General features: G+C 37.8%; 3 protein-coding genes across 12 annotated transcripts in view; 2 read left to right on the forward strand and 1 right to left on the reverse strand.

Annotated features, from left to right (window-relative positions):
• The first annotated feature begins 11,865 nt into the window (after window positions 1-11,865).
• Window positions 11,866-51,720, forward strand: LOC124233820 (cyclin-T2). 9 transcript variants are annotated; one of them, XM_046651051.1, is made up of 11 exons: window positions 11,995-12,035; window positions 12,875-12,956; window positions 30,387-30,411; window positions 31,081-31,250; window positions 33,685-33,813; window positions 35,825-35,885; window positions 37,784-37,846; window positions 41,025-41,070; window positions 42,705-42,868; window positions 46,915-46,985; window positions 47,489-51,720. In XM_046651051.1, exons 6-11 carry the CDS (start codon window positions 35,870-35,872, stop codon window positions 48,914-48,916), a joined length of 1,788 nt encoding a protein of 595 aa, XP_046507007.1. In that variant the 5' UTR covers window positions 11,995-12,035; window positions 12,875-12,956; window positions 30,387-30,411; window positions 31,081-31,250; window positions 33,685-33,813; window positions 35,825-35,869; the 3' UTR covers window positions 48,917-51,720. The 9 variants fall into 9 exon arrangements, with proteins under 9 accessions (XP_046507003.1, XP_046507001.1, XP_046507002.1 ...); XM_046651050.1 differs by having other exon boundaries at window positions 11,998-12,035; window positions 30,387-30,528; XM_046651047.1 differs by lacking the exons at window positions 30,387-30,411; window positions 31,081-31,250 and having other exon boundaries at window positions 11,866-12,035; window positions 47,489-48,647; window positions 48,749-51,720.
• Window positions 51,721-57,678: 5,958 nt separating this feature from the next.
• LOC124233826 (mitogen-activated protein kinase kinase kinase 19-like) lies at window positions 57,679-100,175 on the reverse strand. Its single transcript, XM_046651067.1, has 11 exons — window positions 100,093-100,175; window positions 97,647-97,762; window positions 95,379-95,491; window positions 89,810-89,903; window positions 84,696-84,774; window positions 83,588-83,847; window positions 70,329-70,372; window positions 66,460-68,892; window positions 63,374-63,523; window positions 61,588-62,285; window positions 57,679-57,745 (listed from the first exon to the last, which is right to left on the reverse strand). The coding sequence occupies exons 1-11, from the start codon at window positions 100,146-100,148 to the stop codon at window positions 57,679-57,681; spliced, it is 4,110 nt and encodes a 1,369-aa protein (XP_046507023.1). The 5' UTR covers window positions 100,149-100,175.
• A 30,237-nt stretch (window positions 100,176-130,412) lies between these two features.
• The window catches only part of LOC124233821 (rab3 GTPase-activating protein catalytic subunit), a 126,300-nt gene continuing 112,533 nt past the window's right edge, over window positions 130,413-144,179 (forward strand). For both annotated transcript variants that reach the window (XM_046651054.1, XM_046651055.1), the window contains exons 1-3: window positions 130,413-130,453; window positions 130,556-130,611; window positions 134,876-134,951. In XM_046651054.1, the coding sequence (XP_046507010.1) occupies window positions 130,436-130,453; window positions 130,556-130,611; window positions 134,876-134,951 (150 nt within the window). In that variant the 5' untranslated portion in view covers window positions 130,413-130,435. The remainder of the gene's footprint in view (window positions 130,454-130,555; window positions 130,612-134,875; window positions 134,952-144,179) is intronic.

A 144,179-nucleotide genomic window follows, 5' to 3' on the forward strand; every position in this document is an offset into this window, starting at 1 on the left:
GGATAAACAGGCTTGAGAGGGAAGAGACTAAACAATTTTGTTGTTAGTCTTATTATATTTCAGATGCTTCTTAGACATTTAAGTAGAAATATCCAGTAAGCAGCTGGGTATACTAGTCTGGAGAGTTCAGAAGACAGGTTGGAGAGAGTTCATCAGTATATAGAAGGTATTTACAGAAATGAGACTGGATGAAGTCACCTGGAGAAAAAGAGGAGCAGTGAACCAAAAGAACCCAAAACTACTACCTGGGATTTGCCAATACTTGGAGGTCAGATGGAAGAGCCAGCATTGGGCACTGAGTAGGAACCTGTGAAGTATGAAGAAAACTGAAAAGTGGTATTCAGAAGTCAAGAGAAGACAATGTTTCAAGAAGTCCTAATAGCTTCAGGCATTAAAAAAAAATTGGAGAGGTGGAGCAAAATGGCAGGGTGAGCTGACCCAGGACTCTCTCCCCTCCAAAATAAAACCAAAGAAACGGAAAAACTGAATTTCAACCAATGACCCCTAATGCCAAGACCGTCAGAGACCTACAGAGTGAGAAGACAGAGAACGGAGAGGCTGTAGCCACCCTCAGAGGAGCTGGAATGGGGTAAGAGAGAACTTCGCTCCCTCCCAGACTGGGGTCGCTGCCACCAGTGAGGGAAGGAGTGGGGGAGGGGCCGTGTGACTGGGGGATCATCCAGGACTCCCGCCGCAGGTGCAGTGGAAACCCGCTGATGGGGCAAAGCTTTCATGTGCGGGGACCCCATCAAGCCAGGGCCCCGGGAGACCAGAGAACGAGAGCTGATCGGAATCCCGATCTGCACGCAAGAGAAACTGCCCCTACCCCTGGCAAACTGCACTGGGCGCTGCCATCTTGCCTGAAGGTGGAGAGCTCGGAACATGCAGCTCTCGACCCCCATCTAGTGGTGACAGGCTGTAACTGCAACCGAATTCTACCATCATGCTCAAAAACTGCTCCTCTACCATCCAGCAATTTATAAAAGCTCCAGACCAGAAGGAAAACAATAAAAACACAGAATTTACTCCTGAGGACTTGGAAATCGGCAAACTAAGTGAAAATTAGTTCAGAGTAGCTATCATCAAAAAACTCAATGAGGTAGAGAGAAAGATAGAGAAACAAGCCAATGAGTTCTGGAGTTACTTCACAAAAGAGATTGAAATTATAAAGAAGAATCAAACAGGGTTACTAGAGATGAAAAATACAATGGACCAGATAAAACAGAATACGGATTCCCTGAATGCCCGTGTAGACACCATAGAGGAGAAAATTAGCATAATCGAAGATAGACACGCTGAATGGCTCCAGACAGAGGAAGAAAGAGAACTAAGAATTAAAAAGAATGAGGAAAATATCAGAGAGATAGCAGATTCAATGAAGAGAAAGAATTTAAGGATCATAGGAATTCCCGAGAACGTGGAAAGGAAAATTGAGCAGAAAGTGTGCTTAATGAAATTATAGAAGAGAACTTCCCAAATCTAGGGGTTGAGGGAGAAATGTGTGTGGAGGAAGCTTTCAGATCTCCTAGATTTGTCAATGTAAAAAGACCTACTGCAAGGCACATAGTAGTACAAATGGCAAGAAGGAAAGACAAAGAAAGAATACTCAGGGCAGCAAGACAGAAGAAAATAACCTACAAAGGAACTCTTATCAGACTTTCAGTGGATTTCTCTACACAAACTTTACAAGCTAGGAGAGAATGGAGTGACATATTCAAAACTTTAAAAGATAAACATCTTCAGGCAAGAATACTCTATCCAGCAAAAATATCCTTCAGATATGAGGGAGAAATTAAATCTTTTCCAGACAAACAAAAGTTAAGGGAATTTGTAACCAAAAGTCCTCCACTACAAGAAATCCTCAAGAAGGCTCTCATACCTGAAAAAACAAAAAAGGGAGAAAGGGGTCACAAACCACAGAGTAGGGAGACAGATAAATAGAACCAGAATAGGATAGCAGATATTCAACTATAGCATTAGGATAACGGTAAGGAAACTACCAAAGCAAAGATGATCTTATCACTCTAACTACAAACTCATAACACGAGTCGGAATAAGAAATGAAAATAATAATTTAGGAGGGGAAGAGCAAAGGGACTAAATCAGTCTAGGCCAAGTAAGTAAGAGACCACCAGAGAATAGACTATATTATACACGAGATTCTAAATACAAACTTCAGGGTAGCCACTAAACTAAAAAACAGAACAGAGCCACAAAACATAAATAAGGAAAAATCTAAGAAACCCAGCATAAGAAATTGCAGTAGTCAATGGGTAGGCTAAAACACACAGGATGAGAAACAAAGTTAATGCAGGAAAACCAGATAATGAGCAACAGATTGACAGCATTAAGTCCACATGCATCAATAATCACCCTCAATGTAAACGGATTGAACTCTCCAATAAAAAGACACAGAGTGGCAAAACGGATTAAAGAACAAGATCCAACAATTTGTTGCCTCCAGGAAACACACCTCAGCCCCAAGGACAAACACAGGCTCAGAGTGAAGGGGTGGAGGACAATACTTCGAGCTAATAGCAAGCAAAAGAAAGCAGGTGTTGCAATTCTTATATCAGACAAAGTGGATTTCAAAATAAGGCAGGTAAAGAGAGACACGGAGGGACAATATATAATGATCAAAGGGACACTTCATCAAGAAGAAATAATGCTTATAAATATCTATGTGCCCAATATAGGAGCACCAAAGCTCATAAAGCAACTATTAACAGATCTAAAGGAAGATATTAAAAACAACACAATAATAGTAGGGGACCTCAACACCCCAATCACATCAATGGACAGATCATCCAGACAGAAAATCAACAAGGAAATAGTGGAGCTAAACAAAAAACTAAAACAATTGGACTTAATAGACATATATAGATCACTTCATCCTAAAACAGCAGAATACACATTCTTCTCAAGTGCACATGGAACATTCTCAAGGATAGACCATATGTTGGGAAACAAGGCAAGCCTCTACAAATTTAAAAAAATTGAAATAATAACAAGCATCTTCTCCGATCATAATGCTATAAGGCTAGAAATTAATAACAAGAAAAAAGCTGAGAAAGGCACAGGGATGTGGAGACTAAACAATACACTACTGAACAAGCAATGGATCATTGAAGAAATTAAAGAAGACATCAAAAAATACCTGGAAACAAATGAAAATGATAACATGCCATACCAACTCTTATGGGATACAGCAAAAGCTGTATTAAGAGGAAAATTCATCGCAATACAGGCACATCTTAACAAACAAGAAAAATCCCAAATAAGCAATCTTAAACTACACCCAGCTGAACTAGAGAAAGAACAAGTAAAGCCCAAAGTCAGCAGAAGGAGAGAAATAATAAAAATCAGAGCAGAAATAAATGCTATTGAAACGAAAAAGGCAGTAGAAAGGATCAATGAAACAAAGAGCTGGTTCTTTGAGAAGATAAATAAAATTGACAAACCCCTAGCCAGACTTACAAAGACAAAAAGGGAGAAAGCTCAAATAAACAAAATCAGAAATGAAAGAGGAGAAATAACAACAGACTCTGCAGAAATACAACAGATTATAAAAGAATACTACGAAAAACTACATGGCAACAAAATGGATAACCTAGAGGAAGTGGATAAATTCTTGGACTCCTACAATCTCCCAAAGCTCACTCAAGAAGAAGCAGACAATTTGAACTGACCAATCACAAGGAAAGAGATTGAAACAGCAATCAAAAACATCCCAAAGAATAAAATCCCAGGACCAGATGGCTTTCCTGGGGAATTCTACCAAACTTTCAGAGAGGATTTAATACCTAGCCTTTTCAAGCTATTCCAAAAAATTAGGGAGGATGGAACACTCCCTAACACATTCTATGAGGCCAACATCACACTGATACCAAAGCCTGACAAGGACACCACGAAAAAAGAGAACTACAGGCCAATATCACTGATGAACATAGATGCAAAAATTCTAAACAAAATTTTGGCAACCAGAATTCAGCAATTCATCAAAAGGATCATACATCATGATCAGGTGGGATTCATATCAGGGACACAGGGATGGTTCAACATCCGCAAATCAATCAATGTGATACACCACTTCAACAAACTGAGGAATAAAAACCACATGGTCACCTCAATAGATGCAGAGAAAGTATTCGACAAGATCCAACAGCCATTTATGATAAAAACGCTGAACAAAATGGGAATAGAAGGGAACTACCTCAACATAATAAAGGCCATATACGACAAACCCATAGCCAACATCATACTCAATGGGTATGAGCGCCATCCCCCTGAAAACAGGAACAAGACAAGGATGCCCTCTATTACCACTCTTATTTAACATAGTACTGGAGGTCCTGGCCAGAGCAATGAGGCAAGAAAAAAGAATAAAAGGAATCCAAATAGGGAGGGAAGAAGTGAAACTCTCGCTGTTTGCAGATGACATAATCTTATATATAGAAAACCCCAAAGAATCCATTGGAAAATTCTTAGAAGTAACCAACAACTACAGCAAAGTTGCAGGGTATAAAATCAATTTGCATAAATCAGTAGCATTTCTATATTCTAATAACGAGCTAACAGAAAAAGAACTCAAGAACACAATACCATTCACAATCGCAACAAAAAGAATAAAATACCTCGGGGTAAATTTAACTAAGGAAGTGAAGGACCTATATAATGAAAATTACAAGGCCTTTCTGAGAGAATTGGATGATGACATAAGGAGATGGAAAGACATTCCATGTACATGGATTGGAAGAATAAACATAGTTAAAATGTCTGTTCTACCTAAAACAATCTACAGATTCAACGCCATCCCAAGCAGAATCCCAATGACATTCTTTACAGAATTAGAACAAAGAATCCTAAAATTCATATGGGGCAACAAAAGACCCCGAATTGCTAAAGCAATCCTGAGAAAAAAGAACAAAACGGGAGGCATCACAATCCCTGACTTCAAAACATCCTACAAAGCTACAGTAATCAAAACAGCATGGTACTGGTACAAAAACAGGTGCACAGATCAATGGAACAGAACTGAAAGCCCAGAAATAAAACCACACCTCTATGGACAGCTTATCTTCGACAAAGGAGCTGAGGGCATACAATGGAGAAAAGAAAGTCTTTTCAACAAATGGTGCTGGGAAAACTGGAAAGCCATATGTAAAAGAATGAAAATTGACCATTCTTTTTCACCATTCACCAAAATAAACTCAAAATGGATCAAAGACCTAAAGGTGAGACCTGAAACCGTAAGGCTTCTAGAAGAAAACATAGGCAGTACACTCTTTGACATCAGTATTAAAAGGATCTTTTCTGACACCATGTCTTCTCAGAGAAGGGAAACAATAGAAAGAATAAACAAATGGGACTTCATCCAACTAAAGAGCTTCTTCAAAGCAAATGAAAACAGGATTGAAACAAAAAAACAACCCACTAACTGGGAAAAAATATTTGCAAGTCATACATCTGACAAAGGCTTAATATCCATAATATATAAAGAACTCTCACAACTCAACAACAAAAAATCAAACAACCCGATCAAAAAATGGGCTGGAGACATGAACAGACATTTCTCCAAAGAAGATATATGGATGGCCAATAGGCACAGGAAAAGATGTTCATCATCGCAGATCATCAGGGAAATACAAATCAAAACTACACTAAGATATCACCTTACACCCATTAGAGTGACAAAAATATATAAAACTAATAGTAACAAATGTTGGAGAGGTTGTGGAGAAAAAGGAACCCTCATACACTGCTGGTGGGAATACAAACTGGTGCAGCCACTATGGAAAACAGTATGGAGATTCCTCAAAAAATTAAAAATAGAACTACCATAAGACCCAGCTATTCCACTACTGGGTATCTAACCAAAGAGCTTGAAGTCAGCAATTCCAAAAGTCCTACGCACCCCAATGTTCATTGCAGCATTATTTACAATAGCCAAGACATGGAAGCAACCTAAGTGCCCATCAACAGATGAATGGATAAAGAAGATGTGGTATATATATACAATGGAATACTACTCAGCTGCAAAACAGAACAAAATCGTTCCATTTGCAATAACATGGATGGACCTTGAGGGAATTATGTTAAGTGAAATAAGCCAGTTAGAGAAGGATAATCTCTGTATGACGCCACTCATATGAGGAATTTAAAAATGTGGACAAAGAGAACAGATTAGTGGCTACCAGGGGAAAGGTGGGGTCGGGGGTGGGCACAAAGGGTGAAGTGGTGCACCTAAAACACGACTGACAAACATTAATGTACAACTGAAATTTCACAAGATTGTAACCTATCATTAACTCAATAAAAAAAAATCAAAGTGATATCACCATGGTACTTTATAGAATCATATGTCCCACATGTAACTCAAACCCTTTATCCCAAAATTTAGTTCTACTTCCTATAGCTCCAGCTTTGATTAATGGCATCACCCAGTCACTTAAATCTTCTCCTTTACCCATATCAAGTCTGTCATAAATCCCATAGATTCTACCACTTTTATATCTTTCATTTCTTATCTATTCCTTCTTCCCAGTAGCTTCCAACTAAATTCAGGTCCTCATCCCTCACCAGGACTATTAAAATAATGTCTGATTATATTCCTGCCTCTGGGCTGTCTGGTACAATCCGTCTTCCAACCTGTTGCCAGAGAAAAATTTCCAAAGTACATGCCTGATCATATTACTCTCTCTCAAAATTCCTCAGGACCTAAAGTGGTGGTTTCTAGGCTTTGGGATACCATTGATCAGTAGCTCCTCTTTTTAAAAAGTGTGCTGCTATCTCTAATAGAACATACCTCTCATTTTGAATTGCAATTACTATCTTCCCACTAGACTGGGACTTCCTTGAGAGCAGGAACTATGTCTTCATTCACTCATTCACATGCATTCAACAATATTTATTAAGGGTCTATTATGTACCAAAAACCATGTTAGATGCTGGGATAACGTAAGTACAAACAAACATGGTTCCTGCCTTCAATTGGGCTTCTAATCTAGTTATGAAGACACGTATCAAAAAAGCAACAAACAGTATAAAACTGCTGCCATGACAAGTGCTATGAAGAAGCACACAGTATGTAGAGAGCTTATAATAAGGGATTTGGCCTGGTCAGAGTTGGGGAGAGAATTTTCAGAAGTGTTGCTTAAGCTGGGATCTGAAAGAGCAGACAAGAGCTAAAAGGTAAAGAGGAGAGGGAAGAGTATTCAACACAGCAAGAGCAGCATAAATGAAAGCATTCTGGCAGGAGAGAACACAGAAAGAAATAAAACCACTAGGGTTAGAGGCAAGAAAACAAGATGTTCTTGATATAAAGTGACAAGATCGTGTAAGGTCATAGGTCAGTTGAGGAATTTTTGTCTATCAAAATGCAATGAGGTTTTTAAGTAGGGGATGCATAACTAGAGTTGAATTTTGAAAACACCCTTTGGCCCTAAAACAACAGGACTCACACCTAGAATCTTGAAAATCTCTCAAGAAAATAACTTTTTCAGCCTTTTCTCTCCTTTGTTATCTAGCATTGACTCAGTCATGCATCACTTAACAGGGATATGTTCTGATAAACGTGTCGTTAGGCAAATTTGTCACTGTGCAAACATCATAGTGTGTACTTACACAAACCTAGATGGTATAGCCTACTACACACCTAGGCTATATGGTACTAATCTTTTGGTACCACTGTCGAACATTCATTCTGTCATTGACCAAAACATCATTGTGTGGCACATGACTGAACTTCTCCAAAATATACCCCTGAAAAAAATCCCATTACCATCAGATTCCAAAGGACAACCATTCATAGTTATCCAAGTATTTCTCTTCCTTGTATGGTACCCTTCCCTATCTTTTCAATCTCCCCTAAAAAGGAAGCCAGCTCTAATTTAACTCAATTTATATTACCCAATCATAAACCTTAGACCTATGTTCAAGGTAATTAAAATTAACTTAATTAAAATAAATAATCACTTAAATTTGTTTAACTTAAAGAGACCATTCTGAGGATTTTCCCAATCAAAATTGAACAAAAGTGAATTGAAGTTGCCATTTCTGAATATAAAACACTGCTCACAACCTAATAAAAAATTTAAAGTTAATTTTTGAAAAGTCAGTACATGAATAAGTGAGAAGAGTTCAAAAAGATCAAATTCACCCTGTCTCCCAGAAGGAATCAATTTTACCTGTTCTTTTGGTGTGTGTGTTCTTGCAAAGATAGTCTATGATTATACAAGTATTCACATGTACATATTCCTTTGTTCATTTTACCCAAACCATAGCATCTTGCTTTTTTTCCCCTACTTAATACCTTAGTGGTCATTCTACATATAAGTTGCCTTTCTCTGTTTATAATGGTCTATTTTAAGTTGACAAATTTGGACACACTCTCAGAGCTCCACATTTTACTCTCTCCTTCCCCACCACATTTTATGTTGGGTTTTTTTTAGATTTTTTTTTTTCCTGAGGAAGAGTAGCCCTGAGCTAACATCTGTGCCAGTCTTCCTCTACTTTATATGTGGGTCACTGCCACAGCACGGCTGATAAGTGGTGTAGGTCTGCATCCGGGATCCGAACTTACAAACCTGGACCGCCGAAGCAGAGCAAGCCAAACTTAACCACCAGGCCATGGGGCTGGCCCCCATGATTTATATTTTTACGTCACAATTTACATGTTTTTATCTTGTATATCCATTAACAAATTATTTTTGTTACAGTTTTTACTACTCCTCTTTTAATCTTCATGCTAGCTTTATAAGTGATTAACCCACCACCTTTACAACATTAGATTATTCTGATTTTTACTACATATTTACCTTTAGCATTGGGATTTATACTTTTATATGTTTCCCTATTCCTAATTAGTGCCCTTTCATTTCAGCTTAAAGAAGTCCTTTTAACATTTCTTGTAAGGCCGGTCTAGTGGTGATGAACTCCCTTAGCTTCTGTTTTTCTGGAACACTATTTACCTCTCCTTCAATTCTGAAGGACAACTTTGTTAAATAGAGTATTCTTGGTTAGCAGGGTTTTTTTCAACACTTTAACGCCTTCTTCTTTTTAGTAGCTGAATAGTATTTTGTTGCATAGATGTACCATAATCATCCAATCCTCAATTCATGGACAGTCATGATTCCAATATTTTGCAATTATAAACGGCTACTGAGAATACCCTCAAGACATATGATGTTGAACATCTTTTAATATGCTTATTTACCTTCTGTATATCTTCTTTGTGAGATGTCTGTTCAGATCTTTTACCCATTTTTAAATTGTGCTCTTTCTTATTGTTGAGTTTTAAGAGTTCTTTGCATATTTTGGTTACAAGTCCTTTAACTGATATGTGTTTCGCAAAGATTTTCTTGTATTTTCTCTGTCTTAACAGTGTCTTGCAAAACAGAGGTCTTTACTGTTAATTAAGACCAACTTAATTTTTTTCTTTCATGGATCATGCTTTTGGTTTTGTATCTAAAAACCTATCGCCAAACACAAGGTGACCTAGAGTCTCTATGCTATCTTCTAGAAGTTTTATAGTTTTGCATTTTACATTTAGGGCAATGATCCATGTAGTTAATTTTTGTGAAAGGTGTAAGGTCTGTGTCTAGATTGTTTTAGGGTTTTTTTACATATGGATGTCCAGTGGTTCTAGCACCATTTGTTGAAAAACTATCCTTTCTCAATTGAATTGCCTTTGCTTCTTTGTCAAACATCACTTGACTACATTTGTGTGGGTCTATTTCTGAGATCTCTATTCTGTTCCATTGATCTATGTGTCTATTCATTTGCCAATATATGCTGTCTTTGCCAATATATACTGTAGCTTTGAGGTCAGGTAGTGTCAGTCCAATTTCTTTGGTATTGTGTTGGTTATTTTGGGTCTTTTGCTTTCCATATAAACTTTAGAATCAATTTGTTAATATCTACAAAATAACTTGCTAAAATTTGATCGGGATTGCACTGAATCTATAGATCAAGTTGGGAAGAACTGACATCTAACCATATTAAGTATTCTGATCCATGAACCCAAAATATCCTTCCATTTATATCTTCTTTTATTTCCTTCATCAGAGTTCTGTAGTTTTCTACATATTCTGTACATATTTTAGATTCACACCTAAATATTACTTTTTGTAAACAATACTGTATTTTAATTTCAAATTTCAATTGTGCATTGCTGGTATATAGGAAAACAACTGACTCATAAATTAATCTTGTATCTCACAATCCTGTTATAATCACTTATTAGTGCCATTTCTTTTATACGTTGAGATTTTCTACATAAACAATTGTCATCTGTGAACAAAGTTAGTTTTATTTCCTTTTCTTACTGCATTTACCAGGACTTCTAGTACAATATTGAAAGGAATAGTGAGAGGGGACGTCTTGCTTTAGCAGGAAAGCTTCTAGTTTCTCACCATTAAGTATGATGCTAGCTGTAGGGTTTTTACAAGTGTTCTTTAGCAAGGTGTGGAAGTTCCCCTCTATTCCTAATTTGCTTAGAGTTTTTATTATAAATGAGTGTTGGAGTAGACACTTTATAAAGGTTGCTTTAAATCAATCTATCCTGGAACTTCTAAACAGAATAAGATGTGAGGCAAGCAAGGTAGGCAAGAAATGAAGTTATTTAGACATCTCTTCACAATAACTGCCCATTGCAACCAAATCAAAAGCTCAGTACTGTTGTGTAATGGGGACAGGCAGAGCCAAGACACAGGAGCACGCTGACCACAGGAGCCCCTATGATGACAAAAGCCTGGGGCTTTAAACAGGAACTCACGTAAACGTAGTATCTGTTGCCTTTTAAAAGTATGTCTGCCTATACTCTGCAGTCTTTGGCAAACAGCTAAAATTCAAAACTTAGAAACTGCACACACAAGAGGAGTTGGCTCAGAACCAGAGACCCACTCCCCGAGGGGCGTTCTGCGGTGTTTTCTTACAAGGTCAGGAGAAGGGGTTGATCAACAGGTATGTGCGCCTTACTGAATTAAATACTAACGATAAAATTTGTACTCAGTTCCTCTTGCTCTATCTGCTTCTCCTTAACGTTCTCTTTTAAATCATAGCATGGTTTTAAAACACACTACTGATAAGCACTCGAAAGCTAGTTTTAGAAATTCAGCTCTAGTCACTAATTGGACAATCCTAGCAAATAACCTTAAAAAATAAACCCAACGCCTGCGTGGTTGTGAGATTCAAACAAGATAACGTAGGGACAAAAGCACTTAAGCACGGCATAAACGTGGAAGAGTCCTATGCACTCTTCCCCAGGTAGGTCCTTCCCAGAGCCGCCCGCTGGGCGGAGGCTGTTCGTCAAGGACACGAGAGTCGAACGCTACATCACGCGCACCAACGGTAGAGAAAGATGGAAGTTGTGGCGTGGGGCTGCACAAAAGCAAGGTTTTTGTCTTTTTAAAGGGCCGCTAAACGCTCGACCCGAGAACTCGCCGGATTTCACAGTCCACACCCAGGCACCATGGCGCAGCCGCCGCCCGCGTCTCTCGGCCCCCGACCCTAGGCCGGCCTCTTCCCTCCTCTCCTCCCCGCCCCTCTGCCCCTCCAATCCTAGGGCCGGCATGCACCGCGCCGACCTTTTCCTTCCGAGCCGACCCCCACCTTCGGCGCCTGCAAATGACAAGCGGCGCGGAGCATTGTGGTCCCGCGCGCGAGAGCGAGGCCGGGGGCAGGAAAAAGAAAGCAAAAGACTAGGGCGAGCCGGTAGGGAGGCCCCCGCGCACGCGCACGGGCGGCGGCGGGGGTGAAAAGGGGCGGTGCGTCATCTACGGCGAGCGGAGTGGGGCGTGGCCGTGCGGCCTTGGCGGGGAGTCCGCGAGCCGGGAGGGGAGGGGGGTGGGTAAGGGAGCGGGCGGAGGAGGAAGTGTCATGGCGTCGGGCCGTGGAGCTTCTTCTCGCTGGTTCTTTACTCGGGAACAGCTGGAGAACACGCCGAGCCGCCGCTGCGGAGTAGAGGCGGATAAAGAGCTCTCGTACCGCCAGCAGGCGGCCAACCTCATCCAGGACATGGGACAACGTCTCAATGTGTATCCTTTCCTGTTCTTGGCCTTCCTCCGCTCACGCCCTGTCCTCCTCACAACTCGCCCGGTCGCTGGGCCTGGTGGCCCGCGAACATGGCGCCGCCACCTCGGCCTGCATGGGCTTCGGCCACGCCGTGAGGGAAGGCAGGCTCAGGCTCGGGCTCGGGAGGCCGCGAGCGGCAGCGGAGGAGGGGAGGAGGAGAGGCGTCCGGGAACGCGGGCTGGGAGGCTGCGTTGTGTAATCTGTTTGGGCCCGCGCGTGGTGGCGGCGGCGGGGGCTGGGAGTGCTGCCCAGGCGAGAGGAGAATGTTAGGCATTATCGTAGAAAAGAGGCGGCTGCTTCGACTTCTCTTCCGAGAAGGGGTTAAGAGTAGGAAGGTTAGCGATGCTGAAAGGTCTGAGTGTTTTCCGCAGCCTTTCCCCGCGCCCCTCGCGGGTTTGATGGCGGTTCTCTTGTACCTTGGGAGCGCACTGGAGGTCTTTATGTTCTTGGTGTGGTTTTGTATGGGTGTGCGCGCGCGCGTTTCAACTGTTTGATTTTGAGATTAGTCAGTCGTAGCCATTGATAAATCCTTCCTGGGCTCGCTTAATAGCAATATGAGCGTGAAATGCTCAGCAGTTAGCTATTATTACTGTTTATTTAGCGTCGAGCCTTTTCTCTCCCTCCCCACACCCCACCACAGCCCTGCGGGTTTTTTGTTTTTGTTTTGTTTCGTTAACAGTTTTTGGTTTGGTTTTGAGCCGGCGGCGTTGAAAAAGAACTATAGATCGGGAATTTTCCATCAGAATTGTTTTGCAAGTGAGATCTTCTTCTTCTCAGATATTTCCTAAATGATACGTTCCAGCTCTCAGCTTACAATAAACACTGCAATTGTTTATATGCACAGATTTTATATGCACCATTCTTTCACCAAATTCAATAGAAATGTAAGTACTGTTTTATTGTCTGTTTTTGTCTACCACTAAATTTTAAGGTAAATCGATACGCAGAAACAAGTTAGTTGATCGTTGATTTTATTGTTGGATTTAGTGTTGTAAGTTAACGGTGAAAGCAATATGCATGATAAATGTTTTGCTTCAAATGCAGGGTGATTGATTTTTTGATTGGTGATGACGCGCTGCCAGGCACTGTGTTAGCTTCTGCCAGGTCTTTTGAGCTAAAAGATAAGAAACATTTCTCTATTCAGCATTCTTACATCGGTATTAAGTTTTTCATTTAAATTCATCAAATTGTTTAATAATTTCAAATTAACGTACAGTGTATTTTAGGCAAGCCTAGTCGTTCTGTTGTGTATTTTAATCTTACTCAGCTCATATTTCGAATATTGTGAATCGGGCTTAATTTAATTGCAATATTCTCTTGAAATGACCCTTTAAAAGAGTTAAATGTTCAGAAATATTTCATTTGCTTAAGATGTCAAAAGTTCCTGTTTATGACACATTAGCATTAATTGTCTACTTAAATTTTTAGTGATTCAAATGTCAAATCTTGCTTCAAACACACAATGTCAGAGGTTTGTCTATGTATATGTAGTTTTGAAGTAAAACTTAACCTCGTATACTAAGATACTGATTTTGAACATAACCTGTAAATCTTGACAAATTGAGTAATGGCGTTTAGTTGAAATTTGTTTTTTAAGTTATGAAAGATGTGACTTTGGTGTCTGTTCTTTTCAGAGTAACATGCATACTGTCTTGCATCTGTTAACAAAGAAAGTCGTGTATTGTTTAGAAATGTTTAACCCCATCTTAAATCTCACTGTATTTTTTGCTCTTTTTATCACAACTGTGTTTAGAATGCAATTCTGAAAGGTGTGTGTAGAAAAATAGACCATGGAAGACTTTATGCTATTTGTGGATTGTCATTAGGACTTTTTTGCTAAGAAAACTGTGAAAAGGTCCTTAAAATATTCTTTTTTTGGATTGGAAGGAAAAGCTTCGAGGTTTAGATTGATTCCTATTTTAATCTTTTCTGATTATAAGTCTGATTTGATTTATCAGATTGGCATGTAAGTTTATCTTGAACAATATACATTTTGGTCTCTTGCAGTCCTGGTTCCTTCTACTCTTCCTCTTTTAAATCTGTGTGATTCTTGCTCTGTTTCCATCTTCCTAGTTATTTCTTGTGCACAGAACTTAGGTCAATGATAGTGTTATGGAAGAGAGGAAGCCTTTTTGATAATAACATTTAGATTGAAGGAATTAAATTTTTATTTAAATTGTCTCCAAAGGGAGTGGTGAACTAATGAATACCAATATAAATGTGGCTTTCCTTAAGTAGCCCTTGAAAATGTTGGTCAAATCACAAGTCAAAATAGTTCTGGAAATTCTTTATGTGGGTATAGATGTCCCATTTGCTGAATCAGGCGTACTTTTTTCTATTTCTAGTAAATAGTCTCACCACAAGACTTTTTTGAACCCTCGCTCTTTCATAATTTGTCTCTCTGGCCTGGTTGGTGTACTTTAAAACAAATTATCTTGCTTTCAGCCAAAATTCACAGTTTTGATTTTAAATTGACTAGTGAAGCCCAGGTCACTTGGATTCTGACTTCCACTATTTTATTTAAATGCCGTCATTCAATTAAAAAGCCAGAGTATTAATTTTTAATGCCCTACTTAGTGTCTCATATGTACATGAAAGTAAACCAGCATTTTACATTGAGTCGTTATTAGGACAGTTGAAATCTCATCTTAATTTCTATTTTGAAAAGTAGCATTGCACCCTTCATATCTAGCTTTTGTCTTTTTTACCTTTGCTATTATATCAAAAGAGATTTTAATATTTGTGTTGATGCATTAGCATCAATTGCACAGCCTCACTCTTTTATCTTTTTTTCCCCCCCATTCTTTTAGGGTGAAGGGGGTGGTCTCAAATTGAATCTGAGTCACTTTTAAATTCATAGTACCCCACATTGTTGGGAAAATTTTTCTTATAGGGTTATAATGGAATGTCATAGTAAACTTAACAAAAAGCATGAATCTTCACCATAAAATAAACTGAACGCCATTCAGTAAATTAAACCCTAACAAGCTTAAATTTTAAGATGCTAGTGGCAAACTATATCTAGTTTTATAATAAATATCATGCTTTGATTATATTAAAATTTTTTCAATATTTCTCTGGCTTCATTTTATTTCTCACATTGACGAAGGCAAAAAAAATCTCCTAAAAGTAAAGTGCTGTTATATTTAAGAATAAAGTCAGTGTCCACATGTGTTGGTGACCCAGAAACTGTCTTTTATCATTGGGTTCTATTGTCAGTTTCTTGGAGGGTTGGATCACTATCAGCAGTAAATGACTTTTATGCGTAACCTAATTAGATCAGTCTACCCTTTGCTCACTGGATGTAGTGAGGTTCATGTAATTGTGATTAGTAATTAAAGAATGGCTTTGCTGGATCAAGCTCAAGATAAATCTAGTAAAGTATAAAAAGCTCTGGAAGCAACAGTGCCTCCAAGGTATACACTGGAAGAGCATCTTCCCCAATGTCAATCTTAGAATAGATGTTGACCCAGCTTCTCTTAGAAACTGTATTCATTAATTTGGTTAGTCAAGTTTATGATAGATTTGTTTCTTATGTTAATTCCAAGTCTAATAGTTTCTCTTAAAATCAGGTTGTAAAGAGCACACTCTTCTGAGTGTTTGTTGGTCATGATCTATTATCATAGTATGTCTCCAACTCACAGGGTCATTTTAATCTTTATTTCCCTCAGTTCCATTGCCTCTCTTTTGAGCTGCAGTGGTTGGAGCTGTTTATAATATGCCAGATTTAAATGTATTATAGTTCCGATTTAAATGTATTGTAGTTCTGTTTAAGGTTCCAAGAGTACACGGTTAGTTAAGGACCGGTTTCGGGACTAATGATTTTAAGGAATGACTGTAATGACTTCTAAGAATGCATCATCCATGTCATAGCTCAGTTTCATTTTATACATTTAAGGTAGATTGGTCAGCTGCTGCACGTAAGCAAATGTGTATGTTTGTGCTAAATTTTGATTACCACTTTTTACTTACAGTCTCAATTAACTTGTAGATGTCATCTGAAAATTTGAGGATGTTCTTTTTGCATTCTTTTCTTCCCCTGTAGAGACTTTAACAATTTATAGGGAGGACATTCTTTCTGTATGCAGAGAAGTGCTCACAATCTCTGTTGTTTGTCTGATAATATAGCACTCTCCCATTATAATTTTTAATAATAGTCCTTGCCGTAGAAATTTATTCAGGACTTTTTTTTTAGATTTTACCCAGTTTACACTAACTGTGTTTATTTATAGTCAAATTACTCATAAAATTGTCATGGACGATTGCCTTTTGTGAAAGAAAACAAACATTTTTGGGGAATTGGTTAGCACTCCCCCCAGAAAGAAACACATTTAAACTAGAAGGTAAGCACTGTAAAGGCAGGGGTTTTTTGTTTATTTTCTTTCTTTTTTTGGCTTTACTCCCTGTTGTGTCACCAGTACCTTACATAGAGTACTCAGTAACTGTTTGTCCGTAGCATCGATCAAATCTTGTTGCTCACAGGTCTGTTGAATGAATCCTTAGACATTTTCCTCTACCTACATCCTCCTCACATAGGTGCACTTAAAATGTTTTCTTTTATTATTGAAAACTAGTATAGGAATATGGTAAATGAAAACAGTAGACAAAGGGATATGATAAACCTCCCTTGATCCAAGTGTGTAAGCCCTCTGCCCTATAGCATTTGCTGTTAACAGATTTTGTGTACTTTTTCAGAAATATTTTTTGCTTGTGCAAAAATATATGATATGTATATATCTTTTTCAACACAGAAAAGGGTTTTTTCCCCTAACAGTTCTTACATCTAGCACACAGCAGCAATCTGAGAACCTACAGAATTGGACTGGTCCTTGGTGGGGTTAAGTGTGGCTGTTTCTGGGGAAGTAAATTTTAAAATGACACCAGAAGGGATATTAGAGATTGACCCAGTATTTCTCAACCGGGAGCAGTTTTGCCCACCATGGGACATTGGGCACTGTCCAGAGATATTTTTCATTGTCAAATGAGGGGGAAGGCGTGCTACTGGCATCTAATGGTTAGAAGCCAAGGATATTGCTAAATATCCTACAATGCCCAGGACAGCCCCCCATAACAAAAAGTTACTGGTCCAAAATGTCATTGGTGCTGAGGTTGAGAAAACCCTAAAGAGTTGAGGGAAGGAGACTGAAGCTGTATCATCTTCACTAGATTAATTTTTAGTGTTTGGTGAATTTAATCTGTTCTAGTAAAAAATGTCTGTCTGTCTGAAATTCCTCGGGACCTTAAGGACAAAGATCACGTTTGTAATCTTTTTCTAATTGAGGGCTTTAGGGAAACTATTTTTGGTATTCCTAAAATCTAAAGTTTAATTTGTTAATAAAGGTTGCCTTTCTGTGAAGTACTGTTTCTCTTAGCCTCTATTTTGAGCTCTTTATGAATTTCTCATTATAATATGAGTAAATACCTTCCTGGTTTGCCTTTTAACTTTGTTTTCCGTGGTTTTTTTGACATAAAGTGATTTGGTTAATCATATCTGCTAGTCTTTCATTTTGCTTTATTACCTCTATGCTTATCTGGAGATAAGTGTCCACCTGTATTTATTTACTGATTTCATGGGAAGAGTATCTTGGTTTGGTTGTTTTTCCTTCTTAGGTTTATTTTGGTATGCGGTTCTTAAACATTTGTTTGAGGTTGATGTCCCCTTAATGCAGATAAGGAAGAATCATAAAGGTCAAATACCTTGTCTGAAGTCACAGAGTGACAGAAGCAAAAATCACACCCAGATCTAGACTCCGTAGCTCATGCAATTATCGCCACTATAAAATCCTCAAGTATTTGTTACTAGAAATCTTTTCGTGTCCCTGAAGTTTTTCACTGAAAGCAGTATGTGTAAAGCTTTTGTGATGTGCCGCTTGTGATTCACCAGCCACCTGGATCAGAATTATCAGGATGCTTGTTAAAAATATACTTTACTGGGCTGTGCCTTAGACCTATGTAATCAGGGTATTTGTAGCAGGACCTGGGATTGTTTACCTTAACAAGCTTCCCAGGTGATACTCATGTCTGCCAGAGTTGAAGACCATTGGTTTAAATTTTGCTTTTTCCTCTGTCTCTCTCGGAATCCATTGTTATACTCTGGTCATATTTTATAGGAGTCAAATCAGCATGTGTTTCAATCCTTTACCTTCTAAAGTGCCTTGTGAAATCTGAGTGGTTGTTTATGTTATAGCTCACTTCTACTTCTGCCTTTTCATTTAATGAAGCAATTAATCCAGGAATAATCTTATTCAAAATCCATTAATACTGTGGGGAAATACTGCAGTGCCGTCCAGTAGAACTTTCTGCAGTAATGGACTATTCTGTATCTTTGCTGTTCAAAATGACAGATAACTAACCAAACACCTGTTTCCTGGACTGTAAATTTGAGATTATGAGACTAGATGATTTCTAAATTCCTTTTCAACTATAAGTTGCATGGATGACAATTTATGAAACTCTCACTGTAACAGGCACTTTACTCATCTCAACTAAAGCATTATCCTCCTGAGGAAACAGATGCAGTTACTAAGTGACTTGTCCAAAATCAGAGCACCCGTTACGTGATTGGCATTTGAACCCACGTCCCTTGCCTGATCCTATGCTGTAGTTCTCACTTTTGTCCTACCCTAATATGTTTAAGAAATAGGACACACTAACTATGATGCCAGTGGTTTCTAAGGAGGAGATGAGTAGACAAGTAAACAATGAAAATACTCTCTGGTTTTGATTTGCTTACCTCATTGGATAAAATCCAGTGAAGTCCTCTTTTAAATTAGGCCCCACATTCCTCTTTCAGTCATATATCAGTCTTAGCATTTATGCATTGTGCATCTCTATTTTTCCGTATGGTGCTTTCTCGGTGCTTTCTCTCTGCTTTCCATGTGAGTGTGATGTGTCAGGTTTTAAGACTCAGCTGAAGTTCCACCTCTTCATAAAGCATTCCCCAAATAACTCCAGTCTTCCACTTCTAAATTTCTATCTCAGATTTTATCTTTTGGGTCCTATTCACATCCTATTGTATTCCATCTGTTTGGAGTCGTTTAGTGTTATAGCATAACTGCATATGTGAGATGAAGGGTTTTCCCCTTTTATTATAAAATAAAACACAAACATATAAAACCACCAGACAGAGTATAGCTTAATGAATTATTATAAGGCAGACAACCTTGTAACCACCACTCAAGTCAAGAAAAAGAACTTTGGTAACTACCCGACAAGTGCCTTCATGTGTCGTCCTGATGTCAACCCCTTCCCTCCCTCTACAAAGTAACCAGTATCCTTGTTATATAGTAATCACTTTCTTCAGTTTCTTTATAGTTTTGTCATCCAACTCTGCGTTCCCAAACACCTCAGTGTAGTCTTGCCCATTATTAAAAATTTTGATATGTCTTTTAAGTCTCTCAGTATACTGGTTTCCCCTCCATCCCTTTCTTTCACTTAAATTTTACCTATTGGAGGACCTAAGGCATTAGACCTGTAGAGTTTCCAACTGTCTGGATCTTGCTGATTTTATACTTATGGTGCAGTTAAATCACTTTCTTTTGGTCTTGTATTCTCTGCAGATTGCCAGTTGGATTCAGAAATTTGATCAGACTCATTTTAGATCAGTTTAGCAAGACTACAGGTGGTGTTATGTTCTTTCATCAAGAGGCACCTAATTTGTCTCTCTTTTTGAGGTGTTAGCAGCTGTTAATATTCAGTGCCTAGATCCTTTCATTGGTGATACTATAATTCTGTCATTTCTTCTTCATTTATTAATTGGGATATTTTTATAATGAAATGCTGTGAATCATCCACTATTTCAACACTCAGTGGTACAGTTCCTATAGACAAGGCAGGATAAATACTTGATGTTTGACCTATATTTACCACCTTTGTTGAGATATAATTCACATACCATGTATTTCACCCATTGAAAGCTTGCAGTTCAATGGTGTTTTCATATATTCACAGTTATGCATCAATTTTAGAAATTTTCATTACCCCAAGAAGAAAAACCACAACCTTTAGCCTTCTCTCCCCATTCTTCCCCCCAGGCTATTCTAGACATTTCCTATAAATGGAGTCATACAACTTATGGTCCTTTGTGACTGGCCTCCTTCACTTAGCACGTTTTCAAGGTTTATCTGTGTTGTGGCTTGTATTAGTGCTTGATTTATTTTTCTTGCTGAACTACCATGACACCTCATTTTATATATCCATTCATCAGTTGATAGGCATTTGGATTGTTTTCACTTTTTGGTTATTAGATTGCTGGTATGAACATTTACGTTTAAGTTTTTGTGTGGACGTATGTTTTGGTTTCTCTTGGGTATATACCCGGGAGCTGAATTGATGGACCATATGGTAATTCTATACCCTAATAATCTTGGATGGCTTCTTCACTGTCTGTTATAGCAAGACACTCCAGTTTCGTCTTCTACATTTCCTGCTCCATAGGTGGAACTGGTCATTTCTTTGAGAAACCCTGCCCACTTTTAATAGGAAGTGGTATTTTAAGACCACAACCTAGACACTAGGTATGGTCATTCTTACTACGTTGCTCTTGTTTCTAGGCATCTTCAGTAAACAGAGTTAGGAAATATATAGTACAGTAAATAATATGTTCACTATGTGCATCCATATATTGGATGTTTATTATTCATTTACACATGAAATACGTGTTAGCTGGACTTGTTATATGTTTATTTGAAATATGTATTTGAATACGTCAGGAGTTCATTCTGATTTAAGACAGCATTTTTTACTTACTCTCTTTTGTATTACATCTCTGTGACCTTTCTTTCACACCAAAAATTTTAGTTCTCAAGAATGTAGGATGATACAATTTAAATATCTCATAAGTACTTGTTAACTTAATCCCACATTACACAAATAAGTTTCAGAATAACAGTACTACCAGCACCAATATAATTATTGAGAAGAGTTAAATGTTTTTGCTTTGCTCTCCCCTCTCACCCCTGATTTTTAAAAGTTGTACTATATCTACATTATGTTAAATAGCCATTACAAAACTCTCCCTTTTAATCCTCACTTAATCTTAGTTCTGCTAGTAACTATATATTTGTTATTCACTACCAGTGCTTATGTTGAAGTCTCTGTAGTCATTTGAATCATTTGAAGTTCTCTTGAACATCATGGAAACAATGTTCTCTGAGTCTTTACATGTTGATAATAGTTTGTGCTCTTCATACTCAAGGTCAGTTTTGCTGGATATAAAATTCTTGGCTCATGCTTTCTTTTCTTGAGTATCTTAAATATGTAACAACTCTTTTCTGGCATAAAGCATTTCTGGCAGTTTGGGTGGTGATCCAGTTTTCTTAAATTTATTTTTGCCTAAATGGCCAGATGATTTTTTTTCCTTTAAAATCATGTATTTTGAGATTGATGGATAGGCCACAAGTCACATAGGACAGCAGATATATATGGGTCTGATGATAACCATCATTCAGACCTTCTCATCAGCAGCACAGTGCAGGGAGCTGCTGGCCCCAAGATGTGGCCTGGTGGGTGAGACAGACCATATCCAGGCCAGGTAGCAAATTGTGCATGCATGTGCTGTGCTCACTCAGAATCCTGGTTTCCTGTACTCTGACCTCTAGTCCAGGCAGAGTAGGAATAGACCTGGCAACAGATGGGGACTAAGAAAACAAAAAAAATAATTCTAGTAATTTTACTACAATGTGTCTTGATGTTGATTGTTCTGGGTTAATATACTTCGGTGTGTGATATCCTCTTTCAATATGTGCTTCCACATCTCTTTTGCTTAGGTTTCATGTTTTGAATCATTTTCTTAATGTCTCTTAGTTTGGAGGTAGGTTACCTTTTTAGTTTCTTGTTGGGTGGTAAAATATACATAAAATTTATCATTTTAACTATTTTTAGGTGTACAGTGGCATTAAGTATATTCACATTGTTGTGCAACCATCACCACCAGCCATCTTCAGAAGATTTTTTCTTCTCAAACTGAAACTGTACTCATTAATCAAACTCCATATTCTCCTCTCCCCCAGCCCCTGGAACCACCATTCTACTCTCTCTGAATTTTACTGTTCTTGGTGTCTCATATAAGTGGAATCATACAGTATTTGTCCTTTTGTGTCTGGCTTATTTTCACTTAATGTCTTCAAGATTCATCCATGTTGTAACATGTGTCAGAATTTCATTCCTTTTTAAGGGTGAATTATATTCCATGGTATGTATGAACCACACTTTGTTGATCCATATATCCATCAATGGACAGTTGGATTCCTTTTACCTTTTGGCTGTTGTGAATAATGCTACTATGAACATGGGTCTACAAATATCTTGCTCAAGTCCTTGCTTTTAGTTGTTTTGGATATGTACCCAGAAGTGGAATTCTGGATCATGTTGTAAGTCTGTGTTTAATTTTTAGAGGAATTACCGTATTATTTTCCACAGAGACAGTACCATCTTACATTCCCACTAGCAAAGCACAAGGGTGTCAGTTTCTCTACATCCACACCAATACTTGCTCTTTTCTGGTTTTCTGATGATAACCATCCTGATGGCTGTGAAGGGGTATTTCATTGTAGTTTTGATTTCTGTTTCTCTTATAACTACTGATGTTGAGCGTCTTTTCATGTGCTTGTTGGCATTTATGTATCTTCTTTGGAGAAATATCTATTCAAGCAAGTCCTTTGTCATTTTTTTATTAGGGTTTTTTATTGTTAAGTTGTAGGAGTTCTTTGTATATTCTGGATATTAGTTAATCCTGTATCAGGTACATGATTTTAAAATATTTTCTCCCATTTTGTGGGCTGTCTTCACTTTTTTGGTGTACAAAAGTTTTTAATTTTGATGAGGTCCAATTTACCTATTTTTTCTGTGGTTGCTTGCACTTTTGGTGTCATACCTGAGAAATCATTGCCAAATCCAAAGTCATGAAGCTTTTCCTATTTCCAAGAATTTTATAGTTTTAGTTCTTACATTTGGGTCTTTGATCCGTGGTGAGTTAATTTTTGTATGTGATGTAAGGTAAGGGTGTGATTTCATTCTTTTGCATGCGGATATCTAGTTTTACCAGTACCATTTGTTGGAAAAAAAATTTTAAGTAATTCTTTATAGTGTGATTTTGTTGCTTTAGGGACAACTGTTCTAATTTTTTGTCATAGTATCTTTATATGACCTAAATACTCTTCTGTTGCTCACTTTTATAACAGATTAGTTTTCCTGAGCTTTAAGATGTGCTTCAGAGTAGTTTTTCTAACTTCACAGAGCTCCCTTTTCTTTTGTATAATATTCAGAAATGTACCAGCTTGCTTTCTGAGGTTTCCTGACTGTGTTTCCCTCTCTCATTTTTATCTTCTCTTTCACTTGTCCCTATCCTGCCAATTTTGTTTTTGTTCCCAGAGGTTTCTCTTCAATATGGAATCCTGGCAGAATGCCTTGGGAGATCATAGAAGTTAGCTTCAACCCTTTAAGCCCCATTCTAGGACTCTTGCATCCACCCACTTACTTAACTTGGCAAAACTCCTCCCAGATTTAACTGCTGTTCTCAAACTGGCCCATCATGACTTCCAAGCCTGTTAGCTATTTTGAGGTTCTTCTGTTATCAAGTCCAGGCCAAAATGCCCCATTACTTCCCTTCCTTCTTGTTGCTTAGATGCTGATACTGTGTAGGTATTGTGGTTACACAGTAGCCTGTTTTTGTGTTTCGAGAGTTCCTAGGAATGCCTTGTCAAGTGGTTTGGTTATAAATAACCACTGAGTTTTGGTTTTGCTATCCTGTTACCCAAGTGTCAGAATTCTTCAGATGTGAGACATTAAAAGGTTATCCTCAGTCGCTTTAGGAGGTGATATGCTAATTTCTAATCATACTACAATAGACTGTAATCTAAATGTCCTTAATAGATATAAGTCCTTCTGGGAAGATAACAGATGATTTTTTAGGAATAGTTAAAATCACTTGAAGTTCATTTGTTAAGGAGAATGATCCATCTGGGAGAGTTTATTGGTAGACATAAAAAAGCATGTATAATATTCTTGATTTTCTCAAATTGATTCTGAAAAGAAATCTGGAAAGTTTTCCGAAAAGCTTTAATGTTATTTTGAAACATAGGCACTTTATCTGCCTAATTACAGGTATGTTGGCTGATGGAGTGTATTGACTATATATTAGACAAGTCTTTATGAAGCAGCTTTTCCCCCCCAAAATTAGACAATTGTAAAATAGTCAAATAATTTAAACCTTTTCTATGTACACACACCTACGTGTGTGTTTGTCTTGATAGTTCATATGCTTCTATGGTGATTTAGCTTATTTGTTCCAGAACTTAGAAAGCATTTTATACAATTTGGTAAGGTAGTGATTCTAAACTAAGTCTGGTGTGTAGAATAGAGCAGATTGTTACGTTAACAGATATGCATTGAGTGTTTGCATTGGCTAAGACACACACAGCTCTCTGTATAAAGACTGACTTTATGTAACTTATAAACTGACCTTGAAGGCATTTTTTGAACAGCTATTCTGAAGATGTTTTTAGTACATAAAATTAGTTACGGTAACTTTTTTCAGTGAAAATAAAATTAGATCACTGTACATTCTACTATAAACGTGTCTGCTCATGCTAGTGAATGGGGAAAGTGATAGAAACCTTACCACCCTACATTATTTTGGAGCATTAACTTCATATATTATACTTAAGTAAGTTATGGTTCTAGTTATAAAGCTGGCTTATTAAGTACTCTTTATATGATCATATTTAAGAAAATAAATGTAATGTAAAGTTATTCTCTAAGTTGAGTCTGATACAGAAAAGGAAACGAATGCGGACTATAGACGTTCACCTACTGTTCAGTGTCAGAGCTTTTAAATGTTGTGGCTTTAATGGCTTGTGCTTAATGACAGTGTGCTGTATGTTTACATGACAGGAGTTATCCCACAAACATTGAGTGCGTGTTATGTGAGAAGCAGTATCCAAAATAGTGTTGTTGTTTTTTTAAGACATAGATAGTGCTTTCCCTAAGGGGCTAATATTCTAGTGGGAGAGGAGAAAAAAACTTTAGTTGTTTACTTTAAACTTTCTTATGTGGGAATAATTAGGAACAGTATTCAGTTTGAGCCATTTTGTGATGCCTATAAACATTTAATACATTTTAATTAGTTTTACGTAGTTTTAATGAATTTTCTTATCAGCATGTCAGCTATGTGCTTAAACCTGTACTAATATGTATATCTATATAGCCGCTAACTAGAAGTGGTTAATTTCCTGTTTCTTTACTATTTTAACGAGGTTGCTAGAAAAGTTTTAATTACGTTTATGGTTCACGTCTCTCTTTGACAGTGCTGGTTTGGACTATAAACTCTTAAAAGTAATACCAGTTACTAATGGAATGTATAGACATTTTAATATATCAACAAATAAAATTACTATTGTAATTCAATATTAAATTGATGGCTTATTTAGAAGTTGAAAAAATAGGAACAATGGTTCCTTTCTGGTCTAGAATCATAAGACCATGAAAACTGACATAATTCCATGCTTGGAAAAAAAAAATAACTGAGAGAGTAGGGAAAGGAAATTCGGAGGATTTGGGGGCAGTCTTGAAATGGTGCAGGGATTCACAGAGGATACCAGATTTTTACAAGCTCCCCACATCCTTAGATAGATACTGTAGATAGTTGGTATTATTCTACCTCAATGCCTAGAGTTTTGGGTGCAGAGTGGAAGTAGCTATTTGAATTAGTGTTATGGTTCATTTTATGTGGACTTAAACAGAATCTCTTCATTTTTGTTAACCAAACAAGCAAATTAATGGTTTTCTGAAATACTTGCATAATTTAATGTAAAAGTTAATCATTGTTTAAGAAATGGATAGTATATACCTTCTGAAAATGAAAACTGATTCTGCTTTTAAATTAACAAATGTGCAGTAAAGTTATACATGGTTAAGGTGAATGTTGTTTACCATTATTCGTTGTGCTATTATTTGGCTTTTGGTTTCCTTGAAATTTCCTTTGTTGATCTGTGTACACTGAATATTTAAAAGAGATGTCTTTTAGCTCCTTTTGTTAAACATCTTTATTGAAATATAATATACATACCATAAAATTCACCCATTTACAATGTACAATTCAATGGGTACATTTACAGAGTTGTATAACCATCATCACATACTGAATTTATATTTTCATCACCTCAAAAAGAAACCCTATACACATTAGCAGTTGCTCACTGATTTCTCTCCCTCTCACAACCCTGGGCAACCACTAAATTATTCTTTGTCTCTATAAATTTGTCTACTCTGGACATTTCATGTAGATGGAATTATGCAATATGTGGTCTTTCATTTAATGTAATTTTTCCAGGATTCATCTGTGGTATAGTGTAGCATGTATCAGTACTTGATTTCTTTTTATTGCTGAATAACATCCCTTACATTGTGTGGATAAACCTCATTTTATTTATCCATTTATCAGTCAGTGGACATTTGGGTTGTTTCTGCTTTTTGACTTTTATGAATAATGCTGCGGTGAACATTTGTGTACAAGTTTTTTGTGTGGGGACAAGTTTTTATTCCTCTTGGATATATACCTAGGAGTGGAATTGTTGGGTTGTATGGTAACTCTAGACCTCAGTAATCTTGTATAGCTTTTTAAAAACATTTTGAGAAACTACCAAAGTGTTTTCCAAAGTAGCTACACCATTTTTACCTTCCCACAAGCAAAGTATAATGGTTCCAATTTCTCCACATCTTTGTCAACACTTGTCGTTGTCTGTCTTTTTCATCCTAGCCATCTTATTATAGCATCCTAGTGAAAGTAAAGTAGTATCTCATTGTGGTTTTGATTTGTATTTTCAAAATGACTAATGATATTTAGCATCTTTTGATGTGTTTTGGCCTTTTGTGTGTCTTTGGAGAAATGTCTACCCAGATCCTTTTTCCATTTTTTAAATTCTGTTGTCTTTTTATTAAGTTGTAAGACTTCTTTATATGTTCTAGATACCAGTCCCTTATCAGATACATGATTTGCAAATATTTTCTCTAGTTCCATGGGTTCTGTTTCACTTTCTTAATGGTATTTGTAGTACATGTATCCAGTTTATTAGTATTTTTCTTTTGTCACTTTTGCTTTGATGCTGTAGGGAAGGAAGAACACTTCCTCTACCCACTCTAGGTCCTTCTGGCAGGGCTACAAATTAAATTGACATGAGAAGGAATAACAGGAGAAAATCAAACAAAACTTTATAACATGTATACATTGAGAGACACTCAGGTAAACTGAGCAACTCAACAAAATGGCCAAACTGCCAGCTTAAATACCATCTTGAGCTAAAGACAAAGGAGGATGTTGAGGATAGTGGTTTGGGGCTTCAAATGGGAGGAAGGTAATTCACATGGAAATGGAAAAGCAAATGTTAGACAACTGTTTACTGGGCATGTGGCCCAAGAGACGGAATTTCGGTAAGATGGGCTTGTTGGTGCTTTTCTTATCATACCTATTTTACATTATACTATAGTTATCTCATGGTATTAGCTCCTTCCTGGATCAGGCCTTCTATCTCAAATTCTTTTAGGCAATTTGGGGCAAGGCCAAAGTTTTCTTTCAGTCTTTTGTTCTATCAAGGTAAAGAGACACAGTTTGGGGTGGCTGATTCTGATCCCCCGCAATGTCATATCTAAGAAAGCATTGCCTGATCCAAGGTCATGATGATTTATTTCTGTTTTCTTCTAAGGGTTTTCATAGTTTTGTCTCTTACATTTCGCTCTGTGATCCATTTTGAGTTCGTTTTTGTTTATGGTGTAAAGAAGGGGACTGACTTCATTTTTTTGCGTATGGGTAGTATACAGTAGTCCTAGCACCGTTTGTTGAGAAGACTGTTCCTACCCCAGTGAATTATCTTGGCACTCTTGTTGAGAAATCAATTGACCATAAATGTTAGATGTTTGTTTCTAGACTCTCAGTTCTATTCCACGATCTGTGTCTTTTTTCTGCCAGTACCACATAGTCTTGATTACTGTAGCTTTGTAGTTAAGTTTTGGGTTCAGGAAGTATGTCTTCCAACTTTGTTCTTCTTTTTCAAGATTATTTTGGCTTTCTGGGTCCCTTGCATTTCCAGATGCATCTTAGGCTCAGCTTGTCAGTGTCTGAAAAAAAAGGAACCTGGGATTTTGATAAGTATCGTGTGGATCTATAGACGGAGAATACTGCTGTCTTCACAATATTAAGTTTTCTGTAACATTTGTTCTTATTTATTTAGTCATCTGAAGGAAAGTGGACTTTTGTAGGATTTATAAAGAATATTTGAATACCTATGCAATGTTAATGTTCTTGTTTCACCATACTATATGAGTGTTGTAGGCTGGTAAGAGCTGAGTGTATATGGGAGCGTACAGACTTAACTATGAAATGCTAAGTGTACTTTAAACTATAAGTTGATTTTTTTTTTTAATTTTAGAAACAAATTTATAATGGTGAGGTACTCAAATAAATTTTAAAATGCCAGATTGTATTTAAGCATATTAAACATATTTAAATATAATGTAATTACTCTATGGAAATCAAGTTTTATTCTCTTAATCAGTACTGCTTTTCAGCAATGCTGAATACTGATATTTTTCAGTTTTTATTAAGCTCACTCTTTGAAATGTAATTAGATGTCCCAGATAACACCCAGTGTGAAGATTTTTTTAATTCTCAATATAAATTTTCTCGTGTTGCAGTATTACACTCATCCATAATTATATGGGTAGGAAAGCAACTAAAATGCCAAGCTGAGTTAATGACATTTTCTGTAATACTATAATGCCAGTCTTTTCATTGCAGCAAAATAAAATATTTAAACCACATTTTGAGATTGTACTAGAATTTTGGTTTAATTGGTTTGGGCTTGGTGATCTTTTTATTATTAACAAATGGACATTTTGAGCTGTTCCTTTTCTTCTTTGCTGGGAGCTGTGCCTTTCTTGTTTTTCCTTATGTCTAAGTTTCTACTCCCTTTTTCCTATTCTAGGAACTTCTTTCTGTGAGTCTTTGCTGAAGTTATTCCATTACTGGTTTTCCTTAACTATATCTTTAGGCAAGTGATTTCCAAATTTTGAGCTATGATACCTAGAACTAACTGAATGTTTATTAATGAAGCCATTTTCAAGGCACAGAAAATAGTTATTGTTGACTTAGTTGAGGGAGGGGTAGTGTTGGACTAGTTAAGAGACGGGAGAAATGGCTTCACCTACCTGTAGGACCTAAAGATGAACTATAAGAACAAAATAGAATGAGCCTGTTGATGATGTCTCAGCAAAGAGAAAGCAGAATTTGGTGAGGAAGATTGGCCCTGAGCTAACGTCTCTTGCCAGTCTTCCTTTTTTTTCTCTCTCCCCAAAGCCCCAGTGCATAGTTGTATATCCTAGTTCTAGGTCATTCTGGTTCTTCTATGTGGGATGCTGCCACAGCATGGCTTGATGAGTGGTCTGGTGTAGGTCCATGCCCAGGATCCAAACCAGCGAACCCTGGGCCACCAAAGTGGAGCAAGCAAACTTAACCGCTTGGCCAGAGGGCCAGCCCTGAAAGCAGACTTTGGAGTCTTGTCTTTGCTTTTGTTAGGGCTTTTTTTGGATTATGAAATTTGAAACTGAAAAGTAATAAGACAGCTATGGCTAGTTCTTAAATACAAATGTACATGCAAGTGTATGCACAAAATTAATTACTAAAAGAATAAAGACAAGGATGATTCATTTGAAACTGACTGTAGACTCGTCTTCAGTGACTTGGAAATTACCCAGGCTTTTTGTTAATTCAGACTTGACCAGCTGTCAAGGTTGAAGCCAGCAATGGAGAGTGAAGAATATCAGCAGTGAGGGCATCTTGAGCAGAAAGGGGAGACAGCGGCCAGGAATGGGCAGGGGGAGAAAAAATGGAGAAGGAAGGGAGTCAGATTAAGAGCTAGAAATGGAAACGTATAAAAGAATAGAAAAGGAGAAAGGGGTGAAAACAGCTGGAGGGCGAAAAGAAGAAAGGAATATGGGTGTAATCATTGAAGTAATATCAAGTATCATAATTTCAGTGTTTGAATCTGCTTAGTTAGGACTACAGTGGAACCTTTAAAGAATTGAGTTTAACCGTGAAAGGAAGAAGGTGAGCAAGAAAGAAAGGAATTTTAAAAAGTGTTACATCACTTGTTAAATTTAAGATTGACACTAACAATATACCATTGTTGTTTAATTTTTCAACATATTAATGATAGTATTGAGTCATATTACTATGGGGCACTATTCTAAGTGCATTACATATATTGATTCATTTAATCCTCACCACAACTGTATAAGCAGATACTATTTCTCCCATTTTACAGATGCAGAAACTGAGCCACAAAGAGAGTAAGTAATTTGCCTAGGCTAGTCAGATAACAGAGCCAGGATTCCACTGAGGCAGTCTGACTACTGTGCTACAGCTGTGTTCATCACCTCTGCCTCCCCCTCTCCATGATTTATATGGTATATTCTTGTAGAAATTTATCTTGTTTTGAGAATGTAATATTCCCTTGAAATAGTTGTACATCTACTAGAGTGAGAAACTCTGAACACTGTTTAAAAATCTATTTTTCTTCCCTTTATTTATAGTAATTAGAGAAAGTTTATTAAACTAGGTACCAGAACACAAAGACGGATAGTGCGTGGTCTCTGTTCCCAGTGGACTGAATCTCAGTTGTAATTGTTTGTTCACTTGAACCAACCAAGTATCTACTCCAATACTGGTATAAATTCTTTGACTTTGAACCAAGTTTACATGTGCTAATGAATGTTTGTTGCCTTGAAAAGCATGCTCACCTTTAAGAGCTACAAACCAACTAGTAATATTGCCATTACTTAAAGCTTTTGGAGTTCTTTTCCTTTTGACAAACCACACAACAGAATCAGTTTTCCATACAAAAAGCAGTAGTACCTAGTTTGATTGCCTTCCTTAGTCATTCTTAAAATTAAAGCTTCACGTGGATATTCACAAAGTATTTATCTAAAAAGGTATTTTGTTTTGTTTTGTTTTTACAGCCCTGATGGAGTAAAATGTTTGCAGGCTGTAGAGGAGGAAATGTGAATGGAGTTAGTGGATTTCACCAGGAACTTTGGAAGAGTGTTGGGTATAATTAGTGTTGCACTGGAGGAGGATGAGAATTGAGCCCTATTTAGAGGGAACAGAAAGACTTCTTTGAGGAGTGTGGGTAAATAAACCAGGAATCTACCCTGAAGATTATTGCTTAGCTCCCTGAATACTTAATTTTTTAAATTATTTCTAGAACTTTAGAATCGTTCACTAGTATGCCTACTTCATTTCCATTGAGACTATCTTTAAGGAGAAAAGCTTGGGGTCTGGAAGTACTTCTTGATATTGAGGCTTGCAAAAAGTCTGAAGAGGATGGAGCTGTGACTGGGAATCCTATGAGATTTTACCGAGAAAAACTCATTGGAGATTTTAAAAGTGCCTGTTAGACAAGTAAGAGAAATTCTGGATCATGTGGAGTTAGGAAGAAAGTTAGAGTATTAATACGTTCAGTCTGATTTGACTTTTGACTTGAGCCTCTATTGCTTTACTCTGATAAATTTGAAAGCTGGCTTAGCCATTCCCCTTCTAGACATGAATGAGATAATAAATGAGAGACCATGGGAAACTGAGAGTATCTTCATTTTATTTAGCTTAGTGTTTCTTGCATTCCTTACCTTGGTATTAGCTCTTAAGTTTTTATTGTGGCATTTGGAATACTTTGAATTTAGTATTGATGCCTTTATGTTTAAATATGGATTATCCACATGTCATTCATTCAGGAAATATATTGAACAGCAGCTGCACAATGCTGGATAATGGGAACATAAATGAATAACTCAGTCTCTGTTTCAAGCTGCTTCTAGACTGATGGGACAGAGAAAATAAACTAGCATACAATATGAGTACAATGACAGAGGAATGCACAGTTTCCTACTGAATAAAATGGGCATTTCATCTGACTTGGGAATTTTACCTTGGGAGGAGGTGATCTTCTGAGTTAAGCCTTTAAATAGAAAAAGAGTTAATCAAACAGACAAAGTAGGTAGCAGTGGTTGGAAATTTTAAGTATGTGGGAAAAGAACTGAGTTAGGAAATAATTATCTACTCTCAGTTACCTTACACTTTCTACCTCTCAAAACACCCCCCCCATGACTGCTATTAAAAGAATATTAACTAATTTGGATGTTGTTTAATTAAATCTGTTGTAAAGAATAACAGTTTACTCTAAATCTATGAAAACTAAGAATAAGTTGCTTTTTTAAGCATTCTCAATTTTTTAAATCTTTTTTTTTGTTGTAATTTTAATTTTAAAAGATGGAAATAAGTTGAAAGTCCAAGTTGAAATTATTCAGTCCTTTCAAGGTAACATTGTTTCTGGTTGTTTGGAGCCAAACTCACTTAATTTTAGGTCTGTTTTAAAGATTTGTACAGCAGGAAGAGAACTTCTTGAAGTCATTTTTACTCCATTTAACTCATCTGCAAATGCAGTTGGACTAGAGAAAGTCTCTTTCAGATCCAGAATCCAGTAATTAAATTTCATGTCTCAGCAATGATATTTATAAGTTATTTTAAAAGCTCTCAGAGGAAAGGGTCTACTTTCTGTATATCAGAAATCTTATGTTAACTACCCAAATCATGTAGCATGATTTATGCCTCTTTCTCCCTCTTCCCCCTTGGCATTGTTTCTGTAAAGTGATTGATGACCCCCAAGATATAGTGAGACTCAGATGTTCATCTCTTTAAAAACATTATACCTGAATCTTGACATTTAGAAATTATCTTACTGTGACAAATTTCTTGTATGTTATCTTAGAATGTTATTTGAGTTTGAGGTATGCCTGTTTTCTGAGTCAGCAATTATTTGGTTTATTATTATCTTTTTGGGTAAATATTAGTTCAAAATTGATGTTTCTCTGTCTTTGTAGTGCTATGTTCTTCTATCCCAAGAACATAACTTACTAAATCTTAAAAAAATTGCTAATTTCTTGATCTCCAGTTGGCAGAGTTTCTACTCTACTCGTTTACCTTGCATGTTTATTCCCTGGGTTTTTAGCTACTTTTAATATTGCTGTAGTGAAGTAATAGTTATTAGGTAGCAGTTTCATGTTCAGAAGCCTCTTCTCGTTTTGCCTCAGATCCTTTTGCTGTCTCTTAAGCAAGATTGTGTAGCTCTTAGCCACATGATGAGTCATTGATTAAAAGAACCCTAGAAAATGGCCCAAAAAGAGGGAAAATCTGGGTATACTTTACCCACTTTTCATCTTTAAGCTATGGCTTCATTAGTTTGCTTGAGACTTTTTTTCCTTTAGCTCCACAATGTGCATTAATATTATTTAAACTTTGACTTAGTTAGCTAAAGTGTGAGTCTATTTCCTTTTTCCCTTTAGTATTCTACTTGCAAAACAAGCAACAGAGATTTTAGAAACTAGGGTAACTAGTTTTATTTAATGAATAACTATTAAAACTCTTATATCAATCTTATCATAACCCAGTTTGCAATTCTTACTATTAATATTGCATTCCTTCCTTGCACACCCCCCCCCCTTAGAAAGTAGAAGATTTTTCAGAAATTTATTTGTTTTTACATCACCAAATTTTTATCTTTTCTGCAGATAATATCACCTACTGCATTATTTTTGGCTGCAAAAGTGGAAGAACAGGCTCGAAAACTTGAACATGTTATCAAAGTAGCACATGCTTGTCTTCATCCCCTAGAGCCACTGCTGGATACTAAATGTGATGTATGTAAAAACTGGGTTTTTTGGTTTATCTTTGTAAATTGGAAACCTTTTCATTATTTAGACCTAATAAAAATATTATTCAATTAGTGCTGCCTTCCAAATGCTGCTTATTTCTTTTACCAGTTAGGAATGTAATACCAAGAAGCAATCTGGCAGAAACATATTTCATGTGTGTTCATGAATTCGAGTGTCATTCTGAATCACGGAAGGTTTTGATTCAAAGGTTCTTTTCAAGTCTTTCACATTTTGTTGTTTATCCTCACAGTAAACCTGTGATATATGTAAGAGGGGAAGTCATGTCACCTCCATTGTTTGGGCGCATTTGAGACTAAAGGTAAATAACTCCTAAATTGTCAGCAACTGAAGGAATAGAAAAACCTCCAGATTTGCCTCTAGACCAGTAATTAGTCTTTTAACATAGTTTTTCCTTTATTGAGACTGCATATATACAGTCATGCATGACTTAACAATGGGGATACGTTCTGAGAAATGCGTCATTAGGCGATTTCATCATTGTGTGAACATCGTAGAGTGTGCTTACACAAACCTAGATGGCATAGCCTACTACACACCTAGGCTATATGGTACCACTGTTGTATGTGCAGTCCATCGTTGACCAAAATGTCATTATGCGGTGGATAACAGTACTACTACTACTTAGCTTTCTGATACATAAAAGTGCATTTTCATGCTTTCATGAGCAGCATTTTCCAAATATTTTAATTTTCATGAAGAGTAACGCAGTTTCCAAACAGCTTGTTCATTTTCAGCATTTTAATGGACCTTACTTGACAGCACCATTTAAAAATGTTCTGACATCTTAAAACAGAAGCTAGAATTCTGGGCCTTTAAAATCATTTTTCTAGCACTCTTATTTTACATGAGTTACTTTATCAGGAACTTGTAATTACTGAATAACTCCCAGATTACATTAATTTGGTTTGATTTGGATCAAGTTTAAGGTCCCGCTTAAGTATATCTGATTTTATTAATGACAAGTTTTATCCTAGATGTTGGCTTTAAGGGAGTAAAATATTAATGTAACCATTCAATAATAGAGAATGTTTGATTATTCAAAGGTAGCTCTTATAGTTTCTTTTAACTTACAAATTCAGAATTATTTCTTGTGAATTCTTAGGGTATTGTACAAATAATAGAAATCTGTGTTTTAAAAATTAGCTCAGTGACCTTTTCAGAATGGAGCATAAATAAAATTGAAGGTGCTTTCACTCTGGGTTTAGTAATATATCCTTACATAAATGAATATTTATGTATGATAATGTTGTTTTCTTATCACCTTAGTCAATTGTCATGATCTAAGATTGAGACTGGAAGATTTTTCCTACCCTTTTATTCCCAGGGTAACTGCAGTAGGGAAATGATTTACTGAAATTGGAAGAAGGTCCTCTATTTATGTCCCCATGGGTGTATGATAGATTATTTTGGCATTTTATATCTAAAATTTTTCTCTCAATCTAGAGATTTGAGGGTTTGTTTTGATTTGACTTTATCTTTTTTGAAGAGAGGAAGTTAATTCTAAAAATAACTCACTGATTTACTGTGGCTGTCAAGGAATTACTCCATGAAATAATATCCTAGAGTGAGTGGATAAGGCTTTCCTTTAAAGGCGGTTTTGAGTGTGATGTTTTCACTTGGGTTGGTGCTTCCTCTCCTTAACGTGTCTTGAAATGCCAATGCCTAGGTAAAGTTTTACATTATAAACTGGAGATCTTTTTTCGATTAACCTACGCCCTTTCATATTATTATCTTCAGGGGGTTTTTCTGTTGTTTTTTGCTTTGTTTACATTTCCTGTATTAGAAGTAATTCAATTTTGACTTATCACAGAAAATAAGTTTTCTCTAGCACCCTCATTTTATTTCAAATTTCCAAACTACTGTGATTCTTTGGTAATCAATCTGTAATTCTCATGAGATTTAATGGTCCTGTGGTCTAGTAGTGTCATGTTTATCTTAAGCATTTTAATGTTTTTTTGTTTTTTTTACCTGACAGGCTTACCTTCAACAGACTCAAGAACTGGTTTTACTTGAAACCATAATGCTACAAACCCTAGGTATGTATGTATGTCAGATATTATTTTTGTGTGTTTTATTCAAAGTATTACTCTAAATAAAGGAAAAGATCTCTGGAATAATTTTATCATTGAAGAAAGTTTCCTTTTAAAACAAAATTTGGGGCCAGAATAGTATTGCTTGGTTATAAGGAAACCATTTTTTTAAAATTTAATTTCATTTGGCATAATTTAATTGAATGGTAAACATAGCCTTAAGTGTGATTTCTTAGGTTTTCAGATAGTTAAGACACTATGCTTCATTATGCATTTGCATTGGAGAGTGAAATGGTCCTTTAGGGCTCTTGCATATGATTGTAATGTGTATAAACATACATGGCGGTCTTTGCTCTCTTAGAGCTTATAGTCAGTATTTAATAAATTTATCACATCATTTTTAATGTGACATAGTAGTTATTTAAATGTTGATCCTTTCCTAAAAATTTTATTTTCTTCAAGGTTTACGCTAAGTAATCTAGCTTAATCTCATGTTTTACTTTACTGATGAGGAAATTGAGGCCAAAGAAAGTTATAACTTATGTAAGGTCATACATTATTTCTAGAAGAACCTGGCGGGGTGTGGTGGGAAGAACATGGGCTTTGTGGAGATCTGGGTTTAATACTGTCGGCTTCTGATTTGCTTTGTTAACTTGGGTAAAGTTCCCTTTACCTTTTGTACCTCCGTTCTGTATATGCAAGGTGGAATCATAATGTCTGCCTTAACATCATGAATTTGAAGATGAAAGATAATGTATAAAAAACCATTTGCCACACAGTGTGTCATAAATAATCATTATTTTCTATGGTAGTTATTTTTATTTTGTTTATTACTCCATTCCCAAATGTTGACTAGAAGTGTGATAATCATAGCTTCCCACGTGACAGATTCTTTTATTACAAAAGTGACTTGTTTGAAGTTTTTATAATATAAAAAGATACAAAAGTGAAAGTGAGAATCTTATTCCCTCCAAATCCAATGGTTTAACATGTTACTGTTTTATATAAAATTATATACATGTGAAAATGTACAAACATTTATATAATGAAGATTGAAAAGGAAAATTATATATTTTTAAAAATAATATAAAGCTATTGTTTTATTATATAATTATTGTGTCATATTCATCATATTTATGACAGATTCTTAAGCATGGAGAGTTAATACCGTTATTTAAAGGCAAACATTAGAATTTATAACCTGTACCTCTATGGTTTCATTGAAGTATGATTTTGCAGGTTTAATTACAGTAGAAATATAAATAAACTGCACAATAACTTTATAAATCCAGATTACCTGTTTATTAGGATAGTATTCATTTACTGCTTCTGAAGGCACTAGATATGAATTGTACTTTTTTTTAAAAAAAAACCTAAGGGTTGATTGAACTTTGAAAGCTTTTCAACATTTCATCTTTGGTTTTAGAAACAGTGATTTAATGAATCTTGAGGACTAGAAGGTCGTAAGACCTTTATTATTAAGGAAATGTAGTTATAAGCTAACTATATCATTTAAAAAGTTATTTTTCCTACTGTGGCCCAAAGGTTATATTTATGAAAAATATTCTTTTCAACATTTTCTGAAAGAAGGAGTTGGAATACATTTTTTAAATGTGTTATATAGTTGAATTCCCTGCTTAAACTGTGGGACAAGCTTTAAATGTTACCCCCAGTCTACAAATAACTTTATCAGTTTTTTATAATGGGAACATTATTTTTGAGAAGAAATTATTTCTCATCATTGGAGGTATAATGAACATGTCAGTGATGAGAAACTAACTTGTCTTTGTATTTTTCTAATGATGAAAAATGTGTTACACATTTATCGTTGTGTGCTGAACGGCATTTCTCAGGCAAGTATTGTAGTGGTAAGTGATTGGGAAAAAAGGTGCTTTTCATTTCAGGTTTTGAGATCACCATTGAACACCCACACACAGATGTGGTGAAATGTACCCAGTTAGTAAGAGGTAAGCGTTCTTTGAAACTTTTAAATTATTAATGCTTTTCAAGGTCTAGAATTGGCTTGAATATTACTTTGTTCTCCTAGCCTTTCATTGAGTTTTATTAAAATAGGACAAATGTTATTTTGCAGCATTATTTTTGTGTCCTTCATTTACCTATTCATCTACTTCTATGTGTGGTTCTGCCTGGTGAATTAGCTTCTTTTAAGTGAGAGTCTCATTTCACTAAAAATTTAGAGGGCTTCCAAATATTAAGACTCTCTCCACCTCCCCATTGGGCTATGCCAGTCCCATTTCAGTTAATATTTAAGATGTAGGCCATTAACACATAGGTGCAGAAAACAGTATTAATTTCTGGTTTATGTCAAACTTTGATTGACTTCTTGAGAAGTTTGATTACAGTTTAAGAATTTGGAGGCCAACTTCAAATCTTTCAGATAAAAGGTGCCTTTCTTAGCAGATTTGTCATTTTTAGAAATGTTTTGCCCATGTTCATTTTGAACAAAATTGATTAATACACTTTTCAGAGTTCTTTAGCATTACTAAAAATGGTTTACTTTTTGTGTGTAATGGAAATAATTACATAGCATGATGACAGCATGTGATGTGCCTATTAAAGCCTTTATAAACAAGAGTACGAAGTTTTTGTATTGTTTGTTTTACTACTTGGTTGTAAAGCATATGGTACACATTTTTCTACTCTTGTTGATGAATCCTATGTATCTGTTTTATTCCCTAGAAATATTTTTTACACAGTTGCATGTTGTACTACTACTCACTTCTGCTTTCCGGTTTCACATTTGAAGTGTTATGTACTGATAGTAACCACTTGGAACCTTTAGTGTGCCCTTTTCTGTTACTTTATTTTTGAAAATGATGATTTTGCAGTTTCAGTCTTTTACCATTAGACTTCTTTAGGTTTATTCTAAACAAAATGGGTAAGACTTTTGGAGGCCTTGTTTTATTTTTTAGTGTTTACCTAAATATTCTTGCATTTTATTCATTCTAAATTGAATCTATTTTATACCTAGGTAGGATTGTATTATGTTAATGGCTACATTTAAAAAAAAAAAACAAAACCGCTTGTCTGATACCATAGTGTCGTTGTTAACAACTGAACTTCTAAAAATCCCACTTATATATTTTTTTATCCTAATAGCACGTTATCATTTGTAAACTAGAACATATTTAATTTTGGTTCCTGTTGTTCATGGTTACATGAATATATATTACAGCACATTCTCATCCCCAGTATTACAGTGTAGTATAGAACTGTATAGATAAGTAGTATAGGTGTTTAATTAAGGAGGAAAAAAGCTCTAGAGTAGTTTTATTTTCCTGAAAACCTGAAAGAGTAAGCTGTTTTGTCAGAATAATGGAGAGCCGTATAATTTGCTTTGAATTAAGCCTAATGAAAGATGTTGGAGGAAGATATTAATGAAACTGGATTTTCAGCTTAATATTATTGTGAAATTTGAGTCAGCTTCTAAATTCTTTATCAAAGTTTAATATTTTTTGTGCATGTTCTCATGTATCTAAAGAAGCTAGAGACGTAAAGCCCATTAATTTGCAAAATTGAATGGTAAATTTTTAAACATTTACAAAAACTACAAGTTTGATATATCATCCAAAGCAAAATATTTAAATCTTATTTTTTGTTGTTAATGTTTAAAATGTAAGCAATTCTTAAATTTTAGTTATGTTTAATTTCATTTTGCCTAACTAACGTTTCAGGTAGCCATAGTTTACATCTCACTCCATTTAAAAAAATATTCTTTCATGTTTGGTGTCCTTTTTTTTTGCTCTATTACAACAGTAAGCTAACAAAAGAACATTTACCCTACGTTCTTCCTCTGTTGCACAGTGACTGTTAATAGATTATTGAATTTAGATATATTTTGAGGTGAAAATTGCTATGGCAATTTAAAATTATTTTTACTTTCGTCTCTGTGTATTTTGATTCTTTTGTTTGGGGCAGGGTAAATAAATTTGGTGTCTTTAAAGTCCTTTTTTCCCCCTCTCTGGAGATGAGAAAGTTGATATTATGCTACTTTGCTGCAGAATTGGCTAATTTCCTTTTACAGGGACCTTTCACTTCTGTGATTTCTCCTTCCCTCCCCACCAGGAAAGAATGCCATACTTAAGTCACACTGCCTCCGAGACATCTGATGCTTTGACACTCTTCCTTAGCACAACTCTGCTAAGCCCAAATCCCTTTTGTAAACCTTTATGTTGATGATCCACATGGGGCAGCAGGGATTACAGGTGCTACAAATAAAAATAGGAGGGGGCAAGGAATTTGAGGCCTGTTAGAGAGGGGTGAGTTGAGATGAACTGATCCTAGGTGAGCAGAGGGGAAAGGTATGTCAGTGATTGTGAATGTATTTGGAAAAGGCATCCCTGTTGGGAAGAATAAGAAGCAGAAGAAGGGAGCCAGTCGGGGGGACTCTTTTCAATTTCAATGTCTTAAGAAGCTGGTTGTTAAAAATTGCTTTTCTCTTGGGGACCAGTCAGTGTTGAAGCATCCTGATTCCCCCTAGAGTACCTCTGTCTTTTCTAAAGTTGTCTTTAATTGCATTCTGTAATTTTTAAAAAAATATTACAATGGAGTATTCTTATATCAACACGCTTATGATATTTCTAGGTTATTTATTCTCTGTTGATGCTTAGTAGCATGATGAAAAACAGCAGTTTGTGCTCTCTGAGTTTGGGGGGTGGGGGTGATTTTGTTTTATTTTCTTTTGATGGAAGTACTTAAGCCAAATTAAATATGATGACTGAGGATTAAGTCTGGCAGGCAACTCTTTGTATTTTGTATTAGACTTCAAAATCTTTTCTTCTTCTTCTTCTTTTTTTTTTTAAATCCAGGAGAATGCTTTATTGCAACTTTTAGCTGACTAGATGCTTAACTTAGTAACAAGTTTAGCCCTTGTAACTGGCTAGCTAAAAGCAAATCGGCTTGTTTCTCAGATCTTTGGGGGATAGCAAGAAACATTTGAGTGAATGTTGTTGAAGATTTTCAGTAGTATAGAAAATGATGGCGCTCTTGTGATATTTGTAAGTAGTAAGTAAAATTTACTTTTTGTGTACAAATCTTTGAAGTTTTTGTTGTGTTGAGAACTTTTTGATGTTAGCATGTTAAAGCTGATAGTATTGTCTTCGTTTTTTTTTTCTTTTCTTACAGCAAGCAAGGATTTGGCACAGACATCCTATTTCATGGCTACCAACAGGTTGTTATCCTGACCCTCTTTATTGCACTGTTGTAGCACACTATAGCTTCCTTTAATGCAGGGCCCCCTCAATGTGTCTCTTACCCTTGTTGCAACAGGAGACTGGACCATCTACTGTGGTGGTACCTTCCTGTCTGCTTTGCGGTGTATTGTACAAGGGACTTTTGGCACAGAGGGGTTAAATGCACAATGTGAAGTGTAGTGGTGCTTTCTGATGACATATTCTCGATTTGTGAGTGCATAAGTCTAAAATTGGTAGCCTGAATAGCAGCTAAAGATTACAAAGAGCTAAACTTAACGTAGAAATTCGAGCAACTTGGTAAGTATAAAGCTATTTCTAGTTTACAATTATAGTTAAATGACAGTTTTTTAAATTTCACTTTTGATCCAAACTTTAAAATAATCATTAAAGTTTTTTTAATAAATAAAATTTATATAACTTGGGATTTTTTTCCAGATAATACCCACTAGTAGTAAATTGGAAGTAGTCAAGTCCTATCAGTGCCTGGATTTACATAAGTCCAATTTTTACTTTGAAAAAACTTACTTTCTTTTCAGTTTATATAAAGAAAAACTGGTATTAGTTTATGGTGATCAGTAAACATTTTCACCAATCCTAAAACTGAACTGAAAGAGCAGTCTTTTAAAAGCCTTTAATATCTGTTATAGAATTCTGTTCTGTGTTGATTATATTTTAATGATTTAGATTTGTTTTTTAATTGGGTCACTGGGGAGGAGGGAACAAAACTAGTTTTGTGTGGTTCTTAATTTCTTATGACACTGTTAAGTTTTATTAAAAACTTTGAATTGGCAAATACCAGTATATTTTCTTAGATATCTGTTGTTGGGATTTAACCTCTATCCCTAGGAATTCTGAACATCAACAAAAACACACTTAAAAAACTTTGGTTAGAAAAAGCTAGTTGTGACATGTTACATGCCCAGTTTTTGGCACACGGTGAAAGGAGAAGGGTAGTGTTTTTTGTAGTATTTAGCAACATTTTGGGCCTTGAAGCTGTTCAGCAAAAGGTAAGTTTTCCCTGTGGCTTTGCTGGAAAGAAGACAGGTTTATGTAGATCAGTGTTCAATTCGCTTAGACTTACTTGAGAATGGTGTTTGTGGAGCCACATCAGGTGGTAGAATCCCTTATTTCAATGTCACGTTGAAATTACTTTTTGTCAATTTTACAAAGAGTCATCTGCATTTTCTTTACTTCTATGTCATAACATTATTTTAAAAACCCAAAAATACCATCAAAAAAAGTTTAAAGTGTTTTACTTATATATAGTGATTTTTGAAAGTATACTATCTTCCTCTCCTTTTATAAAGAAGTAGAAATACTTTGAATTTAGATGCAAAAACAAAATTGAGAAATGTTAATATGTAAGTAGCATTAATAAATATTAATATAATACTCTAGGGAGAGTGTGGGAAATGTTCATAATCTATGGGTTTTTTAGAATTAGAATTTTTATAACTATAGTATTAACTTTTAATAAGTTTTTGTACTCTAGACTTAAAGAAGAAAACCTTTATAATTTTGTTTATGCTCTAATCTTACTGGTAAATATTTTTCTTTGTTTTACATATTTGAATTTCTATGGCTCTTCATTTTCAAACCTGCTCCACAACAGTCTACATCTTACAACCTTCTGTCTTCAGTACAAACCAACAGTGATAGCATGTGTATGCATTCATTTGGCTTGCAAATGGTCCAATTGGGAGATTCCTGTGTCAACTGATGGAAAACATTGGTGGGAATATGTGGATCCTACAGTTACTCTAGAATTACTAGATGGTAAGTAGGGAAAATAAATCTTTTTTTACATTAAAAATATTTCTTTTTAGTATGGAGAAATTCTGTCTACTTAAGTACTGTATAAGTTTGAAAAATAGTGAATCCCCGTATACTCATTGCCTAACTGAACAGTTACTAGTGCTGGCCAATCCAACATCCCCCTACATCTACAGTTAGGTAGATGCTAATCCCAGATATCATTTCATCTATTAATATTTCAACTTGTATTTCAAAGGATAAAGACCCTTTAGAAATGTAACCTATAATTCTATTTTAACAATTTGGTAATAGAATTTAAAATATAATTATGTGATCAAATAATCAGGATGAAAATAAGGATTCATTAGCCTAAAGGAAAAAAATTGAATATATATCAACCACCACTGAACTTCTAAGGCCCTTTCAGAACTTTTCGACAAAATATGAGTTGTAATGCTATAGGTTTATCGTTTAAGAATACCTAAAGTATACTAACTTTGTTGAGTTTAAAGTATATAAACTCAAAGTCAGGTTATTACCTTCTTGTAGAAGATGTGAAGCAGTGAGCTAAAGGCATTTTCAGGGTAGCATTCCTTGCTCTGTAGTTCCATTGATGGTGAAGTATGTCATTATTGCCTCGTGTCATTAAATATGAATTGACAAGGAAAAACGGGATACACATTCTATAAATTATAAACCTGGAATTAGGAGGTCTCTTGATAAGAAACTTCTCTGATTGAGAAATAAGAGAAACTGCCTGAGGTAGGAGATTCTTGGGACTTAAGACATTTTAAACAGCTACTATAGATTTCAGAAAAGAAATAGATAACACTTCTAACAGATACACCTAAAATGATATGTTGGGTTTTTAGCTTAGTCTTTTTGTAGACTTTCCCCAACGTCCTGTACAAAATTAAAGCTAAAGTAAGAGATGCCTATCCTATGGCTTTGGAATGTGGTCTTCCAATAAAATCTTAGATTTTTCTTTAAGATGGATGTTTTCTTAAGAGTCTGCAACCTTTTCTGTGAAGGGCCAAATAGTAACTATTTTAGGGTCTGTGGGCTGCGTGCTGTCTATGCTACTACACAACTCTGCCACTGTAACTGGAAAGCAGCCATAGGCAATTTGTAAATGAGTAGGTGTGGCTGTATTCCAGTAAAATTTTGTTTGTGAAAACAGGGCACAGGCCGTATTTGGCCCACTGGCGAAAGTTTACCTACCCTTGTGGTAAAATATGCTTTTTTGTAAGATCTCTTGATTTTCTGATGTTTTTTCCTCCCTCAAAAATTTCTCCCAGAGTGTGTATCTCATGCTGTGTTACTGCTGCATGGTTATACTCTTTTCTTTACATTGCCAGAGGTTCATTGTGTGTGGGTTTTTGTGTGTGTGGTTTTGTTTTTGAGGAAGATTAGCCCTGAGCTAACATTTACCACCAATCCTCTTTTTGCTTAGGAAGATTGGCCCTGAGCTAACATCTGTGCCTATCTTCCTCTGCTTTATATGTGGGACGCCTGCCACAGCGTGGCTTGATAAGAGGCCCAGGACCCAAAGCAGCAAACCCTGGGCTGCCGAAGCCGGGAGCCCACAAACTTAACCACTACGCTCCCAGGCTGGCCCTTGCCACATGTTTTCTTAAAGTTTATCCAGAAGGAAGGAAGTCTTCATTGATTTGAAATGACATGTTCTAAAACCAGTGGAGGTTATTTTTCATCTGTGCCTTGAAAATTAGGTTATCTACGCCACCATCTTTCTTTAGCAGTCAATAGATAGAGAAAGTAGGCATAACCTTAATAAAACTAGTTTGTACACGTGGTGCTAAAATAAAGCAAAAAGCAGGTAATCTGCCTTTATCCTGCTCCTAGGTTATAGGTAGTTATTTTTCTTTTGACACAACAGCGGCCACCTAAATATCCCTCTCCTTCCATTCTGAAAAGGCTCAAGTCCATTATTCATTTGGAGAGCCATTAAATAGGAATCTTGGACACTTAACACGTTGAAAATTTCAACATATTATATAGCAGCCTTTTCTCTGTTTTGATCACAAAAAAAAAGTAACAATATTTAAGATGTATCTGAATTTTAGCATTGTGTCTAAATTATCAGTGTTTACTGAAATAATTCATTTAATGACTGTTCCAAAACGACATTGGGTTGGACTTGGCCTAGCTGTGAGGTTTTTTATTGTTTTGTAGGTTTCTTTTCTTTTTATGATTAATAACAAACCTTCATGTGTGTTTTTGTGTTTTGAATTTTTTTCTGTATATTAGCTTTTAGGAAGAAGGGCCTCTATTTTAAGCATCGTACTGTGATTTTTATACATATAGCTAATTACTTCAGTAGTGACTATTTGACAGATTCTTTTGTTCCTCCTCTATAAAGTTTAATAGAATAGGATACTTAAGAAAGGAAAGAGAAAGCTTACATTTTGTGCCTGCTGTGTACCAGGTTTTGGACTAGAAACTATATGTATTTAATTTTTGACAGCCAAGCTATTAAGGAAATTGAGTCAAAACAATTTCTTGTTAATTTTGGACCCAAAAGTATTACGTCTCTGCTAGATTTATTAGTGTCCAAGTAGAAAAGTGGTCTTTTTTTCAGATGAGGAAGTGGTGGTCTAGGCATTAGATTTTTTCATCCAAACTGAATCAAAAATCTTGTGGGACTTGAGCAGGAATTAGTTGTCACAGCCTTGTAAACATAATGATGCTGAATTTTTGCATGGTCTATGCTTCTTTGAGACAAATTCTATATTGTCTTAATTTTCATTATCAGTCTTAGCATTTGCCTAGAATAGTTTACAGAGAAGCTTACTATTTATATTAAAAAATAATAAATGAATCTGTGTAGTCTCCACTGAATTGGCATTATGTATATTACATGATATTGTAGTTCATTTGAATGATACTAACATTTGTCTTGAGAGTGGCCAGTAACTTTATTAATGACACTGTTTGGGGGTAGAAAACTAATTCATCATAACTTTGGGAAAGTGGGTCGTCTCATCGTAATCCTAAATTTTTTTAAAAATTGTTGTAAAAATACAACTAGGGTAGTTTATTAGTGTTAATAATGTTGATTGCTAGGAAGTTATGAGTATAGGTGGAAGAACTTTTTGCATTTAACTTTGAAATAATTTTAAGCTTAAAGAAATTGGAAAATAGTGCAGTTCCTATATACCCTTCACTCAGTTTCTCCAGTGTTAACATCTTATATAATAATACGTGATTATCAAAACCAGGAAATTAACATTGGTACAATACTATTAACTAAACTACAGATTTTGTTTGGATTTCCTCAGTTTTTCTGTTCTAGGATCCCATGTTCTGTTTGGTTGACTTGCTCCTTTAATCTCTTCCAGTCTGTGGCAGTTTGTCAATCTTTCCTTTTCTTTTTTGACCTTGACACTTTGAAGCATAATGGTCAGTTATTTTGTAGAGTCTTCCTCAATTGGAGTTTGTCTGAAGTTTTCTTATTATTAGATTGAAGTTATGCGTTTTTGGCAAGAATACCACAAATGGCCTTTGCCCTATTCAGTGCATCTTATCAAGGGGTACCTCATGTTGATATGTCTTATTGCTGGTAATGATAACCATAAACACTGGTTAAGGCGGTATCTGCTGCGTTTCTCCATTATAAAGTTACTGTTTTTCTCTTTGTAATTCATAAATATCCTGAGGAAAGTATGTTGAGATTATACAATTACCATTTTTTCCCTCAAACTTTTGCCCCCTGATTTTAAAGAATATTGAAGGATCTTGCCTATGACAGTTATTACTATGGTGTTTCCTAATGGAGATTTTCTATTTGAGGGGAATTTTTTTTAGTGCTACTAAATTTTCCAGAGATTTTGAGTAAACATGTAAAATTGGGGCAGGAGGAGGGGGAGTGACTCTCTTTTTTAAAAAGAGTGCTACTTCAGAGCTGTGTCTGCTTCTGTATATCCTGAAGGTTGAATAGGAGTGTGACAGATGAACTCTTGAGGTCCCTTTTTTTAATATTGCCCATTTGAGAGAAATTTAAATCCTAAAGGCACCTTCTAAATTTTACATTTAAATTTTATTTTTAGAGTTAACACATGAGTTTCTACAAATATTGGAGAAAACGCCTAGTAGGTTGAAGAGGATTCGAAACTGGAGGGTAAGAGAATTGGCAGGGTTTAATAGAATATCACTTTGTCACTTATCTAACAATTGCGCAGCTAACCAATTTGAATTTTTGTGGTTAAATATTATTTCCAATATGCCTAAATAATTACAATGTATCTTAAGCTACATACATTCATAGAACATTCAACTACTGTGTCCAGTGGACTTTGCTATGTACTTTATATATTTCTTGTTTAATTCTCACAGTGAACATGATGGAAATACTCTCCTCATTTTACAAATGGGAAAAGTAAAGCCTAGACAAATTACTTTGTCAAATGCTCGGCTAGGGTTTAACCTGCATCTGATTCCAAAACCAGTGCTTTCAAGTTGTTACAGCCTCTAAATAAGACAGTTGTTTGTTTACTGTCAACAGAAAACGTTCAACACTGGATGATTTCATTGTCATATATTTAATATAAATTTTTTATAAGCAAAGAAATTTGTATTACATTCCTTTGCTGTCATTGCTTCTTTTGTGTTTTATTTAAATAGGCTAATCAGGCGGCCAAGAAACCAAAAGTAGATGGACAAGTATCAGAAACGCCACTTCTTGGTTCATCTTTGGTCCAGAATTCCATTTTAGTAGATAGTGTTACTGGTGTGCCTACAAACCCAAGTTTTCAGAAACCATCTACATCAGCATTCCCTGCACCAGTACCTCTCAATTCAGGAAATATTTCTGTTCAAGACAGCCATACATCTGATAATTTGTCAATGCTAGCAACAGGAATACCAAGTACCTCATATGGTTTGTCATCACACCAAGAATGGCCTCAACACCAAGAATCAGCAAGGACAGAACAGATGTATTCACAGAAACAGGAGACATCTTTGTCTAGTAGCCAGTACAGCATCAACTTTCAGCAGGGACCTTCTGTGTCACTGCATTCAGGATTACATCACAGACCTGACAAAATTTCTGATCATTCTTCTATTAAGCAAGAATATACTCATAAAGCAGGGAGCAGTAAACACCATGGGCCAATTTCTGCTACTCCTGGAGTAATTCCTCAGAAAATGTCTTTAGATAAATATAGAGAAAAACGTAAGCTAGAAACTCTTGATCTGGATGTAAGAGATCATTATATAGCTGCCCAGGTAGAACAGCAACACAAACACGTGCAGTCACAGGCAGCCAGCAGCAGTTCTGTAACTTCTCCCATTAAAATGAAAATTCCCATCACAAATACTGAAAAACCTGAAAAATACATGGCAGATAAGAAGGAAAAGAGTGGATCGCTGAAATTACGGATTCCAATACCCCCCACTGATAAAAGTGCCAGTAAAGAAGAACTGAAAATGAAGATAAAAGTCTCTTCCTCAGAAAGACACAGCTCTTCCGATGAAAGCAGTGGGAAGAGCAAGCATTCCAGCCCACACATTAGCAGAGACCATAAGGAGAAGCACAAGGAGCATCCCTCCAACCGCCACCACCCCAGCAGCCACAAGCATTCCCACTCACATAGTGGCAGCAGCAGTGGTGGCAGCAAACACAGTGCTGATGGAATACCACCCACTGTTCTGAGGAGTCCTGTTGGCCTGAGCAGTGATGGCATTTCTTCTAGTTCCAGCTCTTCAAGGAAGAAGCTGCATATCAATGATGCATCTCACAACCACCACTCCAAAATGAGCAAAAGTTCCAAAAGTTCAGGTAGTTCATCTAGTTCTTCCTCCTCTGTTAAGCAGTATATATCCTCTCACAACTCTGTTTTTAACCATCCCTTACCCCCTCCTCCCCCTGTCACATACCAGGTGGGCTACGGACATCTCAGCACCCTCGTGAAACTGGACAAGAAGCCAGTGGAGACCAACGGTCCTGATGTCAATCACGAGTACAGTACAAACAGCCAGCATATGGACTACAAAGACACATTCGACATGCTGGACTCGCTGTTAAGTGCCCAAGGAATGAACATGTAATACATTTGTTTAGGTCAATTTTTCCTTTACTTTTTTAATTTAAAAATTGTTAGAGTGGAAACTTCCTCCTGATCTAGCAGTGGTAACACCTGCTGTTGCTGCCACTGCTTCAATATTTGTAAGTGCTGCTTTATTCTTCATTCTGAAAAGAAGAGATTATAGTAAACAAGTCTTTATCTCCACATATGATAGTGTTATAAATACTGTAAAAGCATGGAAGGTGCGAAACTCAGTATTTCTACAATTGCAGCTAAGAACATTAGGATGAATGGCTGGCTGCTTTTAGAAATATAAGATGCCTCAAGCATTCGTTATTTATAATTTGAATACTGTAGCTATTTGTTGTTGTTGCTTGGCTTTTTGAATGAGTGTAAATTGTTTTCTTTTGTGTATTTATATTTGTATGTATGATTTGCATGTTTCAATGATAAAGGGATAAAACAGTATACTGACAACTGTTTACAAGAAAGTGGAGAAAAATGTACATACATTTTTGTATGTTTAGATATTACCATAAATACTCAGGATTGGAGCTGCTTGTAAGTATAACAATATACAAAATAACTTTATTTTATCTTGTCAGAGTCCATCACTAATCTAAAACAAAGGTGGCACTTTCTCATGTTAACCTTAAACTCTAGGCCTTACTGGAAGCCACTGAAGGGGGACACTTCACTACCAGATGGGTATGCGGTGCCACAGATGGTCATACACACTGCGAGGCACTGAACTTTTGCCTTCAGAGGTTCTGACCAGCTTGGCTGCTGAAATAGCCCCTGATTTTCTGAAGGCTTGAAGAGGGAAAAAATAAAAGTTTACATACTCTTGATGTGAAGTGCATTTAAGTGTTTGTTGGCTTGTGGCAGTACTATAAACACAGAGCTGTTAATAATGGTTGTGTAGATTACTGTGATTTGAAAACTAAATTCACAAAACTTACATAGTGAAGAATTAGGTTTTTTCCTTGAATAAAGAACTTTAACACTACATATTTCAACAGTAAACAGGAATCGCTTTTCCTTTAGCGTTCAGAATGGCACCGTATTCTTAAACGTCCTCCTCCCGTGAAGCGTGTTTGTGTGTGATGCCATATTTCTTTTTCAGGTAAATGCAGTCTTCCTTATAAAAATGAAATTAAACCTATTGCTCTCTCACTTCTTTTATATTCTAACAATAAATAAAAAGAAAAGATCACTGACTGTGCATTGTACCTGTACTTACAGCTTCTGGTTGTTATCAGGAAGCTCTGAGAAAAAAGAGTCAGCCTCCATCCAGGTGAACAGCTAGTGGAGGTTTTACATTTATTTGCACATCTCAGTATATCTGTTGGGGTCAAGTTTGCACAGTCATCTGACTTCTGAACAAATGATAGACTTTAACTTGTTTAAACTTTGTCTTAAACACTAGTAATATGTCTGGTTTATCAGCTAATCTTGAATTTATTCTGTGGTAAATCTTTGAGCTGTTGAGTATCTTTGAGATGGGTTGAATTCAACTTCTGTTGAACTAAAAACTGTCTTAATTTTTCCTCTATGTATATGAATTATTTTTGTTACAAAGCCACTGATATGTGCACAATTGTAATTTTACTCAAGTTTGTTGCAGTTGTAAATATTAGAGAGTTTAATCTCGTGCTCTACTTTTATTTAGCAATTACCTAATTTGCCGGTAGCTTTATGATTTTTTAAAGATAATTGTTTATTATTTTGTCAATGTTATTTGAACTTAGGATGCTAGGACCTTCTTTCTAGGGACTTTGCATAGCTAGCATGTCCTAACATTTGTTCTTGTCTTGCATAACTTTAGTAATCTTTGTCATTACATGTAACTTTGTTGCTCTGTATGGCATATTATTGTATCCATAAACATGGTAATTTTGATACAGTTATACTTTTACAGTGGTACATAATCCAAGGACTAGTATAGAATTAAGCTGAGTGCAAGATGAGGGAGGGAAGGGTTTTGTTCTTGGTAATTTAGATGTGAAACCTCTAAGGAGTTATCATGTGAAATGACATAGGGTGGTTGTGCTACTGTACAATTGGGGATGATAATACCAGGAGTTTTAATAAGATTTTGTAAAGAGTATCCAGAAAAGTAGTGAACTTATTTTCAGTATGACATAGAAAACAATGTGAATATTTAAGGTCTGTGACTCTACTTAAAACTTCACTAAGAATTTGCAGAATTGTTTTGAGATGTGGGAATAAAGGTAATTTTGTTGAATCTTTATTGGTGCTAATGATGGACAGTTAAAAAGGTAGCTAGTGTATATTGTTATGGGTCAGTACTTATTAGTACTTCCAAAATGGAATTTGAAATGCTATGTATTCACTTTTCACTCTGTAAATGTAATTCTTTACAATGACTTTATTTATTAAAGGGCAGCCAGTTGTAATTTTTACAGGATTGTGTGAGCTATTCAAACTCTTTAACCTCTGAACAGGATATTAGCTTCCACAACCACAATGGGGATAAATATAGAAATCCGTTTTAGGTTTCTTTTCCATTAAATGAAAACCCTTATAATTCATATTACCATGAATTTGCTTTAACCATCTCATTTGCATAAATTAGTTCATCAACCTGGTCCCAATAGGCTCAACCAAAGAAAAAGACTCCAATGAATGGACATTATTACTGAGTCTTCTTGTAAGTAGCCATAGATAAACCAAAATAGTATCATCAAATTTAGGTATGAAATTCCACATGTGCAAAGTACTGTTAAGGTGATACATTTTTGATGAGATTTTTTTTTAATGTTTGAAATATTAAAAAGCATTATCTTTAAATATCCTATAAAAGAGTGATTCATTTTTTAGTTGTGTTTTCCCTAGATCATAATAGATTTGTTACCTTTATGCAGAAGCACATTGCATAGAAAAACTTTACTTCTACCTCTTTCAGCTAATTTTCCAATATTGAGCTGTGCCCCCTAAATATTTGCCTTAGCTACTTTAAAATACAATATTTTCAGAACCAAAGCAAAGGAGTGTGTTTTCACAGAAACATTCTCAGAGGCCTACTTTACAAAACTGGTGGCAGTATCTTTTGATGTTAAGACCTTGCAAAATGTCCTAGTTTTCTTCCGAGGTTCATTTCTTGTTGCAGGTATTTAAATACTGAAAAGTAATCTACTAATTAACCCTAGGATTATCTTTTAAAGCAGATATAGGTGCATCTTGATCTTCCTCTGGGTGTGCAGGTTCATTCTGGTTAGAGTTCTTAAGGGTCAAAGAAAATTTGTACCGTGATACATGGTTTCATGCAGGATTTCATGAGGAGTGCTTACATACTTGTGCCAACAGATTATAATTATGTAGGTTACCTTATTTTTTTGGCCCATCTATCCTCTTTGAACTAAAGAAATGACTAGTTGAGGTCTACTTCAGAGAACCAAATTTAAGATGTTTTTGTTACCAAATGCCTTACCTTAAAAGCATTTTAAGCACCATTTTTTGGTTATAGTTGATAATTTAAATTGCTTTTTATTCCTTAACCAACCATAGAAATAAACCACTTCTTACATATGCATGACTATTACATAAGTTATTATAAGTGCCCTTGGTTGATTAGATATTTTAGGGTTTTGCATTTACTGTGGAACTAAGTAAGGATTTTTTTTTTTAACATAATATCTCTGAAAGAAGGTGGTTCTGTTCTCAAATAATCCCAGTATTCCCAAATTTTATCTCAACGTAAAGCAATTGTTTCTCACCTGCTACAGGGCTTAAATTGGTAGGTGATTTTTAAGATGTCTTTGCTGAGGAAAACTTGAGAGCTTTTGTTATGAAGAATTCTTGATTCAGCAGCCTCCATCAAGAGGCTTTCTTGAGAAGCAGTGTTTACTAAGTCCATTTACGCAGATGAAAGATCAGCAAACCCCACACTAGGGGGAACTTAGTTCACAGGAGTAGAACTAACTGAGCTCACAGGATGATGCGTGCTCGTCTCATGTGCCCGTCTGTTTATGATAGGCTGATTTGAACCAGGATTTTTGCATTGGAAAAGCAGCACTTTCTGTCCCTGTCCTCCTAGGTTGCCAGGTTATGATACCAGTGTGTTAATTTGAGAATTCACAGCTATGTTAATACCTGAAATTTGATCACTGTCAGCTGAGGCGTGTAAGCCAAATAATCAAAAGTTTGCTTGTTTTGTAAGAGAAGTTTGCCTCTGAAACACCTGTCTTTACAATAGAGGTGATCTTGCCAGTGGATTTGGAATGTTCAAAGTGTTCCAGGTCTGATACCATGAATCCCTTTTTTATTCCTCAGTGTCAGTTTGAGCACAGCCAGCTTTTGCTTCTGACTCCTCTTTTCCTGTTCTATATAATTTACCAGTATCTCTTCTGCCTAACAGATTCTTTAGGTTGGTTGATAAGGGGGATACATTGGAGGTTGTATGTCTAGGAGTAATTCTGTTCTTATAAAAATGACTTAACCCATTTGCTGTGATCCATTTATCTCGAAAGTAAATTCTGAGGGCTGTCTAATATCCTTTATTTCCAAGTTTTGGGAGGAAGTCTCACTTAAAACCTGTTTAGTAGCTGGTTTGATTTGATTTGCCTATTGTTAAGTAGGGAGTGCATTCTTATTTTTAAGATGTGTTTTTCAAGCAGTTTCACTTGGTTTGAAAAACTTCACGTGTACTCACTTGTTGTCAGCAATGATTGGGATTTCATTTTCTGAATGTACACAAAACCCCCCAAGGACTGTTGAATAGGATGTTTGCTGATAGAAAATCCAAAACAGGAATATGTGTATATGGCATGAATTCAATTAGTCATTGAATTTCAGCTCAGTATCTATTACAAGGAATTATTAATAAAATTTGTTTATTGACAACATAAATCCAAGGCTCTAACATGTCTTGTTAATGTGAATCAGAAATAACTTTTGGTCCCTGGGAAATGTGGGAAATAAAGTCTCTGCTATCTGTTACTCTTTAGCGGAGTAACTTTATATCATCAAGCAGCATGGCCTCTGCGGTCATATTGTCCGCATTCCAGTCTCAGCCCTACCACTTAGTAGCTGATGACCTTGGGTGAATTACTTGACCTTGTGCCTTGATTTCCTTCCCTACAAAATGTCCATAATAGTACCTATTCGTGGGTTGTGAGAGAGAAGGCTTGGGTGATCAGGGAAGGCTAAATTGAATAGATGACACTGAGGAGAATCCTGATAGAGGTATATTTTGGATATTACATGGAAGGATGAAGGCCAATCCCGGTGCATTAAACTTGAATGTGTATTAAATATTGTATGCCTACTGTTTTCTAGAATTTAAGTTGTGATTCTAATTCATAGGGAATTTTCTTGTTTAATCTCTTGCATTACCTCCACAAAAAGCAAAGAGTAATTACAGTTATCTGGAAGAGGAATTATCCATAAAAAATATTTAATCACAAACTGCTTTAATATGGCTGCTCTCCAACCCCCCATCCCTTCTACTGATTTTCCTGCACCTTCCACTTGAAAGAAAATGGAAGCCATGCAATGGCTTTAATAAAATAGAACTAGGATAGAAAAGTTACTTCCTCTAAAATGCATTTTAAGCCTAAATGTAAGATAAATGTTTTGAAATCACATTAAAAGATTTGATGTTGATAATACCAGTGAGAGCTTATTTTATCAGCATATTATAAATTACCTGTTTTATGTAGAAATGTTACAAAGTAATTCCACTTAACCAAAGTTAGTAATTCCATTTAATAATTCATCCTACTTCCTCATTTCTTCCCTCCTTTTTTCTTCTGTTGTCAATATAATGAAAAAAATTGTGCATGTTTATTTTAGCTCTAGTATGTGACCTGCCTGTTCCCTCCCTGCAGCGCCACCTCCCAAAGCAATGTAGGGCTTCGCTGATGAGGGGTTTTATCATATTGCCATGAAATTAAGAGGCTTACTGAGACCTTACAAACATCCAGGCATACACCTGAGAAGTTTTCTTTAGTCTCAGTCCAGAGGAGCAACTGCAGGTTTGAGAAGTCATGGCAATAGGACAAAGTGTATAGCCTTTCCTCGGGGACTGTGCTGCTGCAACTTTTAACAGCACAGTGCCACACACACTTTCTTGTTAACTTTGTTGATTACCAGTGAAGGTACAGACCGCCTACACCAGGTACTTCCTGTTGACAGAATCACCCAGAAAGCTTTGTTAAATGCAATTTTCTACATTACATAGCTACTTTAAAAAGAATTAATACTTGCAAGTCCAGCAAGTATGAGGAATAAAGATGGCCTGGTAGGTGATGGAGGCTTTTGACCGCTCATTGAGCAGATCAAGTGGATTTTTATCTTGGAGCTACTCGTTACACTGTAGAAGGCCTAGGACTACTGTAGTGATCCTGCAGGAGGCAGTGGGTAAAGCGAGTAAATGGTAATACTGTGCACTCCCCGATCCCATACCACAGTTTGCTCTTTTCCACTATGGCAACTTTCCTAATTCAGCTACTGAGAATGTCCACAGTGTAAGGGCTAAAGTGGGTTAAAGTTAGGAAGATGCTGTAGAGTTTGAACTGCTTTTAGAATTTTACTTGAAGAGTTAAACTTTTTTTTTTTGTTTGTTTGAGTTTGGGGCCCAGAGCATACAGGAAGATTCAGTACATAATGAAATGCACTTTTCAAAGTGATTGAAAACTTGGGGCATTGTGCATCTTGAAAAAGGAGGTGGTCATAGAAAGGAATGCAGTGTTGCTGGTAAGTGAAAAATGAAAAGCTTTTCACACCATTAAACTAGTCAGAATCACTAACTGGACTGGTGAATTTGTTTATCAGCATCTCAGTGGAGTTTCATTTTAGTAAAACTTAACGATGTACCTGATGTCATTCATAAACCACAAATCTGGGAGGCAGTAGGGAAAGGGCTCTCTAAAGTCAGACAGATGTGGCAGCAATCCCAGCTCCCACCTGCCCGTTGGATGGCCTTGAGAAAGTTACTTAGCTCTGAACTCTGTTGTCCACTAATAAAGTGGGGATACTGCTACCAACCCAGACCAGCCAGAATTAAAGGATGTGCCTTTCTCTGTTAAGAGCTCAGTGAACTCTAGCCCGCCCAGCCCCTGCCTGTCTGCACTCCCACTCTCCTTTCAGCCCTCTTCCTCCTAAGGAAGTTATAAAGGGGACAAACATCTGGGCAATGGGAAGAGCATACTTCCGATCTGTCGTGTGTTAAACACAATGAATGACAGAAACAACTGAAAGCTTGTAGGACAAAGCCTTGCCTATTGAGAACCTCATATTCCAAAGGTGTGTCCAGTATTATCAATAGAAGAGGAGTAGGTTTGTTAACACCAACTTCGTGTGTCCGTTACTGCGGTTTGTATACAGAGTATAAGCATCTTACTCTGCCCTTTTCCCATAGAGTTTAATAGGCTTGAATGTAAATAATTAATTGCTCCAAAATCAGATATAACGATTCAGGTTTTAAAGAATGCTGAAGATCCCTACTGAAATTTAAAAAAAAAAACAGCCCTTTAACAAGATGATGTTTCAGGTTATGTTGATATACAAGTAAAATAAGGAACATTTGCCTTAAATTCCCATCATATATGACAAAAGAACTGTACAAATTGGAGAGAAAGAAGGAAGGTATACCCACAAAGACCCATTTAAACATGTTGGCCAAAGTAAAATCTGTTTTAACTCACTTGGACTGCATTTTGCATTTATTTCTCCAAAACTTGAAGCAGCAGCTTAATTTTGACAAAGCCTGACAACTCGTGTTAGAATACACCTACAGTGAGTTTGCACTTGTACCATCTTGAAATGATAGCAACCAGTGAAAACAATCTGTAAATGTAACTTAAACAATAGGTGTCAATGAAATTTAGTAGACAAGTGGAATCGACAGCATTAGAAACCTTATCAAAACGCCTAGTCCACCAACAAAACAAGGGCTTGTAATAATACTGAGAACTTGTCCATGTTCGTTTTTGTGAGGTTTTCCAATGTTCTGGAAATGAAGGTGAAGAGTGACCTCAGCGGGGATGTCCTTCATTCAGGCGAAGTTAGCCAAGTGCCCTGAAAAAGTTTATATGCTCAACCATTCTCCCCTTAGATCTAGCTTTGATCCTACTAGTTGGCTTAGGTTTAGCTAGTTCTAGATGTGGTAATGACCTAATTCATTCTGCAAATAAGTGAAGACCTTAAATCAGTCTGAGGTTTATGGGGCCACTTAGTCCAGCTTCTCGTAGGTGGAGACTCTTAAGATCAGAGACCCTCTGATCAATGAAATACTAAGGCCCTTAGTTCTTCCTGTTAACCTTAAAGCTCTCATGATCTGCAAGGTTAAGATTGCCACCAAAGAAAACAGAATCTAGCATCTTTCTACTCAACTTCTCACCTTCCTCTAGTCTCCTTTGCAAGAACTAAGTAAGATCTTTACCCACGAAGCAGGAAAATACACTTTTCTTATTTTTATACTTTATTTCAAACTGATAACATTAAAATTGACAGGCCAAAAATAACAGGAAATATCGTGTAAGGCAATAGAGATTGTAGTTCCTGGATAGACAAAACTGTAAACACTGGAATAGGTCTTTTTGTTGTTACTGAGAAAATTTTCTCATACATGGGTAAATTGTGACAGAAGCTTGAGGAGACTAACATGTAACAAACTTTTCAGTTAGTGACACTGCAGGATCTGGTTAAATTGAGTTAGATTGGCTTTCCAGTAGGAAAACAAAGGTCCCTTCACCATCATTCCCACAGTGAAGCAATAACTGAGTATAATGGAACTGGGAAGGACGTCTTCATGTATGTTCAGTGACTTCTCTTCAAGAAGGAGTGCTTCAGGAGCTGGACAGCAGAAGGTCGCTCATGCTGGTCCCTAAGAAGGGAAAAACACATTAGAAGCAACACCCAACAGTGTGCCTGCCAACTAGGTCTGCTTGACTCAATGCCAACTTTAAAGATGGAAGTTCAACCTCTCCCAGTCAAACAGACTTGGGTTGAGTCCAGACTCCAGTTTTTAGCTGTGTGATCTTAGGCAAATGCTCAGACTCTTTCCTCATCAGTAAAATGGGGATAACAATAATACCTAACTCACTGGGAAATTTAAGTAATGTGTGTACAGCTTTTAAACAGTGTCTGGCATGTAGTAATTATTAAAAAAAAAAAGTAGTAACTATTATGATTAAAAGCTAGGCCCTACTTTTCCATTATACTTTCATTCAGTTTGGGTTATAATTTATATACAAGTAAAATTCACACTTTTAAATGCACATTTAATGCACTTTTAATTAGTATTAAATTTACTTTTAAAATTTAGAGACATTGGAATCCAGAATTAAAAAGCCTTTAATAAGTAGGCATTTAAATGTGCTCTGGTGATTAATTGAAATAATCCCATTTGGAGGACTCTTGGGTGAGCATAAAGTAAAGAGAGAGAGTTGCTCAATTAGTACAATTGTGGCTTGGGTTTTTTTCCTCAAGAAATTGAAAAGCCTTTGTCAATGAACTAATAAACCAGTCAATGGTTATCAGCAATGACCTATTCCAAAGGCGTTCTTTTGCTTAAATTGGCTATCTTTGGGTAATTTTGGAAGCAAATGACCATGAAAAATAGCCCAGGTGAAAATGGAAATAAAAATAAAATAATAAAGAAAGTGATCGGAAATCATTTTGAAATCAAAACCTTTCCCCCAGGAGGTTCTCCTTGACTTCACAATATGCAGAAATCTCCTCTCCAAAAATCCCTTCCATAACCTGGCTACCCTTTCTAGCTGCCATCCTGTTTATTCTATTCCTGCCAAATTTCTCTAATGGGGCCAAACCCAGTGTCTTTTTTTTACAACATTCATTATCCTGAATCCTTAACCATTCAGACTACTCCTCTCTGTATAGAAATTGCCCTCTTAAAATTAACCATGACCTTCTGGTTACCAAATTTAAGGAGCTTATCCTCCTTATCTCTGTAGCATCTCCGTCCTGAAATAATTTCTGCTTAGACTTAGGGGAAACTGTTCTCTTAATTCTTCTCCCCCCTTAGGGCATCTCTCTTCCGCCCCCCCCCCCCACCCCCACCCCCGCCTCTCTCCTGACCTCCTTCTCTTCCTTTCTTCCAGGTATGTGCTAGACTTGATGCCGTGCATATTCTGTTATCTTCTCCCATGAGAATTTTCAAAAACATTTTCCTCAGCCTTCTAATTTTTTCACAACTATAGCTACCAACCTTATGATTCACGACCACAGCTACCAACCTCCAATCTTAATTGCTTTCCAGAGCTCCAATTTCATAGCTTCAAATGTTTCCTTAGATGAAGGGAACCCTCTTCAACTTCCTCCCCTGTCCTTCTTTCATGACTTTCAATTATAATTTCTTCCCTTATCCAGACTCAAAACCATGAAGTCCTGTCATCCTCCATCACCAAGTCTTGATTCACCTTCCTCTGAAATGTTCTGGAATCCTTTTTACAGTCCCACTGTTGCCACCACCATCAAAGTCCAAGCTCTGGATTCCCGCGTGATCTTCTAGTCTCAAGCAGCCTCCAGTCAAGGTCTGTCAGTACGCTGCCATATGACCTGCCTTCCCAAAGACCTTTTTCTTCATGGCATTCTCTACCCTAAGTCCTTTGCAGTCCCCTGCTCTTCACTGTCTACTCCCGCAAAGCTAAACTCCTTGGCCTGACTTCCCAGAACTTTCAGCCTGCCCATAGGAATACCCCTTACTTCTTACTTCTCTCCCAAATCCATCTCTGTTCTATTCAGTCTTTGTTCCTGGTCTGCACCTCATCACCTCTACTTCTGAATTTTCAAGAGTGCATTACACCCCTTCATTTCTGACTATCCACACCTGCAAGGAGTATTGTCATAGACATCAGGTGAGATTCTAGAGTCTTTAGAGTCTTTGCCATAGAATTTCAGGAGGTAATTATATGCTTGTAGATGACACTAACTAGGTAAGGTGTATTATTAGTATTCTCCCTAATGGTTATCAACTATAGAGCCCTAATTATGTGCCCCAAACTCTGCTAAGCAATTTACATACACCGTTTCACTTAACTTTCACAACAACCCTATTAATTGATTATCAGTGATGTGAGTTGTGTATTGCTTAGTTTATTAAGCAGTGGTTCAAAAGGAGAGCCATAAAAGAGATTCCACCCTTTCTTTTTAAACCTTTGTGTGTGTGTGTGTGTACATGTGTGTATGAGTAATGACAACTTAAAAGAATAGCAAGTAGTTTCTGTGTTTCTGTGGATCAGTGATAGATAATTGTTCAGTTTATAACAAAGCAACTACAAGAGTGTTAAGAGCTAAGACCAATCTCCAAAACTAGTACTGGTCCATGTGATATTCCTAACACCTTTTATGTGTTTGGGGTTTTTTAGGGGGAGGAAGGGCAGCTCTGTGCCTGGGACTCTGTCCACAAAATCCATGCTGGAACACCTACAGTGTCTCTGCATCTCGGGATGCCCAGAACTGCACCCCTGGAGTATGTGTTCCTGCCCTGGCCCACGTCTTCCCCTGAAATTAACCAGGACAGGCCGATACACGCATGCTGGGGGAGGGACGCAAAGGGTCTGAAAGAGAGGCACATTCATCGGCAGAAAGAGAGACCTGTGGGTTCCGAGATTCGTTAAAACTAAATGACCCCCCTGGGAGTGGGAAGTTGCCCTATATGCTTGCTGAAAGCTGAGACACTAGAATTTTTCGTCTAGGAATAAGAACATACTTCCATGAAAGGGAAGAAATAGCGTTAGGTTGTCAGGCCTTCCTCATCCTGTACATGCAACCAAATGTTGAGCCTCACGAGGTGGTAGATTTTAGGCTGTTCTGCATCATCCTGGAGGCCAAATGGGTGGGCTCCAGCACCCTACCTTACTCTCAGCTCCCCCCAATACATGCACATACACACACACACTTTAGCCACAACCATCTCTCTGCTTTTACATTTTATTGTTTGAATTAAGATTTTATATAAGTGGAGAGTGCCCAGCTAAAAAAGTTTGAAAACCACACAAGTGGGTAATTTCTAAGGTCCCTTACAGCTCTAACATTCTACCCAGAATTTTATTCCATAGATAGTAGGGGACATCAGGACAAGGGAAAACAGACAACTTTTGGGGGCTTTTCTGCTTCTCCAAATCCTCAACTTGATGCTTGAAATGCTCCAATTAGAGATTTGTTCCTTTGGCTCAAAATGTTTCTGCTCACTTTAAATGCAAGTATTTCTGGGAGAACCAATATGTTAATTCTGTCAGTCATCAATCAATCAATTCATATCAATCCCTCAATATGAATGAATTTTTCACATATTTTCACATATTTTCCTGAGGGCAGGTTTTAGGAAAGAAATGAGAACACTTTTGTTCCCTGAGAGGGAAGGCAGCTTAGGAAAGGGAAACCTAAGCACAGCTGATGTCTTTTCACTGTGTGAGTAGATCTTTAGCCATTTTGCCCCCCATTGATTTGGGGAAGTAGCATCAGGACCTGATAAGACGTTTAATTGAGGCACTCTCTACTTAAAGCGTCACCTCCTAGACCCGGATATAACAAGGAACACAATCCTCAAGATGGCTCATCATGATTCCTTTTCACACAAAATCACTCCCTACTTCATTTCATAGCCTGAGCAGAGCTTTTAATGGGCCATAAATTACAGGGGAATTGTCAGCTGCTTAAAATCTCTGGGGACTCCTCCTCCTCCTGCTGCTTTCAGTTTCTTACCTGGTTAGGCATAAGCGCACGAAGTCTGCTGCATTTTCTGAGAAGTGTTCTGGTAAAGGAGGCATCAGCCCTCTGTGTGCTCCAATGTAAAACATGGCTGCCATCCTGTCCATGGAAGCCAGCGGAGGCTTCCCTGTGGCCATCTCAAACACAGTGCAGCCAATGCTCCAGATGTCTGACTTCCTTCCATAGCCAGACTCATTGATGACTTCTGGGGCCATCCAATATGGAGTCCCATGCATGGACTTAAGCATGTCACTATGGGTGCCATTTAAGCCAGCCCAGGCCAAACGCTTGGCACAGCCAAAGTCGATCAGCTTGATTATTCCAGTTGGCATGAGCATAACATTATTTCCTTTGATATCTCGATGCACCACACAGTTCTCATGGAGATAAGCAACACCTTGTAGAATTTGTTTTGTATATTTACAGAACACCATCTCAGGCAATGGTCCAAAACGGTTTATAATACTAGAGATTGAGCCACCCGGAACGAACTCCATGAAAATGCTTACAATGTTCTCTTCCAAGCATGTCCCCAAATAGGCCACAATGTTGACATGTTTCAGTGCTTTGAGCAAATCTACTTCTTCCTGCAGTTTCTGGTATTCTTTTTCAGTAGCCAATTTTTCAGAGGTATCCAAAGCCACCTGTTTTACAGCTATTAGCTGTCCTTGGCTAGTTAGACCACAATATACCTAGAAGCAAACCAATACCTTATTATTTAACGTAAATGATACAACTTGTTCACAAAATGCCTCATGTGACATTTGTTTCTCCCTTCTCTTCTCAAACCCTTGTCTTTCTCTAAGTGGAACATCCCTGCCTAAATTCAAAGGACTTAAGCAAATTCAAAGTTTCAATGGAGCCAAGATGGGATGAGCAGCTTGGTAAATGGATAATGACTTGGAGACAAGTGGCCTGGATTGGTTGGTACCTTGGCTTCACCATTCCCTGCTGTGTAACTTTGGGTAAGTTGTATAACCTTTTTGACTTCAGTTTTTCTCATCTATAAAACCAAGGTAACAATGCTTACCTCACAGATACCTATGATGACTACATGAGATGGTGGTTTGGGAAAGCTCCTCATGAAATAAATGAAATAGGACTATTTCAGGGCTAAAGCTCTAAGGAGAGAGAGGAAGGCAGGTCCTGGGGCAATTCAGTAGTCACCCCCATCATGTAATTTCAGTGGCTTCACTTCTTTCCACCTACTGATTCCTGAAATATCCCCAGCTAGAAACGTAGCATGTCAGTCTTTTCTTTACCAATCTATGTAAATACTATCTAAAGTGCCAGAACTTTAGATGGTCTTTTATGCAGTTCACAAAATGGAAGGAAGATCTTTTGTTTTTGCCACTCAGCAATGATTCTCCCAACTTCTGGTAACATATCCTGAGCTGTTGAACAAAGAGACTTCTTTCCCACTGGACTTGGACTGAAGCAAATGAGAGGCTAGAAATGCAATGGCCATTGTACCACCACATGGGGCCTGAGAATAGGAGCCGGAAGGAGAGACATAGAGAGGTCAGATCCTGATGACACTGTTTGACCCCTGAAACCAGCTGTGCCCAGAGCCAGGCCTACTGCAGACCCTTCAGTTACATAAAGTAGTGAACATCCTTTTCCTCAAGCCAGTTTGGGTTGGGTTTCCTGTTACTTCCAACTGGAAGAGTTCTAAGAGTATGTAGGAGGGCGGAGAGGGCTTGCAGGAGGGTTAGGGAAGAAGGAGGGGTCAAGGAGGAGTGGGGATTTTTGGTTTCATCGTGTTTCCCATTTAACTTACTGTGCCGTAGGCTCCCTTCCCAAGGATCTCACCCTTGGTCCACAGGATAGGTTCTTCATACTTTAAACTATTTTCAGAAAATGTTTTCTTTTCATTTGAGTTGAGAAATTGCTCCTCCTTGTCATATATCCTGAACCCATTACTATGTCTCTGGAAGAATGAGACAAAAAGAAAAGTCGCCATTAAATTCTGAGCTCTTGGGATGGACAGGAGGGGAAGAGAGTTGAGTCGAGTCTTCCTTTCTTCCAACTTAGGACCAACCAGAGAAAGCCAAATAGGCACCCCTCACCAATCACGGGAAGCCCCGTCTAGTTAGCCCACCTACAGCTTCCCCAGAACAACAGCCTCCAGTCAGGGCAGACCTGAAGCCTCCCTATTCCCACTATACAGCTTTCCCACGCCTCTGCCTACATTTGAGTCTCTGCCAAATGCACGTGATGGAAGCTGACTCCTTTGCTATAGTGAGCCCTGAATAAATAGCCTTTGTCTGTTCTTCATTTATTACCACAACACACAAATACACTCAAACGCACACAAATATATGTAAGCATACATTCATATGCTTACATACACATTTACACATTTACTCACATACATACACTCTCTCTCTCTCTCTCTCTCACACACACACACACACACACACACACACATGCACAGCCATAACAAGCAAGTCTGGTGGTCAAGACCACCTGCAATAGACTGAAGACCCATGGCCTTATAGACCCTTGCTGCTCAAAGAAGAATCAGCAGACCAGCTGTATCAGCATCACCTGGGAGCTTGCTAGACATGCGCAATCTCGGGCCCCAGACACACTGAATCAGTGTCTACATTTTAACATGATCCCAAGAGATATGCATTCACAGTAAACTTTGAGAGCCTCCGCTCTACAAATCAGGAAACAAATATCTCTTTGTAGAACTTAGACCACATTTTACAGTTGTTTGATTAGGACCAAAAATGCTTTGTTTTGGTCTCCTCTACTAGTTCTTAAAAAGAAATGACAATGGTGATGCAGAGGCATGGTGAAGGCCCTTTATGAACAAGACATCCTGCAGGGACACCTTCCTCACAAATGAGCTTGCACGCCTTGAAAGGGCCATTTGGGTTCCTCCTCCCCATCCTCTCATGTTACTACCCAAACCAAAATTTAAGGTCTGCTTGGAAAAGAAAAGGTCACAAAAGGTCAGTTTTTGACTCCATGATTGCAAAGTGGGGTTACAGGCTGCTTATATTTACTAGCTTGTTAGCTTTTCTTTTGAAATGGCAGAGTGGTAACCCATCTCAGACACACGGGCGTGCACACACATACCCCCATCTCCCACCCCAGGCTGGAGGCTTCTTCCGATCACTACCCACCTCTCAGTGGAAACTGAGATCACCCTGAGGATGGAGCTGGCCTTTTAGGATAAGAAATATTCCCATCATGATTAAGTGACTAAGGGTGTGGGGCTGGAATCAGAATGCCTGGCCCACCACTCACTGACTGCGTGACTTTCTAAACCTCAATTTCCTCATCTGCAAAATGGCGACTTGTTAGTACCCTTAGTACTTATCTCACACAGCTGGTATGAAGCGTATAAAGGATACAGTATGACAAGTCTGGCTCACATATGGTAAGTTCTCAATAAACCTAGCTATGGTATAATTATTTACCCTTGTCTGTTCTTCTGATCAACTATTTAAAATAGTTATTCCTGATCCTGATATAGTGTGATATAACCTGAGTTAGCATTCAATAAATAATATTTTAGCTAAACCTACTGTTTCTGTCTTTAAAATCTGAGGGAAGCAGGAAACATGTACTTCTGTGAAAACTAAAACAAACAAAACCCAACTTTCTGTTGCTATTCTTCCCCCACCCCCCGCCCCACTGCCACTCCCATGCCAAACAAATTTAAAAAATTTGGGTCGGTGGTGGGGGGGGAATTGTTGCTTAAGTTTCCTTGAGAGCAATGGCTAAGTCTTATCCCCCACCATGTCTCTAGTTCTTAGCCCAGTGCCAGAAACACAGTAGGCATTGATAATATTTTTGTGTTAAAGTAGTGAACCATCTGAGAGCAAATGCTCAGGTGCAGGGAATCTTTGAGAAATGGTCATTTCATGTCATCAGATGCTTTTTTGGGAACTAGGTGGGGAGCTACTTCAGGGGCTAGGTTAATTTCTTTCCATCTCACACACCACCTAGAGCAATGCTTTTCTCATAATTTTCTCTCTGCTGATATTTGTTGACTGAAAATGGAACCGGGGGCCAACTTGCTTTAACAATACTCAGTCATCCGTTTGCAAAAGCAGTTAGATAGTGCATTACTAAGGCCTACCCTACAGATAACATTTCTGAAGCTTGAGTCATCATGGTAATGGTGCTTAAGTTGTTTTTAGTCAAATCCTTGTCTAGTTCAGGTTGGTTAAGACCATAGACTCATCAACTGGGCCTGCGCAAATGCCCCATAAGTGACTCTTTGACGTCAAGGGGCCAAAAACTCCACCCACAGATCATGCTGATGCCACCGTTTTGTCAACACGTGTCCTACGAAGAGCCCTGAAGCTTGACTATACTTGCACAGATCATCAATTACCTCACTTCTCCTTACCTCCACTCATCTATTCCCACACTTCAGACTGCCCTGCCCCCATATCTCATAATATCCCTAATCTCTGTTTTAAGGGAGGCAGATTTGAGACTTGTTCTCCTGTCTCCTTGTTTGGCTGTCTTGTGAATAAACCCTTTCTCTGCTGCAAAACTCACTGTCTCAGTGATTGCATTACTGTGCAGTGGGCTAAACAAGGCTGGTTCAGTAATAAAAACACCATCATTGAAAAAAGTATTGACCTATGTAAACAGTTTTGCTATATTAATGTAGTGATTCCATTACAGTGCCAGGCTAGCTAAATTCCAGAAGTAAGGCAGCATAACGAAACATCTTAGCCAGAGAGTCAGGGGACCTGGATCCCAAACCTGCAACCAATGAAGCCTTGGCAAAGCTATTTAATTGTTTAGGATTCCTGATTCCTCATTTGACAAAAAGGGGCTTGTCTCTGAGGTCCCTTCCTACCACAAAGAATCTCTGATTCTAATTATACCAACCTGTCTTTTGACATTTGTTGTCTCTCTGCCCAATTCTTGAATGGTATTTCCTCTCCTACTGCAGACAAGATTTAGGTTTTCATGATTTGCTTCATTTGGTGTTATTGGGGAAGAGTTGTCATCTTTCTCATCAAGAGCTAATAGTTCTGCAGCTAGACAACCTAATAGCTCATCTGTCAATTCTTCACTCTTTACAGAGTCTAGGATTTCTTGGGAAATTGAATTTTCATCATTTAAAGTTTTTCCAAATGTTTGATATGTGATTGACTTATTGGCTAAACTATCATGATCCAAAGAATGTGCCCAATGTTGATATGCCTGGGAAGATGCACTTTCTTGTTGCTCTTGGAAAGAGAAACTCATATATGTTTTAGACTTATCTGAAACACTATCAAACTCTACATCATTAGTTAAAATTTGATTGGCACTTATTTTACCAAGAGATGCTGTTTTCTGCTTTTCTTGTAGTACATGCTTGTTGGAACTCTTCTCACTGGGCACTGCCCAGCTGTTTTCTGAAAGGACAGATGAAGTCTGATGATGTAGCTCTTCAAGTTCATGCAGGTCTCTGAGGCTTGTGGCAAGTATTTGATGGTTAGAAATGTCTCCTTCATCAGGAGAGTCTTCCATAGAGACTTCTTCAACAATGGACAAATCGGAGCCAGGAAGGAATTCGTTCTGTTGAATGGACTGCTCATGAGTCTGAGCCAAGTTCACGGGCTGAACTTCATCTTTGGAAGACAGAAAGTCATTTTCTGAAGACCTGATCTGCCACTCTGGTTCTGAAATAGCATCACCATTTTCAGTGTCTTGTAGGTTGCTACCTACAGCCTTGCAACCCTTTTCTTTAGAATTTAAACTTTTGTGCTTTGGTTTAATGCCAAGCGAAGGCTTTCGGGGTTTAATATGTGTTCTTTTCTGAGAAAGTCTTGTTCTGCTATTGCTGCTTCTCTCACTGTGTAAAGACCGACATTTATTGGTGATACATCTGCCTGATGGAGCTGAGCATATCTCTCGGTAATGTTTGTTTTCATGCCTTTCAGCCTCTCGCATGTGACAATAAACAGGGGTCCCAAACATTTCATAGATTCCAGGTCCATTAGCAGTTGAATTGATTTCTTTGAACATGTCACTATACTTAAGATCTAGATAATTTAGTCTTGGCTCTGTTGGTTGAATAGAGAGTGGAACAGAAGACGTTTTTATTCCTGGACTTTTACAGATGCAAGGAAATGATTGCTTTTTAGGTTTCAGAGCCCGATAAGTTGATTGCTTCTTTTCGATCTGTGGCATTCTCCTTTGAAACTTGGGTGATTGCTGAGGCTTGGGGTCAACAAGCCCCAAGGCAGGAAAAACTTGAGTTTTTATGCTGCTTTTATGCACAGTAGACTTAATGGAACCTTCAACGGAAATCATGAAATTTGGAGGTGTCCTGTTACTGGTCTTGGTCTTTGAATCCAATTTATTTCTATGGGTTTTCATCTTATGCCTGTCATTTTCTTGGTGTGCAAGTATGTTGAAGCTACTGTTGCTATGAAGGGTGCCCTTTCTTTTTTGGAGGCTTGGTTTAGCTAGTGCTGGTTCCTTGGGAGTTCCATCTCCAGGGAAAGTGATGTGGAGAAGAGGGACCATCCCATTCATTTCTGGTTTGGTTGCCTTTGCTATTGATATTTTTATGTTTGTCTCCATGCCGCTGTGACTTTCTGGGAGTTTTTCAATGGTGCTATTAGAGACTACATTGGACAAACTTTTAAGTACAGTATACTCTTCCAAAATATGATTTGGCTCAATTGCTTCACCTTTATGTACTGAAGGACTTTTTGAATCAGCTTTATCATTTCCAGTCTCTTGATTCTGGCTTGGAGTTATTTCTGAGTGCCGGGCTTCTTGGCATTTGATTGGCACGGTACATCCAACTTCTGTATCTTGTTCATAGTTTCTGGCTACTGAACCCTCTTTCTTTCTTGATGAAAGATATCGAGAGTTCTCTTCTGCTTTTCTCATTTCACTACCACAGCAGTCGATATCCACATCCTTATCTGTAGGAAAATTGCCTTTCTTAGAATTCTCAGAGGACGCCAAAGACTGCCCTTTTTGAAAGTGAGAGATTTCAGTTTTGTCACCTCCTTCTGTTTCCTTGGATTTCCGATCCTCCTCCATCTCCAGGTGTTGTCGGTGATGGTTAGCCTTCCAAAAAGAGCACATGTTTCTGGACCAAATGGAGCCATCAGAGGACCTGAGAATCTGATCCACAAACACCTGGAATGGGGCTTCTTGGTGCTCATCACGTCGACTAACAGGCTCTGAGAACTTAGGTACAAAGGACATGAGGCTCGGCATGTTTCTTTCTCTCTCCTTTTGATCCTTGTGATTTTGGGGGATAGCAAGGAGACCAGATCTCATGGGCAAGAGTGACAATGGTGGCAGAGGGAACTAAAAGGAAAGAGAGAAAAAGCTAATGAAGGCAGAAACATAAAACACATCATGTTAACTGGTTTAAAGGAATCTGAAGAGATGTAAGAGTCTCTTTAGGAAGGCCTTTGAAGTACAAATCTGTCCTGGAGACCACAATTTTAAAAATTGAAAGCTCAATCCCAGTGTATTTTTAGAACCACGGTAAAACAATACTTTTCAAAATCAAGATGATCATAGATATAAAGATTTATGGTTATGTATTTAAAAGAAAGGAACTACAATGTAAACATTAAAAATGTAAGATGAAACATTTTACATCTCTTCTCTTTTTCTTTCCATAGAATTGATCTAGACATTTTTTAAATTTCCACTTAGAACAGCTTAAAATTGCTGTTCACGTTTACTTCAACAGCTTTCATCAGGTTACAGACTAACTCAGAATTTGTATCCAGAGCACAACTACTACTTTATTGTTTTCCTGAATCATTTTGTTGAGAGTGACTTATAAACGTGCCACACTATAAGTTAGCAACCCTGAATGGTTTTTAATTTTCCTTTGGCCTCCAGCTATTTTCAAATTAAGCTAGTTTTTACCATTATCAACCTCTAGAGGTCAGTGTAACCCCATGTATAATATTCAGCTTTCTGCTGATACGGCTATAAAGTCTAACTTTATGCTTCTTTCCATCAAGCTCTTCTCCTGTGTATGCAGATTTGACACCTAAGTATATGAGAATATTTATAGGCATGGATCTTGAGTGGTAATTGAGAGCTATATGTTTCATTTTCATTCTATTGCTGCCCGTGTATAAGAAGAAAAGGAAAGGAAAAGAATCTGACACTAGAAACTTAGGCATTAGAAACAGATGAGATGCAGTGTAATGCCCTAGTTTTATTACTGAGATGGTTTTCTTCCATTTATCAAAAATAGCTTAGGAAATAAAAATATATTCTCCCAGCATTTAAACATCTCCCCAGTGGCAGTCATTACTTTTTTTTCAGGCCAATAAACTTCTATTTACAACACTAAGCAATACTCGTGCATTTTCTCAAAGGTTCTAGGATACAGAAGAGTCAGGTCATTGAGAGAATTTCAAGAATCTTTCCCAATGCTTTGCTTATACATTAGACAACTAGGAAAATCTTTCTACCCCTGGAAAAAAGAATTACCGAATTTCCAGGTATGTTAAAAGAAGACAAATTAAAATATGTCTAAGAGAGATACTCACTTGATTATGTGGAGAACAGGAAATACCTCAGAAAGGAAATGCTCATAGCAAGGTATAATTTTCCCAGAAATTGTTTGTTACTCTATAGACTATATGTGAGTTGTTGTTTTTCCAAAATAGAATTGCTGAGTTTTTTGGTTCTGAGTTCTTTGATAGAGTTTGTCTCTAAAAATAAAAGTTCTTCGGTATTAATTCTTAAGTCAAAAATGCTGAAACTAATCTTACCTCAATTCTCCGGCTACTGTACTTCATATCAGAGGTAGAACACTCTATAACAAGAAAAAATCGTAAAAATAATTAGATATTCTTAGCAGTAGCAGGAACACAGTCAACCTTAAGCCAGAGTTTGGGGATGAAGTGATCTTGATGCTGAAATTTGAAGAAAAGTCAAAATTAAGAGTTTTCCAGGTGTAATCCCTATGGAATTGAGTATGGTATGATTATTATATTCTGTCTGGAAACACAAGACTCTGGATCAGAAATCAGAGCATTTATTACCCACAGGGCATTATAGTGCCAGTTTCCCACACCCCAGCTCCCCATAGGGCAACACGTGAGAGCAGATGTAGGGGGGCTGTACCCCAGGAGTGAACCCTGAAATTATGAGACTCAGAGCTTATACGGAGTGGTTGGCATTTCGACTCACCTTTCCCTCCCAAGAAAGAGAGACCTTTGCTATGAAATGTAAGCAAATGTCTCCAGGAGAAAGATATTATTACTCTAGAATGTAAGCAAACAGCTCCTGGGGAAATAAGCCTCTGAATCTCTCGGGAGCAATACTCTGTCTCTAATTTCTAAGACGTGTTTATCATTTAATCATCTTTTAACCTAGTTTTCCCTGCTTTTTTGCTCAGAAAGCCTGGACTGTGCAGAAATGGGAGAATATTCATGTATAATTGTATCCCAACAGTTGTTTGAACTCAAACATGGGCTGGACATAAATTCTGAAGGGAAGGTGTAGGGAAGCGGGAGATGGAATTTACTAAGTAGTGTAAACTCTAGTTGTCTTCTTACCAAAAAGTCACCATGGTCCCTAAAACCCACCACCACAGCCAGAAGCTGAAGCCCAAAGCTCCAATGTATCCAGGGTCAAAGCAGGTCACATAAATGGATGAAGTGGGACAGGTAGGGACAGTGATGAACTGAAATCATGTGCCCAACTAAAGGGACATCCATTACTCAGTTCTAGTTGATGTCACCCATTCCAGATGGGTAATCCAGCACTGCTAGAGCTTCCAATTGTCAAGAGAAGCCAGAGAACTGGAGACTATGTGACATCTCCCTCCTGCTCCTTGTTTATAATGCTTTGAAGGCCGAACAAAATATGTCTGTGATGTAACACACATACAGAAGCCATTCTCGGGTGAAACACGTTCAGCTAAGAAGAGGATTTCAACAGGAGGGGGCACGGACATTCCCCTCAGCCACAGCTGGCCAAGGCACTCCCCCCGCTTCTTCATGCATTTATTCAACAAATATTTATTGAGTGCTTCCTGACAGACCAACACTGTCCCAGAAGATAGCAATATAGCTGTGAACAATAAAGAAAAAATCCTTGCCCTCATAGAGGTCGTATGCTAGAGGCTGAGAGTTCCTGTTGAAAAGATACTACACGTTAATACTAGAAATACAACTGAATATAATTTATAACCTCCTGAGTTAAAAAACAAAAACTTTCTGCTATTATTATAAATATTTGGATAAATATTATCCACTGTTGGTAAGGAATGATGCAAATTCGAACAGCCTCTTAAACATTTCTGGTGAGAGTGCAGAGGTAAGATCTTTCTGGTAGATAATTTGGCAGTATACGTTAAAAACCTTTTAAAATGTGTATAGAATTCCAGTTAAAAGATGGAATGTGCAAGCTTTTCTCCACTCTCTCCACAAACCATACTAAAGTGACAGTAAACGAATTTTAAAAGGTGTAAATGAGAACAACAACAAAAACCCAGAGGATAAAACAGCAGATGAGCAACAACAACAAAATTTTGAACAGTGACAACTGTGTGGATGAATAATTGATTAGCTGTCAGATTTCAGCTTTCTATTCAGTGCCTGCAGGGGCAGGACTCAACAAAAAATAAGAACCTCGGAAAGGAGCAGGAACTGAAGATACCAGGTACCTCTGGGGATGTAGGTGAGGCTGAAACAAGGGGTTCTTGTAAGTCTGTATAAGGAGTGGGTTCCAGATTCCCTGCCCTGCCCCACGAGTGACGTTTTCCTTCTCCATTACTGGCAGATGGCTGGAAGTTTACTCTCTGGAGACCTTGAAACAAAGATGCTAAATGGGGTGCTGGAGCGAAAATAAAAGGATTAAGTGAAAGCCTGCACACTGACATGTGAAGCCTTATAGCCTCAGACAGGAGCTTGGATTATCCCTCTCTAGCGAAAACTAGCCAGAGAGAAAGGCCTGTCTATGCACACTGACACCAGGGGAATCCCTCACCCCACCGTCGAGGTCTCTGCCCATTCAACAAGCTCCCTGCAGCACCACAGCCAAGGACCAACTGATAAGGGAGAAAAGCCTCTGATGTGAAAATAAGGACAAGCAAACCAAAGAAAGAAAAGAGCTCAGAGGAAACAGAGACAATGAAAAACTACCATTGATGCGCCTTTTTCAGGAAGCTACTGGAAAATGTACCTCACTAAAATGAGGGAGTCAGTCAAGGAAGGGGAAGTGCATATCCAGTACACGGGGGGCCAAGGGCATTCCCAGGATGATGGTGAGGGAATCACAGAAGGATGGCTGGCCAGTGAGGCCCACAGACTGGGCAACACAGAGTGAAACCGAAGGGCGGAGGGTTCCAGGAGCAGTGTCTCCAAAAACAAAATGAACCAATGGATTACCTGACGTGCAGTTGTCTGAACTGATGCACACTTTATGCATCCATCAGACAGGATGGGGATGAACTGGTGACTAACAAAAATGTAAGCAAATGACGAAATTAGGCATTTATTAACACCAGGATAAATACGTCTCTCTCTCTTTTTTTTTTTTTTTTGAGGAAGATTAGCCCAGAGCTAACATCTGCTGCCAATCCTCCTGTTTTTGCTGAGGAAGACTGGCCCTGAGCTAACATCCATGCCCATGTTCCTCTACTTTATATGTGGGATTCCTGCCACGGCATGGCTTGCCAAGCGGTGCATAGGTCCGCACCGGCGAACCCTCAGGCCACTGAAGCAGCACATGCGAACTTAACTGCTGTGCCACTGGGCTGGCCCCTACAATGTCTCAAAAGCAAGAAAATCATAGAACACTATGGAGCTCAGCTGTGAATAATACTTCACCTAGTCATAATAATGGAAACATTGAATATTGATTTTTTTAACACAAAGATTGAGAAGACTGGAGATTGCTTGTGTGTGCGTAATGAAAAAGTGTGAAACCCTAAAAAGAAGGTCTAAATTGAACAATCAAGCACCATCATTCTAAACATGTTATTTAAAAATATGGAAGTACATTCTAGAAGAAATGGTCTTACAATTCTATTTGTATTTCTTATTTTTTTATTTTTGCTCATCTGTCTTTTCTGAGTTTTCATAATCAACATATATTGATCATCTAATTTTTTTAAATTGCATACTAACAAATTTTAAAAAGCGAACAAATGCTGTTGACATTTTCCAACAACAGTGCAGCATCCCTGGAGCAGCTCCCCTTTCAGAATACTGACCTAACCAAGTTGACTCTGGTCTGGCGGTCGTTGTTTTTGTTACATCTTCAAGATTCTCTGTGGTTTGGCTGGGAGAAGAGGATGTCTCCCCAATCTCCTACTCAATCTCTCCATCCATCCTCCCTCCAGTTTGTACCTGCACCAACTGCCCCTCCTTTTCTCTAAACCCGTCTCTGCTACAAGACTAAATATGTGTATCCTTTTTTTCCATCATAACTAAAGTGGGACTCGGGTGGAAGGTATGAGCTCTGAACACACAGGCATGGTGCTTAAGCACGTTGGCTTCAGAGACAGGTGGTCCAGGTTTGAAGCCTGCCCCTGTAACTCACTAGCTACATGACTTAGGCATGTGCTTAACCTCTTTAGACCTTGGTTTTCTCATTTCTAAAACAGGTGTGCTAATATTACCTATATCAGTGGATATTTATGCCTTGCAATAGTAGGCACTCAATAAATGGTTATTGCTATTATTAATTCAATATAGATGTTTTATTAGTTATGCGCCAAGTCTGGTGCTAGGTGCTTGGAGGTGCGATGATGGTTTTTGCCTTCGTAACCTGGTGAAGACAGGCACATAAATAAACAGTGACAATTCAGCATGAGGAGTGTTAGGTTGCAGGTAAGGTCAGGATCCTCTGAGAGTCCAGAGGAATGGTAGTCATCCAGTCTCGGGAGGTTCAAAAAGACCTCCCTGAGAGAGAGTGGCATCTAAGGGGAGACCTGAAGGATGGCATAATGTTCCAGCAGAAAAAGACAGTGTGTGCAAATATTCACATGTTAGTTCCAGGAATGGGAGGCATTTAATAGTGCTAATGTTTATCACACAGCTGAGGAAGAGTGGCAAGATAGGAGGCTGAAGAGTGGATGCTGAGAGTTGGGAGCTAACTTTGTAGATTTCAAGCAACAAGACCCTGAGTCTACTTCACAGTCCAGACCTGATGGTAACAGCTTTTCATACAGCCTATCAAAACACTGCTTAAACGTTATGTTATGTGAAAGAAGCCAGACACGAGAGGACAAAAATTGTATGATTCCACTTATATGAGGTACCTAGAATACACAAATTCATAGACACAGAAAGTAGAATAGTGGCTACCAGGCATTGTAGGCGAGAGGGGAATGGGGAGTTATAGCTTCAGTTTTGCAAGATGAAAAGGTTCTGGAGATGGATAGTGGTGATGGTGGCACAGCAATGTAAATGAATTCAATGCAACTGAACTGTACACTTAAAAATGGTTAAAATAGGGCATGGCTCCATGGTGTAGTGGTTAAGTTTGGCACACTTTGCTTCAGTGGCCTGGGTTCATGGATTTGGATCCCGGGTGCAGACATACACCACTCGTCAGCCATGCTGTGGCAGTGACCCACATAGAAAATAGAGGAAGATTGGCACAGATGTTAGCTCAGGGACAATCTTCCTCACCAAAAAAAAAAAAAAATTAAAATAGCAAATTTTATGTTATGTACACTTTACCACAATAAAAAATATTTTTAATTTTTTTAAAAAACACTGCCTCATTTAAATTTCACTTAATCTCTACCCTTCCCCCCAAATCGTATGATAATAAATCTGTTTTTTTCCTTTGTTTGGTGAGATGTGCACATACTTCCTCGGTTGTGCAATCTCCCTCATTGCAAGAAGCCAATAGATGCAACGTTCTGGGCTACAGGTTTGTCCCTGAGTTTAGGCTGATTGGTTTAGGACAGTAGTAAGCAGATATCAAAGACAGCACTGCCCTAAAGGGAAAGGCTGGCGTCAGTGCTGCTCTCTGGTAAATAAGTGTTGGGCTAGATAGAGTGGCAAACTCAAATCCTGGAGGAAGGCCTCCTCAGTGTAGGGCCCCAGATTCCCACAGATAAACATCAACCAAATATGAGTTCACAGTAAAGATTTTCAAACACTCAGGAAAAAGAGCCTTCAATAGTGCAAAGCAGTAGAAATAAGAAACAACAAATTTAGACCCACAGAGATTTCACATATTGGAGTTGCCGAATACAGAGTATAAAATAACAATATATTAGAAGTTTAAATAAATAAAAGGTGGAATCATCAAAACAAGATATTCTCAATAGTGAACAAAGAATATTTGAAAAATAAAAAGTAAATTAAAAAAAAAACAAATGAGTGAATCATAATGATATACCACTTACTACCTCAATGAGATACTGTTATACACCCACCAGAACAGCTAATGTTAAAAAACTGACAAATGTTTGTGAAGATGTGAAGCAACTGGAACATTATACGTTGTTCATAGGAATGTAAGATGGTACAACCACTTTGGAGAAAGTTCTGGTTGTTTCTTTTTTCTTTCTTTCTTTCTTTCTTTTTTTTTTTTTTTTTTTTGAGGAAGATCAGCCATGAGCTAACATCTGCCACCAATCCTCCTCTTTTTTTGCTGAGGAAGACTGGCCCTGAGGTAACATCCATGCCCATCTCCCTCCTTATATTTGGGATGCCTGTCACAGCATGGCTTGCCAAGCGGTGCCATGTCTGCACCTGGGATCTGAACCGGCGAACCCTGGTCTGCCGCAGCAGAACGTGCGAACTTAACCGCTGCGCCACAGGGTCGGCCTCTGGTTGTTTCTTAAAAACCAAACATACACCTATCTTATAACCCAGCGGTTCTACTCTTACAAATTTACTCACAAGAAAAGTTTTTACAAAAAAAGACTTGTACAAGAATGATCATAGCAGCTTTACTTATAACGGTAAGAAACTGGGAGCAGCTCAGATGTCCATCAATAGAAGCCTGGATAAACTGTGGTGTATGCATAGGATGGAATACTATGAAGGTATAGAAAGGAATGAACTAGTGATACAGGCAACAGTATAGGTGAATCTCAAAAACATCATGCTAAGGGAAGAAAAGGCTTACATAAAAGAATATATGCTGTGCCATTCCATTTATATGAAATTCTAGAACATGCAAAGCTAACCTATAGTGAAAAAACTCCACATAGTAGTTGCCTTGGGGATTCAGGCAGGTTAGTGTTGACTGGGAAAAGGGCATGAGGGAACTTTCTGGGGCTGAAATTAACCTTCTGTATCTTGATAAGGAGTTGGGTTTCACAGGCATCTGTAAAAATTCAGTGAATATACACTCAGTGTATACTTTTTTCAAAACAGAAACTCTGTAAACACATATTGAACTCCAGGTAATGATAAGCATGCTAAAAAAATGGAAAACGCATACTGATATCTGCAATTTACTTTGAAATGCAACAAAAAAATAAGATGGATTAATGGATGAATAGAGGGACGGACAGATGAACAGCTATGATAAAGCAAATATAGTAAAACATTAAAGGTAGGATCTAGGTGGTAGGTATACAGATGTTCACCATAAAATTCTTTCAACTTTGCTGTATATTTTTGTTGCGTTATAAAATATTGGGGAAAAAACTCAATGGGTAGGTTCAACAAATGAATCAGTGAACTGAAAGATTTGTAAAATGAAAATTACCCAGAATGGAGCACAGAGAGAAAAGGAAATGGAAAGCATGAAATATAGGTTAAAAGATACAGAAGGCAGAAAAAGAATTTCTAGTATATAATCTGAGGTAGGAGTTTTTAACCAAGGCTGCACATAATTCAGGAAAGGTGGAAATGTAAGATATAAGCTGTAATTCTGTAGCTATTCCGAAAGCATCTTTTAAAAGGCTATTTAAACTTGAGTGTCAGATCACCCTCCGAGGTCTCCCCATGTCACTTATAATCCTTCCAACGTACTATATGACCCTGTATAATCAGTGCCCATGCCCATTACAGTTCAAATCCCCTTTCCTCACACTTACTCCCACTCACTCTGGCCAGATACACTCGCCTTCTTGCTCCCTGGAACATTATTCCCCAAAATATTCACAGGGTTCAGTCCTTCTTCTCCTTCAGATATTTGCTCAAGTTACCTTTTCAATGATGCTATCCCTTGCTCATCCTATTTTATTTTATTTTTGTAAATTATTTTATAGAGGTTATGTTGGTTTCTAACATTGTGTAACTTCAGGTGTACATTACTATGTATCAGTTTCTGTACAGATTGCACTGAGCTCACCACCAAGACTAGTTTCTGTCTGTCACCATACATATGTGCCACTTTAACCCTTTCAAGCACCCCCCCCACCCCCTTTCCCTCTGGTAACCACTAATCTGTTTTCTTGATCCATGTGTTTATCTTCCACATATGAGTGAAATCATACAGTGTTTGTTTTTCTCTGTCTGGCTTATTTCACTTAATACCCTCAAGGACCATCCAGGTTGTTGCAAATGGGACAACTTTGTCTTTTTTTATAGCTAAGTAGAATTCCATTGTGTATATATATCACATCTTCTTTGTCCATTCATCAGTCAAGCGGCACTTGGGTTTCTTCCACATCTTGGCTATTGTGAATAATGCTGCAATGAACATAGGGATGCATAAGTCTCTTTGAATTGTTGATTTCAAGTTCTTTGGATAAATACCCAGTAGTGGGATAGCTGGGTCATATGGAATTTCTATCGTTAATTTTTTGAGAAATCTCCATACTGTTTTCCATAGTGGCCGAACCAGTTTGCATTCCCACCAGTAGTGTATGAGGGTTCCCTTTTCTCCACATCTTCTCCAACATTTGTTATTTCTTGTCTTGGTGATTATAGCCATTCTAACAGGCGTTAAGGTGATATCTCATTACAGGTTTGAATTGCGTTTCCCTAATGATTAGCAATGTGGAACATCTTTTCTTGTGCCTGTTGGTCATCTGTATATATTCCTTGGAAAAATGTCTATTCATATGCTCTCCCCATTTTTTGACTGGTTGGTTTGTTTTGTTGTTGCATTGTTTGAGTTCTTCATATATTTTGAAAATTAACCCCTTGTCAGATATACGATTTGCAAATATTTTCTCCAAGTTGATGGTTTGTCTTTTCATTTTGTTCCTGGTTTCCTTTGCCTTGCAGAAGCTCTTTAGTCTGATGTATTCCCATTTGTTTACTTTTTCTTTTGTTTCCCTTGACCGAGTAGACATGGTATTCAAAAAGATGCTGCTAAGACTGATATCAAAGAGTGTAATGCCTATATTTTCTTCTAGGAGATTTATAGTTCCAGATCTTACATTCAAGTCTTTAATCCAATTTGAGTTAATTTTTGTGTGTGATGTAAGATAATGGTGTACCTTCATTCATTTGCATGTGGCTGTCCAGTTTTCCCAACACCATTTATTGAAGAGACTTGCCTTTCTCCATAGTATGTTCTTGGCTCCTTTGTCAAAGATTAGCTGTCCAGAGATGTGTGGTTTTATTTCCAGGGTTTCAATTCTGTTCCATTGATCTGTGTGTCTATTTTTATGCCAGTACCATGCTGTTTTTATTACTTTAGCTTTGTAGTATATTTTGAAGTCAGGCAGTGTGATGACTCCATCTTTGTTCTTTTTTCTCAGGATTCCTTTGGCTATTCAAGGTCTTTTGTTGTTCCATATAAGTTTTAGGATTCTTTGTTCTACTTCCGTGAAGAATGTCATTGGGATTCTGATTGGGATTGCATTCAATCTTTAGATTGCTTTAGGTAATACAGACATTTTAACTATGTTTATTCTTCCAATCCATGAGCATGGAATATCTTTCCATTTCTTTATGTCTTCTTTGATTTCTTTCAATAATGTCTTATAGTTTTCAGTGTATAGGTCTTTCACCTCCTTGGTTAAATTTATTCCTAGATATTTTATTCTTTTTATTGCCATTGTAAATGGGATTGGATTCTTGAGTTCTCTTTCTGATAGTTCATTATTAGGGTATAGAAATGCAACTGATTTTGTACCCTGCAAATTTGCTCTAATTGTGGATTATTTCTAATAGCTTTCTGATGGATTCTTTAGGGTTTTCTATATATAGAATCATGTTGTCCACAAAGAGTGAGAGTTTTACTTCTTCTTTTCCAATTTGGATACCTTTTGTTTCTTTTGCTTGCCTAATTGCTCTGGCCAAAATCTACAATACTGTGTGGAATAGGAGTGGTGACAGTGGACACCCTTGTCATGTTCCTGTTCTCAAAGGGATGGCTTTTAGTCTTTCACCATTAAGTATGATGTTGGCTGTGGCTTTGTCATATACGGGCTTGATTATGTTGAGGTACTTTCTTCCTATACCCATTTTATTGAGAGTTTTTATCATAAATGGATGTTGAATTTTGTCAGATGCTTTCTCTTCATCTATTGAGATGATCATATGATTTTTATCCCTCATTTTGTTACTCTGGTGAATCACATTGATTGATTTGTGGATGTTGAACCATCCCTCATCCCTGGTGTAAATCCCACTTGATCATGGTGTATGATCCTTTTAATGTATTGCTGTATTCGGTTTGCCAATATTTTGTTGAAGATTTTTGTATTTATGTTCATCAGCGATATTGGCTGGTAATTTTCCTTCTTTTTGTTGTCCTTGTCTGGTGTTGGTTTCAGGGTAATATTGGCCTCATAGAATGAGTTAAGAAGCATCCCATCTTCTTCAATTTTTTGGAAGAGTTTGAGAAGGCTAGGTATTAAATCTTCTTTGAATGTTTGGTAGAATTCTCCAGAGAAGACATCTGGTCCTGGACTTTTGTTTTTGGGGAGATTTTTCATTACTGTTTCAATCTCTTTACTTGTGATTGGTCTATTCAGACTCTCTATTTCTTCTTAATTCCATTTTGGGAGGTTGTATGAATCTAAGAATTTATCCATTTCTTCTAGATCATCCAATTTGTTGGCATATAGTTTTTCATAGTAGTTTCTTATAATCCTTTATATTTCTGTGGTATCCATTGTAATTTCTCCTCTTTCATTTTTAATTTTATTTATTTGAGTCTTCTCTCTTTTTTTCTTAGTACATCTGGCTAAGGGTTTGTCAGTTTTGTTTATGTTCTCAAAGAACCAGCTCCTAGTTTCATTGGTTCTTTCTATTGTTTTTTTAGTCTCTATTTCATTTATTTATGCTGTAATTTTTACTATTTCCCTCCTTCTTCTGACTTTGGGCTTTGTTTGCTCTTCTTTTTCTGGTTCTGTTTGGTGTAGCTGAAGATTACTTATTTGAGATTTTTCTTGTTTGTTGAGGTAGGCCTGTATTGCTATAAAATCCCTCTTAGTATCGCTTTTGCTGCATCCTATTAGAGGATAAGAGTTGGTATGTTGTGTTTTCATTTTCATTTGTATCCAGGTATTTTTTTATTTCTCCTTTGATTTCATCATTGATCCCATGGCTGTTCAGTAGCATACTGTTTAGTCTCCACATATTTGTAACTTTCCCAGCCTTTTTCTTGTAGTTGATTTCTAGTTTCATAGTATTGTGGTCGGAAAAGATGCTTGATATGATTTCAATCTTCTTAAATTTATTGAGGCTTGCCTTGTTTCCCTACATATGGTCTGTCTTTGAGAATGTTCCACGTGCACTTGAGAAGAATGTGTATTCTGCTGTTTTTGGATGGAATGTTCTATATATATATCTACTGAGTCCATCTGATCTAGCGTTTCACGTAAATCTACTATTTCTTTGTTGACTTTCTGTCTGGATAATCTATCCATTGATGTAAGTGGGTTGTTGAGGTCCCCTACTGGTATTGTATTGCTGTGAATTTCTCCCTATAGGTCTATTAATAGTTGCTTTATGTACTTTGGTGCTCCTGTGTTACATGCATATATATTCTTAAGTTTTGTGTCTTCTTGGTAGAATGTCCCTTGTATTATTATATATTGCCTCTCTTTGTTTCTCATTGCCTTTTTTATCTTGAAGTCTGCTTTGTCTGATATAAGTATGGCAATACCTGCTTTGCTTTGCTTACCATTTGCTTGGAGTATCGTCTTCCATCCCTTTGCTCTGAGCCTATGTTTGTCTTTAGAGCCGAGATGTGTTTCCTGAAGGTAGCATATTGTTGAGTCTTGGTTTTGGGGAGGGGGGGGTCTTATTTTTTAATCCAGCCAGCCAGCCTGTCTGTGTCTTTTGATTGAAGAATTCAATCCATTTACATTTAGAGTGATATTGATATATGAGAGCTTAATGTTACCATTTTATCTCTCTCTCTCTCTTTTTTTAACCAGTTCTGTATTTTCATTGTTTCTTTTCTCTTGTATTTCTTTTTTTTTTTTAATTTTTTAATTGCTTTTTCTCCCCAAATCCCCCCAGTACATAGTTGTATATTTTAGTTGTGGGGTCCCTCTAGTTGTGGCATGTGGGACGCCGCCTCAACATGGCCTGATGAGTGGTGCCGTGTCCGCACCCAGGATCCGAACCTGTTAAACTCCAGGCTGCTGAAGCGGAGCACATGAACTTAACCACTCAGCCAAGGGGCCGGCCCCTTCCCTTGTATTTCTGACTGCCATTTCAGTTTGGTGATTTTCTGTGACGGTTTTCTCAGTTTTCTCTTTATTTATGATTTGTGGCTCTGTTCTGATTTTTTGTTTAGTGGTTACCATGAGGTTTGTATAAAAGATCTCATAGATGAAATGGTCCATTTTCTGATAGCCTCTTATCTCCATTAACTTAAGTAGGTTCCATCCCTTTCCTCTTCCCCTTCTAAGTTATTGTTGCCACAAATTGTTCTTTTTTGTGCTGAGTTTGTGACTAAATTGAAGTATTTATACTTATTTTTGATGTTTTCCTTCCATTTATCTTTTTTGTTATAAGCAAGTGTTTACTAACCTATTCTGACATAGAGCAGTAATTTTCTGATTCTATTTATCTCCGTACTCAAGGTTTTGTAGACCTTGGCTTTTTAGTTTCAGATGGGAGGGCTCCTTTCAACATTTCTTGTAAGGCAGGCCTAGTGGCAGTAACTCCCTCCGTTTTTGTTTATCTTGGAAAACTTTTATTTCTCCATCATATCTGAAGGATAGTTTCAGTGGATAGAGTATTCTTGGCTGAAAGTTTTTGTCTTTCAGTATTTTGAATATGTCATTCCATTCTCTCCTAGCCTGTACGGTTTTTGCTGAGAAATCTCCTGAAAGCCTGATAAGGGTTCCTTTGGAGGTCGCTCTCGTGTGAGTGAGACTGCTGCACTTGGCAGGGGGACCAGCTGAGCTGCTGTACCGGGCAGGAGGGGAGAGGCACTTTCTTTCACATGCAGGCCGGCTCTGCACTTGCGGGCAGTTTTGCTGAGCTGCTGCGCTTGGCGGGCAGGGCTCCTTTGTGGGGGCTGAGCTGACACCACTCAGTGGGGAGTGTCCCCATGGGCAGGACCACCATGGCATGGTGGACGCTCTTGCACCACTCCAAAAGCATTTGCATGCAGGCCAGGCTGCCCCCGCCTGCTCTTACAGTCACAGCTGGACACTGTGTGATGACCTGCAACCTGGATCGCTGCCACCAGGGAGGGGGAGAGGTCCACTCACCTAGTCCCGCTGCTTCCCGGAGATCCAGTCCACCCACCTTCTGGTGTATGGCTGCGTGGACCTCTCAGGCATCCTCTTGTGCTGTGTAGGGAATCCTCTGTTGGTTAATGAATGTCCGTTTAGTTGTAACTTAGAGAGGAGAGACAAAGGGAACAACTCACTCCACAGTGATGCTGACATCACTCCTCTTGCTCACCCTATTTAAAATCTCCAGCTGCCTCATCACTCTTCCCCTTTATTTTTCTCCATAGCATTTATCACCATCCAATGTACTATATATGTTACTGGTTTGTTTATTGTCTGTCCCCTCCTCCAACCACATTAGAATGTGAATTCCACAACAGCAGGGGTTATTGTCTGTCTTGTTCACTGCTCTATTTCCAGCATTTAGAACAGTGCCTGGCACCACAAATAAATATTTGTTGACCAAAAGAATAAAGGAATCACTGTGTAATTAAGTGTTCAACTCACCTTCAGATTTTCTTTCTTGCCCTTTCAGAAAGTGAGAAACATCTTCTCTGGCTACAGACTTGGAGATGTTTGGTTCTAAGCAAGGTCTCGGCCACAAAAAGCCCGAGTTCACATCATGGAGCTCCTTGGAACTTTCCTGTTTCTTCAGAAGTAAAGGCCTCGTGGTCAGCGTCTTTGTCCTGAGGTCCACCATCTCAAGTTCGTTTGGAAGAGAAACAGAATGTGCTCGCGCCCATTCTCCATGCGCTGCAGTTATCTGACTAGAAGGGGAAGGAAACAGTTTGATTCAAAACTCATTCCCCATGTCTTTTGGGTTTCAAGTCCTCAATCCAGCCTGACATCACTAGAAAGTCTGGAGAACTATTTCCAAGTGGAATGATGGTGTTCCTGAAAGGACAAGACCTCTCCACTGTCTGGCTCACTCCCCACCCCATCTGCCCTCTGCACCCCGCACTTTAGTTTTCCTAGTCTCTATTTCCTTGAGCAGAGAAATCAGAGGGGCAGAGGGGCAGGCACAGGGAATGCACCCTTTTGCTTCTACAAAGACATCAACCAGCCCAGTGTTTCTCAAATTAGCTTTAGTGAAGGATCAGTTTTTAAATTTTCCAGTTCGTTGTGGACTGATATTTCTGTAAAATGTAATAAAAGTAAATTACTATGAAAATAAGCCCCAATTTCTTTGTTATCAGTCAAATTGCTATACAACTTTCTAAACATTTAAATGTCCAAGTTCTGTACTGACTGGTAACAGAAGGAGCCCAGAACCACATTTTGAGTAGCATTGCTGCAGGGTCAGCAAACTATGGCCCATGAGCCAAATCCGGCTTCCAGTCTGTTTCTGTGGTTTTACTGGAACACGGCCAGTCCATTTGTTTACAGATATTCTATGGCTGTGTTCAAGATACAACTGCAGCGCTGAATCATTCCAACAGAGACTGCATGGGCCACAAAGCCCAAAATATTTATTATCTGGCCCCTGCCACAATAATATTTATTACGACCCCTGCTTTAGAATTTTTTTGGGTGGAATTACTAACAATGTAAGTTGTCATACTAGTATCACCTCATGCTTAAATTCCAAACTAACCTTTCAAAAAATATTGCTTACTTGTTTTCTTTTAAATCTTCTTGGCTCATTTCTTGGGGATGACTGACATCTCTTGGAAAAGTAACAATAATCTCGACACCTATATAAAGGCATGACAATAGCAGAAAGAAGAAGGAAGTAATGAATTCCAGTAGTAACCAAGAATTTTCTTTTGGGTTATTTGGCTAATCTGTTCTTAATGATTACATTATGGACATTATCGAGGGACTGAGGTTTAGCCATCTTTGTATCTTTCCTGTCCAGCATATCATAGGTCCTAAATAAATACTTGCTTAAAGAGCACAAAATTGTATAACAAAACTTTCCAGGTGTAAAATTAATTTTTCTGACAAGCAGTGTTGTCCCCTGATGGAGAAAACAAAGCCTCCTTCTGTAAAGTGTAACTGATAACACCTACTTCACTGGAATCACTGGATTGTTCTGAGACTTAATACGAGATAATTATTTTGTCCAATGAGAATTTGCTCATATTTGTCATTTTGGTCATCTCCTATCTGATTCCATGGAATGATTCCCAGTATAAGCCTGAAGACAGAAAGTTCCAACTTACAGAATCAATGCTTGCTTACAAACATGTTAAACAAATTTATGCAGAAAAACTAGTGTGAACCACACCAAAATCACCTGTCCTTTATGGTTTGTTCGTCTATTTATTTTTTTCCATTCAATAAAATTTTGTTAAGTATATGCCAAACACAACTCTTTGTGCTGAAGATATAGAAATAAACAAGGTGCCGCTGTGGCCCTAGCAGTGACAATAAATAAGAAAACAAAGACTAGAGGGAGGTAAGCATTGTGATAGAAGTGTGCCAGTGGTGTTATGGGAACACAGAGGAGTGTCTTTCCAGAAGGACGCAGTGCTTGTCCTGGTATTCATGTACTTGTGAGAGCCATTTATTCAGTCTGCGTGTGCCCAGAGGAGCTACAGTGTTAATCAGCTCCACTGATGGAATGCTAGGGAAAAAGCATAGCAGAGAAGATAAGAGTGGGTGTGAATCAGACAGGTCTGGGTCTACATTGCTCCTCTGCCACTTCTTGGGTGACCTTGGGAAAGTCAGTTAATAGCTATCATCATCAGCATTATCTCAGTTAGTAGGTTTTTATTATTTTTAAAGGACTTTGGATATTTTGTCAAATATGTAGAACCACCATAGTGAAAGCATTTTTATGCCTTTGTTATTTAGGAGACTAATGCATTAAAAAAAAAAAACAGTAAACATTTACAAAAAGAAAAGTTTTATTTACAACCAGGCAAATGATAATAGTATTTACTATCTATGTCATCCAATATTACATTTGGTGGTGTCATGGAAACATATCTGCCCTTGGTTTTCTTGATGTTTCTCAGCTAGGACAACATGATTGCATGTTTTCTAATATAAACGACGGCAAGGAACACGTCTCTAAAAATGAAGTTTTCTTGGAATCGTCAATATATTTTTTTAACTTTTCAAAAATCTTACCACCACACTATTCCTGTAGAACGAAATGAGATACTTGGAATTACAGAGTTGAAAGGAACTTAGAGGTCATCTGATCCAAGCCCTTCATTTTAGAGACGCAGAAAGTGATTGCCGTAGGTTGTGTGACATGCTCAAGGCTGCTGCCACGTATGAAAGGAAGATGGCTGTCTTTCATAACATTTTTGTAATCATTCTTGAGTGCAAAAACCTAGCTGACATGTTAGAGTAAGAAAAACATATAGTGTACGTTCCTAATGACTAACGTGTCAGTGAAAAGGATGTTCTAGTACAAAGGCTAGGAGCAGTTAGTACTTTGCTGTGGAGGTTAGAAAACTGCAGAGTGTCTTCACGTGAACACGTTCTTAAGAATGACTGTACTTTTACAATTATCGAGGACTAATAAACCCTGAATATTTTCAAGCAAATGTAATGTGTTCCAATGCCTGTTAATTGGTTGATTTCTTTTTTAAACCAAGAAACAAAGATACAATAAGCAAGTATAAGAGATATTTGCATTTTTAGAAATTGTTAAAAGCTAATGGCCCTATCCCAATTGTTGGTACTCAATTAGGGGGAAAAAAAGATCGTAGATTGTTCTGACACTGAAATTAGCTGGGAACATACAAACGTTCTCTGTCTCTTGAATACTGTGCTTGGTCGTGGGAGCCTCTGAAACTACCCAGTGGGCCAGGAAAAATAATCTATTGTCACATGTAAAAATAAAATGCTTGCTCCTGTCTGAGTGTATCTTTCCACATCAGGAGGTACGAATTAAACCCACCAGACAATGTTACAGGGGGGAGAAACTAAAAGCCAACATTTAAACAGAGTCGGAAACATAATTTCTTCTCAGAAGAGGTGAAAATGACATTCATGAAAGTCAGAAAATGATCAGTAACTTGTTAATGTTAAAACCATTAGGAAAATGAAAACTTAAAATTGGCCCAGCCTAATTCATTCAATGAAGAAAAATCATTTTCCCCAGAAAAGTCTTCTTTTCCTGTGTCTGCTACTTGTCCTGTTTAAATTGATGGGCGTCGAGGTTCAAAATATTTGGATACTCTCTCCAAATTTTGATAATTTCCTAAACTGTGAATCTCAACACAGGATGTTTTAAAATTACATTTTCCAGCCTCCTTTGCCACTGGAGTTCAGAAAGCTAACTTGAGAGACAGATTCACGTGAGGTACAAGAGAAAAGATAAGGTATAGGCATCATTTTTGCTGATGTGGGTGTCAGCAGAGGGAGGGGGTCAAAGGCTGATGTGGGAGCAGCTCCCTGGTTGTGGCAGAAACAGCACAATTTGGGGGTGACTGGAGGTCGGTTTTGAGATGTAGTTAAAAGAATTCTTCCTGACAGTCCAGAGTTCGGTTCCTCTCTTTTGGTTTTTCAATGGCCTGTGAACTTTTTAATACCTTTTAAAACTTCCTTCCTTTTTAATCCAACTAGGGTAGACTCTGTTATTTGCAACTAACAATCCTGATGGATATACATTGTATTTAAAAAGTTTCTTTTAGCCCAGTAATTTCAGGAAATAGGTTCTTATTCACTCACAAAAAGAGTAATTTTTTTGAAGAAGAAGATTAGCCCTGAGCTATCATCTGCCACCAATCCTCCTCTCTTTTGCTGAGGAAGACGGGCCCTGAGCTAACATCCTGCCCATCTTCCTCTACTTTATATGTGGGACACCTGCCACAGCATGGCTTGACAAGCAGTGCTAGGTCCGTACCCAGGGTCCAAACCAGTGAACACCAGGCCGCCAAAGAGGAACATGAGAACTTAACCACTGCACCACAGGGCCAGCCACTGAAAAGAGTAATTTTACGTGCTCAATTTTCAGTCTACAAGGTTTTCATCTATGTTCTGTGAAAATAGCTGATTGGGGAATGTAAGAAGATTTTTATACTAAGGAAAAGGACGAGGAAATTTTGATTGGTCTATAAATTGTATTTTACACATTACCATCCATAAAAGCCCATAAAAAAGCAAATGCAGGCTGCAGGAGCACTTAGCTAACTTCTGGAGAGAGATCCAAACGTTATGGAATATACGTATATATACATATGTATATATATGTTTGTATTTAACATATATATGTGTGTATATATATTAGTTAGTGGTGCTCCTTGTTCAATAGAATAATAACACACTGGAAAAACAGATATAAACTGAATGATCAAACGTGTATATCCACAACAAATAGTCGCACAGTATATGCAGAAAGTCTTCATAAAGAACACAAGCACTTTAAACATTAACGACTTGGACTATGTTAGAAACATGTAAATGGGATTTAAAGAGATTTATTGACATTTAAGATGAATACAATGCATAATAATGCCCTAAATATTTTTATTTCAGACTTTATGACTGAAAGAGTAGCTCGCTGAACTGAAGACTCTCAATTGTGAGAGGAAACTTTATCAGAAAAATAATTGCTTCTTTCAAATATGTAACTCAAGTTATTAAAGCTTAAAACAGCAAGAGCTTAGTGGAGATGCTGCGTAAGTCTTACGGCTCCTATGTGAAAACCAAAAATATCACAAATATATTTAAAAAGAATTACTAGCTCCTCAAGTGGCAAGTCATCTCCAAATTGAGCAGAACAAACTCTTTCTTTAACCTCTTGGAAGGTTCTTGGGACGCGATTGGGCTTCTGAGAACTCAGCTTTGAGGTCTTTGAAAGTCAAAGGCAGACCGCAAGGACTGTTGGGAAGAGGACCAAGATTTGTTTATTTTGATTAGGTTCGGTGTTCATGGTGTTACTCATTTCAAATGTTAGGAAATCATTCTTTGCCCTCAGCCTGGGGAAAGGAGGTTCTGAGTGAGTCTGCGAAAGGCAGGAGGCTCCCCAGGAGAGGGCGGCATCGCACAGGAGGCCACGGGAGACTGCGGCTACGACAGCGCTGCAGCCTTCAGGGAGCTTCACAGGGATGAGGGAAAACAGACAACCAAGAGGGCAGCTTCCCTGGCGTCAGAAAATTGCCAGAGAGAAACTGGAGCAGTTCAAATAAATGTTTAACCTAAGCAGTTTATAGGTGAACAGATGATCAACAAATGTGATAGGTGTGGCAGCTATTTTCTGAAGCAAGAATCTACAAATACCTTGTGGTCTGTTAAATGCAAGGACGCTTATGGGTACGACAGGATAACATATTTGGAATGAGTGTTGTTCTGGAAAGTTCCAGACTTATGGCCTCGTAGAATGAAAGACTGAGACTTGGGGCTTTAGTGCCTTGTTCAGTCCCCCATCTTCTCCTCAAGGGAGGAGCTCTGGGACCACAGCTAATGGACAAATGCCTGGCTCTGGAAGGGAACAGACCCCTGGGGCTGATGGAAGATTCTGAGAGGAAAGAGATGGGTGGAAGATATTATCAAATAAAAAGGAAAGGGGCAGAGAATGGCTGGCTGAGCTGGAATGGGGTGAAACAAAGAGAAGAGCCAGCAGAGGGATGCCCGTTTGGGCAGGGGCAAGTTGCCAAGACTCACAGATTCAAACACGGACAAAAGGCTATGAATACGAGTGAGTTTTCTTTCCCATGTGCTTTTATGTATTTTCAAAGGTCTACACTGAGTGCTACCGAAATTAGGGGGGAAATCCAAATAATCAAAGTTATTTTTGTAAACACATCAAGGACAGAGGCCAGATACCTTCCGTCCTGGGTCTTGGGTCTTGTCCGTCAGCACTTGGCTCTCCTTCACTAACCAATATGGAATGACCGCAGTCATCGTCTTGGTCAAACTCCTGAAATATCATAAAATGGAGACTCAGTTATTTGATGTACTACTTTGTTGGCAGAGTGAATGTTGATTTTTCTAGGCTAAAATTTCACACTGTGAATTCCTTTTAAATGGGATAAAGTATTTAGGGCTAAAATAATGGGAAAGTATCTGTTCCTGGAGCACCAGGCTCAGACAGACGTGGACGTGATTAATTGCATAATCAAAAACAAAGATCAAAGCTGAAATCACATAGACACTCAGAAATTCAATATTTTATGCTTTATCATGTCAGCATCCAGGCTGCTAAGCTGCCACAAATTCCATCTGGGTGGGTAACTGGAAAGAATCCTTTGGCCACAGTCACAGTGAACAACCCCAAAGGAACCTTTTCCATAATGCCTTCCTGGAGCATCATTTACAAATGCGGAGGGTGGAAATCCCTGCCCCGTATGGAAGCCTCAGATAGAACCCTTGACTGAAAGGAGACAGCAAAGCTGATTAAAGTTCTCTCTCTGACAGCTTTCTGATCTAATCATGGCACACAAACTCTCAAACTTCTTTTTTACCCTCTAGAAAATAATCATTATGCTGAAAAACACGGTTGAAAACCAACTCAACTTATAAAAACTACTCCAAACTCTCTAAAGAAGAAAGATTTTCTCATTAGAGTTCGTTGTTGTTGATAGTTTCCTTCATTAGAAGTTGTTGCTAATGATTTTGCCCTTTTGGACGTCTGGAACAGTGATAAATGCGAGCAGTAGTTAAAACATCCCATCGCAACCTGGACATTACGATTAGCTCTCTGGCGTCTATGATCTGGATGAACCACCTATTTAAGAAGAGTGTCAAATAAAAAAAGTCTTTGCCCTAAATGCAGACGCCTGTCAGACAAGCAGGCAGTCTTTATCACAAAGCCTCTGCTATTGCATTCATTAATTCCCAAGGGAGCTTGGGAATCTTTTCTTTTTCACTTTGCTCATTTTACTTATTACAAAAAATAACCAAAATAAAAACCCTCCATTTATACTGCCATTAAAATACTTTAGGCATTCAGTCATAGTAACTTAGTTGTCGTACCTTACTTTTATGCAGCAGGATGTACTTTTTAAAGCATTTTCTGCCTCCGGGCAAAGGTTAGGTGCCCTACTCAGTCCTGGTTGTCAGCGGCAGAGGGCAGGACTGGATGGCTCACCTGACCCTAGACTGTTGTCCATTTCACTGCTTATCCTGCTCTGCATTTAAAAAATTCTACCAATATCTGACAAATTTCTTTTCCCTCTCATCCAATTACAAAAGGGGGGAGGGTTACCCTTTTAAGACTGTATGGAAATACAAAAAAGTATTTTTAAAAAAGCAGAGAAGAAAATCACCTATAATCCTACAAATAAAAAGCAAACATTGTTAACAAAGAAATCATATTTCTTTGTCTTCTTCCTAAGTATTTAAAAGATATAGTTGCATCATACGATTTTGTATCTGGCCTTTTCATTGGAGTATAAGTTACATAGCAATTGACTAAGCAAACATCATTTTAATGGAATTTTAAATTTCCTTCCCTCTACAAATATCTGTGAGAGGGTCCTAACAGTATTTGCTGAGCCCCATGAGTCTTACAAGGTAAGTGCCATAATGCTTATTAGACAGTTTCTAATTCTTCATTGTTACACAAAGTGTCATGAACATCTTTGCAATTATGCATTATGTCTTTAGAATAGATTCCTAGATATGGAATTATTGACCCAAGGAGTATGAAAAATTGTAAGTGTGTCTTACACACACGGCTTTAAAAGTAAAGTTTACTCTTACAACTTGCACTCTACCAGTAGCACATGAGCGTGTTCCACTACACCTTCTCCCTCCAGCACTTCATTTTTAGTAACGTAATATATGGAATTGGTCATCTTGTTGTGGTTGGAATGTGCATACTTTGATTAGTAGAAAAGTTGGAGATAGTTTCAGATGCTTATTGACCATTGAATTTTTCTTTTTAGTATATATATATATAGTTTTGGTTCAGAATCTTAGTCTAGAATACTCCATGGGACCTCCAAGTAGACTTCTACTATTTCATGTAATTACAGGGATTCCATGAACTTTTTATGCTAAACTTTGGAAAATAGCAGCCCTCATTTGGAAGTGTTAAAGACATAACTGTTTCTCACCTCAGGTTTCTATGTTGGTTAATTGCCTGTGGTCAGCCTCAACTGCTCAGTTCATTTATTAGTCGGTCCTTCAGGAAAAGTTAGAAGACACAGAGTATGGGCACCTATCTACAAAGTCCATAATGATGGCTAGCATTTACATGTATAGTGCCTAAAAGTAGGAATTAATGTCTTCTTTTTACACATGAGGCCCAGAGAAGTTAAGTAATTTACCCAAGGTCACATAGCTAGCCAGGATTCACAGAGAGCCAGGATTCACACACAGACTCTGAAGTCTGGTTCCAGAACTCTTAACCACCTTGCTTTCCTGTTACTGTGAAAAGTTCAAAATAGAGAATCTCAACAAGAACCAGAAAGAAAAGAATAACAATAAGCAAAATTAAGAGAAAGGATACTTAAACCTAATTTATAAGTTTTGCACAGGAAAAAACAAAAGATGTGTGAGACTGACAAATGTCTGACAAAAATTTCTTCCATAGAATAGATTGAAAAAACATAAGCATTACAAACAAAAAGGATGTAAGGAATAATATCTACTTTGAAGGTTATCATGGAAATGAAGATGCTAAACAGAAACAGCCCAGAATTTTCCAATTTCTTTTAGAATGCTAAATATGAAAGACTTTAAGGCGTGCTTGGGTGCCACAAGGAGGAGAATTGAAATAATGACACTCAGTCATGAGTGAAGGAGAGAAAATATTAGAACAGCATATCCCAAACACAGACAGATTTCATAAACTGTTGACAATAAGGCGGGAGGTGACAATAGACGAGAAGTGGAGCCGTGCATTCTGATCTGCAAACAGAATGCCAAACACAGAGGAGAGAAAAGAGGCATCGTAATCATACATAATTAAATTTGCAAAAAAGATTCTCCTTAAATGAAAAAGCATTGGGAGAGGCTATAAAGAACCTCTCAGGAGCAATCCTACAAGCAAGGCAGCTGCTTATATTTGTAAACTATAAACAACGATTGCAGACAACCAAAAAGAAAAGCCAGCTTTCATTCAAAGAAAAGAAGTGGAGGATAACCTTGGGTTTTGCAATTTAAACCCTAGAGATAGCACTAGGGAACAAAAGACAAGTTGAATAGTCAGTCTGTTTCTCCCTCAGAAATGAGTCCAAAGTTATTTCAACCATAATAAGAAAAATATAGAGTGAAAGGTCAAAAAATGTTTTAAAGTTGCATGGAAAAAATGTAGTAATATGATGGGATTTTTTAGTCCTTTTAAAAAGAAAACTGATCAAACATACCATAAAAAAATAAAAAGTAAATATGTTTTTGTTTGTCAATTTCTAATCCACGACACTCACTGTAAAGATAGCAGGGTTTCTCAGCCTCAGCACTGTCAACATTTGGGGCTAGATAGTTCTTTGCTGTGGAGGGCCTATCCTGTCCTTTGTGGGATGTTTATCAGCATCCCTGGCTTCTACCCACTAGATGCCAATTGCAAATCACATATCCAGAATATATTAAGAATTCTCTAAACCCAACATTAAGAAAATAAGCAATCCAATCAGAAAACGGACAAAGTACTTGAACAGACAATTTATGCTGATGGTGAATAAACAAAAAAATTTTTTAACGTTAGTCATTAAGGAAATGCAAATTAAAACCACATTGAGATACCACCATATATCTATTAGAATGGTTAAAATAAAAATTACTGACAGTACCAAATGCTGGCAAGAATGTAGAGAAACTGGATTTCTCATTCATTGCTGGTGAGAATATAAAATGGTAGAGCCACTCTGGAATACTGTTGGGCAATTTTTTAAAAAGTTAAACATACATTTACCATATGACTCTGGACTCCTGGGTCTGTATGCTAGAGAAATGAAAGTGTAAGTTCGTACAAAAATCTGGCCACGGGTGTTCCTAGTAGCTTTATTTGTAATAGCCCCAAACTGGAAACAACCCAAACATCTTTTGACAGGTGAATGGCTAAATAAACTGTGGAACAAAATATAATTGTAATAGAATAGCAGTTAGCAATATAAAGAAACCATTGATACACACATTGACTTGGATCTCTCTCGAGCATTATGCTGAGTGGAAAAAGCCAATCTCAAAAGTTTACATGTATGATAATTCCATTTACACGGCATTCTCAAAATGACAACATTATAGAGACGCAGAATGGATCAGTGGGTGCCAAGGGTTAAGGAAATGGGGAGGGTGGGGTAGCAGGAGGGGACTCCTTTGTGGTGACAGAACAGTTCTGTGTCTTAATTGTGGTGATTCAGGGGATAAAATGTCACAGAGCTGTACACACAGACACACACAAACAGAAGAAAGAAAGAAAAAGGAACGCATGCAAAAACCAGTAAAATCTGAGCAAGGTCTGCAGTTCAGTTAATTGTGTTGTGTCAATGTCAACTCCGCAGTTTTGACAGTCTCCTGTAGTTATGATGATAGTTCCCACTGCGGGAAGCTGGAGAAGGTTACACAGGACCTCTCTGTACTATTTTTACAAATTCTTGTGAATCTATAATCATTTCAAAACAAAAAGTTTTAAAAATTAAATTTTTGTTTTTTGTTTTCTTTGTTGTTTTGGGATGATTTTTGGAAGGAGAAAAGGACTGAAAGTTCTTTACTCCACCCTCTCCAAAAGTGCCCACTGTTGTTTATAAATATTATATCCATATCTCATTAACTTTTAAAAATAAACAATTTGTGGCCACGTTTTTCCTTACCAATAAAATATGAATAGTAATCTTTTTAACTGTTTGGGCTATGTTAATTTTTATAAAAATTCAAAAGTAAGTACACAGTGCAAAATTCATCTCCAATTCTCTCACTGTAGGCAATCAGTGTTACCAGTTTGTGGTGTCTTGGATATCATTCCACAGTTTTCAGTGGATCATAATATATGTTACTAGTTCTGTTACTGTAACATGAGGGACTTTTTGTGGAGTCATTCTTCATGGGTCGGGGGGACAACCAGGACCAAGAAGGCACCTCCTTTGTGGTATCCTGTGATGGATTTGACATGATCAGATTAGGATCTTCTCCTTTTGCACACTAACTTACATAAAGAGAAGTTGCATTTTATTATTTAGTATGAATTCAACCTCAACAATATTCTGTGGTATTAGATACACACACGCAGACACACACACACAATGCATGAGTCTCAGGGCTGACTAGCTAATCACTGCTCTGAGATTGAACCTGTCTTATCAATTGTGCTTTAAATTTCTTCACGATTGCATTTAAAAATATCATTGTAATATGTACTCATTCTAAAACATTCAAGCAAAACAAAGGAAGTAGGAGATGGGGTAGGTTATCCATTTTTTGTTAGTTTGTTCCTTTAAAGATAGCACCTTACCTCGCTGCCGCTTATACTTTGTAAGGTTATGTTTTGGTTTTTAGTCACTGTCATCGTATCAGTTGAAGAGTTTGTATCATGACAAATGTCAAGCAATGATTCAGCATGTCTTTCTGCCAAAAGAAACATAATAAAGTGTTTTGATAAGACTCCAGCAATTTTCACTAATTTCACTGGAAGATAGAACTCTAGGTTCTAAAATCAGTTCCATTTTGTCAATGATTTCCTGAAATAGTGGTCTGGGATCCTGACGAAACTTCAGGAGATAATTTTCACAGGAAAAGATGTAAGGACAAGAGTCCACAGAACAGATGGGTTTTTGTTTGTTTGTTTAAGAAAAAAAAAGTCAGGCAAAGTTGCTCAGTGAAATCCCCGACTACAGGCTGGAAATTACTTTTGCTCTAGCTACCAAAGATAAAAGCACTCAGCTACTCCAAGCACACTTCCTGTCTAGCACTTGAAGCCACATTAAATTGACAGAGTTCTGAACACCAAACAGTGAACTCTCAGGTGGTTCTCAGGGGCCTTGCTCTCATATGCAATCCCCCCTTGCTATCCTGATTCTTCAAATAAGCATGGGCTCTTTGACGAAAACTTCTTCCTCTTCCAATGGTTCTTCCATCTATCTTGTAACTGAAACAAAGTTGAACAAGTGATCTTTACTCAGACTCTCCATTTCCTCACTATATTTTCCTTCTTTACTCTGCTATCTATCTTCTGTCTCTGTCCTGCCATTGAAACTTCTCACTTCCTTCCCACATCTGCTTTGTAACCTCTTTTCCAATTTGACACTGTTTCCCACTCCATCCTTCATGCAACTCTCTCCCAATTCTCCTCCTCCCTCTCTCACTCTGCAAGTGCCTCTGTGCACACCACTCTCTAACTGTGGGGGCACCTCCTTGGCTCAGCCCCCTATAATTTTCTCACCATCATCAATCCTTCAATGATATTACCCACTCTCAGGTCATCACAATCTCCTTTTTGTAGAGAACTCCCAAACTAGCATATCGACCCATCCTCTTCCACAAATCCTCACAAGTCCTGTCCTACATAAAATTGTTACTTGAAAGTCCCAAGGTTCCATGAAATGCAATGTTTTAGAGCTCATCGCCTTCAATATCCTCGCCAAACCAGAGTGTTCTCCTATTTTGTTGATTATATTTCCTTCCCCCACTTCTCAGGGCTGGAACTTTGGAATCACGTTTGACTCAAAAGTCTCAACTTTTGACTGTGTGTCTCCTCTGCCGACTGTACATCACCAAGCTCTGTGAACTCTCCTTTCACAACATCTCTTTGACTCACCATACACATCACCTTCCAGGCCCACTACCACACCATGCCCAAGTGCTCTTTTTCTGGTGCTCATCACCACACTCTTGGGCACTTCTATAGTTTCTTGATAGAGCTCCCTGCCATGAGTCTCTTCCTTTGAATCCGTTCTACACAATAAGAATAGGTTAATTTTCCTAAAATATGGCTTTCATCATTCCCTGGCTGAAAATTCTTTAGGGACTCAGTTTTGTTGAAAAAAAATCATGTCCTTCAGCTTGGCATTTAATGGGTCCTCAGTGGACCCAGTTTCTTTATGTATCTGATCTTATGTGTTCCTTTTCCCTGACATGAACTTTTGGTTCTAGTCTCCTGTTTGCCCCTCGGGTAAACCATGAGCACTTACAGTATGGTACCTCTGCTCCATAAAGTCAAATCCCATTGTTTTTCAAGAACTAGATTGAGGTTCATCTCTTCATGAAAGCTTCTTGTGTACGGCCTTGCTCTTTTCCCGGAAACTTCAAATAAAAGCCAGTCAAACAATACAGTCAAGCAGCTTTCACAAAGTCACACATTACTCAGAGGCACTTTTTTCATTACACTTTTCTCTGAGGCTGTTCCTATGTCTTTGCTCAGACTCTTTCTCTCCATCTACATCAAAACTTCTCTCTTTTTCTCTTCTTTTTATATCTTGTCCAACATTCGAAAATGACCAGAAGTCCCTCTTTCCCTTTCAAGTCCACAACAAGCTCTTTCTCCTCTGACTTATGTGGTGTGTTCCTGACCATATTGAACACTTGCAAAAATCTGGGCCATGTCTTAGACCTCTTGGCATCCCTCAGAACACCTAGCCATAGGCCTTGTCCAGAGTCACTGTGCAGTAAACAGTTGTTGGCTTGATTTCTTTAAATGGATTTATCGGATACATGTAGAAGAAGAAAGATTTCTAACAGAGTTTTTATAGTTGGGGAACTTTGAAAGGGGAATAGAAATATTTACCTGGTTTTGGCATACAATTCATTAGAATGTCCAATAACTGCTGTTTCCTAAAACTCTCTATTTGTGACACATAGTGTATTGCTGATTTTCCACTAAAATCACAGAGTTTAGGATCTCTAGAAAGAATAGAATCAACATTAAAGATTATTTAGTTAAATCTGTTGAAAAAGAAAACCAATATGAGAGGAAAAACATTGACATCAAATAAATAAAAGTCATCTTATGTGGTCTGGGGATAAAAATAATGACTTCAAAATGTATGAGAGAGAGAGAGTGACAAGTTTTCAAGACTCTTAAATCAAAGGAATGTGCTGTGTATCTTATTCACACTCCCATTCTAAAGATGTTCTAACATTTGCAGAAAATTTCCAACTTTAAACAAAATTTTCATAATTCTTTAATGATGCATACATCAGGTAAAGATGAAACATCTTGATAAACTGTTGTCGTATCACAAATAGCCAATTGATTAGTTTTTTCTTTCCAATGATTTAGCTGACTGCTTTAATTTCTTGATATTTCTTTTTTCTAATGTTAACAGCTAGCTCTTTTACCATTTAAAATAGTAGGATGGCATAGAATCTCTCTTTAAAATTAAGCTCATATGCTCATTTCACAGGGTCTTGGTTGAATAGAGCAATCTTGTCCTAAAATCTCTCTTTGAGTGATCTTTTCATTCCTCTTTGCCTTATCCTGTGCTTGTTAAACCCAACTGGCTGATCTTAGGACTCCTCACAACAGCATGAATATCCTCTCTATGCTGTAGTGCATCCTAGGACTAGACATCAGCTCATAGAGATCCAGAGGGTGAATGATGAGAATACTATTAACAGGTCATGGTCAGGGAAACAATGATAAAACTTGCTTCACTAGTCACAGTCTGTGTCAAGGAGTCAGCTGATCATGGTCTGTGACCTAAAACCTTTGAATTTGAATCTCTTTGTTGCTAGGGAACAGAGTAACGCTTTATGATCTGCAACAAAATTCTCTTATGGCTTTTCTTCATCAAAGGTCACGATTCAAAAGAAATAGCATAGGACCAAGAATCAGGGGACTGCCACTACCTTAATATGAGGCCGTTAGCAAGTCACTTAACTAGTTGAGACCTCAGTTTGCTCGTCTACCTTGATTAGAGTTTCTCCATGTGGCGTTATTTGATTTCCTGTATTCTGGACCCCACTCCCGCCATACTTAACACCATCTCTGGGGTGGTGTCCAGCAATTTTCACTTTGAACAATCTCTCAGCTGTTTCTCAACACTAAAGTCTGAGGTAGCACCCAACTTCCATCTTCACCTTCTTGACTATAATTTTGTTCTTGAAGGTCCCTCTTTCATTTTTTTCCAAAACAAAATTCATGTGAAATACTGAGAAAGAGCTTGGCCTATCTGTTCTTATTTGATAACAAGATATCTAGGTAACAAAGAGCACTAAGAAACTGCAATTCTAACATGAGAGATGGCTTATTAACCCTATGATTATGGGCTGGCCCTGTGGCCAGCTGGTTAAGTTCACGCACTCTGCTTTGGAGGCCAGGGGGTTTGTTGGTTCAGATCCTGGGCATGGACCTAAACAATGCTCATCAGGCCATGCTGTGGTGGCATCCCACATAGAAGAACTAGAATGACCTACAACTAGGATATACAAGTATGGACTGGGACTTTGGGGAGAAAAAATAAAAGAGGAAGATTGGCAACAGATGTTAGCTCAGGGCAAATCTTACTCACCAAAAAAAAAAGTGCATACTTTAACCCAACTATTAAAAAAAAGTTAAGGGGCAGCTCTGTGGTGTAGTGGTTAAGTTTGATGTGCTCTGCTTCAGTGGCCCAGGTTTGCAGGTTCAGATTCTGGGCACAGACCTACACCACTCATCAGCCATACTGTGGTAGCAACCCACATACAAAATAGAGGAAGATTGGCACAGATGTTAGCTCAGTGCTAATCTTCCTCAAGTTAAAAAAGAAGAAAAAGGTGGGAAGGAGGATTGGCAACAGATGTTAGCTCAGGGCAAATCTTCCTCAGAAAAAAAATTATTTGTTTACTTCCCCCTCTTCTAACAGAGCATGTTGGCATATAGTGGTTTTTAGATAACTGGAAATCACTACTATAAATTGCTTTTGATAATTGACAATGCTTTCTGAAATAATTAGTAACATCTTAGGTGTAGGGAGCTGCATACTCAAGAATTATTTAACATTCCAAGTAACTACCAAAAGAATAAGTATGTAAGCAAATAAAACAAAGGGTCAATGTCATAAGAATAAGAGATAGCAACATCTAACATCTGTATATCACTTTGCAACAGCGAAGTCCTGTTTATGAACGTGCATGTGCATTTAATATACGTAATAAAAAAGCAATCTATATGTCTAGGTTTACAAATGACTTCTGTAACAACAACGGCATAGACACCCTTCCACTGGTGCCAACTAGTCACTCGTACTCACGCGCGATGCCTGAGGAGTTCAGACAGAACCTCTGCAGGCCTGTAAACTGTTAACATATCAAGGCTCTCAAACAGGTCCACATCTCTCACAGCCAGCATCAGAGGGGTCAAGCCATGCTGGTTTGGGAAATTTATATCCAGGAACTCTTCAGATGCCTTTAAAAACACAAAACTTTGTTTCTGTTATGGTTTTACTGCATAGCTATTTATACTAACTCTGCCTTTTCATTGCTTGGCTGAATTCTCATTTTAACTTCAATACATTCTTTCTCAATATCTATACTGAGAAGGAGCTGATAAACTGAAAGAACACAGGCCTGAGAGACAGACAGACCTGGGTTTGGATTTTAGCTCCTTAAGCTGGTTATTCAGCCTCCCTGATAGGTTTGTATCAAGGACACGGTTAAAAGGTAATAAAATCACCCTGATAAAATAAGGGATACCCAGTTAAACATTGAATAATTTTTATTTGGGACATAATTATATTTTAAAAGTATTTGGTATTTGTCTTAAATTCTAATTTAACTGAGTGTCCTGTATTTTTATTTGCAAAATCCAGCAACGCTCCTCACTGACCTTAAATCCTCAGCTGTAAAGTAGGAATAATAGAGTCTTCCTTGCAGAGTTGCTTTAGTGATTGCAGACAGAATAAGAAAAGCACTGAGCAGAGCGTTTGACACATGCTCAATAAAGATTTGTGGAGTGAATGAATGATTTACAATAATAAGGCAGCTCATTTAACTGTAGTATTTATACAGTCAAATGGGGGTGGATATATAAATGTTATTTTTTGTTTTAACAAAAGTAAAATTTAATTTGGATAATTCAGAACTGAAAAGCTACTGGAAGGCCAAATTATCCAAATTGTTTATTTTATAAACCAAAGTAACTCTCTAATTTCCACCTCTATTGCACTCTATGCCATGTCAATATAGTCAGTGTCTCTACCTCAGTTTCTCCAGGGACAAACTAGAGTTAATGATATTACCTCAGAGGGGTGCTGTGGGAATTAATTAGTTAATATTTTTTTCAGTCTCTGAAAAGAAACCACCTATTATATCAATGTTTATTATTAGTCAGAACCAACATGAAAGTTTTGAGCTGAGAATAGTCTTGCAATAGCACGTTAATTCAGCACCTGTTGATTAAGCTCTGGATCCAGTTACAGGCACCATTTTCTTGAAACTTGGCTGCTAATCAGTAGGGGTGAAAAATATGTTTATGAAAAAAAGACATTGGATTACAACAACAACTGTTGCAAATACCATTAAAATAAAATTAAGCGTCTGTCAAAAAATTTCTAAGCCTCAGTTTGTGATGTATGGCAATTTTAGACTATCGTGTAGTACAACAAAAGAATTTAGAGTCCTTTGGATTTTGTTGTATATTTCCTTGAACTCTAGGTGACCAGAACATCGTGCACTTTTTCTTTATCTGTTTGTGTCTCCACCATCAGGGAATGGAAGAAACTGTCTCCTAGCAGCAAATGATTTTCTTTCAGATGGAAGGTCATGTGATCTGACAGTATCTCTGAAGGTAAATGCCAAGAGTAGGTAGTGGCTGGTCACCAATAATTAACGACCTTGGCTATGCATACGGTTTTGCTACTTTTGTTTTGTTACTTTGGGAAAGAGTATCAATGGGTAGAAAATCTAAACAAGAAGATCAATATCCTAAGAAGATAGCATTTAAAAAATGTATCTTCCTAACTCCTTTAGTGACAACTAAATATTACGCAAAGCATAGGCTCTCTGATTCCCTTTTCAGGATAAAGATAATAACTGCAACTGGGCCAAGGGGATCTAAACAGCAATTGTACAAATGGCAACGATGTCAAGGGAACTCTTCTGAGCAAGTTAACAGTGGTTCTCCAGGGCATCCCGGGAGCACATCATTTCCCGGGGGTGCTGCCTGACTTCTTCTAGCATCCAGCTGGAGGAAGGTAGAAACAGGCTGCTGCTGTGTTCTTTTATTATCTTGTTTTCCACCCCAGTGTCCTGTTTGATTCTGTTTTTTCTCATATTTCCTGCCTGAAATTTTCTGGAACTGCATTTGAAAAGAGCATATTTTTCTTTAAAAGGGGTCATATGTAGCCCTTTTTACTACCCACCTACCCACCCAAAGACAGAAACAAACATTGATTTAACTGACCAGCAAGTGTTGAAGTTGCTCAAGATCACCCTGCCATGAACTTTGTAGAAGTTGCCTTTGGGGAGCCTGGATTCCATTGATGGCCAAGAGTTGTCTTCGGACATCACAATTAGCCACATGGACTGCGGTTTGATTGTTGTAATTGCAAAGGGTGATGTCTACTCCCTTTTCCAGAAGAAATCCAACAACCTGCAACACCACAACATTCTTATTTAGCATTTTTGAGTACCAACAGCATCTTCAGGTCTGGGTAGAAAACTTACTTAGACGTGGCTCTGATTTATGTTATAGGAAAGGAGAATAAGAGGGGCATAAAAATAAAGAATTTATTTGGATACATGTGACTTTTATCTCCTTTTTTTTAATTTTGAAAACAAAACCCTCCATGATATGGATGATTGGGGGATATACATACATACATATATATATATATATATATATATATACATATATATACATATTTCTAAACTAGATGTTTGTGAGTATTTTATGCTAAACTCACATAAAACTTTGAAGTCCTCTTAGTATCATCTATAATTTAGAATATAAAACCCAAAAATTCAATGTTGAATGTTGCAAGTATTTCTAGGGAGAGAATAAGCTCCATTCAAAATGGTGAAGGGATAGCTTATTCAACAAATGTGGATTGAGCGACCAATGAGTGTCGAGAACTGTCCATGGTACTGAGACTCCAGCAATGAACAAGACAAGTGACCGGCCTTTAAGGCATTTACAATCTAGTGAGGAACAGAGACAGATAAAAAGGCAATTGCAACACAGTGTGATAAATGCAATGATGGAATAAACACAGCAGGCTAAGGAGGATACTTAGAGGAAACTTATCAAGCTGTCTTGGAGGGTCTAGGAAGACCTCTTGGAGAAAGTGATGTCTGTGCTGAGAACTGAGGGATGAGCTTCAACTAACTAGGCAAAGACTGAGAGAAAGATTGTTTCAAGCAAAGGGCGTTGTGTGAACAAAGAACTTTGGATGCTACGGACTGAATTATGTCTCCTCAAAATTCATATATTGAAGCCCTCACCCCCAATGTGACTGTATTAGGAGAGAAGGCCTCTAGGAAGTAATTAAGGTTAAATGAGGCTATATATAAGGTTAAACGAGATGCGGCCCTGATCTAATAGGATTAGTGTCATTATAAAAAGAGACACCAGAGAGCTTGCTCTCTCTCTCTCTGCCAAGTGAGGACACAGGGAGAAGGCAGCCATCTGCAACCCAAGAAGAGAGCCCACACCAGAAATTGAATTGGCCAGAACCTCGACCTTGGACTTCCCAGCCTCCAAAACTATGAAAAAATAAATTTCTGTTTTTTAAGATACCCTAGCTATGGTATGTTTGTTATAGAACTGAGTAGTACAGTGAACAAGATGACAAATAACGCTCAAAGCTCTAGAAGGAATTGGGAACGGCTAGAGCTCAGGATGGGGGAAGAAGGGGTAGGAAATGTGATGGAGAAGTCAGCAGTAGCTGAGCCCTGAAAGGCCTTACAACTCTTTTAGGAATTAGAGTTGTATCTTCAGGATGATGGGAAGGCAGTGAAAGATTTTAAGGGGAAATGACATGATCAGATCAGTATTTTTATTTTTATTTTTATTTTTATTTATTTATTTATTTTGAGGAAGATTAGCCCTGAGCTAACATCTGCTGCCAATCCTCCTCTTTTTGGTGAGGAAGACTGGGCCTAAGCTAACATCCATGCCCATCTTCCTCTACTTTAGGTGTGGGACGCCTGCCACAGCATGGCTTGCGGAGCAGTGCCATGTCGGCACCCAGGATCTGAACCGGCGAACCCCTGGTTGCCGAAGTGGAACGTGCGAACTTAACTGCTGTGCCACCGGGCCAGCCCCATGATCAGTATTTTTAAAAATCACTCTGTCTGCTGCAATAGATTAATATGGGGAAGAGTGGAAGACAGACCAATGAGGAGATTATTGCAGTAGCCTCATGGAGAGATGATGATGACCAAACAAGGGAAGTGGCAGAGGAAATGGAGCAGCTGATGGCATAATCCAGGAACATTTAGGAGGTAGAACTGATTAGATGTGAGAGCTGATGGTGAGGCAGAAATCAAGGATAACTCCAAGGTTTCTGACTTCAGTCTACTTTTATCTATCTTCCTTACTGCCACTGCAGCCCAGACCACCATAATCTCTTGCGTGAAACAATGCAATAGCCTTCTAATAGATTTCTCCATTTCCAAATACCTTTGTGTGAAGCCCATTACAGTGATTAGAATCAGAAAGTCAGATACCAGTAAGTGTTGGCAAGGATGTGGAGAAATCAGAACCCTTTAGACTGCTGTAAATGGCACAGCCACTTTGAAAAACAGTCTGTTAGTTCCTCAAATGATTAAACACAAAGTTAGCATACGATGCAGCAATTCCACTTTTAGAAATGCTAGGAGTGGAACGAAAGAGAAGTGAAAACATATGACCACACTAGGACCTGTACACAAATGTTTATAGCATCATTATTCATAGTAACCGAAACATGGAAATAACCCAAATTTCCATCAATGGACAAATGGATAAATAAAATGTGGTACATCCATATAATGGAATGTTATTCAGCTATAAAAATGAAGTACTCATACATGCTACAACATGGATGAACCTTGAAAACAGTATGTTACGTGAGAGAAGCCAATCACAAAAGACCATATACTATGTAATTCCATTCATATGAAAGTCCAGAATAGGAAAATCTATAGATATAGAAAGTAGGGCTATGGCTTAGGGCTAGGACAGAGAGAGAGAGGAAGTATAGGGAGTGATAGCTGAAGGGCATGGGGTTTCTTTTCCTTTCTTTCTTTTTTTTCCGAGAAAGATTAGCCCTGAGCTAACATCTGCTGCCAATCCTCCTCTTTCTGCTGAGGAAGACTGGTCCTGAGCTAATATCCGTGCCCATCTTCCTCCACTTTATATGTGGGACGCCTACCACAGCATGGCTTGCAAAGCGGTGCCATGTCTGCACCCCGGATCTGAAACTGTGAACCCTGGGCTGCTGAAGCAGAACATGTGAACTTAACTGCTGCGCCACCGGGCCAGCCCCTAGGGTTTCTTTTTTTTTCCTTCTTCTTTTTTTGGGAGGGTGGGGAGTTCTTTTGAGGTGATAAAAATGTTTTAAGGTTGACTGTGATGATGATTGCACATTCATGTGAATATACTGAAAATCATTGAATTGCACACTCTAAATGGATGAATTGTATGGCATGTGAATTATATTTCAAGAAAGCTGTTTTTAAAAATTCCTTTGCTTTTCCTTTGCATGCTTTTGCGCCCCTACGTGATCTGGCCCTTGCCTTCCTTTCCAGGCTCATCTTGTGCCACTCCTCCCCCTCCCTCTGCAAGCTCTAGCCGCCATTTTGTACCTCAAATATGCAAGTTTTTTCCTAACCAAGAGCCTTTGTCTGTGTTATTCCCTCTGCCCCAACTGCCCTACAAATGTCATCCTTTATCATTATTTTAGTCTTGGCATAAATGTAACCACATCAGTGACGACTTTCCTGACCACCTTATCAAAAAAGGATTTACTCTGTTGGTTTCTTCAAGGCACTAATAGTAGTTTGTAATTTAATTATGTGCTTTTTGTTTCTTTATTTGTTGTGTTTTACCTTCATTAGTATGTAAGTCTACAAGGGCAAGAGATCTTATCACATGAATAAATATTTTATGAATGAGTGAACGAATGATTTAAGCTAAATAGATGGTGATGCCATTTAGTAAAACAGGAAACACTACTGCTAGTGTTCCTCAGGAAGATTAGACTTGGGGAGAAAAATGGTGAAGAGAATTTGGACATACTCTGTTTAAGATGTCTGTGACATATAAGCGGAGATATACAGTCGGAAGCTCAACATACTATATATACAGGAAATCAGGTGGGGGATGCAGGCTAAGTTACAGAGTTAGGAGCCATCCCCACATTATCGAGGAACACCAATATTTAATGCATGAGCAGAAAGAGTCCATAAATGAGACTGCAGAGATATTATCAGGGAGGCATGGGGAAAAACCAGAAGGAAGCCAATAGAAGAAAGTATTTCAAGAAAAATTGATGTCCAATGATGCTAGGAGCTGCAAGTGACCAAGGACATTGTCAGTCATGTTGGCAAGAGCAGTTTCAATGGAGTAGTGGGGAAAGACGGCAGACTGCAGTAGTTTGAAGAGGTGAGAAAGTTGAGACAGTGGGGATTGACCAGTAGAACATTCTTTAGAGGGGCTCTTGAAAGACAATTCTCCAGAAACTTGTGTTTCTGTAAGTCTTGTGAGCAGAGGCACTGACTGCCTTCATTCTAGACTATGTTTTCAAAGATGTTTGTATAGTGAACAACCTTGGAAGACAGAGATAGTGTCTTCCTTTGGAGCATTGGGAAGATATGTTTACTGTCCATTATAAAAGATTCAGCTTCCTTAAACTCAGCGTTCCTCTCTTATAATTCATCTCACTGTATGTGTAGGTATCACCTCTTCATGTTGCCCTGTGGAAACTGAGGCTCAGGGAAATGAAGCAAATGCTGATACTCTGGCTATTACTATTGTGAATAGTAAACTGTCATTTTCTCTGATGCAGGAGTTTTGTTTGTTTTTTCAGACTGAAACTGTGATAGGTTATCTTATTAGCTTGCAAGTAAGGAAAAATCTCAGATGCTTCACAGTTGACAATTTTTGTAAAAGATGAGGTGATGAGAGAGACAGAATGACAGAGGAAAAATGAGGGCTTCATGGTCTGCTTAATGCAATTTAAGGAAAGTTCATGGGAAATGGTAGCAAATATGTTGACCAAATTTTATAGTCCATTGGGCAATAAACGATCCTCCATTTTACTGACTCAATGACTACTGAAGAAACTGGGAGGTAGTCACAGGCTGAGTACCAGGAAATAAGTTCAAAAACAGCTGTTCCCTGGTTTTTGATAACTCTTCTGTGGGTGGTACCTTCCTCACCAATGCAGCAGTCAGACTCAGGTCCATGCCATTGTAATAAATAACACCAAGATTTGTCCTGGGTTGGCAGAAGATGCTATTCCTCTTCAGACAACAGTTACAGAGATGCATATCTTCACTGAGCATGAAAGGAGGAAAATTCAGGGCAAAAATCAGGCAAACTTTAAACTTTGGCGGTTCATTTGGGATGCGAGTGGCGAGATGCACAATGCTTGTTAAGGAACAGTGATGATAATACTTAACTTATATCTCAGCCCTTCCTACTGACAACCTTAGATCCATTTAATGATGATGGTAAGAATTTTTTGCAATGGGTTTTAGCTACTTTAAGAAACTTTTAGTCCTTTTGGGGAGATTTCCCTCAGACGGATAAATTCCCATGATAAACCACAGATATAGATGAGGCATTAACTAGTGTTCAGGTTCTTACTGGCCTGAATTGGGTTACAATGCTGATGAAGGTGACCCACTGGAGAAAGAGAAACTGTCGCAGAGAAATCTAGACAAATTCTTGTGATCAGCCCTACTGCCTTGGAAAACTTCCCTAGCCTAGTTTAACGTAAATTAAAACTAGGTGAAATTTAAGAGATGTTGTCATGACAATGGGTCAGCAAATGATTCAGATTCAGGTAGCATCCTTTAAAAAAAGCCCTGCCGGTGAAAGTTTAAGCCTGGGTCAACCAAGGTTGCAAACCCTGCAGCTCCAGTCAGAAAGCAATGTGGCCGTGGCCATTGAGTCAAGGGATTCCTTAAGTTAAATAGATGCTATCAGTAATAATGACCTTGCCATCTGATATAGGACTTTGTATGGACCAAAACATTGGGAGTTCACTTGGTTAAGCAGTAAGAAGCCTCCATGCTTCTGGAAACCAAAAGTAAATGTGCCTTGCTTATTGGCCTGGAACCACTCTCTTCCTGCACGCTCTTAACCCTTCTCTCCCCCTGTACCTCGACCTCAGCTGCTTTAGGGACAAAGATCGTTAAGAGTGGGGCCAAGGACATCTTGTCCTCAAAGAGGGACTGAAGGTCATAGCCACCCATGCGAATATATTGGTGAACTTTGAGGAGGGGGGAGACTCAAACTTCTATGGCTCTCTTGGATTCAGATTCCCAAGTCACCATCCTGCCCAGTCTCTTAGGGGAAGGAGGTGTCTGAATTCAGCTAATGGGGTTTAGGCAAAGTTCACAGTGGGAAAGGAAAGCTGATGTGAGTCTGTGGGTGAGACCGTTTGGGCCAACTCAATGCACTGTTGTGCTTTCTCTATCTGAATGTATCATAGGAATTAACGTATTAACGTATTATGTGTGCATACTTCCCAATACCGTTATGTGTCAGAGAGGATTTTTCTGATCATCATGAGCAAGTATGTAGAGAAGTGCTAGTATCTATGGAGTCCTTGACACTTTTGAGTCTCTGTGACTGATAATTTTGCCAATTTGGGAGCCTCTGGAGAAGGGAGGCAGTCTCCTCCCAGAGGCGTTCCTTGGGAATTTGGACTCGTTGCCTCTCTGACGTGTCTACTAGGTACATCACTTTTGAAAAGCAGATATCAGCTTGCTAGTGGGCTTGTGTCAAAACTGAATGCCTGATCCCCCAGGGGTCTCCATGGATCAGGCATTTAACCCCCAGGACTACACTTCATGGTGGAAACCTGACACTAACTTGCATCACTCCTGAAAACATGGTGACTTATGCCTTAGTGGTAGTCATAAAAGATCTTCAAATATTCAAGAAAATACCATCAGTAGATGACTCAGATGACTGCAGAGCTCTTCCCAAAATGAAGCTACCATTGGTTACTTGGAGGGGCTTCCCAGAGGAAGAGCTGACTTGTCATTTTTGTGCCCCACCGTGGACAATTATCCCTACCACAGGAGTCATGGAATTAAAGAAGATGGAACAAGATTTGTACCTGACTTTAGCTGAAGTTATCAATGATACCACCTCACCCCTGAAAGGCATTAAGGTCAGCAGTCAAGTCACTGGCCAAGGCTGTTATGGATGATAGAATTGCCCTAGACTTCCTCTTTGCAGGCCAAGGCAAAGTCTGTCTTTTTCACCCTAGTTTCCCCATTCTAAGCCCGTTTCTATTCCCCTTGAAGCCTCCTCCTTGCTGCCTCTCTCCAACTCTGAGTGCTCATATTGTTACCACTTTCACCAGCATTCTTAAAAAGGATCTTAAAAGTTCCTATACACAATGGTATAAACGGTCAGTGAGAGTCAAATGGATTATTTATTCATTAGTTTATCCACTTACAAATATCAACTAAGCACCTAGATGTGCCAGGCACTCTGCTGGTAGCTGGGTATACAGTTAAAACAAGGAGGACAATCTCCTGCCCTTTTTCGTCTTATTATTTATTTACTCCTATGTCTCTATTTTCAGGATTATGTGCATTTGTTAGAGCAGGGAACAAATTTCCAGATACTGATAGGACTAGAGGTGAGGAGTGGGAAAGGAGGGAAAAGCTCAGGCTCCATTATGTCGTCCCACTAGATCATAAGCTCCTCGAGAGTGACATCTGTGTTTGGTTCACCTTTGTATCCAACATGAAGTCTAACATATTGCCTAGGATATTGCAGGAATATCTGTTGACTGAGTGAGGGAATAAATAAAGATGGTGATTGTTGGGGCTGGCCAGGTGGTGCAGCAGTTAAGTTCGCAAGTTCCACTTCGGCAGCCCCGGGTTCACTGTTTCGGATCCCGGGTGGAGACATGGCACCACTTGGCAAACCATGCTGTGGTAGGCATCCCACATATAACGTGGAGGAAGACGGGCATGGATGCTAGTTCAGGGCCAGTCTTCCTCAGCAAAAAGAGGAGGATTGGCAGCAGTTAGCTCAGGGCTAATCTTCCTCAAAAAAAAAAAAAAAAGATAGCGATTGTCTAGATTACTTAGAGTCTCCTAGTTCTCCCTCCAGTACCCCCGCAATACCCCCTCACTTTGTGCCTTCAGAAATCCTTTCACGGAGGTAAGCAACTATGCCATTCTCATACATCTCATTCTTGGAATCCTTAGCTTAGAGGACTATTCATGGGCCCCAGGACACCACATGTTACCTCTGTTAGGCTTTCTTCTGCTGCAATAATGAGAGGTGTATTTCCAGTCTTTGGATGCTGAAAGTCAAGGTTTCCGAGGATGGAATGGACTTTAGTAATATGGTCACAGATGAGCTCCACGTCTCCTCTTGAAACTACTTCCAGGAAATCATGAATCAGTTTATTTTTATTCATTTTGCTAGTTCCATATAATTGCCTTCAAGAGAAAAGGAATAATTTAATTAAATGAGAACCAACAAAGTAGTGGGAGGTTCAAATGTAACATATTCTATCTTTAGCATGACCTGTTTCCTTCTCTTTTCTTTCTTTCTCTCTCTTTCTTTTTTTTTTTTTTTTTTTTTTTTTTTTGCTGAGGAAGATTAGCCCTGAGCTAACATCTGTGCCAAACTTCCTCCACTTTATATGTGGGTTGCCTCCACAGCACAGCTGACGAGTGGTGAAGGTCTGCACCTGGGATCCAAACCCAAGCCACTAAAACAGAGCATGCCAACCTTAACCACTACACCATGGGGCCAGGCCCTGTTTCCTTCTTTTATGTGTAAAATTTTCTGACAGTTTTAAAGACAATTCTGAAAAGAGGGAAAAGCCCATAATTGCATCAGTCTTAATTCTTTGCACACATGTTTAAATTAGGAACAATAATAATTTTACCATCACTTTTCAAGATCTGCTGTGGTACAGGAGAAGAAAGGATGGATCAACACCAGAATGGAAAGAGCACAGACTTTAGAGTTTGACAGAACCTGGGTTCAAATCCCTCCTCCACAGACTACCAACTGTGTAACCTTGAGCATGTCACTTAACTTCTCTGAGCTTCATTTCCTCATTTGTAAAATGGAAATGATAATCCCTTTTTCAAATGGTTGGTGAGGATCTGAAATACTATATACAAAGCATTGGCCCATTGTATTGGTGAAAATTCTTGGAGGGTTTTATTTTCTTTAGTGCTGTTTATTGAAATCTCTATAATTATTTTATTTATGAAAGTTCTATCTCCTCCACAATTTTGTAAACTCCTCAATAGTGGAGACATTCCGTGCCTTCCACTACTGAATCCTCCATAATTCTAGCCCAGTGTGAGTCACTGAAGAACATGGTGGCCACCATTTTAGATTTTCCAGAAAAGTCCTAATTTTAAATATCCCATCTCAGTTTTCAAAATCATTGAAATATCTCTGAAATTTCAACTTTTAAAGTCTCCAAACTACCTCCTCCATGGAGCCTCTGGCTGTTGGAAACAGCACAAAATCCTTTGTCAGTTTCTATATTCCAACTTCAGCTCCTGACACCATAATCATTGTATGGGGGCACATGCTATTACATTGAGTGGGCAATTTACTTGCAATGAACTGGCATTTGGTTGAAAGCAAAAGAATAACAGGCCCATTTCATAGTACAACTTTGTGGAGAAACACTAAGAAAAATAAACAATAAACAAAGTCTAAAACTGGTCTTAAATGTTCTAAACACAGAAATGCCTTCTGAATTCATAGGCCAGAATACAAAGAGCCTTCTTTCTCAAAGAGAACATATACTTAACCCCAGAAATGGTACTATTTGATAAATCCATCCATTCATTTAAGAGGATACTATATGTCCTTCAGGAGCTTTCATTGACCTGTCACAATAGAACATAATATAAAATAACAAAGACACTTTCTTTCTTGTAGAAAGAAAATGCATGATTAAGTGTCAAAGCAAAAAACAAATAATGAATCTTGCAGATGTTATAGAAATGAGATGGCCATGTGGGCTGGAGCACTCCACGAAAAGAAAGGTATCAATAATATTTGGAGAGCCAGAGTGAAGGAGACAGGGCAGTTTTGACTAGAGGAAGGGTGTGAACAAAGGCCTACACCCAAGGTCAATGAGGAGAGACTGGATCAGAATGGAATCTATGCTTTACTTCTGAACAGATTGGGAAGCCCCTGGGGAGTTCTGAGTAGTGCCTTTTAGGAACATTAGTACCTCAGGAAGATTATTATGATAGAGAACAGAAAGACAGAAATAAAAATTTGAAAGTAAAGCTTAACAGGATTTGTGACTGATTGGCCACAGAAAATGAAAGATGGGTCCAAGAGGATGTGGTTGGGCAACTGGGGAAGACCAGATGCTGAGGGAGGCAGGTATTTGCTTTTACAGAATAATAGATGAGTCGATGATAGAGCCAGCATGTAAGGAGGGTGTCTTGTCTCCTTTTAAAAGAAATGTGGCCTTAGCTTAATGCAGTTTCCTAAACCAGCTGGAGCATAAGAATTATGCTGTACTCTTGTTATAAATAAAGTTTCCAGGTTCCTTTTGATTTAGTAGGTCTGGGGACTCTCCCCTCTTTTTGTTTTAATTAAAAAATTTTTAATAAACTCTTTTTACATAGACTTTATTTTTTACACCAGCTTTAGGTTCACAAAAAAATTGAATGGAAATCACAGAGGGTTCCCATATACCCCCTGACCCCACACACACACACATCCTCCCCACTACAGACATCCAGCACCAGACTAGTATATTTGTTACAATTGATGAACCTACATTGACACGTCATTATCACCCAAATTCCAGGATTTACATTAGGGTTCACTCTTGGTGTTACTCATCCTGGGAGTTTGGACAAATGTATAATGACATATATCCACCATTATAGTATCATATAGAGTAGTTTCACTGCCCTGAAAATCCTCTGTGCTCCACCTAGTCATCCCTCACTCCTCCCTAATCCCTGGCAACCACTGATCTTTTCACTGTCTCCAGGATGCACCGTCTTTTCCCTCAAGCAATCAGGGGATTCCAGTCTTTAGACAACATCTGGAAACACTCACCTAGTGATTAGAATCCAATTCACAATCTTTCTTGCAATTCACTTTATTTTCTAATTGACATTTTTCATTACCACTTATACCTTTTTGTTTAAACTTCCTAGGATAAATACTAGTTTTCTTCCCAAATTCCTAACAGAGAATAAATTGAGATAGAGAATCAATTCCTCAAGTCTTTCCCTACCCTTGCTCAGAGTGATGTCGCATAATAACAATAATATAATAACAGCAATAATATCTAACATTTATTGAATGCTTACTATGTGCCATACTATATAAGCACTATGTAAATGCTTTACATATATTTTATCTATTTAATCCCAAACACCACCATCAGAACATTATTATTACCATTCCTATTTTACAGATGAGGAAAACAAGGCACAGACATCGGCAAAATGGGATCTCATACTGGACAGATGTGGCTGCTAGTTGCTCAAAAAGACTTAATGCAACTAGTATTTAAAAGAACATTTTTAAAATGGGCCTGTTTTCATTTTCTCATTTGGACCTTAGGTAGAGGGAGTTGGGTTAATCATACTCCTCATTAGCAGTATTGGGCGGCATCCAGCTTTCCTCTTGTTTTATTTTTTCCCCCTTCAGCTCTGATGCCCTCTCTCACTCCCCTCTGCTTCACAGGAATCCAATCCAACGTGCCTGAGAGGTAGCCTCAGATATGTGTATATCTTTACAATGTGTATGGTGCTGTTATGTGCTTGTGCATGTTTTAAATTGGCGCAAATGATATTGTACTATAGGTCTCGTTACTTAGTTTTTAATTTAACACTTTGTTTTTAAGCTTTAGCCTTGTACTTATGGGTACCTCTGGTTGTTTGCTTCTAATAGCCACATAGTATGCATTCATCATATTTTATTATCCTTTCCCTTGGTGAAGGACATCCAAGTTACCTCCAACTTCCCACTCAACAAATGACACTGTGATAAATATCCTTGCCCAGGCCTTGTTAGTCACTGTGCAAAAGTTTCTCTGAGGTGAAAGGGTCAAGTGTATTTAATTTCACTAAATACTGCCAGATTGTTCTCCAGAATGGCTGTCCCAATTTACACTCCCGTTAGTAGTGCCTGACTGCTTTCTTTAAGCTATTCCGAGGGAAGCATGTATTTGGTTGATTGCTGTCAATAATAATGACAATAATCATTATCCTAATCACTAGCATTGAGTAAGCAGTGTACTTGGAACTCTACTAGGGCCTGAAGGAGCAAATGAAATTAGTTAACTAGTATCCATATCTGTCCCAACAAACTGCTTTGCAACTTGGATTTATATAGTTATTTTTGAAAATACAAACGTATTTGCAATATCATTTCAGGTAAAAGAAATGCTTTCAGAAACAGAGGTTAATTAAAACTTGTCCTTCAATAAAGCTGAAAACTGGATATTCAAATAACAACTAGGCAAAAAATAAATATTTATATCACCAGTTTATTCATAAAGTGGAAATAAAACCTCAAAGGTATTTTTTTCCAAGGTTATTACCCCTAGCAATGAAATGACAATGTATGTTATACAGTTGTGGTCTAATTCTTTAATGTAACCTTTAAGTGAGAGCATTTCACAAGTAGTATCTACCATCTAAATAAAAATTAAGATTTAAACCAAACTGCAACCTGAAAGTTCTCAAATGAAATCACTTCAATACTAGGTAGTGTGGTCATTGTTTGGTCATCCATTGTCTCACACGGTCAGTAGTGACTGGAGGAAGACAATCAAGATTGAATCGACATTTAGCCAAGCCCCTATACATGGGTCACTCTTTCAATTAACATGGATGGACCCACATTGCTTTTTATTAGTGAGTTTCATTTCCTCTTCTGATCTGCAATCTGTACATTTCCATTTTAAGTCTTTTTTGTAAGAAAGCTTTTCTCAGTTTTCCCTTTGGGATTGTTTTGATCAATGATTTTTAAGCAATAGTAGTTCATTCCACAGGAATTTCCGATTTAGCATCTATTGAAGCCCAGTTCCTTTTATCTTTAATTGTATGTATGATTAATCTACTTATAAAACAAAGTAGATCTTTTTATTACACTGTTCGTTTGATTTGGAATCTGATGTAATTAAGATAAAGCAATGGGAATTCCCTTTTATGTTGAGAAAATATGGCCAAGAACACATATATACAATGCTGAGTGGTTACAAGAAGGTTTATACCATGTAAAGTTAACATTTATTTAGGTGATTAAACTAAAATAAAAAACTGGTCCCTGGGTAAAATTCAACGGAAGGAAATATTTTTATATACTTTTCTTGCTCTTACCAGTTGAGCCTGTGGTCTAGAAGCATTTCCACAAAGTATTGGAAGGGATTCTTTCAATTTTTGAAAAGTCAAAAATAGCTTATTACAACAACTCTACAGCTAAGGATATAATTATTTGATATTAGGACACAGCTTTTTCTATCAGTTTACCTGATGTTCCTCCTCTGGGACACCCTTTGGGGAGGAAAAAAAGTTGCAACATATGGTATTATCCAAAACATGATGAAAAGTAGAGATTGGGCTTACCTACGGTGTGTTTAGCTGAGGGAGTTGGTAGAGTGCTGAAGAAACACCAAACCAAACAGCAATCAGCCTAATGCACTGTGGCACTGATTACTGGGACAGCTGTCAACCCACACTTCAACAAGGGATCCATTTACAGCAGCATAGATTTAAATTTTCTTCTTTGGTTGTTTTCCAATGTTTCACAGCCCAAAGTATTTTTTAAAAAAAATAAAGCTTGTTCTGCGCTCACAAACTCTTCAGTTAGCTACAAAGAGACTGCTTAGTTTACGGGCTGTCACCCAGGCAACCATCCACTGTGCATTTAGCTTGGAGAATTGAAAGCAGGACAATCTCATCCAGGAAGAAAAACAAGTGCTGTATGTTCTTCAAAGTTGCTGTTTAAGTGCTCAAAAGAGTTGGACCCCTGCGCACTTCCACGGTTGGCACAATTGCCGTTATCACCTTACCCGCTGAGATTTTCTCCAGGAAAATATACCTTTGTAATTGTTGTAAAATGTGCCAGAAGGACTCTTTCCAAATCTGAACATAGGTTACAGAGTAAGAATCCAACAGATTGCTCCCAATGACCTTTAAGCTTTGTTCAAAGAACTAAATGGATGACGTGACTCAAGCATACTAATCAAGGGAAAAAGTGGTAGCATATGAGGTTTACACAGCAGGAATGTGCTGGACCATGCAGGCCACAGTGAGGAGTTTGAATTTCATTCCAAGGGCAATATAAAGCCATTGATAGGTTTTAACCAGGAAACTGGCCTGGTCTGATATCCTTTTTCTTGGAAGGTCACTCTGGTTGGTGTATGGAAAATAAACTGGAGGCTGGGTCCACTTCTAGTAATGGTGAAGTAATTCTTATTAGACCATATTTTTTTTCCTTTTGGAAAAAATCATTTAAAAAACAACTACCTGAAGGTACCAGAGAGCAAAAAAAATAAGACAGAAACTGAAGAGGAGTCATCACTTGGTGGAAGTAAACAACACTGGGTCATTTCCATTTTTTACAGCATTTAACCCCTAGGGAAGGCCCCTCTGGTACTGCTTTGGGGGTACTCAAGCAAGAGTACTCAAGTAGAAACCCACAGTCTTACTGGTTGAAGAATAGGGGATATATTTCAACCAACAACAGCATCAGGAAAGTGTGGGGCAGGTGGAGAGCCACAGATGGGAGCCACAAATTCTGCATATAAACGCTCTGCCCAAATCTGTCTGATTGCTGAAATACATGTACACGGGGCAGACTCCAAGGAGAAATAAGTCATCTGAATAGGCCTATATCTGCTAAAGAAATTGAGTCAATAATTAATAACCTTCCAAAACAGAGAGCACCAGCCCCGAATGGTTTCACTGGTGAATTCTACCAAATACTTAAGGAAAAATTATTCTAAGTCTCTACAATCTCTTCCAGAAAAGAGAAGCACAGGAACTACTTTGCAACCCATTCTATGCAGCCAGCATTACCCTACTACAGGAACCAGACAAAAATATTTTAAGAAAGGAAAACTAAAGACAGATGTCTGACATAAACATAGACGCAAAAGTCCTCAACAAAATACTAACAAATTGAATCCAACAATGCATAAAAAGAAGTATACACCATGACCAAGAGGGATTTATTCCAGATATGCAAGGCTGGTTCAACATTCAAAAACTGATTTATGTAATCCATCACATCAATAGGCTAAAGAAGAAATAAATGATCATATCAATAGATGCAGAAAAAGCATTTGACAAAATCTAACACCATACATGATAAAAGCTTTCAACAAATTAGGAATAGTGGAGAACTTCCTCAACTTGCCAAAGAACATCTACAAAAAACCTGCAACTAACATCATACTTAACGGTAAGAAACCTGATACTTTCCCACCAAGATCAGGAACAAGGCAAGGATGTAACATCTCCTGACTCCTATTCAACATTGTATGAGATGTTCTAATGCAATAAGACAAGAAAAGGAAATAAAAGGTATACAGATTGGGAAGGAGGAGATAAAACTGTCTTTGTTCACAGATAACATGATTTTCTATGTAGAAAATCCCAAAGACTAAAGAAAAAATCCCCAGAACTAATAAGCAATCACAGCAAGGTAGCAGGATACAAAGTAATATACATAAGTCAATTGCTTTTCTATATACCAGCAATGAACAATTGGAATTTGAAATTAAAAACACAGTACCATCTACATGATCACCAAAAAAGTGAAATATTTAGGTATAAATCTTTTAACAAAATATGTACAAGGTCTAAAAGAGGAAAACTACAAAACTCTGATGAAAGAAATCAAAGATGACTTAAATAGATGAAGAGACATTCCAGGTAAATATCAAGAAATATTGACAGGGAAATTCAATATTGTTAAGATACCGCTTATTCCCAACTTGATATACATATTCAATGCACTCACAATCAAAATCTGAGGAAATTATTTTGTGGATATTGACAAACTGATCTGATTCCAAAGTTTTTATTGAGTGGCAGAAGATCCAGAAGGGCCAACACGTTATTGAAGGAGAAGAACAAAGTTGGGCGATTCTAAAACTACCCAACTTCCAGACTTACTATAAGGTTACAATAATCAAGACAGTGTAGTACTGGTGAAAGAATATACAAATAGATTAATGGAACAGAATAGAGAGCTCAGGGACAGACCCACACAAATATAGTCAATGATCTTTGACAAAGGAGTAAAGGCAATTCAATGGAAAAACGATTGTCTTTTCAATAAACGGTGCTGGAACAACTAGACATCCATATGCAAAAAATGAATCTAGACACAGATTGTACACCCTTCACAAAAACTAGCTCAAAATGGATCATCATAATTAACTTAATTAATAAGCTGAACGTCAATAAAATTAAAAATTTCTGCTCTGCAAAAGACCGTTAAAAAATACAACAAGCTACAGACTGGGAGAAAATCTTTGTAAAACATATATCTGATAAAGGACTGGTACCCAAAAAATACAAAGAACTCTTAAAACCCAACAACAAGAAATGAACCACCTGGGGCCAGCCCTGTGGCCGAGTGGTTAAGTTCTCGCACCCTGCTTCAGCAGCCCATGGTTTCACCGTTTCGGATCCTGGTTGCAGACATAGCACCTCTCATCAAGCCACGCTGAGGCAGCATCCCACATGCCACAACTAGAAGGACCACAACTAAAAATATACAACTATGTACCGGGGGCGCTTTGGGGAGAAAAAGGAAAAATAAAATCTTTAAAAAAAAAAAAAAAAGGAAAGAAATGAACCACTCAATTCAAAAATGAAGGAAAGCTCTGAACAGAAACCTCACCAAAGACATACAGATGCTCTGTATCATTTGTAATTAGAGAATTGTAAATTAAAACAACAACAACAATGAAATACCACTATACACCTATTAGAATGGCTAAAATCCAAAACATCGACAACACAACGCTGACAAGGATGTGGAGCAACAAAAAGTGTCATTCACTGTTGGTGGAAATGCAAAATGGTATAGCCACTTTGGAGACAGTTTGACAGTTTCTTACAAAACTAAGCATACTCTTAAAGTATGATTCAGCAACTGTGCTCCTTGGTATTTACCTAAATGAGTTGAAAACTTATGTCTATACAGAAACCTACACACAAATGTTTATAGCAGCTTTATTTATAATTGCCAATACTTGGAAGCAACCAAGATGTCCTGAGGTCTCTATTACTTGTTTGGCCCAAAGAAACGGATTTGGAATAACATTTGTACAGGTTATGATTAAAGAAGCTCCAGAACCAAAATTCTAACATTTCCATCTCTCCCTCACTCTGATCATAGTTAAATAAGGAAAACTATAGACTTTTTTTTCTCTTTCCCATTGTGAAGTATCTGGTAGTGTTATAGAAGATGTATCCATATGGGGACTATTTACTTTTTGTTGAATATATAAATATCAGGCAGGAAAGAGTTGAGGTAGCCCACCCGTAATCCTTTTCTCTCCCATTACTGGAGGCGGGGAGGTCAAGGTGCTCTCAGACAAAGAAAGTAGATGACCCAGTATTGTAAACATGCTGATAACTGGAACTTATGGAAAATATACAGTTATGAGTCTGATTTGACAATATGATCCTTTGTATTACACACACACAAGCATAGACACACGCACGTTCAGCTACTGAATGCAATTGTCTTTGAAACATGCCTTTAAGTTCCCTCCTGTAGGTGATATCACACACTGATATTTTGAGAGACAGAAGAGTAGAGAAGTTAATAAAGAATTGTTTTTTGGAGCAAGGAGCCCTAGAATAGGAGTTAGGATTATTGAGCTCTCATCCTCAATGCTATCCAGCTATGTGACTTGAGCTTAGTTTTCCCATTTGTAAAATGAAAGGATTGTGTAGTGTGATTTCAGAAATCTCCTGTGGTTCTAAAAATCTGGGTGTCCAAAACTGAAAGTAAGAAAAACAATTTCAGTACACAGGAAACACTAAGAAATGAGAAATAACACAGTGATCAAGACCTCCCTCTGGTGGTCACCATGTTCAAAAGCCTGCCCTCATTCAGCCATACTCCTGAGGACTTTAGTACCTCCTAGGCTCTGCTCAGCTCTCTGATCCAATATATTCCCCTCCAATCCATTCTATTCTCACATCATTTCACACCTCTATTACGGCAAAGTCAGTCTTGTTTTAGAGTTATTTTGTCTCTCCAATAGATCCTAGCTTCTGAAGGGCAAGGAATGTGTTTCAATTATCTTTGTTTCCCCTGTTGTGTTTATGTGGTTCACACATAGAAGGTTCTCAGTGAATGCTTCTAGATCTGAATATATGCCCAGGAGAGCTCAAAAACCATGGAGAATTTCATGCAGTGGCATTTTGCTTACTACAGGAAAAGCTCAAGTTCTCAGTACAGCAATGTTTTTGTTACATTCTGGCTAGGTAGAGAGGAGGAGAAATAATTTCAGGAAACAATAGCAGCAAATGAGATGCTGTAAGGAAGGCTTGAAAGGGATGACAACTAAAGTTTTGAATCCAGCATTAGCTTTAAGAATACACTATGGATAATCTTGGAATGCCTGGGCAACCCCAATGTATTGAGTAGAAAAGGATTAAAGGATTTTAAAGTTCTAAAAAGAGTTTTTCTGCTGAAGCAGTGGTGGTTTGAATGTGATCCGTATCTTTTGCATGTTAAGCGCGATCTGTTAGTTCCTTGCAGCACAGTTGTGGAAAAAGGTGGAAGCTTTTTCAGGAAGACCATGAAGGGGCTGTCCCTTTAAGGGACACAATTTTCCTAGGAACACTTTGCCTCAAATCTCTTCTTTTCCACTTAGAAGGTGGTGGAGAGAGTGGGGGGATGGAGAAAGGAAGGAAAATAAATTGGGCATCTCAGTGGACTAAGAAGAGAGACAAAAGAGATCATTGAAATCCAAGAGGCATAACAAGAGTCTAGAGAAATTTGACAGAGACCAGGAGTTTCTGCGACTCTGAGTGGGCTGGGGGTGGGGCTACTTGTTCCATTAACTAAAGTGTTTTGCAACTCAAAAAGAGAATGTAAGCAGGGATGTCTCCAACTGTATGTTATGGAGCCAAAAATGACATCCCTTAAAGCCTTGGTAACCAAATATGGTTGAACATCAGCTTCATCTGGAGAGATTTTAGAAAAACACAGATTCTTGCAATCTCACAGAAAAACAAGTGAAAGATTTGAAATCACACTTTCTAGGGGAGGAGTATGAATGGCCAACAAACATGAAAAATCAGGGAAATGCAAATGAAACCAGTTTTTGTTCAGCATGCTAGCAAAATTTAAAAGATTTATAATATCAAATGTGTGGGAAAAGGCTACTCTTGCACACTATTAGTGGGTATGTAAATTACTAACACTCATTTTGGACATTGCAATCTGGTGCTATCTATTACATTTTAAAATGCACATACTCTTCAATCCAGTATTTCCATTTCTCAGTATTCACCCTACATGAATGCTCACAAAGATGCAGGTGAAATGAATTTTTACCCTAGTATTTTTTTAGAAAACTTTTATCATGGAAAATTTCAAACTTGCAAAGTAGATAGTACAGTAATAATTGATGAGGATCAAGCCTGCCCCAGGGAGAGAAGCCCAAGGCGTCCTGCCCTATATACCAATCTTTATCATCCTCTGGGAAGCATAGGATGTCCTGACCTGATCCGACCTGATTCCTATCCAAATTTATAGGACCACCAGATAACCAGACCTCACCTGCACTGATACCATTTTAATGATTTTTTCCCTGATCTTTCCTTTTTTGTAAAGACAACTCACATACCTATGCCTTACAAATTTAGTCCTACCCTCAACCCATTACAGCTCTTTACTGCCCATGGGTCCTGTCCCCATGCTATTCTCTGAATAAAAGAGCACTACTGCCAGACCTTGAGAGTCCAAGAAATCTTTCTTTTGACTCCTTGGCTCACTGAGCCACCTCAATAATGAAACTCCATGCACTTGTCACCCATTTAAGAATGTTACTAATAACTTTAAATATTAAATAGTCTACATGTCAAATCATGGGAGACAATTAAATAAAAAGTAGTCCATTCATACTTTGAATTTTGGAATGCTGTGCAGCAGTATAAAAAAGGTGGAAAGAGCTCTATATAATGTTCTAAATGGGCTCCAAATCATATAGCTAAGTAAAAAAAGTGAGTTGCTGAATAACGCATATAGTGTGACACTGGTATGATGAGGCGGTTCCGAGGACGTGCTTAGGAGCCAGCTCCATCACCTACTAGGTGTGCGACTTAGGCAAGTTACCTATGCTCTTTCTGCCTCAGTTTCCTCATCTGTAAAGTAAGGATGTATGATAATAATAGTATCTACTGCAAGAGTAATTATGAGAAGTAAATGAGTTAATCTGAGTAAAGCACTTAGGAGAATGCTTGGCACATATTAAGTAAGACACACTCTTATTTGCAGAAAAAATTGTTAAATAGAAGATGAAACTATGTATTTTATACAATCATGTGCTGCCTTATGATGTTCTGGCCAACAACGGACCATATATATATACACAATGGAGGTCCCATAAGATTAGTACCATATAGGTTAAGTGTGTAGTAGGCTATACTATCTAGGTTTGTGTAAGTACACCCTATGATGTTCACACAACAATGAAATCGCCTGACGACACATTTCTCAGAATGTATTCTCATTGAGAGGCAATGCATGATTGAATATACAAATACGTATGTAAAAGCATGGAAAAGGGTCTGAAAGGATTCACACGTAACTGGTATTAGTGATTTTATCTTGGGGGTAAGGGAATTGAAAAGGCAGTCAAGGAGGCCATTTGTTTTATGTCTTCCATTTGAATCTTTTACAATGAGAAGATATGCCTATTATTAGTATAATACTTGAAAATTTTAAATTAAAATACCATTCCCAGGCTCTACTTTTGGTGATAAACAGTGATTTAAGTATCTTCTACCTGCCAATACACAGGCATACCTTGTTTTGTTGCACTTTGCAGTTATTGCGAGAATTTTTACATGTTGAAGGTTTGTGACAACCTCGTGTCAAGCAAGTCTATCAGTGTCATTTTTCCAACAGTATTTGTCCATTCTGTGTCTCTGTGCCACATTTTGGTAATTCTTGCAATATTTCAGACTTTTTCGTTATTATTTTACTTGTTATGGTGATCTGTGATCAGTGATCTTTGATGTTACTATTGTAATTGTTTTGGGACACCATGAACCATGCCCATATAAGAGTGGGGAATTTAATCAATAAATGTTGCGTGTGTTCTGACTGCTCCACTGACCAGCCATTCCCCCATCTTTCTCCCCCTCCTCGAGCCTTCCTCTTCACCAAGACACAACAACATTGAAGTTAGGCCAACTAATAATCCTACAATGGCCTCTAAGTGTTCAAGTGAAAGGAAGAGTTGCATGTCGCTCACTTTAAATCCAAAGTTAGAAATAATTAAGCTTAGAGAGGAGGGCATGTTGGAACCCAAGATAGGCCAAAAACTAGGCCTCTTGCACCAAACAATTAGTCAAGTTGTGAATGCAAAGGAAAAGTTTTTTGAAGGAAACTAAAAGTGATACTACAGTGAAAACAGGAGTGATGAGAAAGAGAAATGGCCTTATTGCTGATATGCAGAAAGTTTTAGTGGTCTGGATAGAAGATCAAACCAGCCACAATATTCTCTTAAGCCAAAGCCTAATCTAGAGCAAGGCCCTAACTCTCTTCAATTATACTGAGGCTGAGAGAGGTAAGGAAGCTGCAGAAGAAAAATCTGAAGCCAACAGAGTTTGCTTCATGGGATGTAAGGAAAGAAGCCATCTCCATAACATAAAAGTGCAAGATGAGGCAGCAAATGCTGATGTAGAAGCTGCAGCAAGTTATCCAGAAGATCAAGCAAAGATAATTAATGAAGGTGGCTACCCTAAACAACAGATTTTCAGTGTAGACCTAACAGTCTTACATTGGAAGAAGATGCCAGCTTTCATAGCTAGAGAGAAGTCAATGTCTGGCTTCAAAGCTTCCAAGGACAGGCTGACTCTCTGTTAGGGGCTAATGCAGCTGGCGACTTTAAGTTGAAGCCAATGCTCATTTACCATTCCAAAAATCCTAGAACCCTTCAGAATCATGCTCAATCTGTGCTCTCCAAATAGAACAACAAAGCCTAGATTACAGCACATCTGTTTACAACATGGTTTACTGGATATTTTAAGCCCACTGTTGAGACCTACTACTCAGAAAAAACATTCCTTTCAAAATACCACTGCTCATTGACAATGCACCTGGTCACTCAAGACCTCTGATGGAGATGCACGATGAAATGAATGTTGTTTTCATGACTGGTAACACAGCATCCATTCTTCAGCCCATGGATCAAGGAGTAATTTCCTTTCTAGTCTTATTATTTAAGAAATACATTTTATAAATCTATAGCTGCCATAGATGGTAATTCTTCTGATGAATCTGGGCAAAGTCAATTGAAAACCTTCTGGAAAGGATTCACCATTCTAGATACCATTAAGAATATTTGTGATTCATCAGAAGAGGTCAAAATATCAACACTAACAGGAGTTTGAAGAAGCTGATTCCAGCTCTCATGGATGACTATGAGGAGTTTAAGACTTCGGTGGAGGAAGTAACTGCAGATGTGGTGGAAATAGCAAGAGAACCAGATTTGGAAGGGGAGCCTGAAGATGTGGCTGAATTGCTGCTATCTCATGATAAAATTGTAATGGATGAAGAGTTGCTTCTTACGGATGAGCAAAGAAAATGATTTCTTGAGAAATCGTAGCAGTGAAGATGCTATGAAGACTGTAGAAACGACAACAAAGGACTTGGAATATTACATAAACTTAGTTGATAAAGCAGCTCAGGGATTGAGAGGATTGACTCCGATTTTGAAAGAAGTTCTAATGTGACTAAAATGTTATCAAACAGCATCATATGCTACAGAGAAATCGCTCACAAAACAAAGGGCCAATCGATGCAGCAAATTTCATAGTTATCTTATTTTAAGAAATTGCCACAGTCACCCCAACCTTCAGCAACCACCACCCTGATCAGTCAGCAGCCATCAATATCGAGGCAAGACCCTCCACCAGCAAAAAGATTACATCTCACTGAAGGCTCAGAAGATGGCTAGTATTTTTTAGCAATAAAGTATTCTTTAATTAAGGTATGTGCATTGTTTTTTTAGACATAATGCTATTGCACACTTAATAGACTACAGTATAGTGTAATAAAACTTTTATACACTCTGGAAAACCAAAACATTTTTGTGACTCACTTTACTGTGATACTCACTTTATTGTTGTGGTCTGGAACCAAACTCACAATATCTCTGAGGTATGCCTGTATCACAGTACATAAATGGGCAAATGCAAAGACCAGAGATAAATGGAAGATATAAGATTAACTGCAGGAAAATAGCAGAAGCAGTTGAGATGGAAATCAGTTCATCTAGTCTAGTTAGAAACTAGACTGAAGTGAATGTTAAAATGTATCTGAGGAGCAGATTAGCAAGCATTTGGAGATTATTAGTAATGTAAAATTAGTTAGTGGGACTTAGAACAGTACAATGCAAAAGAAGGTCAGGATTAGGCCTATGATTTTGCATTTATTAATCATCTGTGGCTAGAATAGATCATTACCCTTAACAAGGAAAGACTGGAGATTAAATAAGAATATGCCTATATAAAATATAGCAATTAATTGTACATACATCACACACATATGCTTAGAAGAATATGCTTATTGTGTAAACTTGTACACTATTCTCATTACTCTTTTCAATTAATTCTTTTGTATCCCATAAACTGAGCTCAAGACCCATTAAAATATTTTAAAAATAGAAACACATAAACTTGGGCAAACTAAATCAATCCACCAGCAAGTACTGCCCTTTCTGAATTTACTAGACAAGAAGTTACAAACTTAAGAATTGGAACTAGCTGTTCTTGACTTATTATTATCATTTAGAAAGACTTCAATTACTTTATACTTGAAACTTCCTGATGGCAGGCATCTCGTTTTTATGTTTTTGTTTCCTGCTTTCTAGAACAGCACCAGGCACACAGCAGCTGCTTTTAACACGTTTATTGAACGAAGAAATGACTGAATGAATGGTCAGTGAATGAAGACGGCATCACTTCTCTTGAAATTCTCTGGAGATTCCTTGCTGTGGTGACTATACCTCTTTCCAGTTCAAGAAATAATCTACTTCTTCACTATATGAGTGAATATGAGATATTGTGTGTGTGTGTTCTGAAAAGTCACTTGAACATTTTCCTACCACTGATTTTACAGAGTTTTGAGAATCTGGGTAACCATCACACCTCCCTTTCCAACCAGATTGCAGTTCTTTGTCTTGTCTCAGATGGTGAGCATGCTGAGAGAAGGCATTATTCTTTGAATCCTTCCATAAGATTGACCACAGTGCCAAGACAGTAGACATTTGATAAATATTATTGAATGAATAACTGCTGTCTGATAATTTTGATTTAGAGAACATCTCTCTAAATAGAGTTTCTTGTGCTCAGAGCATGTCTTCCTCTTCCAGCTGTACCTTCTATTGCAATTGTTCTCACGGGAGGATCATAGAAAATTCCTGATTCTCCCTGCTCAGAGGCCATCTAGGTAGATGAGGATGGTGCAGTCCCACTGTTTTTGCTCTTCTCACAATGTTTGCTCTCTCACTAAGACCTAATTAAAGTGTTATGCCCCCACATTCCTCTGAGGACTAAGCCAACGGTGATTTTTCCAGGCTTCTAATCTCTTAAATTGCCTATGTGTCAAAATTCTCCCTGTGGCCATTATTGGTAACACCTTGAAATAACTGAAAATTATGCTGGAGAGGAAATGTGCGTGCATGGAAAAGCCCTTGCCTTTGGATGTGTAGCAAAATAGCTCTTAATATTGAAGAAACAAAATCTTTTCAGCTTTGTGAACCAGCAAAAATCTAATAAAAGTTTGTCTCCCCTGGGTACTTTACATCATTAGCATCCTGGCTTCACATTTTGCTTTAACAAATAACTTATTTTAAAAGTTTCTCCAGGGAGAAGACGAAGAGCCAAAAATATCTTGGAAGAAAACTTTACCTAGCAACCTGATAAGGCTGTTTCACACAGTTTCTAAAATTTAAATTCTTGCAGCAAAGTCTTGCAATTTTTTAGTTTTTGACTTTGGTATGTACTAAAACTTCTTGATGGCTAAGCAAGGAGGAAAAAAAATGTAATGCCAACATGTGAGTAGCACTTTACGGTTTTCATAGAACATTCATTATAAATGCTACTACTGTAATTGATCACCTAGTACATGCCAGGATATTGTCCTAACCATTTTACATATGTACATAGAACTTAATCTTCACCATAATCTTATGCAGTAAGAGATATTACAAGTCCCATTTTACTAACGAAGAAACCGAGGTTTAGAGGAGTTAAGTAATTTGTCCAAAGTCATATAGTCAGTAAATGGCTGAACCTGGATTTGAAAAGAAAAGCCAACCTCACCGCATATCCTTCATTCTCTCCTGCTATACGTGCTCTGAATGCCTGGTACCACCCTGCTGCACAACTCCAGGGAGCACTGTTCACAAGGTGATCTTTGTGGGTGGCACCTCCTGAAGCAGGACTTCAGAATGCAACGTGAATGGTACCCCCTGGAGTTGTGTGACCACCGGCTCTGTGGATTTCTTCCCCTCTCACCTTAACAAGAACTTCAGCTCTTCCATCTCCCTTTCATCATCAATCTCTCTCTCTCCTAGGTTATTATCATCAGCATACAAACGTATCTACTATCCTCTGCCATAAAGACAAACAAACACAAAACTCAAGAAACGACAACAATCACCCTTGCCTCTATATTCCTCTTCCACTTGCTTTTTCAGTAGCAGTCAATACCTACCATCTTGAAACATTCGCCTCTCTTGGGTTTTGTTCCATCACTGTTTCCTTGTTTTCCTATTTCTCAAGTCACTCCTTTCCTCTCTCTTTCACTGGATACTTTTCCTTTATCCATTCTCTAAATATATAAAAATAAAAAATAAAGTTTCTTCAGGGCTTTATATGAAGCTTCTTTTCTTCTCTTGTATATTCTCCTCTTAAATTATCTCATCAATTTTTGTGATTCAAAACACTCCCAAATTTATATCTTCATCCCAGTTTTGCCTCTGAGTTCTAGTCTTATACCCAACTTTCTTCTTAACAACTCCCCTTGAGTATCTTACAAGCCTATCAAACTTATTTACCAAACCAAACAGGATTCCTTGCTCCTTCAAGTCTTCCACATCTTAGGAAATGGCAGCATCCTCATACATTGCTTAGGCCAGAAACTTGAAAATCACCTCTGATTCCTCCCTTTCCCTTATCTCTGCATTTAACCCATTATCAAGTCCTGTCTACGGTATCTCCAAATACATATCAAATAAGTTCACCTTATCTGTTGACCACCCTAGTCAAAGCCTCCACGCCATCCCTCAATGGATGCCTTAATAGTCACCAGCTGTTCCTGCTTCTTTTGCCCCACCTCCAATATTCATATAGCACCTAAACGTTTGTAAAATGTAAATTGGGTCACATTGCTCTTTGCTTAAAATGTTTAGTGACTATCATTGTGCTTCAAATGGAGTCTAACCCTGGCCTGGAAGGCCCTCTACAGTATGGCCCATGCCTACCTTTCCGACTTCATCACAAACGCTGTGCTCTAGGTGCCCTCTTTCACTCCATTAGACAGATCAGACTTTTCTACCTTCGAGCCTCTGAATGTGCTATTCCCTCTGCTTAGAAGCCTTCCCCATCTCCAGCCTGGCTGTTTTCATCTTATCCTTCAGCTCTCCTCCAAGATTCTTCTTGTCAAGGTTATCATTGACCTCCATGTTGCTAATAGTGATGCTGACACATGTAGCACCTCTTCTTTCTGTTCATGCAACAAATTTCCAGTTTCCGTAACAGACTCTGAGTTCCTTGAAGTCAGGGACTAGATCTACGATACATATTCATATCCCCAGAGCCTAGCATAGTGATTGACGTATAGTAGGTATTTAATAAATGCTTGTAAATTAATGAAGGTTTAAGTTGACACCTCTTGTGAAAGATTGCTGCAGTAGTAACTCACAACCCCCCACCAGTGTAGCGGACAGAAACTAGAAGGAACATCAAGAGACAAGGGTTCAAGGCTTGGCATTGGAAATAACTATCTGTGGTCAAGTTTTTTGGCCTTAGTTTCCTCAACTGCCCTAACTATATCACCAATTGTTTTTATATCTCTCTTATTTTAAGATTAAATTTTTTATTACTGAAGGTGAATTTCTTAGTCCGCTACCTCCATATTCCTCATTGTGGGTTGCAAAACCCATTAAGTGAGATGTAATTTTTAAAAACTTTTAATTACGAAATATTTCAGACCCCATAGAAATAGAGAGAATAGCATAAACACCCATTTACTCACTACTGACTTAAATAATTATCCACTCATAGCTAATCTTGTTTTATTCCTAGCCCCACTCACTTCCTCCTCCATTATTTTCAAGCAAATCTTGGACTGGGATCATTTCATCTGTAAATACTTCAGTATTTATGAGATATTAACTGCTAGCTGGCACCCTTCTGTTCCTCAATGGCTGAAAAAGGGAAGTGTTCATTGAACAGCATGTTCTTCCCAGAAACCAGGTAACTAGCATGATGATTTTATTTCATGACTTAAAAACAAATTGTGTAAATATTTTTTTCGAAGGTATGCTTTTTGGTGAGGAACATTGGTCCCGAGCCAACATCTCTTGCCAATCTTCCTTTTTCTTTCTCCCCAAAGCACCAGTACATAGTTGTATATCCCAGGTGTAAGTCATTCTAGCTCTTCTATGTGGGATGCCCACAGCATGGCTTGAAGAGTGGTATATGTTCCCGCCCAAGATCCGAAACAGCCAACCACAGGCCCCTAAAGCGGAGCAGTGAGCTTAACCACTTGGTGGTCACAGGCAGGCCCCGCTGTGTAAATTCTTTAAGGGGGCATGGGGAACGGTGCATGTCACACCACCTAGCTCGGTGCCTTGCAATCAATAAATAGAAGCTGAATGAAAACAAAGTGCTTTAGGTTTTTTAATACAACCTTATCCACAAGAATCTAGGGCCTTATCTTAACTCCTTGCTTCTGTTCCCTCCCTAAGTTCATTACTCTACAGGAAAATTTCAAATTCAAACCATTTTGTTTTCCCTCTGATGATTTCAGCCTAAGAAGCCTTTTCCAAGCAGGGCCACTAACAGGGGGCGGGGCTGCGAGGAGGCCCCGCCCCCGCCGGCTCTCCCCCCTGCTTTTCCTCCTCCCCTCGCCCTCCTGCTCTTCTTCCCGGCAGTCCTAGCGCGCGCCCGGCGCTCCTCAAGATGGCGGCCGACAGTGAGGTGAGGTGTTTGCTTGCTACCTCCTCCCGTTCTTAAGTCCGCTCCTCTGCGTCAGCGCCCCGGCGCTCAATCTCTTTCTTTCTTTCCTTCCCTTTCCCGCAGCCCGAGTCCGAGGTATTTGAGATCACGGACTTCACCACGGCCTCGGAATGGGAAAGGTGAGTGAGTCGTTTCACTGGTTACTGGCACCCCGGGCCCCGGCGTCCCCCCGCCGCTTCCACAACAGAGACAGTCCGCCTGCGACGCCGCTGAAGACTCCTGGGCCCCGGGGTCCCCAACCCCTCCCCTCCCCGGTCACCTGCTGCCCTTTTCCGCTTCTCGCGTCTCACAAGCCCCGGCTCGCCCCAGTCCGCCAGACCGCTGAGACGCCGGGTGTCAGAAAAAGTTTTGTTTCCTCTCAGACCACTTTCCTTAGACCTGGGCTGTTGCCCACCCGCGGGAACGATTTCCGTGGCTCCCACTTCCGTTCCTGGTTTCGTTTCCGTTTAACTCATAAGCGATCAACTTCGCAGTGCTTTTCTTCCTCCCTTGTCCGTTGGGATATCCTTCTTAGGCGGAGGCCTTCAGGGGTCTGGTGGTTGTCCACCTGCCACACTCCCACTATCTCCATCCCGTCTTTTAGAATAACCTTTTAAAATAGTCTGCATATGGCTTTGCAGCGCTTTGATTGAAGTTGTTAGGTGTCCGTGGGTAATGTGCCCAGGCTCCCTGTGCCTGTCAGACTGCGTTGAACAGCTGAGTGAAACTGTCGTGTCACTGAGATTAGTTGAAAGCCAAGTTTGTGAAGGAGTGATAGCTTAGGTGAGAAGGATTCTGTTGGGTGGCTCAGAGACCCTTCCGTGTCTGGGTGTTGAGGTCGGGGTGAGTTTGTTGCAACATTTTATTATCTTCCTGGTTGGGAGAGGAAGTTTGTGGATGTCATGTCATTGGTTGACATAGAAAAATATAAAAGATCTTTGCTGGAATAATGATTTGACCTGTGATATCCTGCAAAAAAAGAAAAGGTGGTGAGACATCATTACACTGGCAAGGCTTTATGGAGCAGGTACTGTGTGTCCAGAATTATACCAATGGAAAAGAACAAAAACAACAAAAAAATCTTGATCCATATGTTCGAACAAACAAAATAATACAGCAGATACTTAAATTGTAAGTCCAGTGGTACTAACTATAAAAATAGTAGTTTAAATAAGGATGGTATTGTTGTGGATTACAATTATTGGAGACATTTTTGTAGAAAAGATAGGAGATGAGTTAGGCCTGGAAGTGGGAAGTGCTTGGTTAGACGTGAGAAGGTGCTGACATGAGAAGAGACAGGTGAAAATGAACCTTTGAGATTTCAGGAAGTAATGTCTTTACTGGAGTGAAGGCCATCTAGTGAAAGAAAATAAATAAGATTACTAAAGAAGATAGGAGCAGGTTATGGATAGTCTCCAAAGCTAAGTAAAGGAATCTTTAGATTTATTGCTTTAAGACCACTGTGTATCAGAATCATAGTTTCTGATTTTGTCTGAGCTGGACCCAAAAATTTGCATTTCTAACAGGTTCCCAGATGATGCTGATGTTGCTGGTCAGGTGACCTCTCTTAGAGCTATTAGGGCTGGCCCCATGGCCTAGTGGTTAAGTTTGCTGTGCTCCTTTTCGGCAGCCAGGGTTTGGTTCCTGGATGTGGACCTACACCACTCATCGGTGGCCATGCTGTGGTGGTGGCCCACATACAAAATAGAAGAAGATTGGCACAGATGTTAGCTCAGAGTGAATCTTGCTCAGGAAAAAAAAAAGAAAGAAAGAACCATTAAAGAACAATAGTGAGAGACTCTTAATTTTAGAATGGTGGAGTAATATGATGAGAGTTGTTTGAAGAGATGAGGTAAAATGAAGGCCAGTTACCTACTTTGGTCCTTAGGTTGGTGATTTGGAGACTGGAGGGAAAGGGAGAATAGAAGGGAGGATTATGAGACATGTCCAAGAAGATTTAGATAGATACACTTGATGAATTGTAACAGTGGAAAGGATCAAACATGAAACTGCAGTTTCTTGCCTCAAAGAATGAAGATAAGAAAGTGCAAAGTGAGAAGAGTCCAGTTTTAGACCTGTTGAATTTAAAATAACTTGATGTCTTGAAGGTAGTTAGACAAATGTAACCTGAATCTTGGAGAGTATTGGTGAGGAAACCTCAGAGTATTGAATGGAAAAATGATCACTTTCCCCTAGTTAAATATTTAAAATATCCTGAAGTGGAATATCAAACCCTTTAACTCCTTATTTGGAAGTAATTGTTAACACAGTTATGAGATCTACCACAAAGTGGGAAATTTGGGTTTGGCTTTTATGCTCTTGTTTCTAGAGCAAAACCAGTGTTTTACAATTCCTGGGAAAATGTAAAATTTTGGAGTCTCTTAAACCTTGAGTTTAATGTTTGAGTGAAAGTTTTTTGCAACTATGTTGTGAGCCATACAGACAGTTTGTTGAGAGGACTGAATAGAAGCCCATAACTCTTTTTATCGTTTGTCCATTGAAGAAATATTTGTTGAGTGCCCATGTGTCAAGCACAGCGCAGGGCATTAGGGATGTGATGGTCAGTAAAAAGAGATGATTCCTGCTCTTACCAAATGTACAGTCTAATGGAAGAAACAGACGTGAATCAAGTAATAATACAAATGAGTCGGTAATTACAGTTGAAATGAGAGCTGAGAAGGGAAAGAAACCTGGTCTTATAATAAGGAACCTATTAGAGAATGAGGAGCCAGAGGAAATGACTCTTCAGCTGAGATCTGGAGAGCTTTCAGGGATAAAGTTATTAAGTTTTTCTACGCAAATCTCAATACTTTGAGGATAGAGTCCATTTTTTCTCTTAGCTAGTACTGACAGAATTCATGCAATAATTATTTTAAGATATTTCTTCTTTTACTGTGAAAGCTGTATTATTTTAAATTATTTTTATTATAATAATAATACCTCAGAGCAGAATAAAAAAGAAAAGAAAATCACCTGTAATCCTACCACCAGGAGATAGCTATTATTAATATTTTGAGAAAATTCCTTCTGATCTGTGTGTATGATGTAAACTTTTCGTAACAAACCACATTAATACTTCTGTAGCTTCCATTTTTTCATTTAACGTATTAACGTTTCCTCAAATGGTTTTCAAAACATGATTTTTAATGAGTGTTAGTCCATTGAATGGATATACCATTAATTTATAGCTGTTTGCTGCAGTTGGACATTAAGGTAGCTTTCAATTTTTTACCTTTATAAATGCAATGTACATTTCATATGCAGATTTTTGCTTACATATGGATACATTTTAAATTATTTCCTTTTTTGTTAGCATGTTAATTTACTTCTGGAGCACTCACTTTCAAAACTGATGATTCATTGCCTTTTGACTGAAAGCCCTACAAATGAATTAGTATGTTGGTTAATACTGCCTTTACTTTTAAAGAGGAATTAATTAGAAGGTTCAGTTGCATCATAAAAACTCTAATTTATCATTACTATCATTACTATCTTACAACAGAAATGTAAATATTAATTTATAATGTTACCGAAGAAAAAACCTGATGCCTTTGAATATCTTTTGACTGGAGTTAACTCCAGTACTCTAGCAATGATATGTGTGTGTTTAGGAGAGTGATGTTGCTGTTTGACTGCATCATGCTTATGTAAGAAGCCAGCTTCTTAGGGTAACAACAAGTCTTCTGGAAGTGCCTTTTGGTATGTATTTAACGCTACCACTGAGGTTTGACAGTTTTCATTTGCTGATATTGAGCATGTCACTAGTCAAAATTCATTCTGTTTTTAGTAGGTCTGCTTGATTGGTAGACTTAAAGATTAGGTTGTGAATAGTTTTAAAAATATGTCAGTTATTCCTTAAAGCTGACAAATCTACTTACAGTTCCTTGCCGGTTCTCCCTTAAAACTTGTTTTATTTTGATGAGTAAAGTTCCCAAATAATCTTGTCTTTTTTGAGGGAGTGAAAGGCAAATCAGGGAATTTCTAAATATCTTTAAAGGAAAAGTTAATTTAAATAGATCAATAATTTTGAAGGTAGAGAAAAGAGGATCATTTTCATAATTATCTTTAATAGTATCATTTTAGTTTGTCAGTTTTTAACTTCTGTCCCAAATTTATTATGTTCGTTTTAGTATAGAGAGATTTGTTAATTCTTAATTTATATTTTATAGAAGGCAGAATGCCTTTGTTGGTAAGCAGTAGACTTAAAAAAATCAAAATCTAAGAATTCTTGGGCTCAAGAAGATGCTTTCCACTTTTACTCCACATCCGTATTAGACTAACGATACTAAGCCTTCTCTGATAAAAACGTTAAATTATAAAAAATACATTTTTTAAAGAAATTATATAATAGCAGTAAAAAATGTCCTGTTTACATGTTTAGAAAGTTTTTTTGCTCCTTCCTAGGTTTATTTCCAAAGTTGAAGAAGTCTTGAATGACTGGAAACTGATTGGAAACTCTTTGGGAAAGCCACTTGAAAAGGTCAGATCTATTTGCTGGTGTCTCTAAATGAGTATTTACCTTGAAACTTTATTTTTAAACCCTTTGCTGCATTTGGTACATTTGAATTAACTGTTTTTAAAAGTTACGTCTGATCTGTCAACATAAAATGGCATCTGGAAGAACTTGGATTTGAATCTGTAGTAGATGATATGTGTAAGACATTTGTGAACTGCTTTTTAAATAAAATTTTATATGTATAATGTCATTCTTTGTGAGTGATTTTATTTCTGTTTCTCCTGGTGTTTACTTCTCTCTTGCCTTCTCCCTTAGAACGTTAGAAATGTTGCCTTCAAAGTTTTTTGTTTTGTCGGAGAAACATTGCAATTACCAACTTCTTGGTAGAGTATTTTGCTTAACTAATGAGGAAAAATCTTGGTCTTACCAACCAACTTGCTCCTCTTAGCAGCTATTTCACTCAATTTTTGTATTTTACAATACTAATAATATTTGTGTGCCCTGCCCCCCCCCGTTTTTTTTTTAACCTATGGATGTTTTGATGATGTTTTAGAATGAAAAAATTATTCAAAATTGAGGTGAAACTCTAATTCGAATCTAAGGTATTGTTGGTTTTGCTCAAACTGAATGTTTATGAATGTTTACTGAAGAATGTACTCTGAGAACAAACCTAGATTTGCTTTATTTTACTGAAAGTAACAATTTGATTTTAGGCTTATGTGGGTGCTTTGTTTGATAAATTCTTTTGAAGTAAAATTGATCAAATTGTTATTATAAATCTGTTATTAACTGCAATTTACTCCTCTTTAAGGAACTCTCAATTCTCATTATTTGCTAGGGTTTTTCAGTTTTATGGTGATGTTTACAGAATTTGAGACTATCAAAGCTTTAGGATTTTCTTCTTTATCTATATGAATAACAGCAGAAAAAGCAACACTACATATAGAAATCACACATCATTTAAAGATATGCCTAAATATAGAGAGTAAATTGATTTACTGTTTTAAAATATTTTTATTATTACATTTTTGAATAAAGAGAAAAAGTAAAGTTCTCAAACACCGATCATTCTGTTCCACTTGAAACAAATAAATAACAATATTTGATATAGATGCCAGTAAGATTAAAGACAAAACAAGCTGGGTATAACTGGAGTGGGAAATGATTTGCGCTGCCAAAAAGAGAGCTAAACTGCATATTTGTGAGCTCTGATATATTCCTTAATTCTTTGATTTACACGTATTTACTGAGTATCAGCTGTGTGCCAGGTCTGAAGAAATAGTGAACAAGATAAAATCTCTGTTGCCATTAAACATAAATTCTCATGAGGGAGAGAAGTAATAAGCAAACAAATAAGATTCAATTTTGGGATGTAAGTTGTGTAATGTATTCAAAGTAGGTAGCATACTGCCAGGCATGTGGTAGGGGCTAAAGGAGTGTTAGCTCTCTCCAACAGTTTTCTTTCTATAAATAGTAGTAAATAAATGAGATCTAGAAAACACGCACAGATTTCAAGGTGAGCTGTAACTGTGATGAATGAGATTAAAGAAAGGGTAAAGGACAGGGATGATTCAGCGTATTAAAGTCGAGAGAATGCCTCAATGAGATTTTAGTTTATGTGAAGGGCAGTGATTACCAGTTCTCTTCTTCCACTGAGGGGGAATTAAGAGAAATTATTTTTTAGAAGTCTTTATGAAAAATTTCAAACATATATAAAGTAAACAAAATAGTATAGTAAACCCCCATGTGCCTATTGCCCACTTTCAACTGTTGATATTTGCTATTTCTTATTTCCATAGTACTCCAACTCCCCACCCCCCACTAGATTTTTTTAATAGTTGGGGATTTTTTGGGATAAATTTACTTGTAATGCACAAAACTGCTTAATTTTGATGAATGTTTACATCAGCGTAACACTCTTAAGATATTGGACATTTCTGTCACCCTGGACAGATCCCTAGTGACCCTTTCCAGTTAATCCCTATGCTCCTCACCCATGCCCCCCATGCATGCTGTTCTTTTCTTTTCTCTTTTAAACCATAGATTACTTTTGCGTGCTCTAGAATTTCATATATATGGTATCATACAGTATATACTCTTTGTACCTGGCTTCTTTTACATAATATTTTTGACCTTATTCTAGGTTGTTGCATTTATCAGTACAGTTACGTGCTGCATAACTTTTCGGTCAGCAATGGTGGTCCCATAAGATTAGTACCATATAGGCTAGATGTGTAGTAGGCTATACCATCTAGATTTGTGTAAGTATACGCTGTAATGTTTGCACAATGACAAAATCACCTAACCATGCATTTCTCAGAATGTAGCCCCATCTTTAAGCCATGCGTGACTGTATTTCTTTTTATTGCTGTGTAAGTACTCTGTTGTATGAATATATCACAGTTTGTTTCCCCTGTTGACAGATATACTCGCTGTTGTGAATAAAGCAGAACATTCTTGTATGAAGCCTTTTGTAGACCTATGTTTTTATTTCTCTTGGGTAAATACCTAGAAGTGGAATTACTGAGTTATGGGATAGGTGTTTGCTTAACTTTATAAGAAACTGCTGAAGCTTTTTGTACCACTTTACCAACCTACTAGCAATGTTATGAGAGTTTGGGTGGCTCCACATTCTCACTAACAATTGGTGGTTTTCAGTCTTACAAATTTTAGTCATCCTAATGGGTATGTAGTTTGTGGAATTAATTTGTATTTCTCATTCTGGTTTTAATTTGTGTTTCCGTGATGATTATTGGTATTGACCACTTTTTTCATGTGCTTATTAGCCATTTGTATGTTTTTTGTTGTGAAATGTCTGTTCAAGTTTTGTGTCCATATTTTAAATTGAGTTGAGTTTTTATTGAGTTGTAGGAGTATGTTAGTTCTTTTGTATATTCTGAGTTGAAGTCTTTTCTCAGATAGTAGTTTGTTAGGTTGTGGAGGTATTCTTTTTATGTTTTCTCCCGGAAGCTTTATCATTTTAGCTTGTATTTAGGTCTATGAACCATCTGAAACTAACATTTGTATGTAGTGTGAGGAAGAGATCAAGGTTTATTTATTTATTTATTTTACATATGGATATACTAGACCCTTCTGTTGAATACACTTTTTTTTCCATTGAATTGCTTTGTCACCTTTGTCAGACAGTTGACCTAGGGGATCACCTTCTGGAATCTGTATTCTATTCCATTAATCTGTTTTACTATCCTGATGTCAGTACCACATTGTCTTGACTACTGTAGTTTAGGGTTTTCCAACCTTGGCACATTGAAATTTTGCATCAGATTGTTGTGGCGCTGTCTCATGCAGTATCTGTGACCTCTACTTACAAGATGCCAGTAGCACCCCAGTGGTGACCACCAGAAATGTATCTAGACATTGCCACTTATCACATTAGAGGCAAAATTGCCCCTATTTGAGAACCATTGAATAGCTTTATTATAATAAGTCCTGAAGTTAATGTAAATTCTTTAGCTTTTCTTGTTTTCCCAAGATTGTTTTGTCTATTCTAGGTCCTTTATATTTCTGTTATGAATTTTGGCATAAGCTTATCAGTTTCTATAAAAATAATTATGTTGGCATTATGATTATGATTGTGTTGAATTTATAGATTACTTTGGAGAGAAGTGGCATTTTGACAATCCTGAAGCTTCCAATCATGAACATGGCGCCTCTTTCCATTTATTTAAATTGTCTTTAATTTTTCTCAGCAGTGTTTTATAGTTTTTGGTGGAGATCTTGCATATTTTTTGTTAAATGTATTACTAAGTATTTTAGTTGTAAATGGGATTTTTTTTTTTTTTATTTGGTGAAGATTGTCCCTGAGCTAACATCTCTTGCCAGTCTTCCTCTTTTTGCTTGAGGAAGATTGTCCCTGAGCTAACATCTCTCGCCGGTCTTCCTCTTTTTGCTTGAGGAAGATTGTCCCTGAGCTAACATCTTTACCAGTGTTCCTCTGTTTTGTATGTGGGATGCTGCCACAGCATGGCTTGATGAGTGGTGTGTAGGTCCAGACCTGGGATCCGAACCTATGAACCCCAGGCCACTGAAGTGGAGTGCACAAACTTAACCACTGTGCCACCAGGCCTTCCCCTGGGATTGTTTTTTAGTTTTATTTTCCCATTGTTTCTTGCTAGCACATAGACATACAATAGAATTTTGTATGTTGACTTTGGATCTTGAGACCTAGCTAAAGGTAAAGATTGATGATCTTTTTATTAATTCTTTTGCATTTTTTGCATTCATAATCATGTTGCCTGTCAATAGGGACAGTTTTACTTCTTTTCCAGTTTTTGTTCCTTTTATTTCTTACAGTTATTGACCTTCAGTAAAATGTTGAATAGAACCTTTAAGAGTATGCACACTTGCCTTCTTCACAGCATTAGTGGGGAAATGTTCAGTGCTTTAACACTTTAAGGTGTCCTTTTTAAGACTGAAGAAATTCTTTTCATAGTTTGCTGAAAGTTTTATTTTTTTATCATGAATGTTTATTTAAATCTATTGAGATAATCATAGGGTTTTTCTTTTTTATTCTCTGAAAATGGTAAATTATGTTCATTTAAAAAAATTTTTTTATTGTGGTAAAGTATACGTAAGTTTGAACTTTTTTTTTTTTTTTAAAGATTTTATTTTTTCCTTTTTCTCCCCAAAGCCCCCTGGACATAGTTGTATATTCTTCGTTGTGGGTCCTTCTAGTTGTGGCATGTGGGACGCTGCCTCAGCGTGGTTTGATGAGCAGTGCCATGTCCGCGCCCAGGATTCGAACCAACGAAACACTGGGCTGCCTGCAGCGGAGCGCGTGAACTTAACCACTCTGCCGCGGGGCCAGCCCCAAGTGTGACCATTTTAACATGTAAAAAATTTCTTTTTTTGAGGAAGATTAGGCCTGAGCTAACATCCACCACCAATCCTCCTCTTTTTTTGCTGAGGAATATTGGCCCTGAGCTATCATCCATGCCCATCTTCCTCTACTTTACATTTGGGACGCCTGCTACAGCATGGCTTGATAAGCGGTGCGTAGGTCCACACTGGGAATCTGAACCAGCAAACCCCGGGCCGCTGAAGCAGAATGCATGAACTTAACCACTATTGCGCTGGGCCAGCCCCTTTAATGTGTAAAATTAAATGACGTTAAGTACTTTCACATTGTTGAAGTGTTCATCAGCCCAAACTGAAACTCCATTCTCATTAAACAGTAGCTTCCTTTCCCCTCCAAACTCCTGGTAACCACTATTCTATTTCTGTTCTATGAATTGACCACTGCAGATAACTCATATAAGTGAGATCATAACAGTATTTGTCCTTTTGTGTCTGGCTTGTTTCACTTAACATAGTGTCTTCAGGGTTCATCCATGTTGTAGAATGTGTCAGGGTTCCATTCCTTTTTAAGACTGAATAATAGTCTCTTGTGTATGTATCCCACATTTTGTTAATCCATTTATTTATCTGTTGATGGACACCTAGGTTGTTTCCACTTTTGAGCTATTGTGGATAATGCTGCTGCGAAGATGATTGTACAAATACCTGTTTGAGTCTCTGCTTTCAGTTCTTTGGAGTGTGTACCCAGAGTGGAATTACTGGATCATATGAAAATTCTATTTTGTATTTTTTGAAGAATTGCCATACTTTTGGCTTGCTACAAATTGTGTTTTTTTAATCTAAAAATATCTTTATTTAACTTGTTTTTGAAGGATAGTTTTACTGAAGAATTCTGGCTTGACAGTTACTATTTTTTCTAGTTCTCTAAAGATGTAGTTCCATTTTCTTTTACTTTCTATAGTTTCTGATGAGAAGTTAGGTGTTGTTCATATTTTTATTCTATTTTAATGTTTTTTTCTCTGGCTGCTTTCATTATTTTTTTTCTTTATCTTTCTATTTAAGCCGTCTAACTATGATGTGTATAAATGTGTTTTCTTATATTTTTCCTGCTTAGGTTTGTTAATATTGGATATGTAAGTTCTTTGTTTTTCACCAAATTAGGAAAGTTTTGGCCATTATTCTTTTCTGCTCCATTCTCTATTCCTTTTCTGTGACATCTTGATACTCTCTGAGGCTCTGCTGTCCTCAGTCTTCTTTTTCTCTCAGATAATTTCTCTTGATTTATCTTTGAGTTCATTTCTTTTTCTTCTGCTGTCTCCAGTTTGATGTTAAGCCCACTTGATGTATTTTCCAATTCAGTTATTGTACTTTTTAAGTCTAGAATTTGTTTGGTTCTTTTTATAATTTCCAATTCTCTGAAGTTCCTCATCTCTAAATTTGTTTTGAAAGTATTTTCCTTTAGTCCTTGAGCATATTTATTATAGCTAGTCTAAAGCCAATTGTAACACCTAGGCCTTCTTGGGGTTGGTTTCTGTTGACTATTCTTTTGAGTATAGGTCACATTTTCCTGTTTTTCTATTTGTTTTTGTTTTGTGTCTGTATCTAGTAGTTTCTTAATTTTATGCTTATATTTTGAATGAAATGTACAGACTAGATTCTGTGTGTTCCTCTGAAGAGTATTTTTGTTCTAGCAAGCAGTTCACTTGACTGGATTAAAACTCCATTCTCTTCTCAGTGGTTCCAGCAGCTGAAAGCTTTACTTTCATTCTCCTCCTTTGTCATGGTACCCTAGCCTCTCCACTGCACCTGCATGGTTTAGCGGGTAGCCAAGATTGCGGGCAGAATTTATATGCAGATTTTGGGCCTTTCCCCTTATTGGCTTCTTTCTTTTCAGAATTTATGCTTCAACTTTAGAACTTCTCTGCCATCTCTGAACTTTATTTTCTGTCTTCTGAATCCAGTAAAGCTCCGTCATTCTGCAGCCCTCAAGTTGTGCACTAATTAGAGTACCTTTAGATCAGCAATTCTCATGATGTGGTCTGAGGACCCAGTCCTTTTGCTCTCTGAGAGCCTTTCAAGTGTTGGCAATGCCCTGCCTTTTCCAACTACATCATGTATATAAGGCCAATTTTCTTCATATACTACAGTCAGAAAAATGGATTGCAAAGATTGAATGAAGGTGCAAATATAAGAATCCAGTTATGTTTTTTAAACTATACATTAAAGAGATTTACAAAATATAAAACAATGCCAGCCTCTCATTAGTATTTTTGTTTGTTCTGGAACATATTGTTAGAAATTTATTTAACATTTGGTAAGTTCATTATCATTTTCACTGAAATTAAAAATTTATAATTTTTTCCTTTTTAATTTCTAATATGGAGTCCTCAGTAGTTTTTAAGAGTGTGAAGGAGTTGTGATGCAAAAAAGTTTAAGAACTGCTGCCTTAGACAAAAAGGTACAAACATGCAAATCCTTTCGGCCACAATTTCTTTTTTTCATAGATAAACTATTTTCTGCTTTCATTTGGTCAATCTTCAGAGCTTTGAAAAATTGTGTTCTTTTTTGTCCAGATCTTGTAAATTTTATCTAAGGATGGTTATTCTGACTAAGCTACTTTATCATACCAGATCCTGAAGTGCTGGGAAATGACTTTAAGAGAGGAGGAAATGGCTGTTACTGAGCAACAGCTATGGTACCATGCAGTATAATTGGGACTGTACCTGTTAACTTACTTAATCCCTAGACAGTTTCAATGATGAAATATTACCCCATTTTATGGATAAGAAATGAGGCTTTGGGTCTTTGCAGTAATTTACCCAAGGTCATACTGCCAGTAGTTAGTTTGAGCAGGATTATACCTAGATCATGCTCGCCTTCAAAACCTGTGTTGTTTCTATTTTACTCTGCTCTTTTTGGTTTTAGAGATTTAAGTAAATGTGAAATTACATACAGGAAGTACTAGCATAGGTTTACAAGGCAGATTTTGGAATTTTAGTGTCTTGGGCTTAATAAAATAGATAAAAATCTTGGTGGTATGAGTACAATCTTGCTTGAAGCAGGGAAATTAAAGAAATGCCCTTTTAAATTCTTTTTAATCTTGTAATTTTATGATTCTATGTAGCCAGCAAAAGTTAGTACTTATGAGATGTTAAGTTTAGGTATGGCATGATCTGATAATAGAACTGTTTAGTCAGTGACTGACTTACCTCACTGATAATTTTATGGAAGAAGAATCATTAACTTTAGAATAATAACAGAAGAATAAAGACTATAATAGTATTGAAATGAGTTCAGATTTTTCACACCCACTCAGTAGGCTGGAATGATATTTACTTCTGTACTTAAAGTTCATATGGCAAATATAAAATAACAACTTTGAATTATAGGTTTTCTCTTGTGTGAGAAACTTCCTAAACTAAGTTATAAAACTTGGGACTGATATAAACAATTTAGATGCCTTTATTTGCATCTCTCAGAACATTTAAGTATTTGATAGATCATTAAGGTTGGGGAGTGGAGATTTTTTTAAAGCTAATGTGTTCAGAAACTAGACAGTTGATCAGTCAGTGATGACAATACAATGTTTCTGACATAAAGTAAATCAAAGTGAAAACAACACTGAGCTACCTGTAACATTTTTAGGAATAGGATTATTTAAGATAAGGTTGATGGTCTAGTTTTTTTCCTTCATTTTAATTTTCCCTTTAAATACAGTCATGCACTGTGGAAGGACATTTCAGTCATCAATGGACCACATATATGATGGTAGTCCCATAAAATTAGTACTGTATAGCCTACGTGTGTAGTAGGCCATACCATCTAGATTTGTGTAAATACACTCTATGATGTTTGTACAACAATGAAATTGCCTAGCGACCCATTTCTCAGAATGTATCCCAGTTGTGAAGTGATGCGTGACTGTAGTAACCACAGTGTCTCTAGCTTTTCTGGATGGTATACAAAAGGAAGAAGGTCAGTATTTTATCATATTTTCTACTTTTTCGAATTGGAAGCTTTTGGAGTTCTTTGTTGTTACAAAGTTTTTGTTGTAATGTAAAATGGCAGAAGATATCTTTAAGAGACAGCAAAGCATAGTGATGAAGAGTATGGGCCCTAAAATCATATTGCTTGTGTTGGAATTTTAGTTTTTTCGATTACTCCCCTTGTGGCAGTGGGCCATTGCAATTAGTGTTACCTGCTCTTGTTGCCTGTCTTAAAAGTATTCACCAGAGGCTTTAAAATGTTATTTGCTTAAGTAGAGTAGAACATAAACAAATAGAAGTACGTAACACTTTTTTGCTATATAAATGATTCATTGTTTCCTTAGAGCTCCTAGAAGTTAAAAACTTTGCATCTACTGGGGAAAATAAAGTTTGAAAAAGCACAAATTTAATCTGAGATAGATGAGAAGTCTCGGATGTATTTAGTTTT

This window comes from Equus quagga, unplaced genomic scaffold, assembly GCF_021613505.1.
Source record: "Equus quagga isolate Etosha38 unplaced genomic scaffold, UCLA_HA_Equagga_1.0 252_RagTag, whole genome shotgun sequence".
Lineage (NCBI taxonomy): Eukaryota > Metazoa > Chordata > Mammalia > Perissodactyla > Equidae > Equus > Equus quagga.

What these genes read in the sequence shown, in the direction of transcription:
- LOC124233826 (XM_046651067.1), bottom strand. Translation starts at nt 100,148, where the DNA reads ATGTTAACAGTTTACAGGCCTGCAGAGGTTCTGTCTGAACTCCTCAGG. An exon ending in CCCAAGACCCAGGACGGAAG is followed by an intron (nt 84,775 to 89,809) that starts GTATCTGGCCTC and finishes GCCTTTATATAG; the next exon opens with GTGTCGAGATTATTGTTACT. An exon ending in ACAGTAGCCGGAGAATTGAG is followed by an intron (nt 68,893 to 70,328) that starts GTAAGATTAGTT and finishes CTTTCCTTTTAG; the next exon opens with TTCCCTCTGCCACCATTGTC.
- LOC124233820 (XM_046651045.1), top strand. Translation starts at nt 11,878, where the DNA reads ATGGCGTCGGGCCGTGGAGCTTCTTCTCGCTGGTTCTTTACTCGGGAA. An exon ending in TGCTGGATACTAAATGTGAT is followed by an intron (nt 33,814 to 35,824) that starts GTATGTAAAAAC and finishes TTTACCTGACAG; the next exon opens with GCTTACCTTCAACAGACTCA. An exon ending in ATGTACCCAGTTAGTAAGAG is followed by an intron (nt 37,847 to 41,024) that starts GTAAGCGTTCTT and finishes CTTTTCTTACAG; the next exon opens with CAAGCAAGGATTTGGCACAG.